Genomic DNA, 113,619 nt, shown 5'->3' with positions numbered 1-113,619 from the left:
ACACCAGACAAGGCCCAAAACCCCGTCATTTGCATGAAGAAGAGACAGAGATATAGGGGTAGGTTGGGGTGCCTTGTAAGAATCCGACGGCGATTGTGGCCTGCTGGAGGTCATTTTGCAGGGCTCTGGCAGTGCTACTCCTTGCACAAAGGCGGAGGTAGCGGTCCTGCTGCTGGGTTGTTGCCCTCCTACGGCTTCCTCCACGTCTCCTGATGTACTGGCCTGTCTCCTGGTAGCACCTCCATGCTCTGGACACTACGCTGACAGACACAGCAAACCTTCTTGCCACAGCTCGCATTGATGTGCCATCCTGGATGAGCTGCACTACCTGAGCCACTTGTGTGGGTTGTAGACTCCGTCTCATGCTACCACTAGAGTGAGAGCACCGCCAGCATTCAAAAGTGACCAAAACATCAGCCAGGAAGCATAGGAACTGAGAAGTGGTCTGTGGTCACCACCTGCAGAATCACTCCTTTATTGGGGGTGTCTTGCTATTTGCCTATAATTTCCACCTTTTGTTTATTCCATTTGCACAACAGCATGTGAAATTTATTGTCAATCAGTGTTGCTTCCTAAGTGGACAGTTTGATTTCACAGAAGTGTGATTGACTTGGAGTTACATTGTGTTGTTTAAGTGTTCCCTTTATTTTTTTGAGCAGTGTACATCCTAACCAGATTATGTTCTGTTTTCAAAATGATTGTGAGCACAGTATTATTCAATTGGCTCGTCCAGTCAAAATCAGGAACTCCATCGTTTACTAAGGACCCCCTGTGTGAGATCAACAGAGGCCCCAGTGAAAGCAAATTGTCTTCACTGCTTTCGTCCAAGATAGAGCCACGGCCAAGACTGATGACGAGGAAAGTAACACCCATACACATGAACGATCACAAAGATTTATCATTCTGATCTTGCCTCTGAAAAACAAAAAACACATACATAATAATGTCTCCTTCAGGTGCAGAGTGGTGTAGCATTGGGAAATGCAAATCACATCAGACAGAGATTAGTTGATTATGAAAGAAGGTAAGGAACGTTAAAAAGACTGTAGGGATGGACGAAAAACCTCATTATATACTAACAAAATAATTTGTTACAGGAGACCTTCTTGACATCTATCAAAAGGAAGACATTGGTTGGTGGTATGGGATATTGAATGGACAGATAGGTTGATGGGAAATACCCTACATGGAGAAGCTGCCCATGTTAAGTGTTGTAGGAACCGCAGAAGTATGAGTCTGTATTGGAGCAAATGCACATGGTAAAATATCTAAGAAAAACTTCAATGTGGCAGGTGTACAGATAGTTTATTTATATAAATTCCCAAATGACCGATACAATGTGGGAGCCTCTGAAGAACCCCACCAACTTGCATCTATTTAACATTTACATCATAAACACACATTATCATGTATTACATACACATTTTAGGTGACAGTGTATATTTGAGACAAATACACCGGATATTTCTAAAATATGTTAGAAGATATTGAACAGATTAAGTGTATTTACTTTTCAGGTTTTAGATCGTGACAAATTCTCTCCGAACATTAGCAAGGAAGGCAGAGAAGTTGTTAATCTCCTGAAGTCCCTGCTCCGAGTGGGTCACTAGACAAAACTGTGGACAAAAATATGTTTTACTATTATCACATTTCCCAGCCATTCATGATAACACTCCAAGTTGCCCAAACCACTTGTTACTATACTCTACTATTTACTGTACTCACTCTGGTATGATCCTCAGCATGAAGGTGTATGTACAGTTGAAGTCGGAAGTTTAAATGTATTTGGCTAAGGTGTATGTAAACTCAGTTTTTCACAATTCTTGACATTTAATCCAAGTAAAAATTCCCTGTTTTAGGTCAGTTAGTATCACCACTTTGTTTTAAGAATGTGAAATGTCAGAATAATAGTAGAGAGAATGATTTATTTCAGCTTTTTTTCTTTCATCACATTCCCAGTGGGTCAGAAGTTTACATACACTCAATTAGTATTTGGTAGCGTTGCTTTTAAAATGTTTTAACTTGGGTCAAACGTTTCAGATAGCCTTCCACAAGCTTCCCACAATAAGTTGGGTGAATTTTGGCCCATTCCTACTGACAGAGCTGGTGTAAGTCAGGTTTGTCGGTCTCCTTGCTCGCACACGCTTTTTGAGTTCTGCCCACAAATGTTATATTGGATTGATGTCGGGGCTTTGATGGCCACTCCAATACCTTGACTTTGTTGTCCTTGAGCCATTTTGCCACAACTTTGCTAGTCTGCTTGGGGTCATTGTCCATTTGGAAGACCCATTTGCGACCAAGCTTCAACTTCCTGACTGATGTCTTGAGATGTTGCTTCAATATATCCACATAATTTTCCTACCTCATGATGCCATCTATTTTGTGAAGTGCACCAGTCCCTCCTGCAGCAAAGCACCCCAACAACATGATGCTGCCACCCTCGTGCTTCACGGTTTGGAGGGTGTTCTTTGGCTTGCAAGCCACCCCCTTTTTCCTCCAAACATAACGGTCATTATGGCCAAACAGTTTTATTTTTGTTTCATCAGACCAGAGAACATTTCTCCAAAAAGTACGATCTTTGTCCCCATGTGCAGTTGCAAACTGTAGACTGGCTTTTCTATGGCGGTTTTGGAGCAGTGGCTTCTTCCTTGCTGAGCAGCCTTTCAGGTTATGTCGATATAGGACTCGTTTTACTGTGGATATAGATAATTTTGTACCTGTTTCCTCCAGCATCTTCACATTGTCCTTTTGCTGTTGTTCTGGGATTGATTTGCACTTTTCGCACCAAAGTACGTTTTTTTTAATCGGTATTTGTAATAATGACAATTACAACAATACTGAATGAACACTTATTTTAACTTAATATAATACATAAAATCAATTTAGCCTCAAATAAATGATGAAACATGTTCAATTTGGTTTAAATAATGCAAAAACAAAGTGTTGGAGAAGAAAGTAAAAGTGCAATATTTGCCATGTAAAAAAGCTAACGTTTAAGTTCCTTGCTCAGAATATGAGAACATATGAAAGCTGGTGGTTCCTTTTAACATGAGTCTTCAATATTCCAAGGTAAGAAGTTTTAGTTATAGTATTTATGACTATTTCTCTCTTTTCCATTTGTATTTCATATACCTTTGACTATTGGATGTTCTTATAGGCACTTTAGTATTGCCAGTGTAACAGTATAGCTTCCGTCCCTCTCCTCGCCCCTACCTGGGCTCGAACCAGGAACACATCGACAACAGCCACCCTCGAAGCAGCGTTACCCATGCAGAGCAAGGGGAACAACTACTCCAAGTCTCAGAGCGAGTGACGATTGAAACGCTATTAGCGCGCACCCCGCTAACTAGCTAGCCATTTCACATCGGTTACACCAGCCTAATCTTGGGAGTTGATAGGCTTGAAGTCATAAACAGCGCAATGCTTGAAGCACAGGGAAGAGCTGGTGGCAAAACGCACGAAGGTGCTGTTTGAATGAATGCTTACGAGCCTGCTGCTGCCTACCATCGCTCAGTCAGACTACTCTATCAAATCATAGACTTAATTATAACATAACACATAGAAATACGAGCCTTTGGTCATTAATATGGTCGAATCCGGAAACTAGAATTTCAGTGAAATACGGAACTGTTCGGTATTATCTAAACGGGTGGCATCCATAAGTCTAAATATTGCTGTTACATTGCACAACCTTCAATGTTATGTCATAATTACGTAAAGTTCTGGCAAATTAGTTCGCAATGAGCCAGGCTGCCCAAACTGTTGCATATACCCTGACTCTGCGTGCAATGAACGCAAGAGAAGAGACAATTTCACCTGGTTAATATTGCCTGCTAACCTGGATTTCTTTTAGCTAAATATGCAGGTTTAAAAATATATACTTCTGTGTATTGATTTAAAAAAAGGCATTGGTGTTTATGGTTAGGTACAGTCGTGCAACGATTGTGCTTTTTTCGCAAATGCGCTTTTGTTAAATCGATTATATTGATTATATGCAACGCAGGACACGCTAGATAAACTAGTAATATCATCAACCAAGTGTAGTTAACTAGTGATTATGATTGATTGTTTTTTTATAAGATAAGTTTAATGCTAGCTAGCAACTTACCTTGGCTTCTTACTGCATTCACGTAACAGGCAGGCTCCTCGTGGAGTGCAATGAGAGGCAGGTAGTTAGAGCGTTGGACTAGTTAACTGTAAGGTTGCAAGATTGAATCCCGGAGCTGACAAGGTAAAAATCTGTTGTTCTCCCCCTGAACAGGCAGTTAACCCACTGTTCCTAGGCCGTCATTGAAAATAACAATGTGTTCTTAACTGACTTGCCTAGTTAAATAAAGGTGTAATAAAAAACAAAAACCGGCCAAATCGGTGTCCAAAAATACCGATTTCCGATTGTTATGAAAACTTGAAATAGGCCCTAATTAAATCGGCCATTCCGATTAATCGGTAGACCTCTAATCTCTAGGAGACAGAACGAGTCTCCTTCCTGATCGGTATGATGGCTGCGTGGTCCCATGGTGTTTATACTTGTGGACTATTGTTTGTACAGATGAACGTGGTACCTTCAGGCATTTGGAAATTGCTCCCACAGGTAAACCTCCAATTGGCTCAAATGATGTCAATTAGCCTATCAGAAGATTCTAAAGCAATGACAATTCCCCCCCCCCCACAGTGAATTATAAGTGAAATAATCTGCCTGTAAACAATTGTTGGAAAAATGACTTGTGTCATGGACAAAGTACACGTCCTAACCGACTTGCCAAAACTATAGTTTGTTAACAAGAAATTTGTGGAGTGGTTGAAAAACGAGTTTTAATAACTCCAACCTAAGTGTATGTAAACTTCCGACTTCAACTGTATGCACAGTCAGTCACTTTGGTTGATGTCTCGGAAAATAAAATGCAATATCTCACCTTGAATAAAAGAAAAACAAATAATTTGACGTCTGTGGTTTAACACATGGTCAACACTAAAACTTTCAAATGTTACAATATTACCAACAGATTTATTCCCCATTTACCATAAATTTCTCTAATTTCCAATCCCGAAACCCCTGTTTGTCTTTGTTGATATATTCTGGCTTTGTTGGCTATGTTTTGGGACACGATCACTTTAAAGAAAGGAAAAAGTAAGCGTGTCCTGTTTTTATCTATTGAGACCAACAAAAAAAGTGTATGAAGGACTAAATCTAATAATCCACTTCAAATAAAATTATATTGGTCACATACACATGGTTAGCAGATAATGTGAGTGTAGCGAAATGCTTGTGCTTCTTTTTATTTAACCATTTACAACTGCGACCTGGCCAAGATAAAGCAAAGCAGCTCGACAAAAACAACAGAGTTACACATGGGATAAAACAAACGTAGTCAATAACACTATAGAAAAATCTATATAAAGTGTGTGCAAATGTAGTAAAATTAGGGAGGTAAGGCAATAAATAGGCCATAGTGGTGAAATAATTACAATTTAGCAATTAAACACCGGAGTGAGATGTGCAGAAAATGATTGTGCAAGTAGAGATACTGGGGTGCAAAAGCGCAAAAAAATAAATAACAATATTGGTGGGCTATTTACAGATGGGCTGTGTACAGGTGCAGTGATCGGTAGGCTGCTCTGACAGCTGATGCTTAAAGTTAGTGAGGGAGATTTGAGTCTCCAGCTTCAGTGATTTTTGCAATTCGTTCCAGTCATTGGCAGCAGAGAACTGGAAAGAAAGGCAGCCAATTAGGTGTTGGCTTCGGGGATGACCAGTGAAATATACCTGCTGGAGCATGTGCTATGGGTGGGTGTTGCTATGGTGACCAGTGAGCTGAGATAAGGCGGGGCTTTACCTATCAAAGATTTATAGATGACCTGGAGCCAGTGGGTTAGGCGACGAATATGAAGCCATGGCCAGCCAACGAGAGCATACTAGGTCGCAGTGGTGGGTAGTATATGGGGCTTTGGTGACAAAACAGATGGCACTGTGATTACTCAGCAAATTGGATGCAGTCTGAGTGTTGGAGGCTATTTTGTAAATGACATCGCCGAAGTCAAGGATCGGTAGGATAGTCAGTTATACGAGGGTATGTTTAGCAGCATGAGTGAAGGAGGCTTTGTTGCGAAATAGGAAGCCGATTCTAGATTTAATTTTGGATTGGAGGTGCTTAATGCGAGGCTGGAAGGAAAGTTCAGTCTAGTCAGACACCTAGATATTTGAAGTTGTCCACATATTCTAAGTCAGAACCGTCCAGAGAAGTGATGCTAGGCAGGCGGGCGGCGATCGGTTGAAGAGCATGCATTTAGTTTTACTTGCATTTAAGAGCAGTTGGAGGCCACGGAAGGAGTGTTGTATGGCATTGAAGCTCGTTTGGAGGTTTGTTAACACAGTGTCCAAAGAAGTGCCAGAAGTATACAGAATGGTGTCGCCTGTATAGATGTGGATCAAAGAATCACCAGCAGCAAGAGTGACATCATTAATATATACAGAGAAAATTGTCAGCCCGAGAATTGAACCCTGTGGCACCCACATCGAGACTGCCAGAGGTCCAGACAACAGGCCCTCAGAATTCAGTATGTGAAATCAATCTGAGAAGTAGTTGGTGAACCAGGCGAGGCAGTCACTTGAGAAACCAAGGCTGTTGAGTCTGCCAATAAGAATGTGGTGATTGACAGAGTCGAAAGCCTTGGCCAGGTCGATGAAGACGGCTGCACAGTATTGTCTTTTATTGATGGCAGTTATGATATCGTTTAGGACCTTGAACGTGGCTGAGGTGCACCAATGACCAGCTCGGAAACCAGATTGCATAGCGGAGAAGGTACGGTGGGATTCGAAATGGTCGGTGATCTGTTTGTTAACTTGGCTTTCGAAGACTTTGGAAAGGCAGGGTAGGATAGATATAGGTCTGTAACAGTTTGGGTCCAGTGTGTCTCCCCCTTTGAAGAGGGGGGTGACCGCGGCAGCTTTCCAATCTTTAGGGATCTCAAACGATACGAAAGAGAGGTTGAACAGGCTAGTAATAGGGGTTGCAACAATTGAGGCAGATCATTTTCAAAATAGAGGGTCCAGATTGTCTAGCCCAGATGATTTGTAGGGGTCCAGATTTTGCAGCTCTTTCAGGACATCAGCCGTCTGGATTTGGGTGAAGGAGAAGCGGGGGAGGGGGGGGGGGGGGGGTGGCTTGGGAAAGTTGCTGCAGGGGGTGCAGAGCTGTTGGCCGGGGTAGCCAAGTGAAAAGCATGGCCAGCCGTAGAAAAATGCTACTTGAAATTCTCGATTATCGTAGATTTATCGGTGGTGACAGTGTTTCCTCGCCTCAGTGCATTGGGCAGCTGGGAGGAGGTGCTTTGATTCTCCATGGACTTTACAGTGTCCCAGAACTTTTGGGAATTTGTGCTACAGGATGCAAATTTCTGTTTGAAAAAGCTAGCCTTTTCTTTCCCAACTGACTGTATATTGGTTCCTAACTTCCCTGAAAAGTTGCATATCGCGGGGGCTATTCGATGCTAATGCAGTACGCCACAGGATGTTTTTGTGCTGGTCAAGGGCAGTCAAGTCTGGAGTGAACGAAGGGCTATATCTGTTCTTTTTTCTACATTTTTTGGATGGGGCATGCTTATTTAAGCTGGTGAGGAAAGCACTTGTAAAGAATAACCAGGCATCCTCTACTGACGGGATGAGGTCAATATCCTTCCAGGATTACCCGGGCCAGCGTGTTTTAGGGAGCGTTTGACAGTGATGAGGGGTGGTCGTTTGACCGCGGACCCATTACGAACGCAGGCAATGAGGCAGTAATCGCTGAGATCCTGGTTGAAGACAGCAAAGGTTTATTTAGAGGGCAAGTTGGTCAGGATGATATCTATCAGGGTGCCCGTGTTAACGGATTTTAGGGTTGTACCTGGTAGGTTCCTTGATAATTTGTGTGAGGTTGAGGGCATCTAGCTTAGATTGTAGGACGGCCGTGATGTTAAGCATATCCCAGTTTAGATCACCGTTCGATAGTCGCTACTACGCTAGGCGAGCGGGAGACGATGGTGTTCAGAAAGCTAGCGGGCCGGGGCTAGCAGATAGGTTTTCAGAGACATCGCAACGGAAAAGCCTGTTGAAACCATCGGACGATTACGTCGGCAGACCAGTCATGATGGATCGGCGGGGCTCCGTGTCGACAACAAAGGGTCCAGGTCAATTGGCAAAAGAGTTATTGTAGCCCAAGAAGTTAGCTGGTATATGGGACTAGCTCAAGGGAAACTGGTGCATTCTTCGGGACAAAGGCGTTAGCTAACAGTAGCCACTCGATTGCAGCTAGCTTGCTGCGATGATCTGATGTAATGGTCCAGAGCTTACGGCAGGAATCTGGTGATGTGGTAGAGAGAAGCAGTCTGATATGCTCTGGGTTGATATCGCGCTCTGCAGACTGGCAGGTATTGTCTGAGCTAAAGCTGGCTGGTGTCCAAGCTAAAAGGTGAAGACCGCTAGCCGTGGCTAACAAAGACTGATAGCTAGTAGCTAGTTAGCTGGCTAGCTCCTGATGGAGTTATAAGAAATAAAAATAGCAGATCCGTACCACATTGTGTGATGCGGGTTGCAGGAAAGTATATTTAGTTTGTAGATAGATACTACTGCCGACTTGCCAAAACTATAGTTTGTTAACAAGAAATTTGCGGAGTGGTTGATGTTGAAGAGGCGCTGTTGCACCTTCTTCACCATGCTGTTTGTGTGGGTGGACCATTTCAGTTTGTCTGTGATGTGTACGCCGAGGAACCTAAATCATTCCACCTTCTCCACTGCTGTCCCGTCGATGTGGATAGGTTGGTGCTCCCTCTGCTGTTTCCTGAAGTCCACGATCATCTCCTTTGTTTTGTTGGCGTTGAGTGAGAGGTTATTTTCCTGACACCACACTCCGAGGGCCCTCACCTCCTCCCTGTAGGCCTTCTCGTCGTTGTTGGGTATCAAGCCTACCACTGAAGTGTTGTCTGCAAACTTGATGATTGAGTTGAAGGCGTGCATGGCCACGCAGTCATGGGTGGACAGGGAGTACAGGAGAGGGCTGACAACGCACCATTGTGGGACGTGTGCAACTGGGACCCAGTGTTGAGGATCAGAGGGATGGAGATGTTTCCTACCCTCACCACCTGGGGCGGCCCGACAAAGTCCAGGACCCAGTTGCACAGGGTGGGGTCGAGACCCAGGGTCTCGAGCTTAATGACGAGTTTGGAGGGTACTATGGTGTTAAATGCTGAGCTGTAGTCAATTAACAGCATTCTTACATAGGTATTCCTCTTGTCCAGATGGGATAGGGCAGTGTGCAAGCGATTGCGTCGTCTGTGGACCTATTGGGGCGGTAAGCAAATTGGAGTGTGTCTAGGGTATCAGGGAGGGTGGAGGTGATATGATCCCTGACTAGTCTCTCAAAAGCACTTCATGATGATAGAAGTGAGTGCTACGGGGCGATAGTCATTTAGTTCAGTTACCTTAGCTTTCTTGGGAACAGGAACAATGGTGGCCATCTTGAAGCATGTGGGTACAGCAGACTGGGATAGGGATTGAATATGTCCGTAAACACACCAGCCAGCTGGTCTGTGCATGCTCTGAGGACGAAGCAAGGGATGCCATATGGGCCAGCAGCCCTGCGAGGGTTAACACGTTTAAATGTTTTACTCACGTTGGCCCCAGTGAAGGAGAGCTCACAGGCTTTGGTAGCAGTGAAGGAGAGCTCACAGGCTTTGGTGTCAGTGGCACTGTATTGTCCTCAAAGCGAGCAAGACATCGATGTCCGAAATGGGGCTTGTTTTCTTTTTGTAATCCGTGATTGACTGTAGACCCTGCCACATACATCTCGCGTTTCATCCGTTGAATTGCGACTCTACTTTGTCTCTATACTACTGATGCTTTGCTTGTTTGATTGTCTTGGAGGGAATAGCTACACTGTTTGTATTCTGTCATGTTTCTAGTCACCTTGCCATGATTAAAAGCGGTGGTTCGCACGTTCAGTTTTGCGCGAATGGTGCCATCAATCCACGGTTTCTGGTTAGGGAAGGTTTTAATAGTCACAGTGGGTACAGCATCAAGTTTATTAGCAAGTGCATCAGTGCTCACCGAGTCAGCGTATACGTCAATGTTGAATACTTATGTAAATAAGGTATGTTTTTAAAAAATTTGTAATACATTAGCAAAAACATATTTTTTCAGTTTTCACTTTGTCAATATGGGGTATTGCGTGTAGATTAATAAATTTGAGAATACAGCTGTGGAAAAAGAGAAGGGGTCTGAAAACTTCCAGAATGCTTCTAAGTAATTGGAGGAAGGTGTCTACTGTAGGGGGGGGGTTGTTAATAAAACATTTTAAACAATAAATACCATTGATACACAACATTATAGGGTTAGGGTCCCCACACCGCCATATTTCCATGTCACAGCTCCTGTTAACGGAAAACAGATGGAAGACCGAGTGAACTACCTGGTCTGCGTCTCTGAACACCTGTGTGTAAATGGAGAGAAGCCACAAATGTGTTGTCACTGATAAATACTGTCGGCTGCAATTGTTAAAACAGGTACAGTAAGTGTGTATTTTGTATTCGTGAAATTGACGTGATTTGAAAGCAGCGGTAACGTTATTAGTTTATAGAACCATACCACAACTGAGAATCGATTCCTGTTTACATGGAGTAACGTCATTTGTTTTTGCTTCCAGAGCCAATTCGCCCTTTTAAAACAGAACATGTAAGGTCTACGGTGTAACGTTAGTCTCCTTTAGTCCAATATTAGGCAAGTTTAGGCCATATTATTCCCAGCTGCCGCATCCGTAAATCAAGTGTCAGAGTTTACATTTTTCTGAAAAAAACAGCTAATCCCAGATTGTTGTAGTTTTACACTGAAAGATATGAACTCATGGTTAAGCAAACCCAGCTAGTTAAAAACACAACACCTGTAACATTCATTTTAGCTATAATTTTATCAAATATGGTGAATTTTGTTAGCCAACGTTACCGTAGCAATTTTCGGATGTTCCTAGACCCAGAACTCCTGTCAGCTTTTCGCAGTTGTTTTCAAAATTCCGCGCTCACGGAAACAAGGACTGTGACTGCACACCGGAAATTTAGTTTTTTATATAAAGTCAAAGTAGCTAGTCCTTTAAGAAATAAACTCCTGCAATACAAATGATAATGCACAGTATTTATCAAATTCGATGTTTATTCTTTATGTCTCGTCTCAAACCAGATATGAAAATAAAAAGGGAATGAGACACGTTTTTCCTGGTTTCTCACAATGCAACGTTTTTAGTCTCTTTGTCTGTGCTCATGAATTTGCGCCACCCTGTGGCGATATAAGACATGTACCTGTAGGAAAAGCCTGTATCAACGTTAAACATATATATGCATTTTTTTAATTGTCGAGTTTATATCTGCATCAACATACAGAATGTTCAGAAAGCATGGTGTAGTACCAGCTTAGTCCCTGGAGGTTGTCTGTGTAACAGTTTAACTTTAGTCCGTCCCCGAAAAGTGGTCTGTTTAATTTTCATTAGATATCCCATTGGTCTCACTGGGGCATCTGGTTGCCTTTTTCTCAGTTGGGAAAAATAAGAGCAAAACGGCTCCTTTGGGGCCCGCAGCCATTCAATGTATTAAACAGCTGATTCAACTGGTCAACTAATCATAAAGCCCTTGATAAGTGAATCGAGTCGTGAAATATCTGAGTGTCCCAGAGGAGAGGTTCGAGAACCACTGTAGTAGGGGATGTTCACTTATCTTAGGGTAATGGTTAAAATCCCAAATTACTTTTAATAATAAACAATACAATAATAATAATACATATCATGATGTTTTACTTCACAGTTAGAAACCCATTGTTGTTACAGTGCCCAATCACCCCACCAGAGAATCACTGAATGGGAAAATGATGTCATTATGTAAATGGCCCCGGGGGTCGAATGCGTGCGAACACTGTCCTCAGAGGTGGATAGAATGGCTAATATTTAACCAATAAAAGTAATGACCTGTGGACAATCTAATGTCCACAGTATCATCCTGTAAACAACTTTATGCAACATGCCTTAAAATGCTGATTTCACATTATACCAACACAATCAAACAATGTCAACCCATACACTTAGCTTTTGAATGATTTATGATGGTACATTTCCATATAAAGAAGACAGCTCTCGCTCTCTCTCTCTCTCTCTCGCTCTCTCTCTCTCTATTAAAAAGGGAGAGACTGATGTGTATGGTGCAGCATTGTAGTTGTGGCCAAGGGAGCAGCTGTCCCAGTCGTGCCAGACAGACTGAACCCCAGATGGACCTCATCCACAGCAGTGGGGTGCTGGTGATCCAGCACCTCCAGAGCAACTACAAGGACTACCATGACTTCCTTGACTTCATGTCCTCTGTGGGCGACCCTCGTAACATCTTTTCTCTCTATTTTCCTCTGTGGTTTCAGCTTAGCCAAATTGTCGGCACCAAGATGATATGGGTGGCAGTTATCGGAGACTGGTTCAACCTAATTTTCAAATGGTAGGACACCATCTGCTCACTGTGTTTAAAAAATATATATTTACACTTGTGCTGCCATAACTAGTAAAGCCAGGGAGAGATAGTGAGTGAAAGTTAAGTAACATTATGCATATTGATGCTTATAACAACACGCTCATGCTGTCTAGGGGATCAGTACGACATTGCATAAATATTTTGACAGATATTGTTTGTTTGGCATAGTATACGGAATTTGAATGTCATTGAAACACAATGTTATATAAATGTTATTATAAACTGGGTGGTTCGAGCCCTGAATGCTGATTGGCTGACAGCCGTGGTATATCAGACTGTATACCACGCGTATGACAAAACTTTTATTTTTACTGCTCTAATTACATTGGTAACCAGTTTATAATAGCAATAAGGCACCTTGGGGGTTTGTGATATATGGCCAATATACCACAGCTAAGGGCTGTATCCAGGCACTCCGCAAGAACAGCCCATAGCCGTGGTATATTGGCCACATACCACACCCTCTCGTGCCTTATTTCTTAAATCTGACTCTCTTGTTTTTAGGATTCTGTTTGGTCAAAGGCCATACTGGTGGGTGCATGAAACTCTCTTTTACCAGAATAATTCACTCCCCCAGCTGGAGCAGTTCCACATTACCTGTGAAACAGGACCAGGTCAGTGTCATTTCCTGTCTGACAATCATTATGATCATAGATTCTGGAGATTGAAGGATTATTCCATGTAATGGATTGCAAAATGGCAAAACTGTCTGATGTATTGTTTTGTGAACTGAAATATATCTTTGTGAAGATCTGAATGTGTGTCATGCTTGTATGATAGATAAACCCTGTTCAATTGTATAGGCAGTCCATCCGGTCATGCCATGGGCTCTTCGTGTGTCTGGTATGTAATGATCACATCAGCACTCAACTTTACCAGACGCCTTTGTGACAGCTCAACTCAGGGGTGCCAGAGGTGGGCATGATGTTACTATGTTGCTTTGTGAAAGAATATATGTGCCTGTATAATGTGTGCCTCTATTAGGGCCTAAATTATCCTCAATCTTCTCAGGTTTGGGCTTGTGTGGTCCTTTTTGTGGATGGCATTTTGGATCATTCAGATTAGTGTTGGCATCTCCAGGATCTTCATCGCCACACACTTCCCTCACCAGGTTATCCTTGGTGTTCTAGCTGGTAAGACTTCTATTATGACCAATTAGTGTTTACATGGTGTGTGTTTTCACTTGGTAGACATTTTCACTACAGTATATATATTTTTTAATTCTCAACAGGTATACTAGTTGCTGAAGCATTTGAGCATGTTCCCTCGATCCACAAAGCCAGTTTAAAAGTCTACCTTCACACTAGCTTATTTCTGTTCTCCTTTGCCGTCAGCCTTTACTTGCTCCTTAAAATGATAGACATTGACCTACTGTGGTCGATACCCAAAGCAAAGAAGTGGTGTGCCAATCCAGACTGGATCCACCTGGACACTACACCTTTTGCTGGTTTAGTGAGGAATCTGGGAGCATTGTTTGGACTTGGCCTGGCCATTAACTCTCAGATGTTCATCCAGAGCTGCAAGGGGAAGAACGGCTACAAGACTAGGTTTAAACTCATGTGTGTAGCAGCCAGTCTGACCTCTCTGCAGCTGTACGATTTCATCAAAATTCCCACTCACATAGAGATCCTGTTCTACACACTCTCATTCTGTAAGAGTGCTGCAGTCCCCCTTAGTGTGGTGGCACTCATCCCCTACTGTGTTCACTTGTTGATAGGAGACAAGGAGAGGAAATTAGCCTGAATGTTTGTACATCGTCACTTGTCACAATGATGAATTGCATTATAATGAACATAGATTGCCTGACTCATATGACAATTTGTTTATGGTTGTAATGTAGATATCTTTTGCTAAGCTATTTACCTTGTTGGAAAATGTGGATTATAGTTTTTGCAATGTTAAATTGTATGTTACATGTACAGTGTGAAACGAGTGAGCTGGTGTTTTTTAAGACAAAAAAAATTAAAGTAAATTGTAAACAAAATGTGTTTTATCAATTTACTTTACAAGTCAGTTAAGAACAAATTCTTATTTACAATGATAGCCTACCCCGGATGACGCTGGACTAATTGTGCGCTCCCAATCACAGCCGGATGTGATATAGCCTGGATTCGAACCAGGGACTGTAGTGACACCTATTGCACTGAGATGCAGTGCCTTAGACCACTGCGCCACTCGGGAGCCTGTAAATATTCTCATTCTACTGTGATTCCAATTTAGATTAATGTTTTTCCTTGAAAAAGAGTTACTAATTAAAAACGTGATTTTCCTGTGTCATATATATATATATTTCCATATTATGAGGTTGGAGTAATACTGTGAAATTGTGAAAATTATGATGCCAATTTAGTTTGAAAAGATGGCCTGAAATTTCAGCCTGTTTTGGTGGTTAGTGCTGGGTGATTAACCCAAATGTCGGTTATTTCTCGTTTTTTTTAAACAACAAATTGACTGATGTCAGTTCAATTATTTGAATAACATTTTTTTTTTAAATCTGTGAGCTCAACACGCACATCACAGTTTCTCTACAGATAAATCAGAGCCAGGCTGAACTGTGTAATGTAGTAGGGAGTTGTAGTTTAACCGGCCAATATTCTACCTAGTTTAGCTCATAAAATGTGGTAATTAACTACAATGACCTTAATCCATTGCGCAGCTACTTGTCCTGTCTGTGTTTCTTTTAAGTCTGCTGTGGAAGAGAGATGAATGCCAGATCTTGAGGCGATATAGAGAGCAGCTGTTGCTTTGTGAGGTATCTCTACACTTGTTGATATTCAGCAGTCATAAAAGTATGTCTTATTTAATTTGAAGAACTACAAAATAGTGATTTTGTCAGACAGCGTAGGCAGCAGCTCTATAGAGATGAGATGATGACTTAGTTTTAAATAATAAAGTCATCAAATAAAACTAATGTAATATACACAACAACTGAAATATTTTATGAAAGTAAAGTAATGTGAATAAATGATGGTTAATAAGTGATAAGCAATAATGGGCAGTCACTAGCATCATGGGACTTTATAAAAAAAATATATAAAAAATCTGTGTCGTTACAGCATCCAGCCCACATAATGAATAGCGCATTTAATGTCCAAAAAAATAATCGCAACCGAAATCGAAAATCGTGATTTTTTTATTTTTTTTATGAAACTGAAACGACCTCAAAAAGCACTAAATCGCTCAGCACTAGGTGGGATGGAGTTTTGGTCAGACTGGTGACATCACCAAGCATTAAATTAGTTAAGACTAATAAGAGAGTTCCAAATCTCTGCTATTAATTTTCAGTTCTCCCCACTCAGACCACTCCCAGAAAGCCCTAGCAAAATTCTTGCTTGAGAAATTCTTCTTTGCTAAGAAGGTATTTTTGTTTGTTTTCAATTAAAATTGTCAAAAATAATCACAGTAAGGTACTTAATTGTTACCCAGAAATGATTTGACGTTGAGATAAAAACAGCTGCATTGGAACTTTAAACATAACAGACAATTCCTTGAGAAGTTTTGAATTGTTCTATCAGTGTTTGTTCTTTGTGAAACATGAGCCATTTCACCAAAATATAGAATTCATGACAATAACAATTTACCTCATCATCATACCCATATTATTCTGGCATAAACTTTACTACTAATGATAATGTAGCAAAATAATTTGGTTATTAACAGCCCTGCTTTTTGCTACTTTAGTAAATACCCATCCTTATCACAGCTGTTACTGTAATGTAATAACTTAAATGTATCTAAAAGTCACTCTGTACAAGCCAATTTGGATGTAGGCCTATACCAAAATGTACTGCATAACACATTGTCTGATGTACACATGGTCCTTTGTAGCTCAGTTGGTAGAGTGTGTAACACCAGGGTAGTGGGTTCAAATCCCAGGACCACCCATATGTAAAATGTATGCAGCATTACTGTAAGTCACTTTGGATAAAAGCATCTGCTAAATATCATATTTTATATTACATGGAACTCTTCAAGAAGATGTACATTTTCTATCAGGGTACTCTCCTTAGCTTACCCCCATTATCTGTTGCTAGGAGGCTATATGGTTACTTTGCAAGTTTGGTTCGATAAATTATATAACTGTCCACTTAGTGCTTGCTCAGCCTATCCAGGCCTGAGGAGACATCTGTGATTGTGTGTTGTTACGTGTTAATGCTGAACATGGAAAGTTCAGCAGGCGGTTCATAATGCTGATAAATCAGTAGGCGCTTTCAGAATATGCCGGCTAATCACTTGGCAAACTGAGTTCATGGAGTACATCGTTTGTGAAAAATCCTTGGCCTACTTAATGCACAAAATGAAGTACAATTACTTGGTGGTTTGTGAAAGGTGTTAGCATTTACTAGCACACAATTGTGTTGGGCATTTCAACACCACAGTTCAATGGTAAACTACAGCTTCATCAAGAGGTCACCTATGACATACACTATTTCATACAGAATTGAGACCAAAGAGAAGTTTCCGTCATATCTAGAGTCCATCATTCATTTATTCAGTTACATATCCATCAAATATACAGTTTGAGGTGTTCTTTTCATCAAGGACAATTTAAGACAGACACAACAGAGGACACATCACTTTTTCCACATTTTGTTACGCTACAGCCTTATTCTAAAATGTATAAAAATATGTTTTATCCTAAAATCTACACACAATACCCCACAATGACAAAGCAAAAACAAGTTTAGACATTTTTGCAAATTCTGAAATATCACATTTACATAAGTATTCAAACCCCTTTACTCAGTAATTTGTTGAAGCACCTTTGGCAGCGATTACAGCCTCGAGTCTTCTTGGGTATGACGCTACAAGCTTGGGACACCTGTATTTTGGGATTTTCTCCCATTCTTCTCTGCAGATCCTCTCAAGCTCTGAGATGTTCGATCAGGTTCAAGTCCGGGCTCTGGCTGGTCCACTCAAGGACATTCAGAGACTTGTCCAGAAGCCACTCCTGCGCTGTCTTGGCTGTGTGCTTAGCGTCGTTGTCATGTTGGAAGGTGAACCTTCACCCCAGTCTGAGGTCCTGAGCGCTCTGGAGCAGGTTTTCATCAAGGATCTCTCTGTTCATCTTTCCCTCGATCATGACTAGTCTCCCAGTCCATGCCGCTGAAAAACATCCCCATAGCATGATTCTGCCACCACCATGCTTCACCATAGGGATGGTATTGGCCAGGCGATGGGCGGGGCCTGGTTTCCTCCAGACGTGACTCTTGGAATTTAGGCCAAAGAGTTCAATCTTGGTTTCATCAGAGCAGTGAATCTTATTTCTCATGGTCTGAGAGTCCTTTAGGTGCCTTCTACTGAGGAGTGGCTTCCCTCTGGCCACTCTACCGTAAAGGTCTGATTGGTGGAGTGATGCAGAGATGGTTGTCCTTTTGGAAGGTTCTCCCATCTCCACAGAGTACCTCTTGAGCTCTGTCAGAGTGACCATCGGGTTCATGATCACCTCCCTGACCAAGGTCCTTCTCCCTCTATTGCTCAGTTTGGCCGGGCGGCCAGCTCTAAGAAAAGTCTTGGTGGTTCCAAACTTCTCCCATTTAAGAATGATTGAGGCCACTGTGTTCTTGGGGGACCTTCAATGCTGCAGACATTTTTTGGTGCCCTTCCCCAGATCTGTGCCTCGACACAATCCTGTCTCTGAGCGCTGCGGATAATTCCTTCGACTTCATGGCTTGGTTTTTGCTCTGACATGCACTGTCAACTGTGGGACCCTATATAGACAGATGTGTGCCTTTCCAAATATTGTCCAATCAATTTAAATTTATCAGAGGTGGACTTCAATCAAGTTGTAGAAACAGCTCAAGGATGATCAATGGAAACAGGATGCACATGAGCAAAATTTTAAGTCTCTTAGCAAACTGTCTGAATATAAATAAGGTATCTGTTTTGTATATTTAATACATTTGCACAAATTCTAAAAACCTGTTTTTGGTTTGTCATTATGGGGTATTGTGTGTGGATTGGTTGGGATTTTTAAAAAAATATTCTATTTTAGGATAAGGCTGTAATGTAACAGAATTTGTAAGAAATTAAGTGGTCTGAATACTTCCCGCCATGGACTTTGATGTTTAGTCTATAGTTACTCCACATGTATCATAAAAATGTCACATAGATGGAGTTTGTCACTAACCAAAGTACATCTCCTCGTAATGCATCCCATCTCTAGAAAAATGAGGTTTAGCTGATTGGAGCCCCTGTTGTGACTAGTTTATAGTAGGTAGCTCTCTTAGCCATGAGTTTCTCATGAGTCCCTCTTTCTATGACAGCGCCTTGGGACATGACGGCTATGATATCTGGGAATCTTTTCACTCTCTGTGTCCAATGCAGAGGTGGCCTCATCTAGTAGTAGAATCTTGGGGTTCCTAACTATTGCCCGAGCGATGGCGATACGTTTTCTTGTCCTCCTTCTTGTCCTCCGTTCTTTTGTCCTCTGGAGAGCTGGGAGCCCTGGGCACCAACCCGAGTCTCATATTTCTGACAGAGTCAAACACAGGAATGTCCAGTACAATGAGAGCAAACAGTATCAGAAGATAATAACATGTTCCCACCACAATACAATATTCATTTTTGACATTCTTTACAGTATAAAGTGAAGTGGGATAGTATGACATAGAAATATTACAAAAGATAGTACAATTTCAGTTACGCTACTCACATCTGGTAGAGTCATCACAAAGTATTGGAGATGAGCTTTCTTGGCAGCTTCAACAATCTCCACCATGCTCACGTTCCTTGTGTTATCATCATTCTTGATATTTTCAGCAGTCAAACAGCACTGGTTCTTGGGAGACAATGCCAATCTGAGCCTTCAGGAAGGGCACCTTGACAGTGTGTGATGGACGGCCATCAATCAACTAAAATGAAATGGGAGCAAGGACATGTTTATTGTAAATACAAATAAACTATGACAGGCACTGTGTGTTCCTCTGATTCCATCTACATGGCAGAACTAAGATAAAGGTCATGTAAATAGGTTGTGGCAGGTGTGGGATCTCACCCACTCTGCCCTCATCTGGATCATAGAAACTCTCCAACAGCTGCACACAAGTGCTCTTCCCACAGTCACTGCTGCCCACAAAGGTCAGGGTCTGGCCCAGCTTCAAAGACACCAGTAGCCCATGTAACACCTGGATGTCAGTCCAGGTTGGATAGGTGAACTTGCAGTTCATGAATTTTAACTCCCCTTTTTGAAATCCTCCTGGAGAGAGGGCATGGCATTATTACACACCAAATTTTACTGAAAATGTCTGATTGAATAAATTGAATTTGTAATGGAAAGATTTAGACACGGTTCTCTCATCTAACAGTTTGAAGAACTGTGCAGCTGTAATCTGGTTTTGGCATAATCTGGGGCTGAACGAGAAAGCTTTTCCCAGTGCCTTCCCACTGATCACAGAGATCACTCTGGTGAAACACACAACATTGGCATTAGTCTGATAATACAGGTTTTCTGTTTGTCACTGTAAATACTACATGTGCAACATTCAGCAACAAAAACAAAAAAATGTGCCTGAAGACCACCAGGCAGGGACGGACTGGGAATGAAAAATGGGCGTGGATTCAGACCGAATTTGATTATGGACACCAATCCAATGCACTCTCTGCCCCAGTAAAAGTATTGTGCCATCTCTCATCTTGTGCCATCTCTCCAGGCATGGTTTTCTTCTTTCAAGCCCTTTTCATTGGCAGAGTGATCTCTAACTCCAGCTCTGTTTCCTCATCCCATTCCTGCAACTTCCTGTTGGCCCACTGAACAAATGTGTATGCAGCTGCCTTGACTTTTTCAAAATCTCTTGCCATTCTTTTCAGCTGCTCCTCTGTAGACACAACCATACAATCCGCAGACAGAATGTCCATTCCACTTGTTTGAAGATATTTTGTGACTGCTGAGGTGACCTGAAATATTCTGAGGAATATCTGAGCTGTAAGTATTGTTTCATACTTCAGCAACCCCTCAATGTATCCTTGTGCCTTGACCCGTGCAGTAGTGTTGATGTTTTTCTGATCTTGTATGGTTGAAGAGTGAGATGGACATCAACATACAGACCCTCATCTGGATTTCCAAAAGCTCCAAAGACCTTCTTTCTGGCACTGTCTTTAGCCCACCAGTGTGTCTCTCCAATTGGAGCAAGACGTCTGTGTCTTGGGTCCTTGCTCTCCTTCTCCCAAATGTTCATCCTCTGGTAGGATTCACGGAAGAACACAGCTATGTTGTTAATTTCACCACAGCCACAAGCCTCTCATGGATGACGTTTGTCACATATCTGACTATGACAGAGCATTGACCTTGTGTTGTAATGTCCTTCACAGTGTCAATCTGAAAACATAACAGCTTCCTGGATTTAACTTGCTATGGTGGCCTGCATTGTGTGTTGGATGGTAGTAATGATTGTATCGATGTTAGTCTTTGATAATAGAGTGATTAGAGAGCCTCTGCCCCCTCTTGACCCAGACTCATGCAGTCATTTGCTTTTCTCTTTGCAGGCACTGAGATGCTCTTTCATACACAGGTCGTACATTCCCAGCAGAATTATCATCTCAAAAAATTTGCCATGGTCAATGCTGCAGTCATCTAATGTATAAGCTGCTTCAGACTGCATGCCTCTGTGGCTCAGACCCCTCTTGCCTATGACTTTAACAACATCTATAATGCGCTCTAGCACTTGCCTTCTTCTGCGCACTTGCGCTCCGTGAGCAGACATCTGACTGCCGATGAACAGGCTCTCAATGTTACCTTTGGAGGACCTTAGAAATTAGGCCTCAGCATAACCTCTGCATAATGCTCTTCTCATGCTCTCCCACTCTCTGATGGATCTGCTTCCAGTCTGCCATTCTGTTCATGAAAAGGCTGTTCTCTGTGGGCTTTGCAAATGCCATACAAATTAAGTAGAATAAAGCATGGTTCACTTCACTGTCTGACAGCCACTTCCTGTTAGTCCCATCTTTACAAAAGAAAAACTTCTGCACCACAGACTTTTCCCACAAATAAATATCTAGGTCCCCTGGCTTCAGCCTCTTAAAATAATCAAAAATTGGGGTGGCATCTTGGCTCAATCTACATCTGTCCACTGCAGATGCACTATCCTCAACCTGGATGAATAATTAGTATAAATTGGTATAATATTATAACATTAAATAAAAATGTTAATATAATGGTATAATGTTCGTATATTAATTATATAATGTTCGTATATTCATATAATAGTATACTTTCTACCACTAGTATAATATTAATTCCAATTGGACATTACAGCAGTGAAATACACAACCAACATTTATCATTTTTGTAGGTTTTGTTCCATCATTAAATCCTTTTGCAAGGAAAATGGTCTACATTGGTGGTTAGTTTCTAATTTGTTAACGCTAAGTACTAACTTGTCAATAATCATATATATATTCATGCATAACAATGAGTTCAACATTTCCAAAGTTTGCTGTAGCACGTCAACTTTTTTTAACGTCCCGCTCCATCCAGGCTGTGATTGGTCGGTTCACGAAAGTGACATTAACGAGCGCCTGTTTCAACAAAAGCACCCGATATAACTAAATAGCCAGCTAGCCAAACCCAAACATTGCTTATCTTATCCCTATTGTCTTCTGTCTTACCGCTTCAGCTGCAAAGCCTTGACTAACAGTTGAACTGGTATCGCTGGGCTCAATTGGCTGCTCACTCTGCTGCCAGTTCCTTCAGGCTCACTCGGCTGAGATGACTGACTGGTAGTTGCACCAAATTAATGATTTGTTATTTTAAAACATTTGGCTGCATCAGCCTCAAGGGACTTCAACCTCTTCTCTTTCTGTCCATCTTGCTCCACTCCACTATTTATCCAAATGTCACCACTTTAACAGAGATGGGAAAGGGGTGGGGCCCAGGTAAAATTAGAATGGACTAGACCAAAAGTAATTGGCTGGGAGAGAGAGGCTGACAGATGTAATATTCAACCGCAATGGCAGTGGGCCGGCAGCCCACTCGCTTTAGCCAGTCAGACACACAGCACTTGGTTATTTTTATTTAAGCGGGGGCTAGGGTTATTTATATTTTGCGTTGCATCAGCCCCAATTGTCAAGCGGCCCACCGGGAAAACTCCCAGGGCTCCAGATGGCCAGTCCGTCATTGCCACCAGGTGATGTAAGCCTCCATATCTAAATGAGGCGGCATACACAATAAAGATAACACACTGAGCAAAGGCAAAACAGATGCCATAGATATTGTCCTTCTTCTTGGCAGATTTATAGGGAGCCTCCAGCTGCTGTTCATATTTATTCAAATATAGGCTCTCCATGGCCAGCCTTACGACAGAGAATAACACTCAGGCCTAGTGCCTTGCTTAATGTAACAGAAGTATTCTAATATCCCCTTTAAGGACCTTTATTAAATTAATAAACCCATAATGGAGTGTTTAACCACCTGTCATGCTGCTTCCACTGCCTTCTTATCCTCATTTTGGCTTGAAAGAACTCAGACAAGCCAATCAGTGGTAAGAAGCACATCACCACCAAGCTTAACTTTTAGCTGAAGTAGAACGCAATGATGAAAGAAGCTCCGATTTTGTTCAAGGTGTTCACAATCATCCCAATCTGTGATCCAGTTGCCTAGAGATGAAATACTATTCATTCCCACAGCGCATTTAATAGACAGAAATACATACAGTATGAGGCACAAGGAAATATTTTGAAAACGACCCTTTGGATCATCTCATCATTGGTAATAAATTCCAATGGATTCTAATGTGCCGGTCCACAGTATGTGTCACTGACACTCACCCTCTGGACCATGGAGGCGTCAGTGGCCAGCCTGGTCATGAGATCTCCAGGGCTGTTGCTGGGGTTATCAAACCAGCCCACCACCTGTTTCAACACCACCTGTTTCATCACTAGGGCCTGTCGTCAGAATGTTAGCACCATACTATGGACTGTTACAGCATAATTATACTAATGTGCGGTAAAACATACTGTAGCTACCTGTAATAACTGAGACAAGAAACTTGCCACAGCGCAGAACAGGATACATATTCTATTGATCTGCGCTCTCTCTCCATCCACATGTAGAGAACGTCTGTGAATCCAAAGAACAATATGGATATCACTACCAGCCCAGGTAATATGAAACAACATTATAAACATAGGCTTGAAATGTACATAATCTATAGCCTCTCACCCCAAAAATCTGTCTGAATAAAATAGAATAGATTGGATTGACGGAGCCGTTGATGGCAGCTCCTATAGATCCCAATAGCATGTAGGGCCACTTTGACGTGTTGTACTTCAGGATTCGAGCCACTGGCGCTGGTTCCGTTCCTTCCTCCTTAGAATGCTGTAGGAATATAGGGACACTAATTTCTCTCAGATATTGAATAAAGTACATTAATACAAAACTGATAACACAAGGCTGCTTATATAATGACCTCAATACCTTTGACCTTTGAGGTTCAATCTAATTTTCCACTGTGTTAAATAATTTGTCTGATTTAATTATGATACTGCCAGCTATAGCATCAGGGATGATTTCAGTTGACAGTTGGATGTGAGATCACAGGCTTTGACTTGATGGTGATATAATGATTGATAGACTTTGTGCTGGGAGTCATCCACCTTGTCAAGTGCCTCCTGTACAACAGCCTCACTCTCATTGACCAAAGCCAAGGTAGCCATATCCAGCTGCAGGATCCTGGGGTTGTGGATCAGAGCTTGGGCGATATGAATCCTTCTTCTGTCCTCCACTCATCTGACCCCCACCCTCACCCACCAGCGTATCAAACCTCTATATAACCACAGACAAATGTTTCCTAATTTTGACATTTCAATGCGTTTCTTGTATTAGACAGTATCAGAGAAATACACAGTATTTATTTGCTAAAGGTGTGTCTGTGGTACCTGTGGGAGGTCCATATAGACGTTAGCCTCCTTGGTGGCCTGGATAATGCCGTCCATGGTGACCCCAGGTCGCCCGTAGCGGATGTTCTCAGCAATAGTTACGCCAATCAGAGAGCGAAGGCACTGGATGTTCAGGCTGCAGATGTCATATGGCCATCCAAAGTCACCTATGAATGAGAAACTGAACTGCTTGGCCCAACAAAAGATGTGGTTTCTCCTGCTCTAATCAGCATGCACAAATGGTAAAAAAAACTGAATAAACAGGTGGTTTTACATTGAGACACAGTATATTTTGGGAAATAATTTCAGTAAAAGAAATAAAGAGCTGAGCAAAAAGGGTTACCTTAACTTCTGGTTGAAAGGGGAAGTTAAATGGGATGTAGTCTAATTCAATATCACACTTCACCTTTTTAGTTTGTGGCCCTCCTCTGAGAAACAATAGATTTCTGGCTCCTGAAAGTTAAGATTTATAAAATACTTCTTAACTGAAATGTAGTTGTTCTTAGTTCATGTAGAATTCTGAATTCTGGCCTTACCCAGTCAATGGTATATAAGATTGTCTTGGCTGCAGCTGGACCTGAGGCGAAGGCTTCCAGGCAGGGATAGACCTGACCCAGGTTCATAGCTGCCATGAGAACCACAAAGAACACCTGGAGACCCAAATACAAGCCAACATATTCTTGCATTTTCACCAATCATAGTATAATGTATTGGATACATATTTATTATACGGTAATCTGAGTTACCATACGTGGATAAGAGTACACTTACAGCAGCATCAGAGGAGATCTATATGATTTCTATGACCAGTTTAGAACCATACCAGAATGCCAAAGCATAGCAGAGGAAGATGACACACCACAGGTATCCTTGAAACACTCCAATGATCGTCCCCTTTTTCACACCCCAGTTCTGAGCCTTAATAAGGTTTTTGTCATACCTGTTCAAATGTGAAATGCATTTTTATAACGAATTTCAAGTGCCAAGACATTGAAGTCAGCAGGGAAGGGAAGGTTAATTTGAGCAGGATTATAATTAACTGACGTTTTTGTAGGGGTTCATACATTTTTTGTTAGGGCAAATCAAGTCTGATATTTTAAGTGTAAATTACAAAATGTATGAACTTTGAAAAAAAATGTAATACACTACACATTTGCATTTCCTGCAACAACATGGTGATCGAATTAAGATCCTGTACAGTATGTCAAGTTACCCTGTCCTCCAAAGGCTGCCACTGTTCTGATGGATGACAGTACCTCATCAGCTACTGCCCCTGCCTTGGCATAGGCCTGGAGCTCCCGACCTGTCGGTCTGGCAACAGCCAACGGCTGTTACGTCCAAAAACAGAATGACCATCACCAAATTGAGGAATTTAATACATTGTATTTAACCCATCACACCATTGCCATTAGCCCAGTAGCAAGTCCTATAAGTGGGCTAACTGTGATGACCACCAGTGTCAACTTCCATACTCTGATGAACCCCACCATGAATCTGAAGATGAAAGTGGAGATCCTCTCGATGAAGATAGACACCTGGTCAGCTATAGCATCGGTGATCTTGTTGATGTCACGGAGGTGAGAGAACATGTTCAAAATAGTGAACCGGTTAAAATGGGTCAAACCCTAAATGTGAGAGGTTTTTATAGAAACAACTTTCAGGAATGCCCTCAATTGTCCACACATCTCTGTAGAAAATAACCCATGGGTTTAGGTCTTACTCTGATATCCTAGTGTTTATTATCCAACTGAATTGCAGTCAAACCAGCCAATCTCCATTCTCATGATCTTCCTAAAGTAAGTTTTCCTGATTCTCTGGATCTGTCTGGCAGAAGCAGATACCCAGAGGGCAATCCACACAGAGCAGGATTGAATACATGTTTAAAAAGAACAGTTGTAGATGAATTAACCTATTAAGGTTACAAAAAAAGCACTTTGAGGATGAAGTTGAACTCACTCACTTGGAAATAACTAACAATTAAATATCCTAATCCAATACAAACATGGTCATCTGTGCTTCAATATCCACCCTGTAAAAATAGATGCTTATGTATGCTGTATATCTTTTTATAAACAGTAATATGAATAGATCAAAATAGAATATAACTTTCCAACCTCGATGCAGGACTAAAATATAATTGTAAAGTGTCAACTCACCCACAGAAGACCGTTGCGTTCTCTGCTATTGTAATGATCTTCTTCATCTGAGGAACATGTTATCTACCATGTTATTGACTTGTTTATTGTTTACTCCATGTGTAACTCTGTGTTGTTGTCTGTTCACACTGCCATGCTTTATCTTGGCCAGGTCGCAGTTGCAAATGAGAACTTGTTCTCAACTAGCCTACCTGGTTAAATAAAGGTGAAATAAATAAAATTTAAAAAAACAGGAAAGATCGGACCAAAACGCAGCGTGGTAAGTGTCCATGTTAATTTATTATAACTGAACACGAAAATACAAAATAACAAAGTGAATGTAAGAAAGAAAATCGAAACAGTCCTGAAACGTGCAACAACACAAAAAAGGAAACAACTACCCACAAACACCAGGTGGGAAAAGGCTACCTAAGTATGGTTCTCAATCAGAGAAAACAATAGACAGCCCCCTCTGATTGGGAACCATACCAGGCCAAACACATAGAAAAGAAAACATAGGGGAAAAAACATAGAATGCCCACCCCAACTCACGCCCTGACCAACCAAAATAGAGACATAAACAAGGAACTAAGGTCAGGGCGTGACAGCTATTTCATATATTGAACCACTGATCCAGGTGATGTTGTATCCTTCCATGTTGAAAATTGAAACCATATCAAAGAGATAGGTTGCATTATTTGTTTTAATAAAAAGAGATATAATATTGTGCAATCATAGCATAAAAAGTAATTAATAATAATTATGAATAAAAATGTAAGGATAAGAAAATGAAGAGTTGAAAGAATCCAACACCCAAGAGCTTTTCTTTACTTCTCTGCAATCAATACAATCAAATAAGAAAAGCTCTTGCATGGTGATGATATAAGTTTATATGATACTTTCATGATGATAAAAGTATATACCAGTATGATAGATATCATGCTAAGAAGAACCATACTATTGTTTCAATTCCAATCAAAAACAGACAGTTAAACTTTTTAATTCTCTGTTCAAAAAGAGAGGTCAAAGTTCAATTGAAACTTTTTATGAAGAGATCAACAACATAATTTCAACTCTTGCTGGGGCATAATCATGTTTATATTATGGCATTTGTGGCATAACAGGAAGAAATGGGCCACTTACCTTCTTCTCAGTCTGGTTTTGTTTGTCAATATTCTTTGTCAGTGTTCTCCTGTAGAGAAGTTACCCTTTTCAGGTAAATAGGATCCTTCATTTATGTAGCCTTCACCCTGACAGGCACCTTCTCACTTGGCCTATTGGGAAAGAATGGTCATTTAAGCGCACAGACTTCTTTACAAACAGCCACAGAATACATTCACTGTCTGTATTGTACTGTGTACTGTAGGGAACAGTCTGTGCTGCCATCAAAATGTGACTTCCATGATAACACTTTTTGTGGGATAAAATATATGAAAAAACAACGGAATTCAATATTGTGTCATCTGTTTGTCATGACCACAGACTGTTCATGACGCACTGGGAATTAGGACTTTTGGACTATGAAGGACTTGATACCATAAGAGGCATTGAATAAGTCCTTAGTGCTCTATAATATGGACAAAATATTTGATAATTGAAGGTTATTTTATTGAATAGAAAAAGGAGCTACCCTGACAAATTCTGAACCATTTTTTAAAAGATATAAAAATATAAATTACAGTATTAGAATGGAAAAATAGACATACACAGACAATATCAGTTTATAGAGTTACTAACAAGTTCCACACATGCATGGCTCATTTCCTATCATAATAAAGAGCATAATACCATAATATACAAGAAAATGCAAACAAAATAACACGTAGACTATAGATATGGAAATATCCAATGTCTACCATAAAGATCCACTTCAGCTACGTAGAATAATAATAATTTCTCATACAAGCTCTCCTCCCTATATTAGTATAGAAGGATAAGCAAACTATAACATACCTGCTTGTGCTGCGGTCAAGGACTCATCTGATCTCCTACAAGCCTTTGGTCACTATTAACAATAAAGAATCCCTCCTACAAGAGGAATTCTCAGTGTACACCTCTTTCACTATTGCCCCTTTTATTATATAAGAGTTCTGACAGTACGATATTTCTAACTAAAGAGCCTTTGTGAGGAAAAGGTACATTCATTGAACCAATGATTTAATATAAGTAAATGTGTTGTTTAACCATGTATTGATTAATATGAGCATTACTCCACACCTGTCTGACTATTTGTTTTCTAAGAAAGATTCAGGTGTGCAGTATATGCTGTAAATACATTTGAATAAACTTGAATACGGAATTAAAATGGCCTCTTAAATAATATGGGATGAATGTTCAATGAGATGGTAAATATAAATGCAGTAAAAGTCAATTCTATCAACATTATTCCTATGTAAATAAACAGTTGGGTTGTTTAAAGAACTTCTGTTCTGGTGATAGGCGTGGATCACCCGAATGTCATCAGCGGAACGTTGTAAAATGAGTATGACCTGAAGGTCAGTCATCAGTCTATACAGCTCATTCACCCAGAGCCAACATACAGTTCAAGTCAGAAGTTTACATACACTTTAGCCAAATACATTTCAACTCAGTTTTTCACAATTCCTAACATTTAATCCGAGTAAAAAGTCCTTGTCTTAGGTCAGTTATGATCACCACTTTATTTTAAGAATGTGAAATGTCAGAATAATAGTAGAGAGAATTATTTATTTCAGCTTTTATTTCTTTCATCACATTCCCAGTGGGTCAGAAGTTTACATACACTAAATTAGTATTTGGTAGCATTGCCTTTAAATTGTTTAATTTGGGTCAAATGTTTTGGGTAGCCTTCCACAATAAATTGGGTGAATTTTGTCCCATTCCTCCTGACAGAGCTGGTGTAACTGAGTCAGGTTTGTCGGCCTCCTTTCTCACACACACTTTTCAGTTTCAGTTCTATTTTTTAGTTCAAATTTTCTATAGGATTGAGGTCAGGACTTGGTGATGGCCACTCCAATACCTTGACTTAGTTGTCCTTAAGCCATTTTGCCACAACTTTGGAAGTATACTTGGGGTAATTGTCCATTTGGAAGACCCATTTGCGACCAAGCTTTAACTTCCTGACTGACGTCTTGAGATATTGCATCAATGTATCCACATAATTTTCCTCTCCTCATGATGCCATTTATTTTGTGAAGTGCACCAGTCCCTCCTGCAGCAAAGCACCCCCACAACATGATGCTGCCACCCCCGTGCTTCACGGTTGGGATGGTGTTCTTCAGCTTGCAAGCCTCCCCCTTTTTCCTCCAAACATAACGATGGTCATTATTGCCAAACAGTCCTATTTTTGTTTCATCAGACCAGAGGACATTTCTCCAAAAAGTACGTCCTTTGTCCCCATGAGCAGTTGGCTTTTTTATGGCGGTTTTGGAGCAGTGGCTTCTTCCTTGCTGAGCGGCCTTTCAGGTTATGTCGATATAGGACTTGTTTTACTGTGGATATAGATACTTTTGTATCTGTTTCCTCCAGCTTCTTCACATGGTCCTTTGCTGTTGTTCTGGGATTGATTTGCACGAAAGTACGTTCATCTCTAGGAGACAGAATGTCTCCTTCCTGAGCGGTATGACGGCTGCGTGGTCCCGTGGTGTTTATACTTGCATACTATTGCTTGTACAGATGAATGTGGTACCTTCAGGCGTTTGGAAATTTCTCCCAAGGATGAACCAGACATGTGAAGGTCTAATATTTTTTTTCTGAGGTCTTTTCTGAGGGCTGATTTCTTTTGATTTCCCCATGATGTCAAGCAAAGAGGCACTGAGTTTGAAGGTAGGCCTTGAAATACATCCACAGGTACACCTCCAATTGCCTCAAATTATGTCAATTAGCCTATCAGAAGCTTCTCAAGCCATGACATAATTTTCTGGAATTTTCCAAGCTGTTTAAAGGCACAGTCAACTTAGTGTATGTAAACTTCTGACCCACTGAAATTGTGATATAGTGAATTATAAGTGAAATAATCTGTCTATAAACAATTGTTGGAAAAATTACTTGTGTCATGCACAAAGTAGATGTCCTAACCGACTTTGCCAAAACTATAGTTTGTTAACAAGAAATTTGTGGAGTGGTTAAAAAACTAGTTTTAATGACTCCAACCTAAGTGTATGTAAACGTCCGACATCAACTGCATACCAGCACTACCTACCAAACCTGAATGGTAGGCCTACAGTAGCCATGGTGCAATAGGCAATCATTTCAACTCATCATGTAATCTACCTTTCATTATGTTTTTAAATACATATTTCAGTCAGCCATATAATAAATTGCTTGCAAATCAAACTTTTGAAATTAACGTGCAGAGTTTGTGGTCTAGTGGTAACTCTGAAGGTATTAATCACACATATTCTACTCTCCCTGTCTGGTCAACTGGGGTTCAATCCTGTCTCCACTCTTGCTATTTTTTTCCTACCTGCCTGCCTATCCATCTGTCTTTATAACATGTTCAATTATATATAAATAAAGCTCTTGAAAAGAACAACTGGTTTCCATCTGTCATATAAATGGGCTCCTGAGTGGCGCAGTGGTCTAAAGCTCTGCATCTCAGTGCTCTCACTACAGATCCTGGTTCAATACTGGGCTGTATCACAACTGGCTGTGATTGGGAGTCCCATAGGGTGGTGCACAATTGGCCCAGTGTTGTTTGGGGAGGGTTTGGCTGATATTGTAAATAAGAATTTGTTCTTAACTGACTTGCTTAGTAAAATAAAATGTAGTTATTGTTGCAGTGCCTGCCTTATATTTCTGCCCCATTTTATAATTTCTTATTGCATCTACATATTTTGGGGGGGCATTGTTGAGAGGTGAACCTGCCCAAATAAGCATTTCATGGTACTGTGTAGGCATAGCCACACCATGTGTGTATCCTGTGTATATGAATACATTTGAACGTAAACTTAAAATGTCCAGTAGATGGAGGACGTCTACCATCTATCAAAAAATAGTTGACCAAACTTTCTGACAGAGCAATAGTTCACACACACCGGAAGGTGAATTACAAAGGGGAAGAAAAAAAACGAGTCACTGTTACCAGCAACTCAAGGAGCGTACGTTTGTCGCCTGAGGTAAGTGTGTCAGTAACGTTTCTTTGCCATATCTTGACTTCTGAGGAAGGCATATTAATCGGACAGTTCAATGTTTGATGAACATGAAAAGTTAAAAAGCTATAAACAAAAAGGACAACCGTTAGATGAGTTGACAAAGTTGCAAAAGTCGCAGTTCACTTACTTCACCAGTGACTGAATAGTCACTCACGTAAACTAACTGCCTACTGACTTGGTTATTGAAATATAGTATTACTTCTAATGAGCCAATTGTATCGCTTTGCGTCCGAATCTGATACATTTTATTTTGTCAATTTTAAATATTTGTTGTGCCGGTCTTGTTATTAATTGTCTAGTGGGCGTGGCTTGGCGTAGGCGTTGAAAGGTGCATCGTTATCACGTGATGCCAAAAGTGGGCTTCTTTTTTTTTAACCTGTAGACCTAAAATTATGCTTAATCTGAAAATGTGGTCGGGAACTCTGTACGATATCGCAGTGCGCCTCTCAAATTTGTAACAAAGCAGAGGGCACGGCATAGACATGATTGGTTGACGGTAAGTGGGGGCGCGCGAGATCCTGTATAAACACAAACTCACTTCCTTGACAACAGCTCTGCGCTGCTCCGCGAAGTATAAGACGTATGGATGCCCTGACTTCTGCAGAGGCCATAGCACTTTAAATGCTGCACAACCAATGCAGACTATGGATTGACCATGTAACGCCTATTTGGGTGCTGTTGTAGGTTAATGTCAATGTTGTCCAAGCATGTGAGGAGGCATTTATCTGGCTATTTTTTTTTCTCAATACATAGTTTAATCTACTAGCCATACTCGATAACACATAATGATCGTTTTGACTACTCTGTTAAAATTATAAACCTTCCCGAGTGGCGCAGTGGTCTAAGGCACTGCATCTCAGTGTTAGAGGCATCTCTACAGACACTTTGGTTCGAATCCAGGCTGTATTACATTTACATTTACATTTAAGTCATTTAGCAGACGCTCTTATCCAGAGCGACTTACAAATTGGTGCATTCACCTAATGACATCCAGTGGAACAGCCACTTTACAATAGTGCATCTACATCTTTTAAGGGGGGGGGGGGGGGGGGCAGAAGGATTGCTTTATCCTATCCTAGGTATTCCTTGAAGAGGTGGGGTTTCAGGTGTCTCCGGAAGGTGGTGATTGACTCCGCTGTCCTGGCGTCGTGAGGGAGTTTGTTCCACCATTGGGGTGCCAGAGCAGCGAACAGTTTTGACTGGGCTGAGCGGGAACTGTACTTCCTCAGTGGTAGGGAGGCGAGCAGGCCAGAGGTGGATGAACGCAGTGCCCTTGTTTGGGTGTAGGGCCTGATCAGAGCCTGAAGGTACTGAGGTGCCGTTCCCCTCACAGCTCCGTAGGCAAGCACCATGGTCTTGTAGCGGATGCGAGCTTCAACTGGAAGCCAGTGGAGAGAGCGGAGGAGCGGGGTGACGTGAGAGAACTTGGGAAGGTTGAACACCAGACGGGCTGCGGCGTTCTGGATGAGTTGTAGGGGTTTGATGGCACAGGCAGGGAGCCCAGCCAACAGCGAGTTGCAGTAATCCAGACGGGAGATGACAAGTGCCTGGATTAGGACCTGTGCCGCTTCCTGTGTGAGGCAGGGTCGTACTCTGCGGATGTTGTAGAGCATGAACCTACAGGAACGGGCCACCGCCTTGATGTTAGTTGAGAACGACAGGGTGTTGTCCAGGATCACGCCAAGGTTCTTAGCGCTCTGGGAGGAGGACACAATGGAGTTGTCAACCGTGATGGCGAGATCATGGAACGGGCAGTCCTTCCCCGGGAGGAAGAGCAGCTCCGTCTTGCCGAGGTTCAGCTTGAGGTGGTGATCCGTCATCCACACTGATATGTCTGCCAGACATGCAGAGATGCGATTCGCCACCTGGTCATCAGAAGGGGGAAAGGAGAAGATTAGTTGTGTGTCGTCTGCATAGCAATGATAGGAGAGACCATGTGAGGTTATGACAGAGCCAAGTGACTTGGTGTATAGCGAGAATAGGAGAGGGCCTAGAACAGAGCCCTGGGGGACACCAGTGGTGAGAGCGCGTGGTGAGGAGACAGATTCTCGCCACGCCACCTGGTAGGAGCGACCTGTCAGGTAGGACGCAATCCAAGCGTGGGCCGCGCCGGAGATGCCCAGCTCGGAGAGGGTGGAGAGGAGGATCTGATGGTTCACAGTATCGAAGGCAGCCGATAGGTCTAGAAGGATGAGAGCAGAGGAAAGAGAGTTAGCTTTAGCAGTGCGGAGCGCCTCCGTGATACAGAGAAGAGCAGTCTCAGTTGAGTGACTAGTCTTGAAACCTGACTGATTTGGATCAAGAAGGTCATTCTGAGAGAGATAGCAGGAGAGCTGGCCAAGGACGGCACGTTCAAGAGTTTTGGAGAGAAAAGAAAGAAGGGATACTGGTCTGTAGTTGTTGACATCGGAGGGATCGAGTGTAGGTTTTTTCAGAAGGGGTGCAACTCTCGCTCTCTTGAAGACGGAAGGGACGTAGCCAGCGGTCAGGGATGAGTTGATGAGCGAGGTGAGGTAAGGGAGAAGGTCTCCGGAAATGGTCTGGAGAAGAGAGGAGGGGATAGGGTCAAGCGGGCAGGTTGTTGGGCGGCCGGCCGTCACAAGACGCGAGATTTCATCTGGAGAGAGGGGAGAGAAAGAGGTCAAAGCACAGGGTAGGGCAGTGTGAGCAGAACCAGCGGTGTCGTTTGACTTAGCAAACGAGGATCGGATGTCGTCGACCTTCTTTTCAAAATGGTTGACGAAGTCGTCTGCAGAGAGGGAGGAGGGGGGGGGAGGGGGAGGAGGATTCAGGAGGGAGGAGAAGGTGGCAAAGAGCTTCCTAGGGTTAGAGGCAGATGCTTGGAATTTAGAGTGGTAGAAAGTGGCTTTAGCAGCAGAGACAGAAGAGGAAAATGTAGAGAGGAGGGAGTGAAAGGATGCCAGGTCCGCAGGGAGGCGAGTTTTCCTCCATTTCCGCTCGGCTGCCCGGAGCCCTATCACAACCGGCCGTGATTGGGAATCCCATAGGGCTGCGCACAATTGGCCCAGTGTCATCCGGGTTTGGCCGGGTTAGGCCGTCATTGTAAATAACAAGTTGTTCTTTACTGACTTGCCTAGTTAAATAAAGGTTGAATAAAAAAAAAATATATATATATATAACAGTTCATGGTCTTGATGATGATCCAGGGAATAGGAAAATTGACTGACCCATAAATGAGTTTCTTCTAATTCCATGCCCCAGTTCATGTTCACTGTTTAGATTTGATCAGATATATACTGTAGGCCAACTATATCATTAATTTAGAAATATGCTGTCATTACTGTAGGCCAGTTTTTATTAATCCTGGTCCTGGGAATACAAAAGGGTGCACATTTTATGCATTTGCCTAGCCCCTAGCACTACACAGCTGATTCAAATAATCAAGCTTTGATGATTTGAATCAGGTGTGTACTGCTATGCTAAGGCAAAAACAAAAACCTGGAACCATTTGGGTCCCCAGGACCAGGATTAAAAAACACTGCTGGAGGCTAGTCACTAGGGATGGGCATCTGATATTTGTTTATGTGTGCATAGGCCTGTCCCTACAGTGCACAACAATGCCTGAATAATCATAACTATTACAGATAACAAATCCTAATTGATAAATTGCCCTATATTTCCAGTGCCTTCAGAAAGAATTCATACCCCTTGACTTATTCCAAGTTTTGTGTTACAGCCTGAATTCAAATTGGATTAAATGGATTGTATTTATCACGAATAATATCACTACTAATCACTAATAATAGCATAGTGAAAATATGTTTTTAGAAATTTGTGCAAATTTATTGACAATGAGGTACATAAATATCTCATTTACATAAGTCAATACTTTGTAGAAGCACCTTTGGGTAAACCAGAGTCTTTCTGGGTAAATCTCTAAGAGCTTTCCACACCTGGATTGTGCAACATTTGCCCATTTATTATTTTCAATATTGGATTTGCCCCAAACATAACACTTTGTATTCAGGACATAAAGTGAATTTCTTTGCCACATTTTTAGCAGTATTACTTTAGTGCGTTGTTTCAAACAGGATGCATGTTTTTGGAATATTATATTCTGTAAAAGGCTTTCTTCCTTTCTCTCTGTCAATTATGTCAGTATTGTGGAGTAACTACAATGTTGTTGATCTATCCTCAGTTTTCTCCTATCAGAGCCATTCAACTCTAACTGTTTTATAAAGTCACCGTTGGCCTCATGGTGAAATCCTTGAGCGTTTTCCTTCCTCTCTGTGAACTGCGTTAGGAAGGACACATGTATCTTTGTAGTGACTGGGTGTCTTGATACACCATCCATAGTGTAATTAATAACTTCACCATGCTCAAAGGGATATTCAATTTCTGCTTTACATTTTTTTTTAAACCTATCTACCAATAGGGGCCTTTCTTTGTGAAGCATTGAAAAACCACCTTGGTCTTTGTGGATGAAACTGTGTAGGAAATTCACTGCCTGACTGAAGGACAATTATCTGTAAGGTATGTGGGGTACAGAGATGAGGTAGTAATTAAAAAATCATGTTAAACACTATTATTGCACAAAGAGTGAGTCCATGCAACTCATGTGACTTGTTAATCACATTTCTACTCTTGAACTTATTTACGCTTGCCATAACAAAGGTGTTGAGTACTTATTGACTCAAGACATTTAAGATTTTAATTTAGATATTTTTTTTCTTAAAATTTAGAACAACATATTTCTACTTTGACATCTGAAGGCAGACAATAAGTGCCATTTAAGATGAAATTCGAATGAAACCGTGATATCAACTGCTTATTATACCGTGGAACACAATATTCAAAAAGGCAGTAACCTCAGCAGTGGAGTTTGCTTGTAGAAGCTTATGGCTGTGCAATGGCACATCCTTGCTTTGTTAATTTAGCAGACAAGATGCTCTTGTTATCCGAGCACAGTCAAAAAAAACATGATGTAATATAACAGAATAAAATGCAAGATTCATATTTTTTCCAAATGAAAAAAGCTGCCAGTGTGAAGTGATGTGCTTCTTGCATATCTGAAACAGGTATTCTCAGAGGGATTATTTGAAACGGGGCTCACTTTGGCGAGTTGAAAGACAAAATCTGTCTTCTTTCTGATCTTCAGACATTCGATTTAGTTTATTCTGCCTGTTCTTTGGACATGTATGTTTTCAAAATGGATTAACAATTCTGCATTGAACACTGCATGGTGATGAATTAAGGCCACAACATCTGTTTGGAGTAGGCTTTTGCTTAATGATTCTGATGAAAATATGCTTTTTGTCTTATTTAAAATAATGTGTTTTTGCGTATTTTCAGTGTGCAACCGGACTATGTTTAAGGGGCTATATCCTAGGCCAGAGATGGGCAACTTTTTAATGGGGTGGGGGCCACAAAAGATCTGAAATCATCATGAGGTGCCGCAGTGACTCACTGGTCTGGTACCCACATCCATACCCAAACATGCAGACAGTCGACCCTAGTCGACCCTAGTTTTGGGAGCCCTAAGCAACATTTTGTTCCTACACATTTTGTTCCTACACATTTTCCCATAGGGTGGAGAGAAACATTTGCAGTTTTTAATATGATATCTGAGTGAGAGTGACTAACAAAAATCGACTTTGATAGCTGGCCACTAGACTAACTTACCCCAAAACATGTTAGCTGACATTGGCTAATTGAGTGACTGTCAGTGACTGACATAACAACAGAAACACTTCTGATGCACAACTAAATTTCGAAATTGCACCTTGTATATTCTACTATTGTAACTAAACGGTAAGTTGAGACCCCGAATTAGTTCCTTTTTTCAGTGATATTGATCCACAGGCCTACAAAAGGGGGTCCAAGTGCTGCCGGTTGCCCATCCCTGGCCTAGGCTAACCCATTCTTAATGGCACTAGCAGTTCGCAAAATAGCCTAAGTAGACGGGACGCAATTATTCCAAAACTGCAGCTCAATGTTAGAACACATATTTTCCTACTTCAATCAACCAGTTGATTTTGAATTTGTGATAAAACTGTTGTCTTTTGGCAAGGAATGTAGCTTGTGTATCCCATCAGTTAGATGCATTTATTTCTATAGACGTAACGGGAGCTTGTGCTCACTCAGCACATTTGTGTAGGCAGCGGTCGAGATGCAATTAAGTGAATGAGAGACAGAGGGGAAAGAGAATTTAGGGAGAAGAACTGTGTGATGCTTTGCTTGGTTCTTTTTTGTTGTGGTCCGCAAATGCACATGTACAAATGGAACACTAGAGTGTTAACGTTGTTTTCAAGACAAAATGTAACTTACCTGATCGGGCAGTCACAAAGCACATTCCTTTTTTTTTTTTTTTTTTTTTTATCCCATTTTCTCTCCAATTTTCGTGGTATCCAATCGCTATTAATTACTACCTTGTCTCATCGCTACAACTCCCGTACGGGCACGGGAGAGACGAAGGTCGAAAGCCATGCGTCCTCCGAAGCACAACCCAACCAGCCGTACTGCTTCTTAACACAGCGCGCCTCCAACCCGGAAGCCTGCCGCACCAATGTGTCGGAGGAAACACCGTGTACCTGGCCCCAATTGGTTGGCGCGCACTGCGCCCGGCCCGCCACAGGAGTCGCTGGAGCGCGATGAGACAAGGATATCCCTACCGGCCAAACCCTCCCTACCCCGGACGACGCTATGCCAATTGTGCGTCGCCCCACGGACCTCCCGGTCGCGGCCGGCTGCGACAGAGCCTGGGCGCGAACCCAGAGACTCTGGTGGCGCAGTTAGCGCTGCAATGCAGTGCCTTAGACCACTGCGCCACCCAGGAGGCTCACAAAGCACATTCCACCAAATAGTTTCAGCATTAGATTTTTAAAAAAATATCTGGTTAAAGATCGAGCTTTGACATCTGTGCGCATACTGGAGTACTCAGTTACTCATGCCTCTCCCTACTAAGCTAAACTTGCAGTCGCACACCAGAGAAATTTAAATAGGCCTATGAAAACCTTAAGTACTTTAAGAACTTAATGCAAACAGCAGATTTGATATAAATTTGCTTCTAAAATCCAATTGAAATGGATGGAAATGTACTTTTTTTTTACCAAAGCTTTTACTATCTGTAAACTACTCATGAATGTGCCATATGTTTGCCATTGTAGCCTACAAGATTCAGCTGATTTTGCCATAGCTCTGATTACATTGATTTTCCTACTGGATTTTGCTCCTCAGACAAATGAAGGTTAATCGGGGGCATATAATTTTCTGTTCTGACTATTTTACTATCTTTGCAAAAAAAAGGACAATAGAAATATAAGATTTGTAATATGATGAAAAATAGGTGTTTATCTGAATGAACCTCGTTCTTCTGTCTCAGAAATGTTCCTGTACATTCTTGGACTGGTGGCTTTTTGGTTTGTGTTCCGCTGGTACAGGGAACTCGCAAGAGTACCCAATAAAGGACAGAAATATGTCTACATCACTGGCTGTGATTCTGGATTTGGGAACCTTCTTGCCAGACATCTGGACAAGCTGGGCTTCCGTGTGATCGCAGCCTGTTACACTGAGAAGGGGGAGGATGAACTGAAGAAGGTCTCTTCTGAACGATTGAACACAGTCCACCTGGATGTCGTCAGCACTGATAGTGTCAGCAGTGCAACAGCATTCATCAAAACCTTGGTTGGGGAGAAGGGTGAGTGTCCTTGAAGACCAGTTTAGCCAAACTCTTGTAAAAATTGCCTCTTAAGACTTTTCTGGCTAAATTGGGGTTGACACTGTTTTGTATTAAAAATATCCAAGTATCTAGGCCGACTACTGGTCTACTCATTCATTCTACTACCATGAGTCAGTGTCAACCGTTGCTATGGAATTTACAACCATAAACAACAAGTTAACCCAACATCTCAGAACACACCTTCTCACTGAAAGAGACCTCACTCCCACATGTGACAACTGGCATGTAACCACTTGTTGACACCTGTAGGCATGGAATGTTTTCCTCCATCCTTCATTGTGACTGCTGCCTGTGTCTTGCTGTGGCTGTGATGTTGGTACTTAACTATGCCCTACTTTCATGCTGTTTCAGGTCTGTGGGCTGTGGTGAACAATGCTGGAGTCTCTGTACCTTCTGGTCCCTGTGATTGGATGACCGTCGACGACTACAAGTCCATGCTGGACGTGAACCTCATTGGAGTCATTGGTGTGACTCTAAGTGTCCTGCCCCTCATCAAGAAGGCCAGGGGCAGGGTGGTGAATGTGGCCAGCGTGTTTGGGAGGATAAGCGCCTTCGGGGGTCCCTACTGTGTGTCAAAATATGGAGTGGAGGCTTTCAATGATAGTCTACGGTGAGAGGCCCTGTTTTTTGTCTCAGCATATACTGTATCACGCTTATTTGAATTAGAAACTGAATAGTGATGCTCAGAGCATTTTTTTTCTATGGCTCCAACTTCATATGAATACTGTAATGCAGACGTATTCATGTTTGTTGTGGCATATTCTTGTTTTTGAATTCCAGGATGAACATGTCAGCTTTTGGAGTTAAAGTCCTGTGTCTGGAACCAGGATTTTTCAAAACAAGCGTGACTGATCTACATCTCCTGAGAAAAAATGTCAAGACATTGTGGGACAAATTGCCTGAAGAAATCAAAGATCAATATGGACATGATTACCCAGAGAGAGGTAACATTTATTTTATTTTTTTACATGCTGTAATATGATAGATGCAAATAGGATTGTCGTAACCTGTGTGACAGAATGACAAACACTCCAAGAACAAATTGACAAGGATTGCCCAGAGCAAGTGAACTGAGCAGTCAGACAAGTTCAGCCTGCCTGCCTGCCTTTGACCTAGACCTCAAACAGTCAGACATACAATTTATTCATTGTGTTCCAAGATGTTGAAATCAGCTTGTTGATGGAGGCAAAACCTTTCTTCCAGCAAATGTTACATTGGAGAAGAATGTTGCGACGTTGCTGGATGGGGACCTGATGAAGGTTGTGAGCTGCATGGAGCACGCCATCTCTGCTGTCCACCCTCGTACCCGCTACTCACCTGGCTGGGATGCCAAGTTCTTATGGTTGCCTATGTCCTACCTGCCAACTTGGATCGCAGACAAAATGCTCTTAAAAGATATGGCCAACCCAACAGGATCTATTCTTTAATGTTAATGGTTCTCTGACCGAATGTAGGAGAAAGTCTTTATTTACACCCACAGGAGAAGAAGAAAAATGTCATTGGAAAAAGTGTATAGCATGGGATTCAACCAATGAATGGGGAAAAAAATACTAATTTGTTTTCAAACTTAAACAGAGTTGTGAATTGCATTTTGTCTAATCACATTTGGATTTGTCCTGTCTGTTTCCCTGGTCTGATAATAAAACCAATGGAGAGATTTTCAGTAGTTCAAATGAAGCGGTGGTTGCGTTGAGTCCATTTGATACATACAGTAAGTGATATTCTGTCTCTGTTAGAACTCTTAGCTTAAACCCTAGCTCACTGTATGACTTGCAGCAAATTCTTCCTATCAAAAAGCAAACTCTTACAGTGCAACAAATTCCTGATCAAAATATGTTTACTCTGATATACCTGTGACTTGCTACCATTAGTTCCAACTAAGGAATCCGAAATAATTATTGCAAAAAGATTTGTAAAATTCAGATCTTTTTTTCTGTTCAGCTAAATTCTCAATTTAGATTCTTCTAAGTAGCCACCCTTTGCCTTGATGACAGCTTTGCTTGATGACAACCAGCTTCATGAGGTAGCCACCTGGAAGGCATTTCAATTATCAGTGGTGCCTTGTTAATTTGCGAAATTTCTTTCCTTAATACGTTTGAGACAATCAGTTGTGTTGTGACAAGGTAGGGGTGGTATACAGAAGATAGCTTTAAGACATGAAGGTCAGTCAATCTGGAACATTTAAAGAACTTTGAAAGTTTCTTCAAGTCCAATTGCGAAAACCATCAAGCGCTATGATGAAACTGGCTCTCATGAGTACCACCACATGAAAGGAAGACCCAGAGTCACCTCTGCTGCAGAGGATAAGTTCATTAGACTTACCAGCCTCAGAAATTGCAGCCCAAATAAATGCTTCACAGAGTTCAAGTAACAGACACTTCTCAACATCAACTGTTCAGAGAAGACTGCGTGAATCAAGCCATCATGGTTGAATCGTTGCAAAGAAACCACTACTAAAGGACACCAATGAGAAGAAGAGACTTGCCTGGGCCAAGAAACACAAGCAATGGACATTCGATCGGTGGAAATCTGTCCTTTGGTCTGATGAGTCCCAATGTGAGATTTTTGGTTCCAACCGCCATGTCTTTGTGAGATGCGGAGTAGGTGAATGGATGATCTCTGCATGTGTGTTTCCCACCGTGAAGTGTGGAGGAGGTGGTGTGATAGTGTTGGGGTGCATTGCTGGTGACACTCTTTGTGATTTATTTCAGAAATCAAGGCACACTTAACCAGCATGGCTACCACAGCATTCTGCAGTGATACGCCATCTCATCTGGTTTGCGCTTAGTGGGACTATCATTTGTTTTTCTGTAGGACAATGACCCAAACACACTTCCAGGCTGTGGAAGGGCTATTTGACCAAGAAGGACAGTGATGGAGTGCTGCATCAGATAATCTGGCCTCCTCAATCACCCGACCTCAACCCAATTTACATGGTTTTGGATGAGTTGGACTGCGGAGTGAAGGAAAAGCAGCCAACAAGTGCTCAGCATTTGTGGGAACTCCTGCAAGACTGTTGGAAAAGCATTCCAGGTGAATCTGGTTGATAGAATGCCAAGAGTGTGCAAAGCTGTCATCAAGGCAAAGGGTGGTTACTTTGAAGACTATAAAATATATTTTGATTTGTTTAACACTTTTTTTGGTTACTACATGATTCCATATGTGTTATTTCATAGTTTTGATATCTTCAGTATTATTCTACAATGTAGAAAATAGTAAAAATGAAGACTGGTACTGTATGTCATATAAAAAGCTGTGAGCACCTTGCAACCAACTGTGCTGATGATCAGGTGCATTGCTGCATGTGATTATGACAAAACAATAATAGAATCCTTCAGCTGTGTACCAGTTCTATGAGTAAGATAGAAGAGGATTATGAAGTTGGAGGACACACAAGCAATAGCATTATGAAAATAAAGTAAGGAATAATATTGTAGGCCAATGCTCTAAACAATGAGCTATTGTCTAATTTTGAAGACTCATTATTTTTGAAACAGTCTTTTCCACTTTGTCGTTACTGTTGTGGTGTTTTTATTATACTGGCAAACACGTAAATTATTCAAATGAACGAGCAATTAGACTCAGCTTTCTCTGGTGTAAGTGCTTTGAAGAAGGGAAAAAATGTGTTACTGAAGAAATACCATTATATAACTGAAATGACTCCTTATAGGTCTTCCCTGTGGTCTCTGAAGAGAATATCTGGTAGATTTTTCTCAGGTGAGATTGATACATTTCCTTGTCTGTTATAAAAAAAATAATGTTTTATTACATTGCAATAAATGTATTCTGAAATAAAACATATATATTTTTTGGTCTGTTTTTGGCAATCCTATCACATTTTGCCCTATCTTCCACACTAATTTCAGTTACAGCCATAGCCATCGCCTGGTTTATTAGAGATTCTTTCAAAATGGAAGATTTTGATAAGAAACATGTCTTTATCACGGGCAGTGATAGCGGATTTGGATATTTGGTGGCAAGTCGGCTTGACCGAAAGGGGTTTCATGTAATATCCCCATGTCTCACGGAGAAAGGTGGCTTGGATTTGAAGGCTGTGGCCTCTCCCAGACTGAACACAGTTCTGTTCAGGGGGTGGATAGGGTGCCAGTCAGAGTCAAGCACTGGGAGAGATAAAAACGAGATAGGGGTGGTTGACTACCTCGCAACCCTCTAACTGACCTATAAATCTGCATATTTTCAAACCACTGTCACCCTGAGAGCTGCCGAGGAAACATCTAGAATACCTGCATTAACATGGACACAGTGATGACAAACTTTTGTGAGTCATCCGCTAAGTTCGTTCTGCATTACAGAAATTATCTATGGGATTTTAATTAGATGCCTAATTGCGATATTCGTGCTTTAATGTCATGCTTTAATCTATTTCCTTCCAATGAAGACTAAAACATATTGATTAATGGCTGTCCCAAGCTTTGAAGTACCACTTCTATACATAGACCACATAAACCCTATAGAATGAAATATATGTGGTGAAAGATCCACAAGCATGCCATGTATCCTTTAACACTTTTTCACAAGCAGATTAAACGGAATGGAAGATTTATAAAATGTTTGCTGCATACATCCAGCTGGGATTATAGTGGATTTAAAATATCTGGTTAAAGATTAATTGCCATTTGACATTCCCAGAATTCAACAAACTATTGATGGGACACAGGTTTCACTAGGGGGCATCAATGTAGGATTACATGTACACTGAACAAAAATATAAATGGAACCATTTCAAAGATTTTACTGAGTTACAGTTCATATAAGGAAATCAGACTAAATAATAATAATAAATAAATTAGGCCCTAATCTATGGATTTCACATGACTCTGAATGCAGATATGCATCTGTTGGTCACAGATACCTTTAAAAAAAGGTAGGGGCGTGGATCAGAAAACCAGTCAGTATCTGGTGTGACCGCTATTTGCCTCGTGCAGCGCGGCACATCTCCATCACAGAGTTAATCAGGTTGTTGATTGTGGCATGTGAAATGTTGTCCCACTCCTCTTCAATGGCTGTCCGAAGTTGCTGGATATCGGTGGGAACTGGAACACGCTGTCATATGCAGGCCATGGAAGAACTGGGACATTTTCAACTTCCATGAATTGTGTACAGATCCTTGCAAAATGGATTATCATGCTGAAACATGAGGTGATGGCTGCGGATGAATGGCAGGACAATGGGCCTAAGGACATCATCAAGGAATCTCTGTGCATTCAAATTGCCATTGATTAAATGCAATTGTGTTTGTTGTCCGTAGCTTATGCCTGCCCATACCATAACCCCGCTGCCATCATGGTGAACTCTGTCCACATCAGCAAACCACGTGCCCGCACGATGCCATACATGCTATCTGCCCGGTGCAGTTGAAACTGGGATTCATCTGTGAAGAGCACACTTCTCAAGTGTGACAGTGGCCATCAAAGGTGACCATTTGCCCACTGAAGTCAGTTACGACTCCGAACTGCAGTCAGGTCAAGACCCTGGTGAGGACGACAAGCACGCAGATGAGCTTCCCTGAGACGGTTTCTGACAGTTTGTGCAGAGATTCTTCGGTCGTGCAAACCCACAGTCTTTTATCAGCTGTCCGGGTGGCTGGTCTCGGATGATCCTGCAGGTGAAGAAGCTGGATATGGAGGTCCTGGGCTGGCATGGTTACACGTGGTATGCAGTTGTGAGGCCGGTTGAACGTACTGCCAAATTCTCTAAAATTAAGTTGGTGGTGGCTTATGGTAGGTAAATGAACATCAAATCTGGCAACAGCTCTGGTGGACATTCCTGCAGTCAGCATGCCAATTGCACACTCCCTTAAAACTGCACATTTTAGAGTGGCCTTATCCCCAGCACAAGGTGCCCTTGTGTAATAATTATGCTGTTTAACCAGCCACAGTTAGGTGGCTGGATTATTTTGGCGAAGAATAAATGTTCACTAACAGGGATGTAAACAATTGTGTGTACAAACTTGGAGAGAAATAAGCTTTTTGTGTGTATGGAACATTTCTGGGATCTTTTATTTCAGCTCATGAAACATGGGACCAACACTTTACATGTTGCATTTATATTTTTGTTCAGTACAGTAGAAACCTTCTCTGTGTGGAAAATACTTTGTTTCTACATTTATTTTACTAAACAGTTGCAATGTACAGGGTTGTGTAGGTTACTACGTTTTTTTTTTCAAGATGATTGACCAGAGCAGTTTTGTATAACCCATTGGGCCGGATTAAAAGTTAATGTACTTTGTAAGACTGCTGACAGACAATTTTCTGTCAGCAGGACTTCATAGTTTGAACTTCATAGCATTCCCAGGAGGCATGGATTATTGCATCATTGTTAGTTTTACACTTAAGACATGACTCTGCCGTTGTGCTATGGAATTTGTGATTTTTTTTGTCTCGTGTAATAAATTCCATACTTTAGTTTATACTGGATTAAGCGTACATTTTCGTTAACTGTAATTTCGTTAGTTATGTTCAAACATTCCCTCCATCTCGTGCCAATATCAGTTATTATTAAGTCTTGGTTCCAATAGTTAAAATAGTTTTCTAAGAGATTGTCAGCTGGATAGGCTCTCTGCAAAGTTTTGTATATCTTACCTATCATATGAACATCATTTCCTGACTCAAATAGGATTCCCTCAAGGTTACTCTGATGTCCAAAAGATTTCAAATAAAAATGTATTGATTTGAAACTTTTAAGGATCATGTATTTGAAAATATCTTGGTCAGTCCAAAATTGCTTTTTAATTCTGTCATGGAAATAAATCAACCCTGGCAGTGTACCTTTCACCCACATATTTCTCACTACCTCTCTGAGTCAGGTTTCTGGGGACTGATCAACAACGCTGGGAGGACCACACCTATAGGCCCCACTGAATGGATGCAGTTGGAGGACTTCAGGAGGTTCTGGATGTGAATTTAATAGGTCTGATTGAAGTGACCCTGAAGTTCCTCCCACTCTTAAAGAAGGCTCAAGGAAGCGTGGTCAATGTTGCCAGTATCCTGGGGGAGGCTTTCCCTCAATGGAGGAGACTACTGTCTATCCAAGTATGGTGTGGAGGCCTTCTCTGACAGCCTTGGGTACTGTGACATTGTTTTACATTACATTAAACTCTGTAAACTACAGATTGATTTCTGAGCATTTTATTATGGAACTGGAACTGTGCAATGCTAGTTAGAGATATACACTGAGTATACCAAACATTAGGAATACCTTCCTGATATTGAGTGGTCTCAAGGCTTAAACATATTTAACCTGTCTCTTTCATCTACACTGATTGAAGTGGATTTAACAAGTGAAATCAATAAGAGATCGTAGCTTTCACCTGGATTCACCTGGTCAGTCTATGTCATGGAAAGAGCAGGTGTTCTTAATGTGTTGTGTTATTCATAGATTTAAGCATGTATTAGCTACATAACTAAGCTGCCTGCTTTTATGTTCAGGCGGGATTCGCAGAATTTTGGTGTCAAAGTGAGGCTGGACCTTATTGAAGCAGACCACCAGAGACTGTGGAACCGTCTTCCTGAGGAGGTCAAGTACTCATATAGACCCAACTTCTTTGACGAATATGAGTAGATACTGTATGTTTTTAAAATAGTTTAGTTTTAGTTTAGTTTTAGTTTATTACATTTATTTTTACAGGGACAGTGCACATTAATCAACGTTTCAGTAAAAGTGCCGGTTTTAGCCAGCCGGCTTATTTTCAACCGCAGTCCCTGGGCAGGACATTAAAAACAATTACAATATAAACAATCATTGAGCAGTGAGCACACGCAGAGCAACATAGGACAAGCAAGACATAGCATACAGACAGAGCAACATAGGACAAGCAAGACGTAGCATACAGACAGAGCAACATAGCAGTAAGACAAAATTCATAAAAGCAACAAAGTGTTTCCACACCTCACAAGCTACAGACAACAGACAACATGGAAAGCGGCAATACACAGCTAGGGATTATGTTCACAAATCTGATTGACCTTTAGCTATGTCTTCATGCATTTTGTGAAAGTGTGATATGTGGTGTAGTTATGTGTGTCTGATGGCAGTGTATTCCAGACATGGGAAGCTCTCACAGAGAAAGCGGATTTACTAAAGGTGCTTTTCCTTTAAGGGAACTATACAGTCACCTCTCATGGCAGACCTTGTGGAAACCTCCCTTATGATGAAGACAGGTTGAGTGTCATTTACTAGCACTGAGCCCAAGAAACCAGTGGAGAGGTTCTGTGTCAGTACCCTGACAGAGTCAATAAAGTAGGAATTGAAGGCTATTGCTATTTCGACTGCATCCTGTGTTAGATTGTTATTCACCATGATTTCTAGTCTTTTTGCAGTGTTACTATGGTCTTTCCCTGTTAACTTTTTTAGATTCTCCCAGATCAATTTTGAATTTCCCTTTGCTTCACCAATTATGTAAATAAAAAAGTTTGCCTGTCAATACATGTCATTACAATGCAGAAACATTAATGTCTGTCTCTCATCCATTTCCCGTAGTCTACAGTATATTACAGATGTAAAAGCTCCTGATTTCTCCCTTTGTCTCCTGTGCAGTTCAGACATCTCCAAAGTGACCAGTTGCATGTCCTTACAGTTCGCCACCCACGGACGCGCAACTCACCTCATGTTGATACTACATAGATTATCAATGGTGTATGTAGTGCAAATAGGGAATAATTCATGAATATTGCTATTAAATCTTCCCGCGGTGCCTACAAAATACACTGTGTGTGTGTGTTAGAGGTTTTTATGCATTTGAGTTAGTTAATTTTCTCAGATTTTTGGTTAATCACAATGTATTTTAAGGTAAGAATAACAGAACGTTAAGATTGTATTACAAAACAAAAAATGTATTCATTTTAAGTCTCAGCAGCATACATTTTGTCTCTCACTTTGCAATATAGAAAACCATCTGAGCATACAGTATTTAGAATGATCAGTGATACAGTTTTTATTTGTTCTTTTCAAAATACAAAACAATCAATCTAAGAACACAGGATTTATAGCCCATGTTGATAAAATGACAGTCAGATTCTTTGTTTAATGACCTGACCAAATTCTGTATCTCCAGAAATGTATATTTTGCTATTGGACTACCAGCTCCAGAGAGTCACTGGATGTGTCCAAAATTATACATCTTCACACATTAAAATCATGGGCATATTCAAGTATTGTTCCAAATGAATTTGAAAGAGGACATCATTATTCATAACATTTTTTTAAACTAAAATATGATCATTTTCATTTAAATGTGCCAAAAAAAGTCAGGGAACATTGTTTATCATTTTGATCTTAATTACCATGTAAGTATGCTTAGCATACTATCCTTTGAGATATTCGGAATTTTCATCGTTTTCTTTTGACAGCGTCCATAGATTTAGGAAAGCTATGGTAAGAGCACAAGAATTGCATCCGTTTGTGTTTGTTTTGCTTTGTTTGTTTTTTAAGCCCTGAAATGAGGTATATAAACATGCAAGATGAAATGCATACACATTCAGTTTTGATCAGTGGCAAAAATAATGAATTATCCTTTCAAAACATTGTCCTAATTCACAATGCTCTTTGCCTGTTCTTTGTTTTGTTTATGAAGCATTATGGACAAGATAATATCCTCTTGGCTGTTGGAGATAGATTATCATCAACAAAAATCGTACTGTTCAAATTTACAAATGTACAACATATTTATAACATCTCTATCAGCAGTTTCAGTGCAAAGACATACATACAGTATATCACAATTAAAAAAAAAAAATCATGAAACAAGAATTGGCATAAGAAATATCAGAAGGCATAGTCATGAACAGACCTCTTTTCTGTATGCTAAAGAAATGTTTGTCTAATTTCTTTTCACAAATCAATCTTAGTTTTGTAGACAGGCTACGTATAAAAAGGGAGTCTGTGCAAAGGAGAGTGTGTCTTTGATTCCAATCTGTGAGAAAGGGGGTCATACATCGTTGTCCTCTTTGACGAGGTTCGCTGTGTCTTGGAAAGTGTCCTCAGTTGGTGAGTAGGTGCTGGGACGATCCCTCTTCAGGCGTTTGGTGGTTGGGGCAAAGGGAGAGGGGTCAGTGGAGGAACTGTCCTCATTGCTTCCTACTGCTTTTTCATTCTGCATCTGAAAAACAATAAGGGGATGACTAAGCAGAAAACAGGTCAACACAAACCCAACATCCGTTCACCTCTGAGTAGCAATCAGAAGCAAACCTGAAACAGTTAGGAGTACATTCTCCACTGTAGAATAGCCATGTCTCAAAAAGGAACAGGTCCTGAGAGATAGGAAGCATGGAGACAGTCACCTCCCAAATGCTCATTGGGTGTCAGTATTGGGCTTACCTCTGAGTAGATAGGGTTTTCAAAAGTTAAGCTTGGCTTCAATTTTCTTCTGAAGGCACTCCACATTGACTCCTGTAAATGTAGGACACCATTGCTGTAAGTTCCAATATAATCCCTATCCTTTACCTAATGATACAAGTACAGGAAGGGAGAGTCACCTGAACAGGCTTGGCTCTGGCTGTTGAACTGTCCACGGTGCTCACAATCTGCTCTGTATGGTTCTTCTCGATCTGCTCGCCGCTAACAGTAACAGTCACCTGTTTGGAGTAAAACAGTGCAGAACAACTAGTATTGTTTTAACGATGATGCCAATCCCACCTGCCCTAGGAATGTTCATGCAACAGTGTTGTCTTGCGCACCTGTGTGGCGTGGATGACAGCAGGATCACCAGACAATCCAGCTGCTCCAGGGGCATACAGATAGTTCTCATACGTGACTGGCAGCCTCCCCGCTTCCACTGCGCAGTTCCCATCCTGAACGAGACATACTGTTATTCATCATGTCCATCAAAGGTGATTCGAATAGCATTGCTATCTATCACCTACACGTATTTCAAGCTCTTACTATGAAGTCAATGCCCTGCAATTTCTGATTTACTTTATTAACTACAGAGCAAAACAATCCTGGCTGGGAATGTGTTGACTCTTAGTCTTGTTAATAATGTACAATATCAGAGGTCCAAAGGGCTAAAGTCAACTGGGGTCTCACAGGCCGAACAAAGGATTAAAATGCTGCTGGTGCTGTCTGAAGGTGCAGTGACAACACTAAGTGCTAAACCGACACAATCCAGTGCTTACCAATTGCATGGCCCTGTCATTGAATGACACTCCGATGGGTGGAGGTCCCAGATCCATTGTGACATTGTCACCCGAGCGAAACGTCACCCCATTGCCCGTGTCACCCGTTTTCACCAGACTGCTAAGGCTGGAAAAGAAAGACAGAAAAGAAAATGGCTTCTCGTTCACACAACAATGTGAGGCTCTCGTTCGAAACGTTACGACAGAGGCAAGCACAGATGTTTGAGAGCAGGCGAGCTGAGAACCTACCTGGGTAGTTTGGGCATGGACGGCATTAAGGAGCCAGTTCGTTTGTAGTTGAGGAAAACCCCAACAGCCAACACTCCGGTGATGAGGATGATAATCACTACTAACAGTGCAGTAACTGCTGAAGACAAAGATGTCAGCAAGCAACAAAGTTATTCCAGAACATTTCTACTAATCTTTTGTAAAACATGCATCAGTAGTCCAAAACGAAAACAATTGATCACTTATTGCTGGTAATGACCTATTACTTTGCTGACATACTGCAAATTGAAGTTAAAAGATTATGGTGTTGGGCTTTTTATTAGCTAGTGAACTTAGTAATCTTTTACTGGAAAGAAAAACAGCTTTAGTGTTTGCTGAGTCAAAACAAATCTCACGGTCCAATTATAATGACTTGTGAGACAACAGTATGACGAAAAAGAATGTTACTTGGCTCAATCAATGTTGTGTAACTGCTTCATCATGAACCACGAATCACAAATGTTGTATGAAGACTGGCATGTTGGACTGACATGTCTGGGGTGAAATCTAAATCGTATTTGAAGAGATCCATAATGCAGGTCATTCAGTGTCATACAGACGTTCCTCTTCTTGTCTCACTTTTTACTGTACCTGCTCCTGCAGGGGCACCCCTGGACTTTCCCATCTCACAGTAAGTCCCTGCATAGCCATACTGACACCTGCAAAAGAAAAGACAAAAAACAAATGTTTATTCATATGGGGTGGAACGAAACACTCATATGGCTTGTGGCTGTGTTGTTACATGTTATAATAATATGACAACGAATCTACTTCCTGAGACCAGCTGCTGAACTCACTTGCACTTGGGCAGGACCCCTTTGTCAGTGTAGCAGGTCCCTCCGTTCATGCATCTGCATGCAAGGGGCATTAAGACTGGAGCCTCAATGGCTGCAGGAGTGAAAGCCACCACAACGTCATACAACAACGTCTGAGCAGCCATGCACGTTTAGAGTATGATTTCAATGGTCAAGGGAGCATGGTGCAGAGAGGCTGCTTTCACATGTGACAGGATTTCCTTTATCGACCATACCTGCATCACATTCGTTGGGGTTGAAGCCCACCAGGGATGAGCCTTGGGGGCAGGTGCAGGTGTAGCCTCCAGGACGGATCAGACACAGGTGACTGCACACGTCCTTACAGGGGTTGGGCACTGAGAGGGAAGAGGAGACCTGTGACTACTGTAACTACCGTATACTCACCAGACAGGAGAAAACTACAGAGTGTTTGTTTTAGACTTGACAAACTCTAACCTGAGCGGTTGTATCTGTGCTCCTGGTAGATGCGGACTTGAGTCAGCCAGGGGTTGATGGTCAGCACCTTCACTTTGTCCTCCTTCCCAAACTTGTCAGCCTTCCAGACTTCACCCCGTTCCTTGGTTGTCCAGTACACATGGCCCTCAAAGACATCCAGGCTGTAGGGATTACCAATATCTGAAGCAGAAAATGGCCATGCTTAATTAGCCACCATTTCAGTAGATGTGTGGTCTGATTCAATCATTAACTATTAAGGGAGTTAATAAAGTAGTTATTATAAAGAATATATCACTATGTTAGCAACATCTATGGCAGCATCCCAAATGGTGATCTATTCCCTACATAATACACTACTATGGGCTCTGGTCAAAAGTAGTGCACTATATAGAGAATAGGGTACCATTTGAGACGCAGCCTAAGAAAGGTCTCAGTGGGTTCTGACCTCCTGACATGATGATCTTCCTCTCGGTGCCGTCCGGCTTCATGGACTCTATGATGTTCTCCTTGGAGTCACACCAGTAGATCCTATCTCCATTCAGAGAGTCCAGAGTCAGTCCAGTGGGCCAGCCCAGGTCCTCATCCAACAGAACCTGCCTGTGTTGCCCGTCCATCCAGGCAGACTCAATCCTGGGTCTCCTACCCCAGTCTGTCCAGTACATGGTTCTGGGAAATGCACAGTCACATATGCTTAACAGAGTGTTTGTTAACAAATGTTGATCACTCCACAATGCTATTATATCTGAGAGGATACACTATATTAGCTTATTATGAAGGGAACACACACACACACACATACATTCTTCTTCGGAACAAACAAAAAAGCCCCCTATGCCACTGTAGTTGATCACTTCCGTACCCGAGTGCTGGATTCAAAACAATAGCAGCTGGCTGGTCCAGGTCATTATGGATCAACCACTTCCTGTAGCGCCCATCTAGCTTTGCCACTTCAATTCGATTGGTCCCTGCGTCTGTCCAGTAAATGTGACTGTGAAACCAAGATAAGCTGTTAGATTGAATACAAAAATGTATTCTTAAAAGCAAAAATAGTAAGCAAAAATGAAGGAGTTGTACCCTCCGATCCAGTCCACAGCGATACCATCAGGGTTGGAAACATATCTCAGGTTCAGATCCAACTCCTTCACTGGGTTATTGCCGTTGTCATTGAATGTGGTCATGTAGGCTCGCTTGATAGAGCCAAACTGAGAGCCTCGGCCCAGGACCGTCCAGTACACAATACCTGAGAGCACAATAGAGTCCTATTCAGAAGTGTACATCATTGCAAAATGGTTTGCAACGGAAAAACTAAAATGTGTTTCTTATTGGACAAGTTCAGGTAGTCCCTCCCCGTTTTGGCCCCTTTGCTTCTGTTTGGTTCCTCATGAAGTGGAGTAAAAATGATGTTTCTGCTGAAAACCTCCCTAGTCTCTTCACATGAGCCAAATGGCACTGACTAGTTAACTAGTTGAGCTGAAGGTCTTACTGAGTCCGATGCCCTCTGGATCCCACTGGTAGTCCAGAGCCTGGATGTGCTCGGCGTTGTCCACGTAGTCTGATAACTGCTCCGATGACAAGTCGAAGCGGCGAATTCTCACGTTGTCGGGCAGAAGCAGCACTGGTGGGTTTCCTGAAATGGAGAATGGTGAAATATGGTCCCATCCTTAAAGGGATACTTCGTAATTGTGGCAATGAGGCCCTTTATCTACTTCTCCAGAGTCAGAGGAACTCATGGATACCATTTTTATGTATCTGTGTCCAGTATGAAGTAAGTAAAAGGTAGTTTTGCAAGCCAATGCTAACTAGCGTTAGCACAATGACTGGAAGTCTATGGGTATCTGCTAGTATTGCCAAAATCCCAAAGTATCCCTTTAACATTCAGGCATTCTACTCCAGAGCACTAACAGATAGGAGGCAGATATTTGCGTCCTAAATGGCACCCTCTTCCCTATACAGTACAGTACTTTTGACCAGAGCTTAGCTGCACTACAAAGGGAATAGGGTGACATTTGGAACGCAGACATAATGACTTGTCCGGCTAAGCTCTTACCCTCAGCAGCACACTCAATGCCATGCTGCTCGCTGACTGAGCGGAAGCCCTGGGCACAGAAACACTCGTAGCTTCCCTTGGAGTTCTGACACTCCTGTGGACACGTCCCGTAGACCTCACACTCGTTGACGTCTGTTCACAAAACACAACAGGAAAAACACAGAGAAAGCCAAAGGTTAATAATAGTACAAGCAGAGGACATCATCAGAGGTTTTAAAAGAGTGTGACATTGGTACAGAGTGGTGTTTCCGCATTCAGCTTGTACTGATGCTTCCTGTACCTTCACAGGTGTTCCTGTCTGTCTGGCTGGGTTTATATCCAGGCTTGCAGGAGCAGAGGAAGCCTCCGCCTGTCAGGTCTGTGCAATTGTGCTCACAGATGGTCTCACTGCAGGAGCGCCCACTGCCAACATCTGGGGAGAGCACATGAACATGTCACATTATGAGGGTCGACGTTTCCTCTCACTTCAGTATTATACAAGCAGCCATATAGCTTAGCATAAGATAACGGTTTATGATGGTTGAGATGGAGAGGGAAGACTGTGGTTACTGAGTTGGGTGGGTTACTCACTGCAGCCCAGCTCGTCAGATTGGTCTCCACAGTCATCATAGTCGTCACAGGCATACTGCAGAGGGATGCACTGGCCATTACTGCATTTGAACTGATCTGCTGAACAGGGCCCATGTGTTGGGGTCTGGCCTGTGACAAACACAACACATGTCAACATGTCAACCATTTCAGAGAGTGAAAAACATGGACGATCGGATGGACAATAACCTTTAGTAACATGACAAATTCGTCCCAAATGGCACCCTATTCCCTATAAAGTGCACTAACACTATGGGTCCTGGTCCAATGTAGTGCACGATAAAGGGAAAAGGGGTGCTTTTTGGGATGTTATCTACATAATGTTCATACAATGATGGGCTATATGTACTCCAAACTCCCATGGAGATGGGACAATATATGACAGTATTGTAACTTGCGATTGGCGTGTACTTACAGTGCTCCTTTTTTTCGTCAGTGCCGTCCCCACAGTCTTCCACCGAGTTGCAGAGCTCATGGCTGTAGATGCACCGGTTGTTGTCACAGCGGAAACGGAACGGCGGGTCACACGGGATGTCCACTAGGGAGACAAGACCAGGGCCCGTATTTATCAAGCGTCTCAAAAGTGATCTAGGATCAGCTTCCCCTTTTAGATCATAATAAATCAGACTATTAAGGACAGGGAGGACCTAATCCCAAATCAGCACTCCTACTCTGAGATGCTTGATAAATATGGCTCTAGGTCATGGCCAGGCTCAATCTCAAGGTAAAATGTCTCATTGTTAAAGAATAAGGATTCATTCAACAATGTAACTATTTAATGAACAGTGTAGCCAGTGAAGGGACATTAGCCTTACAGCAGAGGTGGAGCTCCTCATCTGAGTGGTCTCCACAGTCGTTGTCTCCGTCACATTTCCAGTTGGGCTGCACACACACATGGTTCCTACACTCAAACAGGAACGGTGGGCAATACGTGCCATTGGGATAACGGGTTGCTGCAAATGAAAGAAATGGACCATTACAATTCAAATTCATGTTTGTAACTTTTAAACTTAAGATTGGGGGCTCCTGAGTGGCGCAGCGGTCTAAGGCACTGCATTTCAGCGGTCTAAGGCACTGCATCTCAGTGGTCTAAGGCACTGCATCTCAGCGGTCTAAGGCACTGCATCTCAGTGTTGGAGGCGTCATTACAGACACCCTGGTTCGATTCCAGGCTGATTCACAGCAGTCTAAGGCACTGCATCTCAGTGCTGGAGGCGTCACTACAGACACGCTGGTTCGATTCCAGGCTGTATCACAACAGGCCGTGATTGGGAGTCCCATAGGGCGGTGCACAATTGTCCCAGCGTCGTTTTGCCGTTGAAATGACATCTTTTCAACCAGTTTTGCTCACTGAGAGTGTTGTAGTTGATGTCAGCCCATTGACAAATCTATGATGATACATAACACTTACGACATGATGTCTCGTCAGTGTAGTCCAGGCAGTCGGCGCTGCCGTCACATTTGAACCGGTCGGCGATGCAGTGGCCACTGCCACACTGGAAGTAGCCCGGGTGACAGGTCCGCAGCTCTGCAACACAGCCATGCCAGCACACAACTCATCATTAACACTGTAGGTATTAATCAAATCAAGTCAAATGTTATTTGTCACATGCGCCAAATACAACAGGTGTAGACCTTACCGTGAAATGCTTACTTACATGCCCTTAACCAATAATGCAGTTCAAGAAAAAGTTAAGAAAATATTTCCTAAATAAACTAAAGTAAAAAATGTAATAAAAAGTTTTTTAAAAATTACATAACAGGGGTACCGAGTCAGTGTGCAGGGGTACAAGTTAGTCGAGGTAATTTGTACATGTAGGTAGGGGTAAAGTGACTATGCATAGATAATAAACACAGAGTATCAGCAGTGTAAAAATCTTTTCAGCCTCCTGAGGGGGAAAAGGTGTTGTTGTGCCCTCTTCACGACTGTGTTGGTGTGTTTGGACCATGATAGTTTGTTGGTGATGTGGACACCAAGGAAAATGAAACTCTCGACCCGCTCAACTAGCGGATCCGCTCAGCCCGTCAATGTTAATGGGGGCCTGTTCGGCCCGCCTTTTCCTATACTCCACGATCATCTCCTTTGTCTTGCTCACATTGAGAGAGAGGTTGTTGTCCTGGCACCACACTGCCAGGTCTCTGACCTTCTCCCTATAGGCTGTCTCATTGTTGTCGGTGATCAGGCCTACCACTTGTGTCATCAGCAAACTTAATGATAGTGTTGGAGTCGTGCTTGGCCGGTATCTCAGATTCGGATCTTGTGTTCACGACTACTGTAAATAAATATTGAAAAGTGACTTGAATTCACAATCTGACCAGAAGAAACCGGCAACAGAAGAAGTCAATTTATTCCGGTGGTCGGTCCTTTCTGTGTATCCTGTGCCTCAAAAAGGTGACGTTTTACTGCTTCTTTCCCTGGTGCTGTATTCCATCACACATTAATAAGCAGAGCCAGCACCAAAATAAAGAGCCTCCACTCACCACAGTCCCTTTCATCTGAGTTGTCCTCACAGTCGTTGTCATGGTCACAGACCCAGCGGTCGGGTATGCAGTGCAGATTGTCGCAGCGAAACTCGCTCTCGGAGCACACACGCGGGCCTGGGGGAACACGGAGAGGGGAACTAAAGAATTAGCACTGCATAAGGGAAGACTTAATTAGTTGTCGTTGCCACAGTCCAAACAAACACGATGTCGACACAGATGACAGAGGGTATTACCATATTACCACATTATTCTGGGATTGTTTATTAATATTTCATACAAAAACAGCCACTGCTTTGACAAATACAATAGTTCTAGTCCCTCAATTGGAATAGCGCCGCTGAGCTAGGACTTGTTTTTGGCATTAACAAACGATCTCGAAGCACCCAACCAATCATGCTGTCATTTTTCTGTGGTGAGTTCCATGATGGAATTCACTGGAGGTGTTCTCTCGCCACACATTACCACCACAGTTACGAAGAGGAGTGGCAACCCCAAAAAACGAGCAAATGTCATCATACAACACATTAGTAGTTGTTCTTTGAAGCAGATGCATTATCCTCGTCAGCTGGCATGCTCTCAGCCTTGTTTAAATTCTCCAGGGCAGAGGTGGCCAACTCCCTCACTCCCTCCGACTGACATGCTGACAAGCTGTTTCTCTAGCAGCTGATAAGCCCACCTCACATTAAACTGCTCCGAAGACAGAAGTGTTAAGTCTTTTACAAGAGCACTTTGTTATCTGATAAAACAATAACATGTCCATTCTTTGCCATCAACACCTCTATTTCATATGGGTGACTCACTGTGTCTGAGCTACATTGGAATCCCCCACTAGAATTGCTTAGAAGACACTGAAAGCCATACCTACAAGTAACCAGCCTTTTGAATCATGTGAATTAGACCATAACTGCTAAGGAGACACGTAGGGCCGGTTGCACCAGTTGAATTTAAAAAGGTTGGGCTTAAATGGATGAGGTATTTACAACCTTGTTATGCCCAACTTGTACAACTGGCCCATGATGGCTCAGTGTAAAAGTGCCAATGCGAGGCAGCCAGGGGATATAAGGTGAAGGTTGTTAATTAGATACAGTATTAGACAGTGGTGGTGGGTAGAAGTACTGAATAACTCACTGCAGGCGCGCTCATCCGAGCCGTCGCCACAGTTGTTGTCCCCGTCACACCTCCAGCGCAGAGGGACACACTGGTGGTTGTCACAGCGGAAGTCCCCCAGAGGGTCACAGGTCACCTCCTCTGAAACCACAATAGGCACACACACACAGGGACACGAGATAAGAAGCAAAAGACAATTTTCAAACGCATACATGCACCTGTAGTGACAATTTCCCTCAAGTTCTTATCCCCCTTATCCTTAGTTCTTATCCCCCTTATCCTTAGTTCTTATCCTCCTTATCCTTAGTTCTTATCCTCCTTATCCTTAGTTCTTATCCTCCTTATCCTTAGTCATTCCTTGAAATGTTTTATGCCCAAACATTGCATTCGTGCAAACACATGGCGTGCTTTTACCAGACACATATTAAGCAATAAAGGTTAAGAGGTTGTCCATTAAGTTTGCTTTGTAGTCCAGGACTAGGCTTCATAAAGTGTCCGGGAAACCGACCCTCAGTCATTTAGTTGATTTATCAGTTCAAAATAAAATCAACAGTCATTCCAGTATTACTTGTCCTCTTTGAGACCATTTCAAGACAGTGATTACGTTCCAGCTACAACCAGTGCTACTACATGACACTGTCAGATGAATGAGAAATTCTTCAACACTGTGCATCATACTGTTTAATATAGCGTTGATGATAACTACTAGACCACAGAGCTTTGAACTGAGAGGTGCCATCTGTTTTTTTAAATTAAAGCTGAGCGGATCATGCAGAGGGGAGTGCGGCATGCCTGAATTGGGTGAGCTCTGAGCTATGCCAGGTCTATAGGAGAGGACATGAGAGGAGGAGGGCTCGGCTGAGCTGTCTCTACCACACAGTGCTGGTGGTTTGAAAGATAGTGGTGCTAGAGGGGAGAACCCTCCTATCCCTCCACCTGGCCCGGCCGCTGCATTCTCTAACACAGATTAGCGTGGATCTCCCCTCTAGCGCGGGGATGGCACTAATGGAGTGAGGGCCTCTGATAAGAGATGGGAGGGTCATAGCTGGTGTGTGTGGATTGGTGCGCGGTACAAAGAGCACAGTGTGCACCTTGGCCCGTACAACGGTACACACGCGCACGCAGGCACACGCACACTCTTTCACACGCACACAAGCCATAAATCCAGAAAGTTCTCTCACGGGGGGCAGGCGGTGAGACCCTCTCCATCACTACCTCCCACTGTCACACTATGTAATGTTCTGCTAATAGCCCTTAATTCACTCCCAACACACATTGTTACCTCATACAAAAACGTTATTATTCAGTGCCGTGGGTCTTAACCATTTGTTGATTTATGTCTCGACGCTGGTGTTTCAGTGGACTCACCGCAGTGCTGCTCATCACTGTTGTCCCTGCAGTCGTTGTGGCCGTTGCACACAGACCACCGTGGCACACAGCGGTAGTTGGTTCTGCAGACAAACTGGGTGTGGTTGTCACAGCGATAAGACGGCCCCACTGTGAAAAGACCACATCAAGGAAGTCAATAACAAAGGACAACATGCAGACAGACACTTCAGAGGAAGTCTTTCAATCGTATATCTGCTGGGAGAAAACAACTGTTAATTGCGATTTTCCACAGTTTAGAATGAACAGGTCTCAGTAGGCTCACTGTAGCAATCCCACTCAATCCCTACAGTTGAGTGTGTGCTTTCACCACACGATTCTCTGTGTAATGCTGGGCGCGTCACTCACTGCACTCTTCCAGAGGCTCGTCAGAGTTGTCGCCACAGTCGTCGTCCACGTCACACTTCCAGTTCTGGGGGATGCAGCGTCCGTTACGGCACTTGAACTGACCGGGCCGGCAGGTCCTGCTGGAGCAGTGGGCGGGCTCCTCGTCAGAGCCGTCGCCACAGTCGTCGTCCCCGTCACACTGCCACGCCTCGGGGATGCACCTCTTATTGGCGCACTGCCACTGGTGGCTCTCGCACTGATGAGTGGCTGCACAGACAGTCAATTCAGTTTTAACCCTCCACTGAAGTACATTCACACACAGCTGCTATTTAACAACATGGATCACAAGGTTATGGGAAATCAACAGGTTAAAAAGAGTGTAATCAAACAATTACAAAGAATGTTTCCTACGAGCTCAGAGGGTTCTCTGGAAACAAAAATGACAGCGCTAAATGCCACCAACCACACAGCACAGGATCTTCATCAGAGCCATCATGGCAGTCCTGGTTGCTGTTGCACAGGAAGTGGGGGCTGGTGCAGTTTCCATCGTTGCACTGAAACTGGCCCAGTCGGCAGTGGCGACTAGGGCAGGTGGAGGGCTCATCAGAGCCGTCTCTGCAGTCCCTCTGGCCGTCACACTTCCACCAGATGGGGATGCAGCTGTGGAGGGGAGGAGGGACAATACTGTTCAGGGCTCACCAATGCCTCAATTATACCACAGGACATGTGATACGAAGCGAATAAGTGCAATGTAGTACAACTCTTAAGGTGAACTCCCACTCACCGCTCATTATCCGCACATCTGTACTGGGTGCTGGTGCACATGGGCAGGCAGCGAGCCACGCCCCCCAGCTGTACATTCAGGAAGTGGTCGGGGCATTCACAGGTGTGACCCCGCCCCCCGTCACGGAGCAGACATAGGTGGGAGCAGCCTCCATTGTTCACTGCACATGGGTTGTTCACTGGGGGGAGAGAGGGGGTCAGAGAATCAGCGCAATCACATTCAGTGCAGCTGGGCAAACACAGGCACGGCGTTGTCTTAACGTAAACACTTGAATGGACCTAACGGGCAGGAAACGTCAGGATAAGGAAGTGATAGCAATCTGAGTTGAGGAATGGATGTTGATACAGGAGAAGAGGATACTCAGATTACGGTCTCCTAGACTGAGACTGACCTATGGGCTGCCTATAGGGATGGCACACGTGGATGTCGAAGGGTCTGTGTGTGGTGTTGACAAGAGACTGGCGGCCGGATCCGTCGTATTTGTTTCCTTTCTCCACTGTGTGGGTGTTCCAGTCAGTCCAGTACACGGTCTCCTCAAACACAGTCAGAGCAAATGGATGGGGCAGTGTCCCATCATACACAGTGTGTCTGTGATGTCCCTCCAGGTCTGAGAACCTGAGGAGAAGAGGAAGAGTAGGATTACAGGAGGCATTTAGGCATTTAGGAAACAAAGCAAGACTCTATGGCAATTAGAAGCACGGTCTTACTCAATGTAGTTGAGATGGGCATCCGACCAGTAGAGCTTGTCATTGCTGTAGTCAATGGTGACCCCATTGGGCCACTCGATCTTAGTGGTGATGATGGCTGTCTTGTTGGTGCCGTCCATTCCAACACGGCCTATGAAGGCTTTGTCACCCCAATCCGTCCAGTAGACATATCTGACAGGGACCAAATCAGTTTAGGTTACTAAAGACCTCTTTTATCGAATGAACCAAGAATCAATCATACCACTTTTTCACTGTATAATGATTAATGGGGCAGATTTACTCACCCATATTTTGGATGCAGAACGAGCGCCCTGGGGTTTTCAAAGCAGTAGGTATTATTGGCATCAACACAGTGCTCAGCCAGTTTCTTAGCAAAGCGCCCGTCCAGTTCGGACACTTTGAGACAGTCCAGGAAGCTGTCCAGCCAGTAGAGTTTCCTGCCCACCCAGTCGACCGCCAGGCCCTCCCCATAGAGCACCCCGTTCACCACCACTTCCCTGTTACTGCCGTTATAGAACATTCGCTCAATCACCCTGCGGCCCACGTCCATCCAATAGAACCTCTTGTCCAAGCGGTCAAAGTCCGTGGCCACCACGCTGGTCAGGCCCTGCAGGATGAGGGAGTAGGCCTCTCCGTCCGTGGACAGGTTACGAAGATAATAGCGGTTACTGAAGATGAGGTAGGGCGTAATGTTGCTGTTCTGACGACAGCTGCGGCCATCTGGTTCCCGTAGGAACCCGGGGGCACATTTACACATGTAGGAGCCCACTGTGTTCTCACACACCTGACTACACACAATGGGCGTCTCTGCACACTCGCTGACGTCGTCGCATGTCTTGTTGTCGGACATGAGGCGGTAGCCGGGGCGACAGGTGCAGATGAAGCTGGTGGGTGTGTCAGTGCAGTTGTGGTCGCAGTGGTGCATGGAGGGGTTGGTGCATTCATTTATACCTGCATCCAGGACAAGACAGAACAGGCTTTAGAGGAGATTGACTATAAATCCAACACCACACTGCTCTGTTGTGATACTAAATACTATATTGGCATTGTATTTATGTTTAAATAAATTTGTTTTACTGCTTTTAAGATATCATGCACTCACCACAGCCCTTCTCGTCACTGTTGTCTGAGCAGTCGTCGGTCTGGTCACACACGTTGAAGATCGGGACACAGTGTCCGTTGTCACACCTGAACTGCCCGGGGGGGCACGTGGGCGGTGGCGTGCGGCACAGGTGGTCTAGTTCATCCGACTCGTCCCCGCAGTCGTTGTCCCCGTCACAGATGAAGGTGCGGGACACACAGCGTCCGTTTTGACAGGTGAACTGGTGCTGCTGACACGGCTGGTAGGTGCAGCCCTGCTCGTCACTGCTGTCACCACAGTCATTCCTCCGGTCACACCTGCCACCAAACACATCAGTCACTCAGTGTGCTTCCCTGTACACCAGGTGGTGCTGCTGTCCAGTCCCAAAATTCACACTGTAGTCTCAGCCTCTACAAAGCAATGATACATTCAAGAAGAAATCTGAAACATGTCATAATTATGTCTCTGTTATTTTAGAGTCTGTCAAACCTGTAGGAGCTGCGTATGCAGAGGCCGTTGCTGCAGGTGAACTCGTTGACGCCACACGATCTGCGCGTGCAGTTCTGATGCTCGTCCAACGCGTCAGCACAGTCCGCATCGCCATCACACACCCAATCACGAGAGATGCACTTCCTCTGTGGCCCTTGGTTGTTCACACAGGTAAACTCCAAGGCGGAGCATGCGCGGTTAGCTAAGAAAACCAGAGGGGCAGGAAAATAACACCAAATTAGAGAAGTTACATGATGATGAAGACTCCGAGACTGGACCTAACATTTCTCGCGTTCCAAACATTCCTAAGTGGACCTCTAGCCGTGACTTCGGGTTTCCTATCCATCTAATGTGAATGAGCCCCATTGTTTGAAGTGAGACTCCTGCCGAGGCCCGTGGTGCGCTGAAGCCATGCGCTCCAGGCTCCTTATTGTCAGAGCCCACATTCGAGAGGAATGACATAAGAGTCTAAATCCACCCTGAGCCAGGATTCTGAGACAGGCACAAAGTAACGAGTGATGCAGGGGAAATCAGGAATGTGAGCTCCTTGGAGACGTTCAACAGGAGCCAGTATCCACCCCCACACCCCCAGCATGCATCCTGATCCATCAGTGTCTGACGGAGATAGACTGGAGAGGAATACACTAGGAATACACTGTTTGTTCACCCGCAATTGGGTCAACTTAGTCAACTTGTCTAGAATTAGATACATGCAGCTTCTCTTCTGTTATTATATGTTGCCCTAGAAGACTAAATAAACCCTTGCTCACCAGAATAATGTCATAAATTGATATAATACATTTTTCAATCTAATTGACATCTGTACATTTTTCTCTGTCATCTTTACAAAGACGTTTATGGACCGGGGAGAACTTGCAAAATGTCCAAATGACATCAGTTTGACCGGTTCTAAGGAAATAGAAAGCTGTGAAAACGACCCAACATGTTTCTGATAAGACTTCAGTTCGGCTTGGGTGTATATTTTATGCTCTTGAAATAATATCAGCTTTTATGATGCCAATAATGATAGCACCTCTACAGACGGTATCTAACTGCACATTCACATTCTCTCAAGATAAAAGAACAAAAACGTATTTCCCTTCTCCTGTTCCCCGAGTCAAAATTTGGTGTATAACTTTACTGCAAAAAATGCTTAATTCTGACAGAGTTAATATTAAGTCTATATGAGAGGTTATAGACCTACGTCTTGTGACTGTTGAATATGTCACACATCACGGCACCGCCATCATCCTCTTTTACCACTTCGCCAAATCTTTCCCAATCATTCATTTTCTGGCCTTCCCTTCTCTTTGTTTTCAACTCTCCACTTCGCAGCTTTTCTCTTTTTGAATTATTCTCTGGCGTTGTTCCTTTTGCCTCCGTGGGTGACGTTAAAGCATTTGGCGTTAAGGCCCTGTAGGCCCTAAAGCTTAGGCCTACTCACTAATGCCAGATAGAAAAACCTCAATGTAGCCCATAGATATAAACTGCACGAGAATGATACATTTATGGAAGCTATTGTTTTCTCTTTATTCAACCCGCTCGCCACCCACCCGCCCTTCATCCATACAATATTTAATGACCCTTAATCCGCCCACCCCGCGGATATAGCCGCGGTGGACTGCAGGTTATAAGTCAACCCGCGCATCACTAAAATACACTCACCACAGTTGTGTCTCTGGTCCTCATCACTCATGTCTCCACAGTCATTGTCCCCATCGCAGATCCAGGAAGGGGTGATGCACCTGCCGCCATCACAGCGGAACTGCTCGGTGTTGCAGGTTCTCACCAGGGTGGCTGGAGAGAATCAAAGGTCACAGACATAAATACAAACCATGCATGAATGGATTAGAACTAGAATACTATTCTGCTCAATAAAAGTCAGTGACTTAAAACGCCCTGTAAATGTCTTAACTGATGTCAACTAGTAAAGACAGGTAACGCATATCTGAACCGAAATGAAACAGGTGAAGCTATCAAAGTAGACACGGCATCTCCTCCACATTCCAATCTATGGTGATCTATTGAAACAAGATAAAGGGAGGTTGTGTAATTACCCTGGGACAAAAGGAAGAGAGGAAAGAGGAGAGAGGAAAGAGGAGAGGCTGTGTTGGTCAGAGGAGACTGGTGGGCGTCAGTAGGGAGGAATGTGGCAGACAATGGGAGGCCTGACTGACTGACTGACTGACCACACCACTAACAAAGGCACACACTACGGACACATCAGCAAGAGCACAAGCATGTGCGCACGCACGCCAACGCACAGTATGGTGAGGGAAGGAGAGCTGTGGTACTTACTGCAGGAGGAGGGCTCATCAGAGCCGTCAGCACAGTCGGTACCCCCATCACAGTACCAGTGGGCTGGGATACAGCGGCCACTGGAGCAGCGGAACTCATTCTGGGCACACGTTGAAGTGGCTGGAAGAGGTAAAAGAGACATTTAGGGGTCACTCTCCTCTCAAAACCCATTTAGAAAGCATATGAAATGGCACCATATTCCCTATATTAGGCACTTACATTTTACATTTGACATTTTAGTCATTTAGCAGACGCTCTTATCCAGTGCACACATTTTCACACGTCTTTCGACACACCCTAACTGTACAGACCAGGCCTGGGGGACTCACCGCAGTGTACAGGGCTCTCGTCACTCATGTCCCCACAGTCATTGTCCCCGTCACACAGGTAGGAGCGGCGGATGCAGATGTTGGTGGATGCACACTGGGTGTGTTCTGGCGGACATGTTCGCTCCGCTGAGATACGTGACAAGAAGAAGATTGGTGTTATCATCTCAAAATCAATTATTTCACCACACTTGAAACGTCTCCAATCCTTACGGACTGATGTTTTAACCTTCGATCTGAAACCAAGTCCTGCTGTGTAGACTTACGGCAGTTTTGTTCGTCTGAAGTGCCATTGTCAAAGCAGTTGTTGATGCCGTTGCAGACGTAGTCCTTAGCGATGCAGCGTCCGTTGTTGCAGGGGAACTCAGTGTTGGGGTCGCACGACCTGAACAGGCAGCCTACCTCATCACTGTTGTCGCCACAGTCGTTGTAGTGGTCACAGCGGTAGTGGTAGGGCACACAGCGACCGTTCCCACAGGTGAACACAGTGGGCTCGCAAGTGTGGAAGGCTGCCAATCGAATAACCAAAAACACCATAATCAGAGATCTAGCCAATGGACAGGGAGACAAGGGGCTGTCGGTCTCAAGCATCTTAGAGTAGGAGTGCTGATTTAAGATCAGCGTTGCCTTTTAGATCACAACAAATCAGATCACATGGACAGGGGGAACCTGATCTTAGATCAGTACTACTCTGAGACGATTGGTACATACGGGCCCAGGTGAAGATGAGCAGGTGTACAAGATGGAGATTTACCTGACAAGGCAATAAATGCTGCTGCCATTTGAACTTGGACTGCATGCAAGATATAAGATAAGTACATGAATGTATTCGTTTAGGATGGGGTTAGTAGAAGAAAACAAGCATCACTAAATAGCTACGTTAGATTAGTGATTTGCAAGCATACACACCAAAAGGTTGGAAATCATTCTTGGATCCTGAAAAATAGTTGATGCAGGTAGAAACAGAAATCTGGTTAGAGGCAGCATTTTAGAGACGGTTAAGAGAAGGACAGAACAGGTATAGGGATAAATCCATCATTGTCAGCTGTGATCACAATCACATTCAAGACAAATCAACAAAGATATTAAAGGAAGATATTTCTAGATAGACGAGACAAACAACATTCAACAAAACAGGCACTACGTGGGGCCACTAAGCACCATACCACAGACTCTCTCTAGCTCGTCGCTTCCGTCCCCACAGTCATTGTCATTGTCACACTTCCACTGAGCACGGATACAGCGTCCATTCATACAGGTGAACTGGCCTGCCTGGCAGCGGGTCCCGTTGTCAGAGATACAGTGCTTGTAGTCGGCCAGGTACCACCGACCCTCTGAGGGACACTGACACTCAGCACCCTGGGGTCCTGAGGAGAGGGGCAGGGGGACGTGCATCAGACGGATGGGGTGGTATGACAGTGGTATGACACAGCCCAACTCACATCATCCCAAAACAATATGACAACATCAAAACAATACGATGCTAGAGAAGATTACAATTTCAAAGGAAGCTTGGTCCAACCCCCACATTTAGCTACGAAGCCACAGCCTGCTTCTATTCAATCAGGAAACTTGAGGGTTAAAGTAGGGCCTAACTGCTAGTACCTGGGGTACAGATGTGACTGCAGCCTCCGTTGAACTGTTGACAAGGGCTGTTGCACTGTTGCTGCTTGTTGCTGGCCAGCACGTGGACATCCATGGGCCTGGATGGAAGGTTCTGGGTCATCACCCTCTGGTCAGACCCATCGTGCTTGTTAGCCCGGTAGATACTGCGTGTGTTCCAGTCAGTCCAGTAGATGTACTGGCCATACATGGTCATGGCGAATGGGTAAATGGCTGTGCTGACGATGACCTCCCGATTGGCCCCGGTGAGAGAGCAGCGCTCAATCTTCTGCCTGATAACCAAAACCAGCACATATCATTACCATCAATACAATCTGACAATGATTGATTTGTGAGAAGAATGTGGAATTATTATAAGAGGGTCTTACAGGCTGGCATCTGCCCAGTACAGTCTCTGCTCTTCATAGTCCAGGGTTAGTCCATTGGGCCACACTAGACTGCTGTTTACAATCTCTGTCCTGAAGTTCCCTCCCAAAGTAGCACGTTCAATCTTTGCATTAGTCCCCCAGTCTGTCCAGTACATATACCTGTATGACATGGAAATAGAATAGATTCCCCCTTTTTTTTTAATCAATGACGGTACAGTGTACATTCAACACATGCTGAATATCTATTGAAGATACTGAGAGAGAGCTCTTGTTATCATTACAGAAGGAGTGAAACGGTATCAGCATTCTTGGCATTTCTGGCCAGCCTTACCCCCTGCAGGGATCCAGCATGATGGCTCTAGGTCGGGGCACACGGGCGATGATGGATCTCTGCGTCCCGTCCAATGCCATGGAACTGATAGTCTGGTTGATGTAGTCACTGTAGTAAATCCTTTTGTTGATCCAGTCATAGGCAATACCATCAGGAGCTCCTAGATCTGCATGGAGACAAAACACACCACATAGAAAAGTACTGCAATAAGCAAATAGCCCAAAAAAGCTGTAACCAGATGATTACCGTATGATGTTGCAACGTAACGGAACAAATCCAGTTGTTAGGTGTCTTACCAGAAGCCACCACTACTGGAGGCGAGGTGGGAGAGGACAGACTGATGTAGCTAATCTTGCTGCTCCCAGCCCCTGAGCTCTGGGTGAAGTAGATCCTATTGTCTGTGCGGTCAAAGTCCAGGGCCACGGAGGTGCGGGGCACGTTGACCACAGGGAAGGGCAGTGCGTGGTCGTCCGGGTCCAGACGCAGACTCCGCACCGTGCTCTCTGTCGTATAGATGAGGTAATCATCCCGCGACACCACACAGCCCGCGTTGTCCGCCCCCAGGTTCCCAAAGGCACATCCACACTTCTTGGTCTGGCTACCGGGGATGGCGAAGCAGAAGTGGGCACAGCCTCCGTTGGTTTGCAGGCAGGGGTTGTTGTTGAGCTGCTGGGCCGTGCTGGGCTTGGTGCGCTGGTCGTAGATGGTCACGTCTCTCAGCATGTTGATGTTGTCTCTGATCACTGCAGGCTGCTCTGTACTGCCAGGCTCTTTACTGGCCTGGAACACCTTCTTCAGGTTCCTGTCCACCCAGATGATGCTAGTCTCAAACACAGTGATGCCATAGGGAGTTGGGTAGCGGCTTCCGTACCTGACTATCTCTGTCTCTCCCCCCTGAGGGTTGACCCGGGCTATCATATCCAGAGAGTCATCCACCCAGTAGACATATCCAGTCTGGTAGTCCAGAGCCAGACCTCGCGGGGTTATAATCCCAGACGACACCAGCACAGTGCGGTTGGTCCCGTCCAGCAGAGCTCGCTCAATCTTGGGGTTCTGTCCGTAATCTGCCCAGAATAGGTATCTGTTTTTGGGGTCCACCACGATGTGGCGGGGCATGTCCACTTGAGTCTTCAACAGCACACGTCGGAAAGTTGTGTTTAAGCGCAGAACCTCCACATAGGTCTCCGTCAGGAAAGCATTCGTGAAATAAAGGTTCCCTGAAAAGCACAGCCAAGTTGACATATATAAGTAAAAGGGCAATGGAGATTAGATTATCTAGGAAGAGCCTCCGGTAATGCAGATGGTATTGAGTGGTTGTGTAAGGACAGAGTAAGTCCGTTTATTTGAATAGTCACCTGGGGCTGGTTTCCTAGACCCAGATTAACCTATTCCTGGACTACATTGCAATTTCAATGAGAGATTTTCCATTTTAGTCCAAAAATGTAATCTGTGTCTGGGGAAACCAGCTTCTGTTTAGTGTACCCATAAACTGAATAATTATTGGCCACACTACCAAGATCTGCAGCACTCTCCATTCCAGTCCTCACTTCTTTCTACTCACCTGACTGAGAATAGTCCAGCCTGCTTTCTGGAGTCAGACCCTGTGTTAAAGCCTCTTACACAGTATCCCTGGACACCTACTGTTGGCTGACCTTCACTTTCTCTACCTGCTGGCATCATTTAAACACTTTTCAATTGAGCTCTCTGAACACGAACCCAAAGCGGATGCCCTACCTGCAGCCCAGTCCACAGCGATTCCTCGTATCCCGTTGCGGCCGATTCCAGATGTGACCACGCTGCGGAACCCTGCTCCATCGGGCTTGATCCGGCGGATCCCGTTCTGAGACGTCACAGTGCTGCTGAAGTCACACCAGTAGAGGAACCCCGAGGGCATGTGGACATCCACATGTAGAGCATTACGTCCTACACGACACAACCAGAGAGGTTAACCATAAACAAGGGCATTGATGTGGTGTTGTTTTTCCTCCACTAATGAAAAGGCTGAACAACACATTTACATCTGAACAACACCCACCTCTCCCAGCCACTGGCACCATGGCCTCAGAGTGGTCAGCCCCCTCCAGACTGAAGCCTTTGAGGGCAGACAGCATGGAGATGACCACGTAGGACTGGTATGGAGCACAGGTCCTGTTGTCAACGCTGAGCTTGAAGCCAGTAGCACAGGCACAGGTATACAGGCTTCCGGGCCGCGGGAGACACAGGTGCTCACACGCACCAATGTTGTTGCTGCAACCGTTGGAGGTACCAGCCGAGACTGCAGAGGCAGACCACATGGTGGATTAGAACATGGCATTCATATAAAACAGGAGTCTGCACAAATAGAACTACAAATTCATTAACATTTCTAAAAGTTCTAGGTCAAGGACAACAAGGGTAGTCAGGAACTTTTCAAAATTAGACTAAACTATGTTACAAATTACCATCCTGGAACTGAGAACTTGTGCCTCATTTCTGAGCCGTCACTGGAAGAAACTGGTGCAAACACCATTTCGATACATCGTTGCCAAATCAGGCTCAAGGCTTGATCTATTCCCAGAAACCATGTCACTTACAGTATCCCCAGCAAACCGGGAACATTCCCAGAACATTAGCTTAGATTCCCATTAAGATTAAGTTAAGAGTTGTATCTAACATTAGGATGATAACATTCCAAAAACATTCAAATACTGTTTTTGATAACAAAATCTTTATTTTCTTCAACACATTTTCCAAATGAAATACCCTTGGAATGTTCTCCTAACATCCACTAGAATGTTGTGCACAACGTCTGTAACCAACACGACAGAACATTCCTCAAATGTAATTATGTTCCAGTAATGTTTTGGTTCTGTGAAAGTTCCCTGCACATTTGCTAAGTTGCAGTAAATGTTCTCATAACACAAAAGCTGTCCAGTCGTGCTGACGTTTATACAATGTTTCTTTTAGGGTACAAAAAAACATTTACCTAATGTTGCAAGAACATTCCCAGAACATCTTTTTATGTTCTTTATACGTTCCTATAACATTTATTTAGGTTGTGGGAACATAGTGGGGATATGACAAAAGGTTCCCAAAACACTTCAACTGTCCAGTTGTGGTGATATTCAGATAATGTTTGTATCAGGGTGAACAACACATTCCTTTGATGTTGTAAGAATGGTAACAAAACAGGCTTTCTGAGTTCTTTAAAGGTTTCCAGAATGTTTAATTAGGTTGTGGGAACAGAGTGGGTACATTAGAAGAGATAGGTTCCCAGAACACAAAATATGCTCAGTTCCCACCAGACTGTTCCCACAACCTAATAAAACATTCTGGGAACCTTTAAAGAACAGGCTAAATGAGTTCTGGGAACATTTTTCTAACATCAGGTGAATGTTTTTTTGCAGCGTGAAAGAAAAAATGTAGAATCATCTGCACAACATTTGCCACGACCTAACAAATGTTATGGGAACTTGCACAGAATCAATTTTGTTTTGCTTTGTCCGCTCTGTTTTAGGAGACAAACGGACACTGCTTGTTCCATACACAATGCCCAGTGTTCCTTGTAAGGGAAGAGTAACTGGCCATCTAGTGCTCCCCTCCATCTCCCACATAATTATCTAACAGCTATCAAAAAGACCAAAGCAATGCCATAATTCAGCAATGCTATATCTTTACCAAAAAAAGCACAACAGCCAACATATGTATGTATGCATACTGATTGAACACTCAACAAAATACATTAAAAAACTCCAGTGCACTGGTAATCTTGATGCTTCCAACAAGTTCATGTATCTTAATAAACAAACCTTTCGGTCTCAATCAATGGTGTGGGGTTCATATTTGTTTGGCTGTACCATAAGGTCCCTCAGATACTCACTCTCCCTGTAGTGTACCTTCAGTACTCTCAGTCCAGACACGTTGTCCCGCAGCACCACCTTGTTAGCCCCGGTGGCCTTGTCCACTCGCTCTATCACCTCAAAGTCCCGGTCGGTGAAGTACAGGAAGCGCTCATGAACAGCAACGCCCCAGGGATGGGACAAGCCTGTCACTATTGTGATGCGATTGGTCCCGTCTGGGTCGCCACGCTCAATCTGTGGGGTTTTAATAACATCATGACTGCCCTTAATACCAGATTTAACGTGTAAAATATATGTATAATAAGCAATGAGTTGGACTACTTGAGGGTATTTTGTTAGAATCAGCCACATTTGAATCATAGGGACCATAGAGCACCCTATTCGCTATATAGTGCACTATGGGCCCTGGTCAAAAGTAGTGAACTATATAGGGTGGCAATTGAGACGCAGGCATAGTGGATGAGGGAGAGATGATGACCCACCATTCCGGTGCCTGTGACAGCCCAGTACAGCTTGTTCTCTCGTATGTCCACGGTGATGAACTCCACATGATCCAGGTTGTTGGTGAACAGGGTGACAGGGTTGGAGCCGTCCATGTCTGCAGCCGCCACCTTAGCAGGAATGCCACTCTCTGTGCCCTGGTCTGTCCAGTACAGTTTCCTAACAGAGAGAGACACCGCTATGAATACAGCCCCTCAGCATCTCCATCATCTCATATGAGAACATCTACAACAGATTCAATCAAAGTCCACGTGTGAGATTGAGAGAAGAAATCGATATGTCTTAATCATGCCAATACACATTTGATATGCTGACAGTGAATAGTTGATATGTACACTTTTTGCTTGTTGGAGTGTGTAGTGTTGTGTTGTGTACAGTAACAGTGCTGGGTCCCTCTCTGAGGGTGGAGCAGATGGCATTCAGGCAGGCAGGCTGAAGGGGGTGAGTGACTGTGGGGATGAGCCAGAGCAGTGTTAAATGGGGCTTACCCACGTGCCGGGTCCACAGCAATGCCAACCGGAGAGCCTGCGCCAGTCGGGGAGCCATTATTGGTGATTAGAGTCTTTCTGTACTGCACCTCCCCGCTCAGCCTCAAAACCTGACAAAACACACACACACGCACAGATCAGATGTACCCCTGACAGAGGGAAACCAACTAAGAGAACTACTTTATTTTCTAAATACGATGTTCACTGTCAGTAGTGTACCACTCATTTTCAGAAATAACTTAATTGTTATTATATACAGGAGCACAGAGACGGGGGATGTTTCAGCTCACCTCAATAGACTGGGTGGCTGGGTTGGTGTAGTACAGGTTCTCGGTCATCCAGTCCAGGGCCAGGCCCACAGGGGAACCCAGGATGGCTGCCGGGGCAAACTCTGTCCTGTTGGTACCGTCCGACTTCACTCTGTGGATCTCACCCTACAGAGGAGAAGGGACGGGCTGGTCAGAGCCTAGGGACAGTAGAGTAGTCTCACTTCAGGTCTCTGTTTGTGTGGACAGTGCTAACACCTACCGGGTGCTCTACCCAATAGATGGTCCGCTCAATGTCGTCAAAGTCCACATCGTATCCATTCTGAAGTCCAGCAACTGGGACCATGGCATCGTTGCTCTTGTCGTCCGGGTTCAAGGACATGCCGTAGATGACACTGTCTCTCACCACCACCAAGAAAGGATCCTCAACTGCAGGAAAACACAAGTATTCATCACCAAAAACATGGTGGCTCCGAATGGACATATAGCCTATTGGGCACTGATTTCGTTTTTCAAAACAGGTATGTTGAAAGAAGGTTGAAAGAGGAGGGGGTTCAGATGGTCTGGTGTAAGCTTATTCCACAGTATGATTTGCTTTGTCATCAGAGATTAGAATCAATAGATAGCTCGGGGGCATTTTTGTTCTTGGGTAATCTTCACCTCTCAGGGGTGAATGCGTTCTGCATGGCTAGAAAAAGCTCAAGCCCTGAGATGGGTTACGCTGTTGACCTAAACACGACCCTCTAGACTTCACATTAAAGGTCCCTTGTCTTATTGAAACCCTAGTCACACTTTAATGATCCTCAATATTTACCTCTGGAAAGGGATTTTACAACAGAATTTAAATGAGATACTGTTGACAAGTCCTTTGCCTCTAAAATATGAGTCCGGCATTCTAGATTTCTTCTTTTACCGACAGAGCTGGATATGCCCAAATAAATATGTTTGCAAAACAGCAGCTCTCTGTTTGTAGGTTTTAAGCATTCGTACCAATACCTACACCATGAATAAATACTATGCGTTATGAGAATTACAATCTATGTGTTCCATCTGACCTCACATCCTTTTTAATGAAAATGTGTGATGAGTGTTTCCCTCAGGTTGGCATGGAGCCTACCTCTGGCACAGGTGAAATTGTCTGCAGTCAGGGTCCAGCCTGAGGGACAGGCGCAGGAGTAATAGCTGGGCCCAATGGCCGAGAGCAGGCAGATATGAGTACAGAGCCTCCTCAAGCAGTGGTTTTCACCTGCACACAGATCCAATAACACACACACGCAAACAAGACAAAAATCAACAGTGTTCAGTATCCTCTTTGTTTATTCAGAAATGTCATTTAAAATACAATGGCAATAGTGTACGGTGCCAATACTAGCTTACGATATCATCATGTCTAAGATGTATTTTTAATTGGCCTACCATATGTCCTAGAATGTTATTGATCAGTGGTGAGTCCCTGTCCTACCTGCAGGCTGCCTGGCCGGGTGTACCGCCACCAGGCCCATGGGCTGAGGGAGGTTGTAGAGCATCACTGTCTGGTTCTCCCCGTGCCACTTATGGGCTCGGATCACACGGTTGATGTATCTGTCGGTCCAATACACAAAATCCTCAAAAATGGTAATTGCGTGGGGATGTTGCAGTACCTTTTAATTGAGAGCAGCAAAAGACAAGAAGTGCATTTTATTGATATTATTCCACACAGATGGTAAATCGGTAAATTATGTTCTGTATGCAATGCTAATGTTTTCCTAGTTTAATCTATGTCAATCAGGGGCGCAACTTTGACTAGGGACGGGGGACATGTCTCCCCTCCACATTATGAAATTGCATTTTTGTCCCACCCAGTTTTATCATTGGAATGTGATATAATATGATAAAATGGTGTGCTTTATGACCATGCCTACGCCTCTGAGCGGTCAGGTAGGCTGTTTGGATAAAAATATAAATAATAACATTTAAAAAATATATGTCCCCCCACTTCTAAAACCAAAGTTTCGCCCCTGATATCAATTATATAAATGTAAATAAAAATCGATAGAAAATGCCATGTATCCTCACCAAATCGCTGGCCAGAACTTGTTTCCTGTTGTTGCCATTGTAATCACAGTAGTCAATAAAATCCAGGTAGGCATCAGCGAAGTAGAGCAGATTGTTGGGATAGTCAATGGTTAGCCCATTGGGCCAGTACAGTTTGTTGCTTATGATGGTTGTCCTCATCTTCCCATCCATGCTGGCCTTCTCAATGCGAGGGTTCCTCCCCCAGTCTGTCCAGAACATGAGGTGAGCACTGCACAATAGATCAACTGTTATAGTTACAGTCAATTACATTTGTATTATTGTAATTCAAATGTGTCCTCTTCTCTGCCAGTATGTATGTCCACTGTAGATGAGCCTCACCTGTCCCTTGGGTCCAGCACCAGGGCTCTGGGATTGGTCACGTTCTCACTGACCAACACAGTCCTGTGGGTGCCGTCCAGTTTGGACACCTCGATGGTCTCCAGAACATAGTCAGTCCAGTAGAGGTTCCTGCCCACCCAGTCCACTGCCAGACTCTCTGTCACTGTCACTCCACTGTCAAAAACCTGTCAAATCAAAACACAGGTTTAAGTGATTGGAGGTCATTACCCTGAGTAGAGAATGTTTGTGAGAAATGGAAGGACAAGCAGTAATCAGTACTCACCACGGCCCTGTCAGAGCCATTTTTGTGAGCGCTCCATATTCTGTCCTGGCTGGTGTCAGACCAGTACACACGGTCAGTCACTGAGTCAAAGTCCAGTGCCACGATATTTCGCCCATCCCGGACCAGCGAGCGGACCACATTGGGCTGAGTGGTTATGTCGTCGGACACAATCTGATTTCGGCTGGCAACTAACAGGAAAGCCTCACGTGAACCTGTGAACAGAAACCATCCTCTTCACACCCGTGCCTTCTAATTCAAATAAGACTACTCATCAGCTATAGAACATTCTACAGAGGACTTCCCAAACTTCAAAACACGATAGACAGAGTTACTCAGATATCCACAGCATGGGATCAATGCAGCTTTGTTGAGAATAATGGCGAATTGAATTACAGGGCTTTTTAGCAGGATATCTGTGATGGGCTCATGTCAGGTGCACTACTCATAAACAAGCCATTTGTTGCTGATTATGTCCTAATTACCTAAAGAGAGAGTCAGTGAGTGGCATATATGTTATTCGTCTTATCTGGGGAAATCAGAGCAGAATGGGAAGAGAATGGAGAAGAGTGAGTCTGTCCGCCCGGTGGTCTGAGACCAAATACCGGCTCCATTTAGATCATTCCTGTCCTATCCTGTCCAGCCACTGGAAGACGGTTTATTTAGACGGTCTGTTTGGGCCAATCAAATGTACTGTATCTCTGTCTGTCATCTGGAAGACTGGACTTTATCCACAGACGGAAGATGTGTCTCATATTTAGAAATTAGGCCAACTATGTTTAGAGGAAACATAATTGAGTATGTTGTGGACCAAATGGATTGGTGAAATAAAATGCCTTTGTATCCAAATGTAAGTGAGTAAAAGTTTATAAGAGCTTAAGATTATAGTGTGGCAGATGCAAATTCCCTTCAAATACTCTACGGTTAACCACACACACACACACACACACACACACACACACACACACACACACACACACACACACACACACACACACACACACACACACACACACACACACACACACACACACACACACACACACACACACACACACAACACAACACAACACACACACACACAAACCGTCTTGCTCCTTACCTGAGACCTTGCATGTGTGTTGGTCAGCCTCCAGAGTGTATCCATCTGAGCAGTGACAGCGGAAGGAGCCTCTCTCGTTGAAGCAGTGCTGACTACACAGCCCAGGGGGGTTACACTCATTCAGGTCATCACACGTCTTCCAGTCATTACTCAGCTGGTAACCCAGGGGACATGTGCACTGGGCCCCAAACGGATCCTGGATGCAGCCGTGGGTACAACCAGCGTTGTTGTCTGTGCAGCTCTCCTGATCTAGGAGGGTAAAAAGAGGAGTGTGTCAATAGCTGTCATTCTTAAAAACAGACGGTAAGAAAATGAAACACCTTGGTAACATACGTAACAAGCAATGTGGATAAATTAATCAAATGTATGAAGGCAATGCATCTACTATAGCTAGCTGCTCAACGAATCACAGTGCTGCAAATAGAGCATCAACACAGCACCTCAGAAAATATCTATAGACTTTCTATTTTGTATCAAATTATAAAAATGTTACATTTTGAAACACATTTTCTACATTTGTAACTACAGACAATCATTTAATTCTATCCTCCAATTGTGTTTTGCAACACTATACCCATATTCAGAGGGTTAGTGTGGATAGCAGGTTTGGGATGAATCAAAGCTACACACGTGAGGTTTAACCAATGATTGAGGTTGTTCCTACCTGGCAAGGGCTCGTCTGAAAGCAGTGAGGACGGCAGGAAAGGAAAATCATAGATCACTTTTAAGTTATTACAGATCAAATCAACACATGCATGATTTGAACAAAGATTCCAAGCATAACAAAAATTCCTCACAAACATTAAAACACTCTATTGGTTGTGACCGGGAATGCTGTGAAAAATGTGTCTAGATTTCAAGTGACCAGTGAACCTAGAAAATGACAAAAAGAAAATGTACAAAGAGTGACTTTCGTAACGACACTATTAGAATGCTGGCCCAAAAAGCAGAGAAGCAGAGATGGTGACTTACTGCAGAGCGGGGACTCGTCCGCACCATTGGGACAGTCAGGGTTGTTGTCACACACCCTGCTGATGTTGACACACACACTGTGGCCCGGGCACTGCCACTGCCAGCTGGGGCAGCGGAAAGGTGGCGTGGGGCAGTCTCTCTCGTCACTCATGTCCCTACAGTCGTTGTCCCCGTCGCAGAGCCACCTGCGGTACACACAGTTGCCGTTGTCACAGCGGAACAGGGAGGTGGGGCAGGTGCGGGGGGGGCAGACGTGGTGCTCGTCTGAGCCGTCCTCACAGTCCGGGTGACCGTCACACTCCCAGGTAGAGGGGATACAGCTGCCGTCTGACTGGCACTGGAACTCACTCTCATGGTGGCACATCCCTGGGGGTCTGGTGGCTGGGCACAGCAGGAGAAGGCAAGGTCAGACAGTGTCGTGAAGTGTGGCTGAAGCTCAGGAGGAAGCCACAACAGAACCTCTGTGATGACGTCACCTCATTAAGAGTATTGGTCAAACTGCTGTGCTCCAGGACCAGTTGGTCGATCAACTCTGCATAGCAACTGATCATTACATTTTATTGTGACTCAAAACAACGAGGTTGTATACTTACGACAGCCATTGAATCTGTACTCTGTATTAAAACACACCATTTCTGAAACATTTTAAACGACTCATTTTGTTTTTGCAACATCCCATATTCAGAGGGTTAGTGTGGATGGCAGGTTTGGGATGAATGACAGATAAAAGCGTGAGGTTTTACCAATGATTGAGGTTGTTTCTACCTGTTAAGGGCTCGCGATCGTCTGAAAGCAGTGAGAAAGGCAAGAAAAAAAATACATAAACTGGTCATCCTATACTGAACAAAAATATAAATGCAACATGCAAAAATGTCAACGATACAGTTACAGTTCATATAAGGAAATCAGTCAATTGAAATAAATTCATTGGGCCCTAATCTACAGATTTCACATGACTGGGAAGGGGCACAGCCATGGGTGAGCCTGGGAGGGCATTTGCCCACCCACTTGGGAGCCAGGCACACCCACTGGGAAGCCAGGCTTAGCCAATCAGAATGAGTTTTTCCCCACAAAAGGGCTTTTTTACAGACAGAAATACTCCTCAGTTTCATCAGCTGCCGGGTGGCTGGTCTCAGACGATCCCGCAGGTGAAGAAGCCGGATGTGTAGGTCCTGGGCTGGCGCGGTTACACGTGGTCTGCAGTTGTGAGGCCGGTTGGACGTACTGCCAAATTCTCTAAAATGACGTTGGAGGCGGCTTATGGTAGATAAATTAACATTAAATTCTTTGGCAACAGCTCTGGTGGACATTCCTACAGTCAGCATGCCAATTGCACACACAAAACTTGAGACATCTGTGGCATTGTATTGTATGACAAAACTGCACCTTTCAGAGTGGCCTTTTATTGTCCCCAGCACAAGGTGCACCTGTGTAATGATCATGCTGTTTAATCCGCTTATTGATATGCCACACCTGTCAGGTGGATTGATTGTCTTGGCAGGAGAAATGCTCGCCAATAGGGATGTAAACAAATTTGTGCACAAAAATTGGAGAGAAATAAGCTTTTTGTGCGTATGGAAAATGTCTGGGATCTTTTATTGTAACTCATAAAACATGGGACCAACCCTTTCCATGGTGCGTTTATATTTTTGTTCAGTGTATTTTCTTGTGACCCAAAACAAAGAGGTTGAATACTTACGACAGCCAGACTCATCTGAGCGATCACTACAGTCAAAGACCCCATCACAGCGATAGTAGGAGTTGATACACTGATGTCCATTGGAACACTTGAACTCATAGAGAGTGCAGTTGTAAACTGAAAAAACAACAGCATAGTGTGCTTAGGCTGAGATATTGCAAACAGTGTGGATGGAGCATGCGGTTCAGAACATGCAAAGTCATTGTGAGTACTGTATAATACACATGTGTAACAGCTTAACTTTAGTCCGTCCCCTCGCCCCGACCCGGGCACGAACCAGGGACCCTCTGCACACATCAACAGTCACCCACGAAGCATCGTTACCCATCGCTCCACAAAAGCTGCGGCCCTTGCAGAGCAAGGGGAACCACTACTTCAAGGTCTCAAAGCGAGTGACGTCACCGATTGAAACGCTATTAGCGCGCACCACCGCTAACTAGCTAGCCATTTCACATCGGTTACACATGGAATGAGATCAATGGCATAAGAGGCAATATCAAATGCGTGTTTTGATTCAGTTGACTTGAAATGATGTGCCACTTGTTGTTGGTGCTTTCTAGCTGTGTTAGTTCCTAAATACAGTACAGTGTTGAGAGGTATACAGAGACACTCACTGCAGCCCTGTTCATCAGCCCCATCCATACAGTCTCTGTCACCGTCACACACATAGCTGGGGCCTATACAGCGGTGGTCTGGGCACTGGAACTGTTCCGGGTGGCATGTACCACTGAGGTCTGCCAACACAGAGAGACCAATGAAGCTAACAGTTAGATCCCAAAAAGACACTCAACAACAGAGGAATTACTCCTACAGTAAATGTGTAGAAATAAAAGTGATCCTTGACTAGGAGACTCACTGCAGTTGGCCTCGTCGGAGCTGTCCCCACAGTCGTTGTCTGTGTCACACACCCAGGTGTGTGGGATGCAGCGGTGGTTGGCACAGGTGAACTGGTTGGCCGGGCAGGGGCCAGGGTTCTGGGTGGGGCAGTCCCGCTCATCACTGCTGTCGAAGCAGTCGTTGTGCCCGTCGCAGTGCCAACCACTGGGCACACATTGCTGGTTGGCACAGGTGAACGCCCTGGGTGAGCAGGTGGTGTCTGAGAGAGAACAGGAAGGATTAATGAAACATAAATGTTTTGCTTCTTGCTAACACTGTAACAAGCAATTTAAAGTATACTTACATCTATGTATAAGTATGTTAAACATGATTACTAATGCCCCAATAAAGTGCCTCGAGTGACATACTAACAGTTAGTATACGCCATTGAAACAGAACATAATCAATTACTATGAGCTCTTCCACAGTTGGCCTCATCACTGTTGTCATGGCAATCGTCAACACCGTCGCATCTGTAGTTCTGAGGGACACATTTTCCGTTGGTGCAGGAGAAGGAGTTGGCACCACACTGCAGCGTGGGGGGCTCGTTGGAAGGGTCCTCTACACACGTCTGCTGGTTGGGCGCCAGCTTCAAGCCATACGGACAGCCACACACCCTCTGGGAGTCCGGCGCCGGGAAGCAGAAATGACTGCAGTCTCCATTAGGGTTAGTAATCCTATTGCAGAAGTTGGAACCTGAGAGGGGTAGCAAAGGATATCATTAATGAGTACAGTGATGGCCACATAGCTATCCTCCATAACTTAAACACTGCAAGCAGGGAAAGCAATGAAAGAGGTGCTCACCGGTCTGGGAGTCGGAGTTGAAAGATTTGACGTGCATGATGTGGCTGATTCCCCTCCTGATGATGACCATCTCTCCCCCGTCAGTCTTGCGCACACGCACGATCCCACCCAGGCGCCAGTCAGTGAAATATGCATAACCTGGATGGGCCGAGCAGGAATGCTCATGAAAGTGAGACCCAGCGTTGAGAATATCAGGGCACGACCTACGACATTAGCTATTCTGTCTCTCATCACCAGTGAACTAATGTTTGAGATGACACGGTAATTGCCAATTCTAATGATCATTAATCGAGCATGTTTGACAAGTAGCAATGACATTTTAACGGTGAAAGCGTTTATACAATAACAAGGTAGCGTTACCTACAATTGATGGAATAGTGATGCATACCGTTCCCTATGCAAATTGAATTCATGAGAAATTTGAAGATTTAGTCACCTCCAAAGATGGTGAGACCAAAAGGATGTGAGATCTGAGTGATGCGGTCCAGAGACAGCCTGTTCCGTCCATCAAAGGTGCTGTGCTCGATCTTATCAAAGAAGGCATCCACCCAGTACAGGCGCATGGAGCTGGGGGGAGACAGGACCAGTGGAACAGTCAGACATTATTAAACACTGTTGCACAAACATATTGTCAGGAGGAGGATTAGTGAAGATCCTTCTGATAAGACGCTTAATGGGATCTTAGATGGGTGAACAAAAACACGACGTCAACTTATCACACATTATCGCACAATGTTGCAATGTAGTGACAAAGTCAATCCTAAGGATCTAATTTGTTATTCATTAAATTGCTATCTGTTTTCTTGACCGAGTTTTACTGGAAGAGGAAGAATGTCGTATTTTGAGGCCATTCCTCTGAGACCTCTGGCTCACCTCCAGTCGATAGCCAGGCCGTTGGGCCAGCCAAGAGTAGTGTTAACAATCGACAGGGCATGTGACCCATCACACCAGGCCCTCATAATCTTCGCTGGACGATACCAGTCGGTCCAGAAAATATACCTGCCAAATAAAACATACACATTAACCAACACTCACACTTATATGGGACAATATTATAGTGTCTGTTTCACCTCAACCGAAGTAGACTCTGGCTTTAGGACCACTTCAAAATCTTCTATGAACTGAGAACTATAGACAGTTTATTTGAGAGCGCCACAGAGTTTTTCCATTTAAGCTAAGATCTTAGTGTCCACTACAATACTGGCCTTCCTGCATCACTAATCTAGGCTATTGGACCTAGAGGCCTTATGATTTTGTAGCTATTGGAAAAGTCCCACGAGCACTAAATAAAGACTGCTTTTATCAGGTTTGGGGTTTAAAGTGTGAACAATCTATGAATGAGCCGGTACCTCTCGCATTATGCTAGGTGTGACTAGACATAAGTGCTCAGTTTGCTAATGCTTTTTCATGTTCTTAATTGGCAGGGATCCAGGATGAAAACATGGGCCTCTGAGACCTGCTGGTTCTGGCTAATGCCCTCACTAAATTGTGCTTGTCCAGGAATATTTCGCCTACTTGACCGATTTCTCACACTATCTTTGTTTCCTTTTGACTTCCTATGGTGCTTTAAATTAATCTAAAGTAAATATAATCTCATTATCATTTATATTAATGAATTGAATAGAATCAAACATTTCAATTAGGATATTATTCTGTAAAAAGCATGCATTACTCGGTAAAGTCAACAATCTTCATGCATCAACAAGGTACAGAACCCTATCATATCTGCTATATATCCCTCCCTCTCTCATTTTTGTTGCCACAGTCAGGCTGGAAGTGGAACCAAACCTCTCTCCCTGACCCCTCCTCCTTAATCCCAGCCCAGCTGTATTTACCCAATCACAGGGTGCACCACGATGGACCTTGGGTTGTTCAGGTTGCGTATGATGGCTCTCCTGGACTGATCGGCCAGCTTCATGACTGAAATACTCCTGTAGCGCGGGTCTGTCCAGTAGAGGTTCTTTGAAATCCAGTCGTAAGCCAAGTCCTCCACGCCGTCCACTCTATTGGCAGCTAGCACCTCTCTGCCTGTGCAGATCAAAGCGGTGACACAGCCATTTAGTACAGAGATGAAAGAGGAACACATTTAAGTAAATAGACTGTCAGCTTGCATTTGACCTATGTAGACCTGACAGAGAAAACTAGGGCTGGTCAACCCTATGTTGCAAGAACAACAAACACTGATCAGAGCAGTTTGTGGTTTCATTTTATCCTGAAATGCCTTTCTTCATGGATTTATCACATAAGTAACTTATTTTACAGGGCTATTGAGTCGTAAATTGGAAGATAAATTTAGTTTAATTCCAAAATGCTATATATACATTTTCAGAAATGTTGGTGAATTAGCTTTTATTGTTTAAAGAAATTATGAAAGAGATTTGTGTATTTTTACACTATCTAATCATGGCATGGTGTTGTTCAATGACAGACATGTATTTGTTTAAAATCTATCAATTGATGGTTTCATTTCAGAGAGACAAATAATCATGTTTTTTTGCTAAATGCTATATATCCGCCTCGTTCAGAGAAATAAGTAGTACTGCTAGGTTTTACACAGTCAAATGTAACGAAAACTATATTTTTTATAAAGAAATATACAAATGATACAATATTTTTCAATTAAGTAATATGAGATCTGCATGTAAAACTTTAGAAATTGACATTTTAGTCATGTAGATGGTCTAATCCAGAGCGACTTAAGTAAGTACATTCATCTTAAAACGGCTTGGAGAGACAAACACATAGCACAGTCAAATGTACAGGATATAAACTTTCCATTCCAGCTGAACAATGGATATATAGTGTTTAGAAAAAAATCAAAAAATCTTACAAACACATGAAGGTACCCATAAGCAATAATTTCTGATGAATAAACACAAATGTGAAAAATTGGTGGCTATAGCGTTTTGGAAATAAACTCTTCAAATATCGAAGCTTCTACATCTTTTAGTAATTATGTGCTCAGTGTTTGTTTTATCACATTCTGGAGCCTGATTTTGAGCTGTTACGTGATAGTTTCAATGCTGTCCATGCTCCTGTCCACTCCCTACCTCCCTCTCTACCTCTACCTCCCTTCTTCCTTCCCTCCCTCCCCCATTGCACTGCCCGGCTCCATAAGGCACTCCTCTAACTGACGTGGTATAAGCTCGGCTGGATCACATGCTTGAGCTCTCTGCTTGAAAGGATATTATGTAGGGTTGTAAATATGGTTAAAAAATATATATATAAAAAAATATTTCCATGATAGTAAATGAAAAGTATTTCTTCACATTCTAATAAATGGAGAAAAAAACACTCAGTGATTATGAACTACAAACTCAGCAATAAAACAATATTTAACATAAATATTTCACTATTTAATTCTACATACATCGAGTCATCAATCCAACCAAATAAAATGTAGGATGCTCTCACCGGTGCCGTCCACTTTCTGTTTGTAGATGATGTCTTTAGCCGTGTCTGAGAAGAAGATAGCATTGTCTTCTGCGCTGAAGTCCACCCCAACGAAATAGGAGGGTGTTCCAGTGATAGGGAGGATAACATCCTCCTGAGAGGACAGGTTGAAGGGGATGCCTCGGACAGCCAGCTGGCTGGAGAAGAGCAGGAACTGCCGCACCACTGGAGAGAGAGAGAAGAAGACATCCACCATAAACCTCCAGATAACACATCCTATGTCACACCACATTGGCACTCACAGTATAAAGAGCACATATAAAGGACACAGGACAGTAAAGTGTCAGGACAAAGTCCAACGTAAATAGGGAAAAAGCTAAACGTGGTTTGTGTGTTGGCCTTACCAACACATCTCTTGCCATCAGCCTGCAGGTCGTAGCCCATGCGACACCTGCAGCGGTAGCCCAGCCCTTGGTTGTCTGACCTGTGGCTTAGAATACAGATCTGCTCACAGCCGCCCCTGTCTGCCCCGCAAGGGTTCGACACTGTAAACACAACACAACACGCATACGCTCAGTCACTGACAGAACATACAGAGGTGGGACAGATCAGTGGAGTATTTATAGCAGTGACATGCTTACCATTTGGTTGTCTTAGTTGGTGTACCACTTGCACTCCATGTGGGGTCTGAGATGTAGTGTAGACCACCTGAGGGTTAGTGTCACTGAACTTGTTGGCTTTCATCACGGCCATCTTGGTCCAGTCAGTGAAATACACAATGTGCTCAAACATACTGATGCCAAAGGGGTGAGGAATCACAGCACCTCCATGAACCACTGTTTTCCTGAAAGGGGGATTATAAAACAAGGCTATATCCATCCCATTTTGACAGAGATCTGCATTGTTTTGTGTTCTTACATATGGTCTTCAGACATTTGGCCAAACAATATCTCATTTGAGCTCTTTCGTAGGGAAAATATCTGGTATGCTTACCTATGAAGCCCATCATATGTGGTGGTTTCAATATAGTCGTAGCGGCTATCAACCCAGTAGACCCGCTTGGCATCAATATCCAGTGTGATCCCTGCTGGCCAGCCCAATTTAGTCCTGATGATCCCATAGCGATTGGTACCATCCATGTATGCCCGCTCCAAACCTGGCTCTCCATTCACAGAGTCCCAGTCTGAGAAGAACAGGAACCTGTGAATAAATGTATTTTGGTTTAGTTAGGTACAGGTTACCAGTACAGTAGGTTGCTATGTACTGGATGTAATATAGGACATTGGTAAACTGGATTTCAAGCAGCGAAGTTATTCATCCATCTAGCCATAAAACGACCTGGTAGTCTTAAACAAATCTACTTTGAAACAAAATTATACACCTCACACACATGGTTATGGTCTTAAAAAAGAAGACACCTGTAGCATGTCAGATATACAGTTGAAATCTATTACATTTTGAGTTTGCATCCCACTATTACACTTTATGTATAGTTGAAGTCGGAAGTTTACATACACTTTGCAAAAGTTTACAAAACTTGTTTTTCAACCAATCCACACATTTCTTGTGAACAAACTATAGTTTTGGCAAGTCGGTTAGAACATTTACTTTGTGCATGACACAAGTAATTTTTTCAACAATTGTTTACAGACAGATTATTTCACATTTAATTCACTGTATCACAATTCCAGTGGGTCAGAAGTTTACATACACTAAGTTGACTGTGCCTTCAGAAGCTTCTGATAGGCTAATTGACATAATTTGAGGCAATTGGAGGTGTACCTTCAAACTCAGTGCCTCTTTGCTTGACATCTAGGGAAAATCTAAAGAAATCATCCAAGACTTCAGAAAAAAATGAAGACCTCCACAAGTCTGGTTCATCCTTGGGAGCAATTTCCAAATGCCTGAAGGTACCACGTTCATCTGTTCAATAGTGCGCAAGTATAAACACCATGGGACCACGCAACCGTCATATTGCTCAGGAAGGAGACGCATTCTGTCTCCTAGAGATGAACGTACTTTGGTACGAAAAGTGCAAATCAATCCCAGAAAAACAGCAAAGGACCTTGTGAAGATGCTGGAGGAAACGGGTACAAAAGTATCTATATCCACAGTAAAACAAGTCCTATATCAACATAACCTGAAAGGCTGCTCAGCAAGGAAGAAGCCACTGCTCCAAAACCGCCATAAAAAAGCCAGACTACGGTTTGCCACTGCACATGGGCACAAAGATCACAACTTTTGTTTTTTGAGAAATGTCCTCTGGTCTGATGAAACAAAAATACAACTGTTTGGCCATAGTGACCATCGTTATGTTTGGAGGAAAAAGGGGGAGTCTTGCAAGCCGAAAAACACCATCCCAACCGTGAAGCACTGGGGTGACAGCATCATGTTGTAGGGGTGCTTTGCTGCAGGAGGGACTGGTACACTTCACAAAAGAGATGACATCATGAGGAAAAGAAAATGATGTGGATATATTGAAGCAACATCTCAAGACATCAGTCAGGAAATTAAAGCTTGGTCACAAATGGGTCTTCCAAATGAACAATGACCCCAAGCATACTTCCAAATTTGGACAACAAAGTCAAGGTATTGAAGTGGTCATCACAAAGCCTGACCTCAATCCCATAGAAAATGTGTGGGCAGAACTGAAAAAACATGTGCGAGCAAGGAGGCCTACAAACCTGACTCAGTTACACCAGCTCTGTCATGAGGAATTGGCCAAAATTCGCCCAACTTATTGTGGGAAGCTTGTGGAAGGCTACCCAAAACATTTAACCCAAGTTAAACAATTTAAAGGCAATGCTACCAAATACTAATTGAGTGTATGTAAACTTCTGACCCACTGGGAATGTGATGAAAGAAATAAAAGCTGAAATAAATAATTCTCTCTATTATTATTCTGACATTTCACATTCTTAAAATAAAGTGGTGATCATAACTGACCTAAGACAGGGACTTTTTACTCGGATTAAATGTTAGGAATTGTGAAAAACGGAGTTTAAATGTATTTGGCTAAAGTGTACGTAAACTTCTGACTTCAACTGTATATCACAGAAAAGTGAAATATAACAAAACTGCTGGACATAGAAACACAGAATTTTCAGCGGCTTTAAAAGAATTATGTTTATTAATTATGAAATTACAAAAAATATTACTAACATTCCACACATGAGGCCACTAGGTATTTGACTGCAGGAAAGGCCTACCAAAAAAGAGACACAAAGCAGGTTTCCTTTTTTAATTGAATCTGAAACAGATACTCCTCTACCGTCTTTGTCTCTGGGTCTACAGGTGGGCCAGCCCTAAATCCCACCGAGGTAGAAGAAGTGTCTACATTTATTATCACTTCCTAATTTACCTGGAGCCACTTGGCCCAGTCTCCCCTCTCGAACAGTACTATTGGATTACAATGAGGCTCATCACTTTTAATACTGCTCACTAATCCCCCAGGACAATCTTCTAACCTCTCACCCTTATTACTTCCTACCGGTGCAGCATGAGAGAGAGACGGCGAGATAGAGGGATGGAGGGATGGAGGATGGGGAGGTCCCCTTTACTCACCCCACAGTTGGGTCCACGGCCAGCCCTCTTGGGTTTCCCAGATTCTCTGCGATCAGCGTCACCCGGTTTGTCCCGTCAAAATCCACCATGTCAATCCGGTTGACGCTTGCTTCCACCATATACAGTTTATTGTTCACCCAGTCCACGGCCAGGTTCTCAGGGTAGTCAACTGATACATTTAAAACCACCTGCATATTGGAACCGTCCATACTCACCGAAAAAACCTGCCCACAAAAGAAATGATTGTTTTTAAGAGATTAGCCTTTTTGGTGGTTATGGCTCCAGAAAGACATGGAGATATAAAAAAAGAGACATACCGAGAAACAGAGATGGGATATGTCACCACAATACCCATAAAATTAGAAGGAAATTACTATTATTAAGGCTGGGTTTTGGTTGCTTGTCTGACTTCCATCTTGTCTGTTTAGTAGCATTCTAGTAGCATATCTGGCATTACTCATCTCGTATGTATATACTGTTTTCTATACTATTCTACGATATCTCATTCACTTAATAATGTTTACATACATTATCTTGCATTACTCATCTTGCATGTACACTGCTCAAAAAAATAAAGGGAACACTTAAACAATGCAATGTAACTCCAAGTCAATCACACTTCTGTGAAATCAAACTGTCCACTTAGGAAGCAACACTGATTGACAATAAATTTCACATGCTGTTGTGCAAATGGAATAGACAAAAGGTGGAAATTATAGGCAATTAGCAAGACACCCCCAAAAAAGGTGTATATACCGACATCGCTCGTCCATATGTATATAGTCTTAGTTCATTCCTACTTAGATTTGTGTGTATTGGGTATATATTGTGTAATTTGTTAGATATTAGTTGTTAGATATTTCAGGGAAGTTAGGAACCAATATACACAGTGAGTTAGGAAAGCAAAGGCTAGCTTTTTCAAACAGAAATTTGCATCCTCTAGCACAAATTCCAAAAAGTATTTTAAAGTCCATGGAGAATAAGAGCACTTTTTACCAGCTGCCCACTGCACTGAGGCAAGGAAACACTGTTACCACCGATAAATCTACGATAATCAATAAAAAAAATATATATTTTATTTTACCCCTTTTTTCACCCCAATTACGTGGTATCCAATTGGTAGTAATTACAGTCTTGTCTCATCGCTGCAACTCCCGTACGGACTCAGGAGAGGCGAAGGTCGAGAGCCATGCGTCCTCCGAAACACAACCCAACCAAGCCACACTGCTTCTTGACACAATGCACATCCAACCGGGAAGCGACCTGGTCAGCGTGCACTGCACCCGGCCCGCCACAGGAGTCGCTAGTGAGCGATGAGACAAGGATATCCTTGCCGGCCAAACCCTCCCCTGCGATGCAGTGCCTTAGACCACTGCGCCACCCGGGAGGCCGATAATTGAGAATTTCAATAAGCATTTTTCTACGGCTGGCCACGCTTTCCACCTGGCTACTCCTACCCAGGTCAACAGCTCTGCACCCCCCACAGCAACTTGCCCAAACCTCCCCCATTTCTCCTTCACCCCTACAAATCAGCCGGGCTATTACTAGCCTGTTCAACCTCTCTTATGTATCATCTGAGATCCCTAAAGATTGGAAAGCTGCCGCGGTCATCCCCCTCTTCAAAGGGGGAGACACTCTAGATCCAAACTGCTACAGACCTATTTCTATCCTACCCTGCCTACCCTGCCCAAGTTAACAAACATTCTGACGACACCATTCTGTATACTTCTGGCCCTTCTTTGGACACTTTGTTAACAAACCTCCAGACGAGCTTCAATGCCATACAACACTCCTTCCATGGCCTCCAACTGCTCCTAAATGCAATCGCTGCCCTCACCCGCCTGCCTCACTACTCTGGACGGTTCTGACTTAGAATATGTGGACAACTACAAATACCTAGGTGTCTGGTTAGACTGTAAACTCTCCTTCCAGACTCACGTTATTAAGCATTACCAATCCAAAATTAAATCTAGAATCGGCTTCCTATTTCGCAACAAAGCATCCTTCACTCATGCTGCCAAACATACCCTCGTAAAACTGACTATCCTACCGATCCTTGGGCGATGTAATTTACAAAATAGCCTCCAACACTCTACTCAGCAAATTGGATGTAGTCTATCACAGTGCCATCCGTTTTGTCAACAAAGCCCCATATAATACCCACCACTGCGACCTGTATGCTCTCGTTGGCTGACCCTCGCTTTATATTCGTCGCCAAACCCACTGGCTCCAGGTCATCTATAAATCTTTGCTCGGTAAAGCCCCGCCTTATCTCAGATCACTGGTCACCATAGCAGCACCCACCCGTAGCACATGCTCCAGCTGGTATATTTCACTGGTCATCCCCAAAGCCAACTCCTCCTTTGGCCGCCTTTCCTTCCAGTTCTCTGCTGCCAATGACTGGAACGAATTGCAAAAATCATTGAAAGTGGAGACTCATATCTCCCTCACTTACTTTAAGCATCAGCTGTCAGAGCAGCTTACCGATCATTGCACCTGTACACAGCCCATCTGTAAATAGCCCACCCAACTACCTCATCCCCATATTGTTATTTTTTTTGTTCCTTTGCACCCCAGTATCTCTACTTGCAGATTCATATTCTGCACATCTATCACTCTAGTGTTTACCTTCACTAGGGTAGGGGGCAGCGTTGGGAATTTTGGATGAAAAGCATGCCCAAATTAAACTGCCTGCTACTCAGCCATAAAAGCTAGAATATGCATATAATTCGTTTATTTGGATAGAAAACACTCTGAAGTTTCTAAAACTGTTTGAATTATGTCTGTGAGTATAACAGAATAATATTTGGACATAAATGATGGACATTATCGAACAAAACAAACATTTATTGTGGAACTGGGATTCCTGGGAGTGCATTCTGATGACGATCATCAAAGGTAAGTGAATAATTATAATGCTATTTCTGACTTCTGTTGACTACACAACATGGCGGATATCTGTTTGGGTTGTTTTGGTCTCTGAGCGCTGTACTCAGATTATTGCATGGTGTGCTTTTTCCGTAAAGTTTTTTTGAAATCTGACACAGCGGTTGCATTAATCTGGCACAGCGGTTGCATAACAGTTATATCTTTTAGCAATGTTTATTATGAGTATTTTTGTAAATTGTGGCTCTCTGCAAAATCACCAGATGTTTTGGAACTACTGAACATAACGCGCCAATGTAAACTCAGATTTTTGGATATGAATATGAACTTTACCGAACAAAACATACATGTATTGTGTAACATGAAGTCCTATGAGTGTCATCTGATGAAGATCATCAAAGGTTAGTAATTAATTGTATCTCTATTTCTGCTTTTTGTGACTCCTCTCTTTGGCTGGAAAAATGGCTGACTTGGCTCTGACCTAACATAATCGTTTGGTGTGCTTTCGTCGTAAAGCCTTTTTGAAATCGGACACTGTGGCTGGATTTACAACAAGTGCATCTTTAAAATGGTGTAAAATACTTGTATGTCTGAGGAATTTTAATTATGGGATTTCTGTTGTTTTGAATTTGGTGCCCTGCAGTTTCACTGGCTGTTGACGACGTGTCCCACATACCCTAGTGAGGTTAATTGCTAAATTGTAATTATTTCGCCACTATGGCGAAGCTGCATACTGGATCCTATTCCTACTAAACTGCTGAAAGAGCTGCTTCCTGTGCTTGGCCCTCCTATGTTGAACATAATAAACAGCTCTCTATCCACTGGATGTGTACCAAACTCACTAAAAGTGGCAGTGATAAAGCCTCTCTTAAAAAAGCCAAACCTTGACCCGGAAAATATAAAAAACTATCGGCCTATATCGAATCTTCCATTCCTCTCAAAAATTTTAGAAAAAGCTGTTGCGCAGCAACTCACTGCCTCTCTGAAGACAAACAATGTATACGAAATGCTTCAGTCTGGTTTTAGACCCCATCATAGCACTGAGACTGCACTTGTGAAGGTGGTAAATGACCTTTTGGTGGCGTCAGACCGAGGCTCTGCATCTGTCCTCGTGCTACTAGACCTTAGTGCTGCCTTTGACACCATCGATCACCACATTCTTTTGGAGAGACTGGAAACCCAAATTGGTCTACACGGACCAGTTCTGGCCTGGTTTAGATCTTACCTGTCGGAAAGATATCAGTTTGTCTCTGTGAATGGTTTGTCCTCTGACAAATCAACTGTGCATTTCGGTGTTCCTCGAGGTTCCGTTTTAGGACCACTATTGTTTTCACTATATATTTTACCTCTTGGGGATGTTATTCGAAAACATAATGTTAACTTTCACTGCTATGCGGATGACACACAGCTGTACATTTCAATGAAACATGGTGAAGCCCCAAAATTGCCCTCGCTAGAAGCCTGTGTTTCAGACATAAGGAAGTGGATGGCTGAAAACTTTCTACTTTTAAACTCGGACAAAACAGAGATGCTTGTTCTAGGTCCCAAGAAACAAAGAGATCTTCTGTTAAATCTGACAATTCATCTTGATGGTTGTAAAGTCGTCTCAAATAAAACTGTGAAGGACCTCGGCGTTACTCTTGACCCTGATCTCTCTTTTGACGAACATATCAAGACTGTTTCAAGGACAGCTTTTTTCCATCTACGTAACATTGCAAAAATCAGAAATGTTCTGTCCAAAAATGATGCAGAAAAATTAATCCATGCATTTGTTACTTCTAGGTTAGACTACTGCAATGCTCTACTTTCCGGCTACCCGGATAAAGCACTAAATAAACTTCAGTTAAATGCTAAATACGGCTGCTAGAATCCTGACTAGAACCAAGAAATTTGATCATATTACTCCAGTGCTAGCTTCCCTACACTGGCTTCCTGTTAAGGCAAGGGCTGATTTCAAGGTTTTACTGTTAACCTATAAAGCGTTACATGGGCTTGCTCCTACCTATCTTTCCGAGTTGGTCCTGCCGTACATACCAATACGTACGCTACGGTCACAAGATGCAGGCCTCCTAATTGTCCCTAGAATTTCTAAGCAAACAGCGGGAGGCAGGGCTTTCTCCTATAGATCTCCATTTTTATGGAACAGTCTGCCTACCCATGTGAGAGACGCAGACTCGGTCTCAACCTTTAAGTCTTTACTGAAGACTTATCTCTTCAGTAGGTCATATGATTGAGTGTAGTCTGGCCCAGGAGTGTGAAGGTGAACGGAAAGGCTCTGGAGCAACGAACCGCCCTTGCTGTCTCTGCCTGGCCGGTTCCCCTCTCTCCACTGGGATTCTCTGCCTCTAACCCTGTTACAGGGGCTGAGTCACTGGCTTACTGGTGCTCTTTCATGCCGTCCCTGGGAGGGGTGCGTCACTTGAGTGGGTTGAGTTACTGACGTGATCTTCCTGTCTGGGTTGGCGCCCCCCCTTGGTTTGTGCTGTGGTGGAGATCTTTGTTGGCTATACTCGGCCTTGTCTCAGGATTATAAGTTGGTGGTTGATATCCCTCCAGTGGTGCGGGGGCTGTGCTTTGGCAAAGTGGGTGGGGTTATATCCTTCCTATTTGGCCCTGTCCGGGGGTATCTTCGGAAGGGGCCACAGTGTCTCCTGACCGCTCCTGTCTCAGCCTCCAGTATTTATGCTGCAGTAGTTTGTGTCGGGGGGCTGGGGTCAGTTGGTTATACCTGGAGTACTTCTCCTGTCTTATCCAGTGTCCTGTGTGAATTTAAGTATGCTTTCTCTAATTCTCTCGTTCTCTCTTTCTTTCTCTCTCTGAGAACCTGAGCCCTAGGACCATACGTCAGGACTACCGGGCATGACGACTCCCTGCTGCCCCCAGTACGCCTGGCCTTGCTTCTATTCCAGTTTCAACGGTCCTGCCTGCGGTTACGGAACCCCTACCTGTCACAGACCTGCTGTTTTCAACTCTTAATGATCGGCTATGAAAAGCCAACAGATTTATTCCTGATTATTATTTGACCATGCTTGTCATTTATGAACATTTTGAAAATCTTGGCTCTCTCTAATTTTCTCCTTCTCTCTTTCTTTCTCTCGGAGGACCTGAGCCCTGGGACCATACGTCGGGACTGCCGGGCGTGGTGGCTCCTTGCTGTCCCCAGTCCGCCTGGCCTTGCTGCTGTTCTGCCTGTGGTTATGGAACCGCCACCTGTCCCAGACCTGTTGTTTTTCAACTCTTAATGATCGGCTATGAAAAGCCAACTGAATATTATTCATGATTATTATTTGACCATGCTTGTCACTTATGAACATTTTTGAACATCTTGGCATAGTTCTGTTATAATCTCCACCCGGCACAGCCAGAAGAGGACTGGCCACCCCTCATAGCCTGGTTCCTCTCTAGGTTTCTTCCTAGGTTTTGGCCCTTCTAGGGAGTTTTTCCTAGCCACCGTGCTTCTACACCTGCATTCTAGCTGTTTGGGGTTTTAGGCTGGGTCTCTGTACAGCACTTCGAGACATTAGCTGATGTACGAAGGGCTATATAAAATAAACTTGATTGATTGATTGATATGGCCTATTTATTGCCCTACCTCCCTAATCTTACTACATTTGCACACACTGTATATAGATTTTTCTATTGTGTTATTGACTGTACGTTTGTTTATCCCATGTGTAACTGTGTTGTTTGTGTCGCACTGCTTTGCTTTATCTTGGCCAGGTCGCAGTTGTAAATGGGAACTTGTTCTCAACTGGCCTACCTGGTTAAATAAAGGTGAAATAAATAAAAATATATTACTGCACTGTTGGAGCTAGAAGCACAAGCATTTTGCAACACCTGCAATAACTTCTGCAAATTTTTATTTAATCTTTATTTAACTAGTTAACTCAGTTAAGAACAAATTCTTATTCACAATGACGGCCTAGAACATTGGGTTAACTGCCTTGTTCAGGGGCAGAATGACAGATTTTTACCTTGTCAGCTCGGGAATTCGATCTAGCAACCTTTCGGTTACTGGGCCAACGCTCTATCCACTAGGCTACATGCCGCCACTAATCACATGTATGTGACCAATTACATTTGATTTGATTTGGCAGCGGCAGGTAGCCTAATGGTGAGTGGTGCAGGTCAGGTATTATTCTGAAACCTCTACCCTACTGATTCAAAGATGGCACCAGTTTCTCAGGCTTGAAGCCTTGGCACCTAGGAAAGGATAGTGCTCTTTACAGCTCTGGCTCATTTGAAATGAGATCCAGACATCTAAAAAGCTGGATTTTCAGCTGACCTGTTTAAAGAGAAACTGAAGATGTGGAAGTACCCTGCTAGTTTAACCTCCCCAGTTTGTTCACATGCCCTGTTTGTGGTCCCCCCCCCCACTTTGAATCAGCTGTCATTCTGCCATGGAGGTAGCTGATCTACACAGATACCCCGCTCCTGGTACGTTCCTGCTTTTCAGCCTCATGGCTGGGGTTCAAACCATACAGAAGCCAAGAGACTGAACAAAGCCCTTTGAGCTGGCCAAAGAATGCATATAACAGGGTGGACATGGTGAAAACAAATACTACACGATCACTTTGAAAATAAGAACGTTTGAAAAAAGTACACAGAGCTATGTAAACATTGTACAAGTATATCAGACAGTATCAGTTTTCCTGATTAGATATTTTTCTACTTCTCCTTCATTATGACCCAGTAGTTTTGGAGCCATTAGGTCTGCCATTTCTACAGTATTAACAGTAGTGGTATATTAAGAGATCTATCAAAGTATTCCCTCTCCTTTGAGGGGGGGGCAGGTTCCTGTACAACTCAAGGATTTCCTCAAACAATGTCTTTCTATCTTGTGGACTGTAACTATGGTCTACTGTATAGGTAATTCTAGCGATGCACTGATTCCTTTCACAGGGCCAGAGGAAACCATTCATGATGGGGATTGGATGAAGTATTTGAGTATTCAAAGACCAGTATTACCTTGTTCTGAATAGTATCTGTCCAAAAGACTCTATTGAGGTGGAAGTGGAAGTCCACCCCGACAACGACGCCTCTGTTCTGGGAATGGACCAGGGTGCGAGAGCTGTGCCCATGGATGTCACCAATCAGCAGGTCTCGGCCATTGGAGAAGATCAGCAAGGGTACTCCAGCTACAGACAGTAGACAGGGCAATCAGTAAGAGAACAATATCAGACATTTCATAATCTCTGGTTAGAAGCATTTATTTTTTGACTTTACCTAAATAATGAGTAATGATTTTACACATGAGTGGAAGAGGTAGTGAATAAAAAACGAAACATTTTAGTCAGTCAGCTTTGACACCTGATTCAAATCTAAATTTATGGTAGAACCTTTTTATTTTCATTTAATCCATTTTATGTAATTTTTAGGAACCCATATGGCCAAGATAATTTGATCTGTATTACTAACAGAGAAAATATCTCCTTGCTGCTAGCCTCATGATCAAAGGCAACGGAGTCTGTCTCTTGGTCAATAGTCATTCACTGGTCCACAGAAGCAAACGACTGGCTAAAACAACACTCGGTGCGCAACAATGCACCAGAAAGCAGAGCAGGCTGGCAGGGGCTGGCAGATAGGAGGCTGGGCTGAGGGGCTGAAGGCTTTGGGCCCGGAAGAATGGGTTTCATATGTTGAAGTATATTGAAGCTCAACCATGGCCACTCACTTGAGATGTTAGCTCTGCAGTATCGGTGCTGCTCTAGGAAATAGCCATCTCGACAGCTGCAGCGATGGGTTCCCATCCTGTCTCCACAGAGCTGATCGCAGACGCCCCACATCGTACAGTCATCAAAGTCTTCACCCAAGAACAAAATTATAAAAAACTGAATGAGTCAAAAGCACACATCCCATATTCTACCTCCGGTAGCCTGAGTTTCCAGTTCAATGTCAATGAGTGAATGTATCAGTATTCACCGATACAAGAGCGGCTGTTGTTATTGTTGACAATGTATCCAGAAGGACATGAGCAGGTTCCTCCCTCGGGGGACGCATGACAGCGATGCTCACAGCTCAGCGAGGCACACCTCCAGATACCTGACAACCACAGACACACATTACTCCCAATGGCACTTTTCAAAATAAAGGTTAGTGTGTGTGTGTGTGTGTGTGTGTGTGTGTGTGTGTGTGTGTGTGTGTGTGTGTGTGTGTGTGTGTGTGTGTGTGTGTGTGTGTGTGTGTGTGTGTGTGTGTGTGTGTGTGTGTGTGTGTTAAACTGGTTGTATTGTTACTGACTGCAATTGCGTCCAGCAGTGGTGCTGGTCTCATCCTCTCCATCTGGACATTGGGCTTTCCCATCACACAGTTGGTCCATGGGGATACACAGGCCTGAGGACGGACAGGGCCATTCTCCAGGATAGCACTCACGTGGTATGGCATCTACAGAGAATACAAAGTCATCCTCACAGCCTTTGACCACGCAAGAGACAATAGAGAGCAAAAGCAGGAGGGAACCACAGCACAGGAGTTGTACACATGCCACATTCGTGCTTTGCGAAAACAGCAACATTGTGTGAGGTATGCATTGAAGACAGCAGACTTATCTTCATAGGAATTCACGGGCTGAACTCAAGGGCACTGTGACTCAAACTTCCTTGTCTGGGAAAACACTGTCACTTTAAATCTCTGGGGGGGGGGGGGGGGGGTATCGAGAGGGTCACATGGGGGCTCGGAAGGTTCTGCAGCCCATCCTCTAAAAACACACTCTTCAGAGCAGTGTGGAGGAATTCTATAGCTCTTTGGAGGGCTGAGCCATCTTGTGCCACAAAGAGGCATTTGAATACCACACTTCAAGGTGCACAAGCATAGTGCCTAGCCAATACCAACCATGGAGACCAGAGGTGATTCAGGTTCACACACAACAGCGTTTCTCACTCATTAAAGTGTACTTCCACTGAACCTGTGTACTGTTTCCTTTTCATGGCTCTGTGTCCAATATTAGAAATGTGTCAAGAGAGATTTGACCAAAGGGACTGGCATGAGGAAGGGGAGGTGTAACTCTGTAGCATCCATACCACAGCCTTTCTCATCTGCATTGTCTTCACAGTCGTCTTCTCCATCACAAAGCCAGACTTGGTGAATACAGCGACCACTGGGGCACGTGAAGTAGCTCCCTCTGCAAGCAGGATAGGCTAGAGAGAGAGAGAGAGAGAGAGAGAGAGAGAGAGAGAGAGAGAGAGAGAGAGAGAGAGAGAGAGAGAGAGAGCATAGAAAAGGTCAGATTAAGTCCAGGTTAGGGGGAGAATCTATCTGGGGAGTTAAGATAAGAGCTGCAGACTCAAGGTTTTCAGATAGCAGCAATGGTGCAAGGAGGGTAGAGGTACGCACTGCAGTTCTGTTCATCACTCCTGTCTCCACAGTCGTCGTCATGGTCGCAGACGAAGCGTTGAGGGACACACTCTCCGTTGCCACATTGGAACAGGCCACTGCTGCAGTGCTGTGCTGTAGAAAGCAGACACAAAACCCCTTCAGCGACTGACTGTATTTATAAGTAACTTCATCTCAACCCTGCTGCTCAGGTAGAGGGCCTGGCTGAATGCGTGATTATGCGTCACGGCCAGAAGTAGACACTTACTGCAGTTGGACTCGTCTGACCCGTCACGGCAGTTCACGACCTGGTCACAGCGCTGAGTCTGGTTATAACAGGCACCGTTGGCACACCTCAGTTCTGTACACTCAGGGTAGTCTGAGAAGGAAATGAACATGCCAGAACAGGCCAATCATACTAGACTGACATCTGTGGAATGTTCAAGGATTATAAGGAATCAGCATCAATTCCCAAAACAAATAATTTGTTCAAAGAGGTGTATAAATCCCTTTCCCCTGTCAAACGTCAAATGTCTCTAGCAGTCTTAAACATGTCTCAAATGTCAAACGTCAAATGTTTTAAATGTCAGTAGTCTTAAACATTCCTATATAAAGTTCTCGTGTACTTAAGCATTAATTAACTTTTTAGGACTAGGCCCCTTTTTTCTCAATTTCCGCATGAATTACGTGCCCAAAGTAAACTGCCTGTAGCTCAGGCCCTGAGGCCAGGATATGCATATAATTGGTACCATTGGAAAGAAAACACTTTGAAGTTTGTAGAAATGTTAAAATAATGGAGGAGAATATAACACAATAGATATGGTAGGAGAAAATCCTATTGTAAAATAGCTCCCTTGATGCAATTCCTATGGCTTCCACAGGGTGTCAGCAGTCAATGTGCAAGATTTCAGGATTGTAACTTCAAAAACGAATAAGAAATAACCGTTTTTGTAAGAGGACACAGTCTTGGAAATCTGTGTTTTTGCGCGCCATGACGAAGTTGTGCACCTGCTAAAATCGGTTTCCTATTGAACATACTTCTTTCTGAAATAAATATTATAGTTTGATTACATTTTAGGGTATCTGAGGAGTAAATAGAAATGTATTTTGACTTGTTGAAACAAAGTTTAGGGGTAGACTTTCGGATTCCTTTCTCTGCAAATTGAACGAGTGGATTACTCAGATCGATGGCGCCAACTAAACAGACTTTTTGGGATATAATAAAGGATTTTATCTAACAAATGGACACTACATGTTATAGCTGGGACTCTTTGGATGCCAAATCAGAGGAAGATTTACAAAAAGTAAGTGATATATTTAATCTTTATATGTGAATGTATGAAACCTGTGCCGGTGGAAAAATATTTTGATGTGCGGATCCGTCCTCAAACAATCGCATGGCATGTTTTTGCTGTAATAGCTACTGTAAATCGGACAGTGGAGTTAGATTAACAAGAATTTAAGCTTTCAGATGATATAAGACACTTATATGTACCTAAATGTTTAAAATCCATAATAACTCTTAGAATTTATTTGAATTACGCGACCTCCAGTTTCACCGGAAGTTGTCCCGCTAGCGGGACACCAGTCCTTAAGAAGTTTTACACCCTTGCAATTAGCCAAATGTAACAGTCCACTGCTAGCAGATCATTATCTTATTATCTCTAACCCCCTTTTATTCTCTCATTAACAGTAGAAGGGCCTACCCCAATTGAACCACCTGGTTACATGTGAAATATACCCTTGGCTGCTCCCCCATGAAGTCATGGTGGCAAGTTACCTCTGAAATATAAAGCTTTGTACGGAATTATGTACAGTCGCAAACAAGAAAAAATGCTAAAAGCTAATGGGAGGATAAAAACACTTACAGTAAGTTTTCTATTAGCACCACAAATTGGCATTTCTTCTGACATTGGGAAATTACCAAAGTGTGAGGCTAACATGTCTGCACAATAATGGAATAGCAGCTGACTTCAGCTTGACTAATCCACCAAGGAATCTGCAATCAACCTTTGACAACAAGAAGCATATTGTAGCCATTCTGTCAGTCAGCGAGCCTATACATTTTACAAATGTATTAAAATGCCAGAGGAGCCTTAGGCAAGAAGGTAAGTAAGCCACACTGGAGGACTTACGGCAGTCTGTCTCATCAGCCCCGTCGGAGCAGTCGGTCAGCCGGTCACACCTGTACTCCCCTGGGATGCAGGCCCCATTGGTGCAGCTGAACTGCTCACTGGAGCATCTCCTACCAGCTGCAGAGAGATTGAGGAGCAACTTAACCACAAGTGCAACAGTTCTCTACATCTTAATTGCCTTTGTCATAGAGTCCTGTGTTTACTTTTTTGACATCTATCACATTGGTGAAAATTCGAAATGAAATATTTTGTACGCTGTATGGTCTGCTCAGTACTTGTGTATTGACTCCCTCTTTTGTAAAGTCACTCAAACACTGGAAATGACTCTCATCACGTTACATGGGCTAAGGATACACACAGCACATCCCATTTTAGTTTCCATACTATCAGCAACAACAGTCAATATGTACAGTCAGGTCCATAAATATTTGGACATTGACTTATTATTATTATTTTAGCTGTCTACCACAGCATATTGGAGTTGAAATTAAATAATGAATACGAGCTGAAAGCACAGAATTTCAGGGGATTTACATCCAAATCAGGTGAACGGTGTAGGAATTACAGAGCTTTTTATATGTGGTCCCCCCTTTTTAAGCGAGCAAAAGTAATTGGACAATTGGCTGCGCAGCTATTCCATGGCCAGGTGTGTGTTATTCCCTCGTTAGTTAACTTACAAGTAAGCAGATAAAAGGTCTAGAGTTGATTTCAAGTGTGGCATTTGGAATCTGTTGCTGTTAACCCTCAACATGAAGTCCAAAGAGCTGTCACTGCCAGTGAAGCAAGCCATCATTAGGCTGAAAAATCAAAACAACCCCATCAGAGAGATAGCAAAACCATTAGGTGTGGCCAAATCCACTATTTGGTGCATTATTAACAAGAAAGAACACACTGCTGAGCTCAGGAACACCAAAAGGTCCGGAAGACCACGGAAAACAACTGTGGTAGATGACAGAATAATGATTTCCTTGGTGAAGAAAAACCCCTTCACAACAGTTGGCCAGATCAAGGACACCCTCCAGGAGGTAGGTGTATCTGTGTCAATGTCAACAATCAAGTGAAGACTTCACCAGAGTAAATACAAAAGGTTTACCACAAGACATAAACCATTGGTAAGCCTCAAAAATAGGAAGACCGGATTATAGTTTCCCATAAAACATCTAAAAAAGCCTGTATAGTTCTGGAACATGGACAGATGAGACAAAAGACAGATGGACAAAGATCAACGTGTACCAGAATGATGGGTAGAGAAGTGTATGGAGAAGGAAAGGAACTGCTCATGATCCGAAGCATACCACTTAATATGTGAAGCATGGTGGATGTAGTGTTGTGGCGTGGGCATGTATGGCTGCCAATTGAACTGGTTCCCTTGTATTTATTGATAATGTGACTGCTGACAAAAATAGCAGGATGAATTCTGAAGTTTTTAGGGCTATATTATCTGCTCAGATTCAGCCAAATGCTTCAAAACTCGCTCACAGTGCAGATGGACAATGACCCGAAGCGTACTGCGAAAGCAACCCAATACTTTTTTAAGGCAAAGAAGAGAATGTTCTGCAATGGCCAAGTCAATCACCTGACCTGAATCCAATTGAGCATGCATTTCACTTGCTGAAGGCAAAACTGAAGGCAAAACGCCCAAAGAACAAGCAGGAACTGAAGACAGCTGCAGTAAAGGCCTGGCAGAGCATCACCAGGGAAGAAACCCAGCATCTGGTGATGACTATGGGTTCCAGGCTTCAGGCAATCATTGACTGCAAAGGATTTGCAACCAAGTAATAAAACTCCCAAATTAATTTATGATTGTTAGTTTGTCCAATTACTTTTGAGCCCCTAAAATTAGAGGGCTATGGAATTCCTACACGGTTCATACAATAATTTTGACAAAAACCCTTAAATTAAAGATGAAAGTCTAAACTTAATGCACATCTTGATACTTATGAACCTGAACGTCTAAGTAAGACAATGCCAGGTGATTCTTACACAAGATAAGAAGAAGCAATGCTTTAACAGCCAAACGTGAGTACATTTGACAAATCCTGATTAAATGTGAAGGGAGAAGGTAATAATGCAGTGGAGTCCAGATGAGAAGTTACTCAAGGCAGTCGGCTTCATCAGAGTTGTCTACATAATTTTACGTTCCCATGCCAGTCCTGTGGGACGCATCGGCCAGTCCCATACCGGAACTGCCCTGTCTCAGAACCTTCATACAGGAAACATTACTCCTACTAAAGTTCTCTTCATTCCATATTTTGGACCAAACTTTTTTGTTATACCTTCAGTCCCCAGGTGCATAATTCTCCCTTCTCTTAATCAGTTGATCATGATCATGTGTAGTTTTTAATTAGGTCAGAAATGTGAAATAATTTTCCGCTCTTATTTTCCCTCTCTACTATTTCCTATGAATAATTGGAACTCTTTGCGTCTCTTATCAAAACATCTAAACAGTGTTAAGTGTGTTTGGGAATGTCTCTTATTGATGAAGCATGCTGGTAACAGCATTGAGATGGCCTGGAGATGAGCGTGCCAGCCATCCTCCAGACAGTTATACAACTCTCAGCACACTCATCCCAAGCCTCCTTTTGATGTTCTCACTGAGTGGCATCTGAGGAGATAAGGTACCACCACTCTACCTTCCCTGACGTTTTCCAGGAGATATCGACTGAGGCAGCATAGTTCAGTGGCAGAGCGTTCTGTCAGACCCATCTGAATTGGAATGTGCAATTCTGATTGTTTCTCTCTGACATGATTTAAGGCACATGCTGTTCCTTGTCAGAAATGTAATTGGAATAAATAGTGGTACCAGGTGGTACCGCAACCCTTAAACCCAAATTATTTGCTGAGGGAGATGCAAGGGGGTGGTTGGTGGTGTGTGTCTGTGGTTGGTGGTCTACAGTGTCTTTTCGACTACCTTTAAACACACTCCCTGGTTGGTCAAATATGTGCTGAAGAGAAAGGTTTTACTCCTCAGTTGCAAAACAAACTGAAGACATGGAAATAGAAACAAACAACACTGTGAGAAATAAAATCAATAATACAAATGGAATGACATTGATTTCTAATCTTTGAATCTAACACTGCCATCTCACCAATCAAATGACATACAAAATACTTCATTTAAAAAAACATTACTTTCCAAATTTGGACAATAAGATTTTTTGAAAATGATTCATGAACAATTTTCACATAATATAAATGTGTCAATGGGGATATCCATTGATAATTATGTTATACATAATGTATTAATACATGCATTATGACTTCTACAGCATAGGTGAAATTGCCACAGGGGATGGGGGGATATATCCCCCCAATATACAGAACAGGTTGATTCGTCCCCCACAATAATTGATTTAAAATCATACAAAAAAACGTAAATATGTTTTGGTTGGGGGCCCCCAGGAGGTCGGGGGGAACCCCATATAGTATATGAACACGTCATAAGTTACGGCAAAATGTGTGGAATTGCATTAGATTTGCTTTAAACTGCGAAATTATCTCTCAGCCTCACGTCAAAATGTGTAGAATAGCAGGACATTAGCTTCAAAATGACAAAATGTTCTCTCATCCTCATGACAATATTTTAAGAATAGGATGAGATGAGCTATAAAACAGTACATTTGTATTTGTGTCCCATGGCAAATGTCTAGAATTGTAGGTAGGAAATTAGATTTAAAATGTTTATTTCAGCCTCTTGACAAAATGTTTAGAATATCATTATAAAACTGCTAATTTTTCTATCTGCCCCATGGGGAAAAAGTCCCCTGGAAGTAGGTGCCACGGTGCCCCAAATGCGTTAGTCCGGCCCTTTTGGGACGCAATGCGTCACCTCCGCTCAGCCGCACTGTCTATTAGCGCCCCTCCCCCACTCATTTCAGTCAGTGTCCCCCCCATTCTCATTGGGTCATAGTGCTGTCAGTTTGGCTCAGATTTAAGAGGAAGTGCGTGAAGTGTGTGAAGTACATTCGTTCTGGTTTCCCCATTGGCTGGAATATTTTGGGGGGCTGCTTCATCGAGTTCAATGAGATTAAAACGTTGCTTGCCCTGACCCGGCACCCCTGGCAGGCTAAAATGAATGCACCAAAACAGTACCACAGTACCACGTTGTCATCTGCATTTCTGGCATTAAAAGAAAACTTTTAGAATGACGAGTGGATGCTGACAGACCACGGTCGGGAGACTCGGGAGTCAGGATCAACATTCAACACCACAAGTGTCAGGCTTTGTCCATGGTATGTTCACACTCTGAGTTGCATAATCTGAGTTCTCATAATAATGCAACTCAGTCTTCATATTTTGTGTCTTCTTAATATTTGCCTATTCGATGACTTATCTTTCCACTTATCCTTCCACCTTTACTGTGCTTTCATAATACCCCTCAACATACCCCTCAAGAGAGGCATAATAAGTCATGTCAAACTGTGTAGAAACTGTGTAGATTGGAGGAAATGCTAAATAAAATGCTAAATAAAATGACGGGGGAGAACCCCCGGACCCCCCGTCTACTGTTTGTCCCCCCCCCCCCCAATATCTACACCACAATTTTGTCCTTGTCCTAGAAGCAAATATGCCTGTAATCAGGTATTTTCATTGCACCAACTAGTTGTACCATCACCAATCAGCATGTGCACTGGATTTCTATTACCGCAACCTTTCATGTAGTGCTTCTCTCCCACCACAGCTATCAGCCAATTACTTCAAATTCCAAAGGCATATGAGCACGTTACATGATAAGAACTTGCAAAAGAAGAAACCACTGGTCAATTGCAGAGAAAAATAAACCAACATGTTTAATATACCTACCTTGACAATTTTGTAACGGAATAAGAATGTTCAATCCCACCACACCATCATGCTAAACATAAGGCACTCCCTCTACTGAGCATTAGTATGATGTCGTCTTTTGATCTTGTGCTGATAAGTTGAAATCTTTCAGGTAACTCCTGCCAACGTATCCTCTGCCTTTTTCTTCTTCTCATTTAAAATAAAGATAAACTGGCAAAGCATCGGTTGCACAGGTTCTGATGATATGAATCCTTTGGTAGGACATTGACACCGGGAGCTATTCAAGGTCAAAGTGGTATCGTTGGACACTGACATTATGATTCTGCCTACTTATTATAGAACAAGTCTGGCAAAGCATTAACCTCTGACAGGTGAAAAAAGAACACTTACAATACGACCACTACTGAACCAAATGCCAAAAGCCAAAGGAAATGCTCCTTCCTTTTCAAGCAGTCATAATGAATTGTAATGAATTGACTTGAAAAATCTCAGCCCATTCAATTGGCACATTTTGTGTAAGCAGACAGTTTATTATAGGCGAGTCAGTAGTTAATCATCTCTTTTATGTAATGGGCACTTCAAAGATGGATCACTTCCACTTGAGTTGTGGGGTCATGGCTGTGCTACTGCACTAAAAGCCTTGCGAGGGGCTTCTCATATCATGAGGTCTTGTCTCAGAATAATTAGCCGACACCACCAAAACGTCTTTTAAACTACGCCAGCCAAATGGGCTTCATATTTAACTCCTTCAGCAGCCAATTGGGAAGCAAACCTTTTTCCTGCTCAGTTTACTAATGATAAAATTGCTCCCCCATTAGCTCAAAGGGTGCCTTTGTTACGAGGCAATGATCCCGAAGGTTTCAGCATCATCTGTAACATGGTAGGTAAGACAAACGGTGCATACAGTATCGGAGCACCACAGTGACACCACTGAAAGACATTTGGGTTTATCTCTGTACCCCTGAACAGACAGTTAGTAGTCTCATGCACCATGCCATTACGATGACAATACTCAGAATATGTAACATTTTTCAATATACGGTAGATATCAGAAGAAAACCATGAGTGTATTGACAACTCCAAGGATAGTACTGAAAATAGTGATTAATTTTGTCTAAAATTTCATAAAACCATGATCCCTCGTTGCTTGACCCAGAAGTAGGATTGCATGTGTCTATGTCCACCAGCTAATCAACAAAACAACTTATTTTTTTTAAAGAGCGAAAATATAATAAATAATAGGCATCACTGGACTTCAAGTTCAGAGAAAGGACACTCCTAAGAGAGGAAGGACAATCCTAAGAGAGGAAGGACACTCTTAAGACTTCCGAGCAACAATGGGGATGATCATAATCCCTGTATGCTATACATTAGGTTAACAGCTTTCAACAACCTTCGCCAAAAGGAAACCAATCTTCTGAGTCCTTCAAATGAAGCCAGTGTTTCCTGACAGTATCACTTCTGGGAAAGGTGACTGGCAGACTAAAGTGGACTTTTAAATGAATGTGAGCTGCTCTTACATTCAACCATAGTCTTTTTTTAAAGTCATCGGAGTAACTAGTTTTCCTTCAGGAATAAATTGATAAATTGATTTTTAAAAGCCTAAATGCAATAACAATGGTCAAAATAGAGGCTATTAAGAGAAAGTGAAGAGAAAAGTGGCCAATATGATGCAAATATGCTATTAGGAATCTGTTGTCTAAGGATTGGTACTTTTTTGTTGGTGTCTTTGTTTTAACTGTTTTGTTTAGTTTGGTGTTTTCTTTTTGTTACTCTCTCTGACCATGTCTTTTCTAATTAGCCATCTTAAACCCACAGCAGGCGAGAACCCCACACTATCCACAGTGAAAAATAGCCCTACTACTGCCAAACAAAGAGGAGCAGCAGAGGAATTTTCATTAGAACGATGCCTTCCAATGCCTCAGACCCCACTGTGAAATCACAATGGAACAATGGAAGAGCCAGCAGGGCTGAAACCTCATAACTGGAAATGTCAACACGCCAAAGGGACTATGGAGATGGATAGCAGAATGCAGAATACAGTATAGCTTCCTACAAAAAAACTAAACCCCACCCCACCCCCCAACAAAATATTTTGTCCCTTCTCCAAAACATCTCTTTCCAATCATGTCGGGCCCCTGAAAGAGGTGTAGCCTCTTTTATCACTAACGCCTTGTTTTGGTACGTCCCCTCGCACTTTCTGAATGTGTGTCCAGAAAACGGTTGGCAGCGTGGAGCGCTGGATCCGTCCATCCTGTCAGAGCGAAGTGCTGCTGCTCCATTTCATATGGAAATCAATGCAATAGAATGCAGTCAACTGCTGAACAACTGACTTTGGCTCTTACTGCCTCACACAAAACAGAGAAAAGCCCAAAGGAGTTTGGCAGTGGCATAGGTCCAAAAGGAGGCGAGAAATAGTGTGTGAGGAATGAAGCTGTACTTCGTCGATTTTTTTTTTTTATGTGTAAAGCTTACATTTTGCTAGAAATATATAGGAAGCAGCAGAAATTGAGACGTTACACTGCATTACTGCGGGAGGTCAAACGTGTGGGTTCACTGCCTCTGACAGACTGTCACTCAACACAACATGAGCAATGAGTTAGCCTAAACATTGCACCCTATGCATCACATAATAGTCTGGGACCTGGGTTGAGAGCGCTGTATAATGAGAAAGGATTAGTCTTTCATTTAAGCCAACTGTGCTAACTTCTGTTCCCAACTTCTGTTCCCTAATAGAGCGTTACCGTTGTCCAAGGATTTAGGCCTAAACCGGAAAAGGGCACAGCATGTGTGAGGTTTAGTATGCACATGCTGGCCAGGTTTTTTTTTGCGCCATGTGAAATTTCAACATCAACCCACAAGTGTTTTTTGTTGTGACATGCTGTAACACAAATAAACTAAAAATAGGTTCAACTCAATTATTGAGAGAAACAAACTGAAAACACCTATTTGAGATAGTAGAAAATGTTAATAAGACAATCCCAACTCCCATTGTACTATACAACGTGTGTACCAATAATTAGAAAAATCTTAAAAACCATGCATATGCAACAAATTATATACACTGTGCTGCAGAAGTATTGGGACAGCGACACATTTTTGTTGTAACACTGACACAGAACATCTTGTTGATCCTGGTTAACTTTGTATTCATTTTTTTCTAAATCTATCACGCATGTTTCTCATAAGACCCTGAATGACCAAGGCTGTTCGTGGCAAATGATTGAGGTTTGAAAGACACTGAAAGACACCCAATATTCATACAATTAACCAGCAAAAACATGTTTTCAACAGCCACAATCTGCATGCTAGCAAAAGATGGTCAACTAGCCATGACGGAGATTATTCAACCACCAAGTCCAGTTCCTTTGTTACCCATTACTGTAACATTAAATCACCCTACAAGTGTGTCACATTATCCATTATGCCGACACACACATTTTACAACACTTTCAAAGCCTCTTGATAATGAGCAACAAAAGATTGTCTGTCACACATTAAAAGATCTTCAAGCTGACCCAACAGAAATTAGGCTCAATGGATTAGAGAAAGTAACCTGTCCTCCTGCACCAAAGCCCTTTTAGTGATTTCCTCTCAAACATGCTGAATGAATCTGGAATAAATCAACCATTCCTGCCTCACATTTCTAAGGAGCTCAACAGGTGCCAAACTGCAAAAGATGCAGGAAGTGCATGATGCTCTGTTGCTAGTCATGGAAATGCACTATTGAAATAGATGACTTTGATTACCTCTTGACTTGAATGCTTTTTTAAACCTATGAGGACACAAATCGTTGGTACATCATTGTTCACTTGTAAGGGACAAACCTGCCAATTGTTAACTTGACAATGCTGACAAAGCCCTGATTTGATTCAATATTATAATGAATTCAGACCAAGACAGCTCAGATCCTCAGCTTGCACATATTGTGTATTACAAAATGCCACTGGATCATTTAAATTGCTACTTTTGATTAAAATATTTGTGGCTTTTTTCATGTATTTTGTGTTACTTTCTTATTTTGTATTGTTTTGGAATGTAGACTATATAGGCCTAACTCAACACAGCTGGTAAAAATGAAGAATCTATTTAGCCTGGGATGTCTACATGTGAGGTTGCAAGGACATTCCCCTTGTTGTTTACATGCCCTCTTTTGCCTGTTGTTTGTTAGGTAGAAATGGTGGCTTTCATGCAGCAGCAGCTGCAGCGTAATTAGTTGCTTGATTCACACTAAGGAGCTTACATACTCAGGGTTGGGCAAAAAGAAAGCAGATTACAATTTCAGCAGTAGGCCTAGGGTATAACTAGGCCTACAAGAAAAAACACAAGAGTATTTCAGATCTATCAAGCCGGGTATATGATTCGTTTTTACAAAATTTGAAAGAAAATGGGCTCTTAAATTACAGCTATCTCATTAGTTATAATTTTTATGGGTTGCGCACTAGGCAAACTGTTGAGTTCCTCTTAGTATTTGTACCAGTAGCTATAGTCCACACAGATTGTCAGCAAATCACATGCCCGCGTCTGTTACCTAGCAACGGTAAAGCTCAGGCAAAAGTTATCCAAGAACTTCAAATCTGTCTGAGGGAGGCTTTTTTGCGCAATACAGGCTTTAATAATGCTTTACAGTAAAATAGTTTTGTTAAAGAATTTAAATATTGTAAACTGTATTAATAAATAATGTATTTATTGGTTTCCCCAAAAAATATTTGTAGGGCTGGGAAAATAACTGACCAAGGAGTTTATAGATTTGCCACAATCTGATTTTGTTTTAAAGAAATTGCACATCACTTTATTATAGGCCTACAAAGTGCCCAACAATTCCAATAGGCCACGCATTGCACACACATGGCTAACTTACATGGCTTGTTGTTCTGATAGATAGGCAAACAATCTAATATGGCAGGCAAACAATAATCTTGTTGACAATCAACATCTTAGTTGAATCATGTCCTCAAAAAACATTCCTCTTTAACTACAAATCAGCCACACTACCGCATAGATGTTATTGTCTAGGCAACAAGTGGCTGACATTTCCTTTTCGAAGGCAAATATACAGAAACATCTCATAGCAGGTTCACAATAAAGGCTGTGTTTAAATGAGTTTAGGAGACTCTTACCTTGTGAATGACACCGGAAAGTACACAAAATCAATATAATAAGAAGTTTTGAAAGCACTGCTCTCCACATTCTGATGCTGGGTCCCGGCTGTTCTGTCCAGCTCCTCATGAAGCCTGGCAGATGGAGGTGCTCTAGGGACTGGGATGCTGCTGCTTGCCTCTCTCTTTCTTGTCCCGCTAGTTGACAAAAAGGGGCGTGTACAAAGCCAGAAACCGTCACTCCCCCAACCCCTGCGCTCCACATAAATCCCTTATTAAACCGCGCGCCCTGGAATCTGCATAATTTCTCTGACCGGTCTCATCTGCGCGTGATTTCACATTGCGTTGTCCACCAGACAACTGATTGGTATTGTCAACGTTAGTAAAATAGTAAAGCAGCATTGTGTTGTTTTGTCTTACCAATTACTCTCGAAGTAAATCAAATTAACATAGATTAGCCTAAAAATAGCCTATTCACAAATAATTCCCAGCGGCAATCTTTTTTTTTTAAATTGAAGGATTAGGACCTATGTCCTAAATATGTATTTATTTACTGTTTATTTACTTTTTGTTTTATTTCGTAGTCTATTAATTAACTCAGCAAGCAAACAAACAAATACAACTCACAACTGTTGCTCCTCTTTTACTAGGCTATTGTAGTTTATAGGTTTTATCCACATATATTTCACACCCAGTGAGTGATGCCAAAAATGTATTTAAAAAATCATTTGTCATAAGAGTAAAATAGATTAATCAATTATAGGCTACATTGTTGCCACATTTGCTAGGAGGCCGCATGTGTTATTCTTTGTTCTGACCGAAGGGGACTCAAAGTTATTCAACTTCTGGGTGACATTGGTGTGTTGGTACGGGGTCAAGGCTCAGTTACATGAGGGGCAGGATAAACATTCAATGCCAGGATCATAATAAAAGGCAAAAAATGATAAGACATCGATTAATCAATAATTAATAGGCCTGTAAATTGGTTCACTATTTAATCCTGTGCATTATAACCAATTAATCACATAGGCCTATTTTATGTCTGAAAGCAAGGTTTCACACAATAATTCCATTGAATATCCCCAAATTATTTGTACTGAAATAAGTAGCCTACCGGTCCTTCCAGCCTTGCTCTTTCCCCCTTTTCCTGTGCATAAAAAGCCTGTTTTGATGTGCTCCTTAGCACGCATAGGCAAGCCTTATAGGCTACATAGATGTTATTTTATGTTTTTGTCTGCTCCTAAATAATTGTCTATTTATATACATTGGTTTTAAATATTGGTCTTTTGGAAATCCCGAAGGCTTGGGTCTTGGTCTCTGGAAGTGTGTTTAGGGGTCACTTGAGATGGGCCTCACGTTTCCATATACTGTATGTTGGATGCAAACCCACAGTGCAGGCATTTATGAGAGGCGCAGCCCCATCATGCGGCGCAGAAGAGGAAATTCCACCTGCTACGTGCCGCCTACAATTCCACCTGCAACATTTCCGAAATCCAATAATGTAAAGAAATATTCATTTTCAATAACTCTCGTGTGTTTATCCTAAAGGTAGACTCAGCGATATGACGTAGATGCAGAAAGTAAACAGATAGTGGGTCAATTTCCGCAACAACTAAGAGCGCTGAAGCGTGAGGCTTAACTGCTCCGCTGATTTGGTCGTCTGGCTACCAGCAGCATGAAGCGAACCCAAGCACATGCGCAGATAGTGTGTGTGACAGTGTGAGGGCGAAGTCTTGCATCTTGCTCATATCAATATCTGCGGAATTGCTCGTGGCAACATAATTACGCTTGCTGAGCCTGAACGGCGTTTTCACATATGCAATTTGGTACCCTGGTTTGATTTCCTGAAGCGTTTGTGCGAATTCTACAGAATACGTTTTGCTTTCACAAGACCCGTGATTCCCCTGGGAGTAGCAAGACCCACATTCTACACTCTATAAATTAGGGGTTCAACAAGGGTTCTTCTAAGATCCTCAGAGTTCTTCGAAGAATCTTATGGCACTGAAAATGGTCCCCAAAATGTTCTTCCAAGAACCCCATAGGAGTTGGTGTCCATTGAGGAACCTCCTTAGTTGGTGGGGGTTCTTGCAGGAATCTAACTGCCCAACTGAAATATTTTTGATTTGAAAGGACAGCAGGTCTACATTTAAATTGTTTTATGATGATACCATCTATCTTTTCATATGTGTGCAAATCCTTCTAAAACAGAAAATGGACACAATTCATGGATTTCAATTGTGAAAGAGGTAAGAATATGTAGGGTATAAGAACATGTTGAAGGCTAGCTGTATTGGGTGCAGATGACTGAACTGCTCACTTTTGTGTCTGTGTCTGCATATATACAGATGAGGAGGCATACAAAGGTATGTGCATTGGTATTGGTATGTTATGAAGATCACATTTACCAGCGTCCTCCCTTACCTCTTCAATGAACATCCCATAGGCCTCTACATTGTGGACAAGGTATGTGTATGAAAACCATTATCAAATTTTTTTTTCATTCACATTCACCACAACAACCAAGGTATGAATTCTGTCGTGTGCATGTTTTGTTAATCATCCGTATAATTACTATTTTTGCGATTCACAGACTTAACCCTCCCTACACCTCTGATGAATATAACAGAAAACCTGTTCGATCACCATGCACTACAAAATCATTCTGGCTATGGAAACGGAGAACATCAACACATTAATATCAACACGCCAGAGAATATACCCATTGGACTTGGGGCTCTGCCGGGACTTTACCTGATATTTAGATTTTTTTATTCTGCTTTGCCACCAAAATCGTAACACTGAGAACTAAAATATTGTGTTATTGTTGTTATTGTTATGCATATTAATAATAATAATAGGGCGGGAGATGGGGGATGGGGGGTAGTTCCAAAATTGACCCCAAAAGGTTTTTCGAGGACCCATTAAAATAACTATTTCATGGGGTTCTTCAAATACCTTATAGGGGTTCCCCTGTAGTTTCTATTTGAAGAACCCCTAAAGGATACTCCAGAAACCTTTCATTTTAGATTGTACATGGCATTAGCTAGCTAGCTTGTTTACAACAGGCAAAAAAGTTCCTGGTGACTTGTGCTGACAGGTCACAACACCTGGTACTCTGGTCATTTGCATTTCACACATGCTTTATTGCGCAGATCATAAGAGGATATGTGAAAGCCCTTCTGAGTCTACTTTTAAAGTGGAACTGACAGCGTTTTAACTACTTTGCAGATATGAAACAAACAGACAATCATAATATACACAGCAA

At 42.9% G+C, this 113,619-nt stretch overlaps 3 protein-coding genes, 1 long non-coding RNA gene and 2 pseudogenes across 9 annotated transcripts; 4 read left to right on the top strand and 2 right to left on the bottom strand.

Moving 5' to 3' along the window:
• Positions 1-12,045: 12,045 nt before the first annotated feature.
• On the top strand, positions 12,046-14,462 carry LOC129821295 (glucose-6-phosphatase 2-like). Its single transcript, XM_055878793.1, has 5 exons — positions 12,046-12,492; positions 13,030-13,139; positions 13,329-13,440; positions 13,537-13,658; positions 13,757-14,462. The coding sequence occupies exons 1-5, from the start codon at positions 12,110-12,112 to the stop codon at positions 14,266-14,268; spliced, it is 1,239 nt and encodes a 412-aa protein (XP_055734768.1). The 5' UTR covers positions 12,046-12,109; the 3' UTR covers positions 14,269-14,462.
• Positions 14,463-17,021: 2,559 nt separating this feature from the next.
• LOC129821493 (bile salt export pump-like) lies at positions 17,022-26,252 on the bottom strand (annotated as a pseudogene).
• Positions 26,253-31,552: 5,300 nt separating this feature from the next.
• On the top strand, positions 31,553-41,042 carry LOC129821297 (retinol dehydrogenase 7-like). Of its 2 annotated transcripts, XM_055878795.1 has the most exons (6): positions 31,556-31,630; positions 36,063-36,160; positions 39,009-39,323; positions 39,717-39,975; positions 40,146-40,309; positions 40,569-41,042. In XM_055878795.1, exons 3-6 carry the CDS (start codon positions 39,011-39,013, stop codon positions 40,790-40,792), a joined length of 960 nt encoding a protein of 319 aa, XP_055734770.1. In that variant the 5' UTR covers positions 31,556-31,630; positions 36,063-36,160; positions 39,009-39,010; the 3' UTR covers positions 40,793-41,042. The 2 variants fall into 2 exon arrangements, with proteins under 2 accessions (XP_055734772.1, XP_055734770.1); XM_055878797.1 differs by lacking the exon at positions 36,063-36,160 and having other exon boundaries at positions 31,553-31,630.
• Positions 41,043-42,718: 1,676 nt separating this feature from the next.
• Positions 42,719-48,008, top strand: LOC129821492 (retinol dehydrogenase 7-like; annotated as a pseudogene).
• A 285-nt stretch (positions 48,009-48,293) lies between these two features.
• On the bottom strand, positions 48,294-110,513 carry LOC129821293 (low-density lipoprotein receptor-related protein 2-like). Of its 5 annotated transcripts, none has more exons than XM_055878788.1 (78): positions 110,376-110,513; positions 100,471-100,587; positions 98,604-98,714; positions 98,357-98,470; positions 98,044-98,160; positions 97,265-97,408; positions 96,947-97,066; positions 96,699-96,827; positions 95,993-96,162; positions 88,139-88,362; positions 85,568-85,774; positions 85,216-85,418; positions 84,979-85,119; positions 84,596-84,799; positions 83,017-83,209; positions 82,055-82,180; positions 81,618-81,748; positions 81,182-81,319; positions 80,789-81,073; positions 80,358-80,597; positions 80,116-80,235; positions 79,502-79,618; positions 77,803-78,183; positions 77,495-77,509; positions 76,831-77,079; positions 75,732-75,943; positions 75,449-75,633; positions 75,110-75,338; positions 74,517-74,694; positions 74,172-74,300; positions 73,317-73,483; positions 73,079-73,222; positions 72,789-72,898; positions 72,282-72,459; positions 71,820-72,033; positions 69,996-70,235; positions 69,695-69,883; positions 68,257-69,177; positions 67,961-68,126; positions 67,630-67,788; positions 67,244-67,533; positions 66,805-67,005; positions 66,548-66,574; positions 65,905-66,147; positions 65,642-65,767; positions 65,313-65,432; positions 64,680-64,811; positions 63,015-63,216; positions 62,547-62,842; positions 61,729-62,395; positions 61,445-61,615; positions 61,129-61,352; positions 60,738-60,915; positions 60,417-60,613; positions 59,975-60,220; positions 59,609-59,737; positions 58,262-58,381; positions 57,131-57,247; positions 56,061-56,177; positions 55,465-55,602; positions 55,065-55,187; positions 54,632-54,760; positions 54,342-54,473; positions 54,062-54,193; positions 53,498-53,641; positions 53,089-53,254; positions 52,874-53,002; positions 52,460-52,680; positions 52,015-52,194; positions 51,795-51,914; positions 51,562-51,652; positions 51,344-51,423; positions 50,747-50,864; positions 50,498-50,624; positions 50,060-50,173; positions 49,859-49,957; positions 49,701-49,772; positions 48,294-49,482 (listed from the first exon to the last, which is right to left on the bottom strand). In XM_055878788.1, exons 1-78 carry the CDS (start codon positions 110,482-110,484, stop codon positions 49,312-49,314), a joined length of 13,815 nt encoding a protein of 4,604 aa, XP_055734763.1. In that variant the 5' UTR covers positions 110,485-110,513; the 3' UTR covers positions 48,294-49,311. The 5 variants fall into 5 exon arrangements, with proteins under 5 accessions (XP_055734763.1, XP_055734764.1, XP_055734765.1 ...); XM_055878789.1 differs by having other exon boundaries at positions 51,356-51,423; XM_055878790.1 differs by having other exon boundaries at positions 50,747-50,861; positions 51,356-51,423.
• A 1,488-nt stretch (positions 110,514-112,001) lies between these two features.
• On the top strand, positions 112,002-113,154 carry LOC129821545 (uncharacterized). Its single transcript, XR_008754348.1, has 3 exons — positions 112,002-112,600; positions 112,700-112,817; positions 112,945-113,154. It is a non-coding gene; the product is annotated as an uncharacterized LOC129821545 (long non-coding RNA).
• The last annotated feature ends 465 nt before the right edge of the window (positions 113,155-113,619 follow it).

The sequence above is a fragment of the Salvelinus fontinalis genome, chromosome 23 (genome assembly GCF_029448725.1).
Source record: "Salvelinus fontinalis isolate EN_2023a chromosome 23, ASM2944872v1, whole genome shotgun sequence".
In the NCBI taxonomy this organism is placed as follows: Eukaryota; Metazoa; Chordata; class Actinopteri; order Salmoniformes; family Salmonidae; genus Salvelinus; species Salvelinus fontinalis.
Note: the sequence above shows the minus strand (reverse complement) of the source record. Positions and strands in the feature narration are given on the sequence as shown.

Excerpts from the sequence above, each read along its gene's own strand:
- LOC129821293 (XM_055878788.1), bottom strand. The coding sequence starts at position 110,484 with ATGAGGAGCTGGACAGAACAGCCGGGACCCAGCATCAGAATGTGGAGA. Across the intron at positions 85,419-85,567 it reads ACATATGATGGGCTTCATAG|GAAAACAGTGGTTCATGGAG; the intron begins GTAAGCATACCA and ends TCCCCCTTTCAG. Across the intron at positions 59,738-59,974 it reads CGAGCCTCTGGAAGAGTGCA|TGGGGCCGTCTTATCGCTGT; the intron begins GTGAGTGACGCG and ends GTCTTTTCACAG.
- LOC129821297 (XM_055878797.1), top strand. The coding sequence starts at position 39,011 with ATGTTCCTGTACATTCTTGGACTGGTGGCTTTTTGGTTTGTGTTCCGC. Across the intron at positions 39,324-39,716 it reads AACCTTGGTTGGGGAGAAGG|GTCTGTGGGCTGTGGTGAAC; the intron begins GTGAGTGTCCTT and ends ATGCTGTTTCAG. Across the intron at positions 39,976-40,145 it reads GCTTTCAATGATAGTCTACG|GATGAACATGTCAGCTTTTG; the intron begins GTGAGAGGCCCT and ends TTTGAATTCCAG.
- LOC129821295 (XM_055878793.1), top strand. The coding sequence starts at position 12,110 with ATGATGGTACATTTCCATATAAAGAAGACAGCTCTCGCTCTCTCTCTC. Across the intron at positions 13,140-13,328 it reads TACCTGTGAAACAGGACCAG|GCAGTCCATCCGGTCATGCC; the intron begins GTCAGTGTCATT and ends TCAATTGTATAG. Across the intron at positions 13,441-13,536 it reads TCAACTCAGGGGTGCCAGAG|GTTTGGGCTTGTGTGGTCCT; the intron begins GTGGGCATGATG and ends CAATCTTCTCAG.